At 43.8% G+C, this 144179-nt stretch overlaps 2 protein-coding genes across 3 annotated transcripts; one reads left to right on the forward strand and one right to left on the reverse strand.

The window, feature by feature from the left end:
- Nucleotides 1-19589: 19589 nt before the first annotated feature.
- On the forward strand, nt 19590-52467 carry UBE2D1 (ubiquitin conjugating enzyme E2 D1). Its single transcript, XM_073685485.1, has 7 exons — nt 19590-19805; nt 40639-40702; nt 40806-40837; nt 44094-44171; nt 46215-46320; nt 48091-48184; nt 50055-52467. Exons 1-7 carry the CDS (start codon nt 19782-19784, stop codon nt 50101-50103), a joined length of 447 nt encoding a protein of 148 aa, XP_073541586.1. The 5' UTR covers nt 19590-19781; the 3' UTR covers nt 50104-52467.
- Nucleotides 52468-71338: 18871 nt separating this feature from the next.
- On the reverse strand, nt 71339-79775 carry CISD1 (CDGSH iron sulfur domain 1). Of its 2 annotated transcripts, XM_073681397.1 has the most exons (4): nt 79620-79775; nt 72291-72493; nt 71579-71716; nt 71339-71413 (listed from the first exon to the last, which is right to left on the reverse strand). In XM_073681397.1, exons 1-3 carry the CDS (start codon nt 79642-79644, stop codon nt 71627-71629), a joined length of 318 nt encoding a protein of 105 aa, XP_073537498.1. In that variant the 5' UTR covers nt 79645-79775; the 3' UTR covers nt 71339-71413; nt 71579-71626. The 2 variants fall into 2 exon arrangements, with proteins under 2 accessions (XP_073537498.1, XP_073537497.1); XM_073681396.1 differs by having other exon boundaries at nt 71339-71716.
- Between the last annotated feature and the right edge of the window lie 64404 nt (nt 79776-144179).

Below are 144179 nucleotides of genomic sequence, written 5' to 3' on the forward strand. Positions count from 1 at the left end.
CTGAACCGAGACACTATAAGAAGACCCCCTTTCGCCACCCTTGGGAACAGAATCCCCAATACAGGGGGAAGGGCAAGTCCGGTCGATGGAGCTACCCCAAAGGGGGTAAAGATAGGAATATTTTTTCCCCAAAAGGACAACGACAACAGAAGCGGTGAAGCCAGTGGGGTGGGAGGACGAATCATGAAATACCTTCCCCAATGGCAAAAGATCTGCTCCAATCGGTGGGTCTTAAATGTAATTCAAGAAGGGGTAAAGATCGAATTCTCCTCATATCCTCCCAAAAGAGTAAGGATAACTCATCTAACCTCTCCACGATTAAAAACCGCTCTGATGTCCGGCCTAAAAGACCTACTATCCTTGGGGGCTATTTCACCAGTTCCAAAAACAGAAAGATACACAGGCCACTATTCACGCCTGTTTATGATAAAGAAACCAAACGGCACATACAGAATAATAATAAATCTGAAACCCTTAAACCAGTACATTGTCTACCGAAGATTCAAGATAGAGTCCATCAAATCAGCAGTTCCCTTAATAGGGCAGGGGTATGTGATGGCAACCATAGACTTACAGGACGCATACTATCACGTCCCTATACATCCAACATACCGAAAATTTCTAAGGTTTGCAGTGGTTCAAGAGGATCAGACGTTACACTTCCAATTCAACGTATTGCCGTTCGGGATATCTTCAGCACCAAGAATATTCACCAAAATTATGTCAGAAGTAGTGGCTTCAATCAGGAAAGAGAAAATCTACATCATTCCCTACCTCGACGACTTCTTACTAGTAAGTCCCTCGGTAGAATCACTCCAGGAAGATCTGCAAAGAACAATCCAGATCCTGACCACCCTAGGGTGGTTGATAAATCATCAAAAGTCAGACCTGGTCCCTGCCACAGAAAAAACGTTCCTGGGGGTTCCACTAGATTCCACCAGACAAACCTCCTTCCTACCAAAGGACAAACAGATACTCTTGAGATCCAAGATATCGAATCTAAAGACCCTGAACAGACTGTCCCTAAAGTCTGTCAACCCTCGGCTCCATGACAGCCTGTATTCAATCTGTAGCCTGGGCTCAGGCTCACACCAGAGTTTTGCAGACTCATATTCTTGCACAGTGGGACGGATCCCCAAACTCACTAGACCGGAAGATCATAATCCCTCATTATGTGAAGACATCCCTATCATGGCGGCTCAACCTAAGGAACCTAAAAATAGGGGTTCCATGGTCTCAGTTCCCTCTGGTAACAGTCACGGTAGATGCCAGCAAAACAGGATGGGGAGCCGTTGTTGCTCAAACCCCCTTCCAAGGGATCTGGACAAAAGAAACCAGCAAGAAATCCTCCAACTTCCGCGAATTAAAGGCAGTGGAGGAAGCGCTCAAAATATCGGCTCCAATCATTACAGGCAAACACGTAAAAGTCTACTCAGACAACATGACTACCGTAGCTCATCTATCTCATCAAGGGAGCACAAGGTATGAGAATCCAAAGAGTATCTCGGCAAGAATATTCTTCTGGGCAGAAGGACATCTTCGTTCCTTATCAGGGTTGCACATAAAAGGCTCAGACCACACCCAAGTCGACTTTCTGAGCAGAAGGAATATCCATCCGGGAGAATGGGAGCTGGACTCAGACATTTTCCACATGCTGACCAAACGATGGGGTCGTCTGGAGCTGGACCTCTTTGCAAGACTCCAGAACACCAAGGCAGAAAAATACTTCTCTCTAGATCCAGACGACGCATGCCTGGGGATAGATGCATTCGCTCACCCATGGCGTTTCCATCTGGCTTACGTCTTTCCCCCAATTTCATTGCTACCCAGAACCTTACAGAAAGTAAGGACCGAGGAGGTCAAGATAATCTTGATAGCCCCGCTTTGGCCCAAAAGAAGTTGGCTCTGTGCACTAAACAATTTAAGCATAGAGGGACCCCTCATTCTACCAGCAATCAGAAACCTTCTCCATCAGGGTCCAATACTCCATCCAGATCCAGAGAACCTCCATCTAGCAGCCTGGCTTCTGAATTCACAATCCTGAAGGCTAGAGGGCTCTCAGACAGAGTAATTCATACTCTACAAAAAAGTAGGAAACAAATCACAAACTCCATATACAGCAAGATATGGAAGACCTTCCTAGCATGGTATAAACCAAATATACCAGATCTTCGGCATCCTGACATGACCCAGATCTTGGATTTTCTACAAGAAGAGCTGGAGAAGGGTCTTAGACCCAGCACCCTCAAAGTTCAGATTGCGGCACTGAGTATCTACTTCGACCAGAGCCTTGCCGAACACCGATCGATGGGTAAAAAGGTTCATGACAGCAGCTACTCGTCTGTGTCCCAGAATAATTAACCACGTTCCCTCCTGGGATCTTAATATTGTCCTTAAAGATCTGACACTACCACCATTTGAACCTTTGGCCTCAATAGAGCTGGATAAATTAGCTTGGAAAACAACATTTCTAATAGCAATTACCACTGCTAGAAGAGTAGGAGAAATCCAAGCCTTCTCAGTGAATGACCCTTATCTGAGAATCCTGGATGATAGGATTATTCTACAATTGGACCCATCTTTCTTACCAAAGGTAGTCTCAGACTTTCATAGGTCTCAGGAGATAATTCTGCCTTCCTTCTGTCAAGACCCAAAAAATAAAAGAGAAGAAGAATACCATACTTTAGATGTAAGACAGGTTGTTCTTCACTACCTCCAGAGGACAGAGGCCTGGAGAAAAGATCAGAACCTCTTTATTCAGCCATTTGGTCAGAACAGAGGGAAAAAGGTCTCAAAGGTTACCATCGCTACTTGGATCAAGAAAGCAATTGTGGAATCATATCAGATCCAAAATCTCTCACCACCAGAGAAACTGAAAGCACACTCTACAAGAGCCATGTCCTTCTCCTGGGCAGAAAAGGCTAGTGCTTCCCTCGAGCAGATATGCAGAGCAGCTACATGGTCTTCGGTCCATACCTTCACCAAGCATTACAAACTAAACATAATGTCCCTTAAAGACTTGGCCTTTGGGCGGAAAGTGCTTCAGGCCATTGTCCCGCCCTGAACATGAGTCTTTGGTACTCCTCCTTTTGTGCTGTCGTGGGGTTATTGGAGAAAATAGAATTAGACTTACCGGTAATTCGGTTTCTAATAACCACCACGACAGCACTGGTAATTCCCTCCCAGGCTTGGTTAGCCAATCATTTAATTTGAATAAATATAATTTGAAGCATCCATACTTGTGTGGTCCTTTATAAAAACACTGGAGGGAGGATGAGGGAGGAGCTATTTAACCTCTTTGTGTTTCCTGTCCCTATTAGGGTGGGGTGACATCCTCCTTTGGTGCTGTCGTGGTGGTTATTAGAAACCGAATTACCGGTAAGTCTAATTCTATTTTTAGTTGCATATGTTTTACATCACGATTAATAAAGCTGCATTGAGCAATCGTGCTGATGCTGTAGTGTGGGGGCTGTCACTACACTACAACTTATAACTGCATTGAGACAGAAAAAAACATTGTCAGCTGGACGACCGCTTGGCAGCCATTGTTACTGCTTATTTTAATGCAACTTAAAGAGATCCTGTCACATGATCTATGCTGCCTGAACCACAGGCGGCATCAATCAGAGACTGGCTCCTAGGTTACAAACCTTTGTTGTGATGACTCTGCCTGCCGACCTCGCCCCACCAGCTAGATTTGCAGGTTTATTGGAAGCGATTCAGAGCAAAACAAACATGTTGGTAAAGTAGGAACCAGGCTCTGGTTGATGCTGCCTGTGGTTTCAGCTACAGGAATCTAGTGAGAGGCTCCTTTAAAGGGACTCTGTCAGCACAGAATGACTGTTCAAACCAAGTACAGGTGCTCGGTGCACCATGGTGGGGCCAATCATTTACATACACCTCCCAACCTGCTTGTTTTCCCTCTATCTCCACCCCCTCTCTCCTTTGACAGCTCTGGCTTCATAGGACCAGAGAAGGGAGGAGATAGATGGAAACCAAGCAGGTGGGAAGATGTATGTAAATGATTGGCCCCGCCAGGAAGCACCGAGTGCACTGGGTTTAAACAGTCACCCTGTGCTGACAGTCCCTTTAAATTAAACTGGATGTGTAATGAGTACAAGGGAGATCTAATCAAGACTGGTGTAAAGGAAAAGTGGAGCACTCACCCATTGCATACAATCAAGTTTTTAGAGACAAGGCAGTCTGTCAGGGTACAATAGGGTCCTAAACCAAGTAAATTGGCATGTAAGGTAGCTGGGTCTAATAATAATTCTACTTTATGTTCCCCAAATCTGCTGTGCTTATGTACAGCAAAAGGAATGTGAATTGGTATGTAAACTAGGTGCTAGATGCACTGTCGGTGGGGTTCTGCAGTTCGGACCACCACAGGTTGATCTTCTGCCTCCTTAATTGACAGCTCCCACTGTTTTGCCTGAAATACTGAACATGTGCACATCCCTACACTACAGAAACATGTAGAGAACAGCCTGTCTACAGGTCTTTTTGACATTTGTAGAAGAAAAAAAGTCTCTTGAAATTCTTATTATTTAGGATAATTGTCCTATCTTACTACATAAAGAGCTTAATGTTGAGGTGAGTCCGAGAAAAACATCAGCTGACGTTGTAGCGTATATGCTCGAGTATAAGCTGACTTTTTCAGCACATTTTTTGTGCTGAAAAAGCCACCCTCGGCTTATACTCAAGTATATACATTCCGGTGGGGTGGGGGGCGGAGGAGCGGTGCACAGGCAGTAGCCCTCCGCTGCTGCAGCTACCACGCGTGCCTGCTGCTAAAGGTAAATGAGTATTCCCTCTTCTCCACGCCCATGGGAGTGGAGAAGAGTGAATATGCATTTTCTTTGATAGTGGGCACAGAGGAGCTCTGAGCTGCGGCTGTGATTGACAGTGCCCGCTATTAAAGAAAATACATATTCACTCCTCTCCACGCACATAGTCCCGGCGTGGAGAGGAGTAAATATCCGCGCAGCTCCCCTCGGCGTCTGAGGGCGCATGGCAATGATTTCATGCACTGCTCAGATGCTGACATGAGCTGCTGGCAGACAGGACACAGCGCTGGAGCAGAGGTGAGGAAGGAAGGTGAGTATAAGTGTTTATTTGTTTTTCATGTGTGCAGTGATGGGGGGGGGGCATGCATACAAGAATTGAGGATGAGGGGGCCATTCTTACCAGGATGGGGAGCATGCATACCGGGACTGGGGATGAGGGGGCCATGCATACGTCTACTTCAGTAGGCCGGAGGAGTAGCATACAGAAAGATTTCCACGCGATCTGCCATGGGCAATTCACTTTTTGAATTGGCGAACATCTCTGTAATCTTCTACATTTTATTTTTGTTTTCTGTGATGCTATTTACTAATTTATTAATTATGACAACTATGTTGTTTATCGTGTAAAAAGGCTGCAAGTAAATAGACATGGATAATTTGAGTTTGTTTTTATTATGTAGAGCACACTTTTCTAGCTTCTGAAATGTATTTGTTTCGTTACTCGGGCTGCTAGTATCATATATTCTAGAAGTTAGGGCTACATGACAGCTTTAGTCACATGCCATACAGATATGTACAAAACATACTTGCTACCCTCCCAGAATATCTAGGAAGCTCCAGGAAAATGGGGACCTCCCTAAACTCCCAGCAGAGTTGGCAAATGTCCCAGCTGTTTTTGAACACTGGAAAGTAATGATTCTGCACATGATGCTGACATGCTGTATCAGCCTAAGCAGATTTATCATAGAATGTCAGAGTTGGAAGGGATCTCCAGGGACATCATGTCCAACTCCCTGCTCAATGGTGGCAAGTGGGGGGCTGGCTTGGAAAAATAGTATATTTTTAGTGGCATATTTGTGCCACATTGTCCTCCCGGAAGGGCATCCCTAAAATGTAAGTAAAAAAAAAAAATCTATATAATCTCAGACCAATCCAAAAATGAAAAAAAAAAAATTAATAATTTGAGCTTTGTGACCGCCTCTCAAGTTGTAGCCGTATGGGAAAGATGTTCAGCCTTACCCTATGTATTTATGTTGTGCTGATGCTCTTGTGGGCTGTAATCATATCCCTTGTAAATCTTTATGATAAAATGCTGTTATTTTATATGATGGGGCCAGACCTGCGCCCATTGTATACTGATTAGCAAAGTGAAAAGCGAGCATTCTGATCACTGATAAAATGTGTTTTATGCAAACTACTTGATTTTTCACTGCGAGTGTAGTAACAAGGGGTTAACTGTAGGACAGTCTGACATGGAGTGTGTGACATGCTGGGCAGAGCCGGTGTTCGCACCCGGGCAAGTGCTGGGGCCCTGAGCAGGCGGTGAGCACCCAACGCCTGCCACCCCCCTTGCTCAGAGCCCCGATACAATACTTACCTCTCCCCGTGCCTCCGCAGCAGCTCGGGTCTCTTCCGTGTCCTCTGGCTGTGACATCTCAGGTCAGAGGGTGCAGTGACGTCTTTCCACCGCGCTCTCTCCTGAGCCATCACAGCGCAGAGCGGGAGGACGCCGGCGACGCTGAGGAGTCTGCAGCAGCAGCAGGTGAGGAGAAGTGAGGAGAGTATTTGAATTTTTTTTTTATTTAATGTATGGAGGCATGGGGCATTATATTGGGGGGGGGCAGCCTGCATGGGGCATTATGTGTGTGTGTGTGGGGGGGGTGAACAGCCTGCATGGGGCATTATGTGTGTGTGGGGGGGGGGGGGGCAGCCTGCATGGGGCATTATGTGTGTGTGTATGTGGGGGGAGAGAACAGCCTGCATGGGGCATTATATGTGTGTGTGGGGGGGGTGAACAGCCTGCATGGGGCATTATGTGTGTGTGTGGGGGGGGTGAACAGCCTGCATGGGGCATTATGTGTGTGTGTGTGGGGGGGGGAGAACAGCCTGCATGGGGCATTATGTGTGCGTGTGGGGGGGGGGGGGACAGCCTGCATGGGGCATTATGTGTGTGGGGGGGAGGAGAACAGCCTGCATGGGGCATTATGTGTGGGGGGGAGAAGAGCAGCTTGCATGGGGCATTATGTGTGCGTGTGGGGGGGGGGGGGGACAGCCTGCATTGGGCATTGTGTGTGGGGGGAGGAAACAGCCTGCATGGGGCATTATGTGTGTGGGGGGGAGGAGAACAGCCTGCATGGGGCATTATGTGTGTGTGGGGGGGGGGGGACAGCCTGCATGGGGCATTATGTGTGGGGGGGGAGAAGAACAGCCTGCATGGGGCATTATGTGTGTGGGGGGGAGGAGAGCAGCCTGCATGAGGCATTATGTGTGTGGGGGGGAGGAAAAAAGCCTACATGGGGCATTATGTGTGTGTGGGGGGAGAACAGCCTGCATGGGGCATTATGTGTGGGGGGGGGAGAACAGCCTGCATGGGGCATTATGTGTGTGGGGGGGGAGAACAGCCTGCATGGGGCATTATGTGTGGGGGGGGAGAACAGCCTGCATGGGGCATTATGTGTGTGGGGGGGGGAGAACAGCCTGCATGGGGCATTATGTGTGGGGGGGAGGAGAACAGCCTGCATGGGGCATTATGTGTGGGGGGGGGGAGAACAGCCTGCATGGGGCATTATGTGTGGGGGGGGAGGAGAACAGCCTGCATGGGGCATTATGTGTGGGGGGGAGGAGAACAGCCTGCATGGGGCATTATGTGTGGGGGGGAGGAAAACAGCCTGCATGGGGCATTATGTGTGGGGGGGAGGAAAACAGCCTGCATGGGGCATTATGTGTGGGGGGGGGGGAGAACAGCCTGCATGGGGCATTATGTGTGGGGGGGGGAGAACAGCCTGCATGGGGCATTATGTGTGGGGGGGGGAGAACAGCCTGCATGGGGCATTATGTGTGTGTGGGGGGGGGGCAGCCTGCATGGGGCATTGTGTGTGTGTGTGGGGGGGGAGAACAGCCTGCATTGGGCATTATGTGTGTGGGGGGGGAGAACAGCCTGCATGGGGCATTATGTGTGGGGGGGGAGAACAGCCTGCATGGGGCATTATGTGTGGGGGGGGGAGAACAGCCTGCATGGGGCATTATGTGTGTGTGGGGGGGGAGAACAGCCTGCATGGGGCATTATGTGTGTGTGGGGGGAGAACAGCCTGCATGGGGCATTATGTGTGTGTGGGGGGAGAACAGCCTGCATGGGGCATTATGTGTGTGTGGGGGGAGAACAGCCTGCATGGGGCATTATGTGTGTGTGGGGGGAGAACAGCCTGCATGGGGCATTATGTGTGTGTGGGGGGAGAACAGCCTGCATGGGGCATTATGTGTGTGTGGGGGGAGAACAGCCTGCATGGGGCATTATGTGTGTGTGGGGGGAGAACAGCCTGCATGGGGCATTATGTGTGTGTGGGGGGAGAACAGCCTGCATGGGGCATTATGTGTGGGGGGGAGGAGAACAGCCTGCATGGGGCATTATGTGTGTGTGGGGGGAGAACAGCCTGCATGGGGCATTATGTGTGTGGGGGGGGAGAACAGCCTGCATGGGGCATTATGTGTGGGGGGGGAGAACAGCCTGCATGGGGCATTATGTGTGTGGGGGGGAGAACAGCCTGCATGGGGCATTATGTGTGTGGGGGGGAGAACAGCCTGCATGGGGCATTATGTGTGGGGGGGGAGGAGAACAGCCTGCATGGGGCATTATGTGTGGGGGGGGGGGAGAACAGCCTGCATGGGGCATTATGTGTGGGGGGGAGGAGAACAGCCTGCATGGGGCATTATGTGTGGGGGGGGGGAGAACAGCCTGCATGGGGCATTATGTGTGGGGGGGGGGGAACAGCCTGCATGGGGCATTATGTGTGGGGGGGGGAGAACAGCCTGCATGGGGCATTATGTGTGTGTGTGTGTGGGGGGGGGGGGACAGCCTGCATGGGGCATTATGTGTGTGTGTGTGGGGGGAGAACAGCCTGCATGGGGCATTATGTGTGTGGGGGGGAGAACAGCCTGCATGGGGCATTATGTGTGGGGGGGGGGGAACAGCCTGCATGGGGCATTATGTGTCTGGGGGGGGAGAACAGCCTGCATGGGGCATTATGTGTGGGGGGGGGGGAACAGCCTGCATGGGGCATTATGAGTGTGGGGGGGGGACAGCCTGCATGGGGCATTATGTGTGGGGGGGGGGGAACAGCCTGCATGGGGCATTATGTGTGGGGGGGGGGGAACAGCCTGCATGGGGCATTATGTGTGTGTGGGGGGGGGGGAACAGCCTACATGGGACATTATGTGTGTGGGGGGGAGAACAGCCTGCATGGGGCATTATGAGTGTGGGGGGGGAGAGAACAGCCTGCATGGGGCATTATGTGTGTGTGTGGGGGGGGGGGGCACAGCCTGCATGGGGCATTATGTGTGTGTGTGTGGGGGGGGAGAACAGCCTGCATGGGGCATTATGTGTGCGTGTGGGGGGGGGGGGGGGAGAACAGCCTGCATGGGGCATTATGTGTGTGTGTGTGGGGGGGACGACACAGCCTGCATGGGGCATTATGTGTGTGTGTGGGGGGGGGGGGGGACAGCCTGCATGGGGCATTACATGGGGCATTATGTGGGGGGGGGGACGACAGCCTGCATGGGGCATTATGTGTGTGAGGGGGGATTACAGCCTGAATGGGGCATTATGTGTGGGGGGGAGGAGAACAGCCTGCATGGGGCATTATGTGTGTGTGGGGGGGGAGAACAGCCTGCATGGGGCATTATGTGTGTGTGTGGGGGGGGGGAGAACAGCCTGCATGCGGCATTATGTGTGTGGGGGGGGGGGGAGAACAGCCTGCATGCGGCATTATGTGTGTGTGTGGGGGGGGGAGAACAGCCTGCATGGGGCATTATGTGTGGGGGGAGGAGAACAGCCTGCATGGGGCATTATGTGTGTGGGGGGGGGAGAACAGCCTGCATGGGGCATTATGTGTGTGTGTGTGTGTGGGGGAGAACAGCCTGCATGCGGCATTATGTGTGTGTGTGGGGGGGGGGGGAGAACAGCCTGCATGCGGCATTATGTGTGTGTGGGGGGGAGAACAGCCTGTATGGGGCATTGTGTGTGTGTGTGGGGGGGGGAACAGGCTGCATGGGGCATTATGTGTGTGGTGGGAGGAGGAGAACAGCCTGCATGGGGCATTATGTGTGGGGGGGAGGAGGAGAACAGCCTGCATGGGGCATTATGTGTGTGCGTGTGGGGGGGGGGGGGCAGCCTGCATGGGGCATTATGTGTGTGTGTGGGGGGGGGGGGAACAGCCTGCATGGGGCATTATGTGTGTGTGTGGGGGGGGGGGGCAGCCTGCATGGGGCATTATGTGTGTGGGGGGGAGGAGAACAGCCTGCATGGGGCATTATGTGTGTGGGGGGGGGGAGAACAGCCTGCATTGGGCATTATGTGTGTGGGGGGGAGGAGAACAGCCTGCATGGGGCATTATGTGTGTGTGGGGGGGGGTAGAGCAGCCTGCATGAGGCATTATGTGTGTGGGGGGGAGGAAAACAGCCTGCATGGGGCATTATGTGTGGGGTGGAGGAGAACAGCCTGCATGGGGCATTATGTGTGGGGGGGGGGGAGAACAACCTGCATGGGGCATTATGTGTGTGGGGGGGGAGAACAGCCTGCATGGGGCATTATGTGTGTGTGTGGGGGGGGGGGGACAGCCTGCATGGGGCATTATGTGTGTGTGGGGGGGGGAGAACAGCCTGCATGGGGCATTATGTGTGTTTGTGGGGGGGGGGCAGCCTGCATGGGGCATTATGTGTGTGTGTGTGGGGGGGGAGAACAGCCTGCATGGAGAATTATGTGTGTGTGGGGGGGAGAACAGCCTGCATGGGGCATTATGTGTGTGTGTGTGGGGGGACAGCCTGCATGGGGCATTATGTGTGTGTGTGTGGGGGGGGGGAGAACAGCCTGCATGGGGCATTACGTGTGGGGGGGGGGAGAACAGCCGGCATGGGGCATTATGTGGGGGGGGGGGGCAGCCTGCATGGGGCATTATGTGTGTGGGGGGGAGAACAGCCTGCATGGGGCATTATGTGTGTGGGGGGGAGAACAGCCTGCATGGGGCATTATGTGTGTGTGGGGGGAGGAGGAGAACAGCCTGCATGGGGCATTATGTGTGTGTGGGGGGAGGAGGAGAACAGCCTGCATGGGGCATTATGTGTGTGGGGGGAGAACAGCCTGCATGGGGCATTATGTGTGTGTGGGGGGGGAGAACAGCCTGCATGGGGCATTATGTGTGGGGGGAGGAGAACAGCCTGCATGGGGCATTATGTGTGTGTGTGGGGGGGAGAACAGCCTGCATGCAGCATTATGTGTGTGTGGGGGGGGGGGGGAGAACAGCCTGCATGCGGCATTATGTGTGTGTGGGGGGGAGAACAGCCTGTATGGGGCATTATGTGTGTGTGTGTAGGGGAGAAGGAGAACAGCCTGCATGGGGCATTATGTGTGGGGGGAAGAGGAGAACAGCCTGCATGGGGCATTATGTGTGGGGGGAAGAGGAGAACAGCCTGCATGGGGCATTATGTGTGGGGGGGAGGAGAACAGCCTGCATGGGGCATTATGTGTGTGTGTGTGGGGAGAACAGCCTGCATGGGGCATTATGTGTGGGGGGGAGGAGAACAGCCTGCATGGGGCATTATGTGTGTGTGGGGGGGGGAACAGCCTGCATGGGGCATTATGTGTGTGTGGGGGGGGGGGGAACAGCCTGCATGGGGCATTGTATGTGTGTGTGGGGGGGAGAACAGCCTGCATGGGGCATTATGTGTGTGGGGGGGGGTGGGGAGAACAGCTTGCATGGGGCATTATGTGTGTGGGGGGGAACAGCCTGCATGGGGCATTATGTGTTGGGGGGAGGAGAACAGCCTGCATGGGGCATTATGTGTGGGGGGGGGGGGAGAACAGCCTGCATGGGGCATTATGTGTGTGTGGTGGGAGAACAGCCTGCATGGGGCATTATGTGTGTGGGGGAGGGGGGAGAACAGCCTGCATGGGGCATTGTGTGTGTGGGGGGGAGAACAGCCTGCATGGGGCATTATGTGTGTGTGGGGGGGGAGAACAGCCTGCATGGGGCATTATGTGTGTGTGTGTGTGGGGGGGAGAACAGCCTGCATGGGGCATTATGTGTGGGGGGGGGAGAACAGCCTGCATGGGGCATTATGTGTGTGTGGGGGGGGGGAGAACAGCCTGCATGGGGCATTATGTGTGTGTGGTGGGAGAACAGCCTGCATGGGGCATTATGTGTGTGGGGGAGGGGGGACAACAGCCTGCATGGGGCATTGTGTGTGTGGGGGGGAGAACAGCCTGCATGGGGCATTATGTGTGTGTGTGTGGGGGGGGGGGGGGGAGAACAGCCTGCATGGGGCATTATGTGTGGGGGGGAGGAGAACAGCCTGCATGGGGCATTATGTGTGTGTGTGGGGGGGGGGAACAGCCTGCATGGGGCATTATGTGTGTAGGGGAGGAGAACAGCCTGCATGGGGCATTAGGTGTGGGAGCGAGGAGAACAGCCTGCATGGGGCATTATGTGCGTGGGAGCGAGGAGAACAGCCTGCGTGGGGCATTATGTGTGTGTGTGTGTGGGGGGGGGACAGCCTGCATGGGGCATTATGTGTGTGGGGGGGGGCAGCCTGCATGGGGCATTATGTGTGTGGGGGGGGGGGGACAGCCTGCATGGGGCATTATGTGTGTGGGGGGAGGCAGCCTGCATGGGGCATTATGTGGGGGCCAGTATTCTGTATAGAGGACTATACTGTCCGGTCTGCACTGTGCGCTGCGAGGATTCGCCAGTTTCTGAGCTATTGTAAAATTTACAATAGATATCACTCATTTAATGTAAGAAGTGAAATCTTTGTATTGTACTATATATATATATATATTTCTCTGCGGTATCCGTGCATCATGAATCATGGTATGTGTTAAAGGGGCCCACTAAGACTCTTTCGCCCAGGGCCCACAAAAACCTGGAGCCGGCCCTGATACTGGGGCACAATACCAAGAATGATGGGGACTAATAAAGGGAATTTTCTCACCAACAGTTAAGTAGTACTGGAAATGAGACAGTTCCATGCGGACTTGCGCACGGATAGATGTAGAGCTAAGTCAAGCTGAAGTATGGTTATTGAAGAGATACTGTACTACACTCAAGACTGTAAAGAGGAGCAGAAGTGGTTTAGTTTTAGGCCAGGAAACAAAGTCACCTAATGTGTGGCCCCACCAAGGGTTTTGCCCTGCAAATGATGGCTTATCTGAAACCCTGGGTCGGGCCACACATTAGGTGTCTACCACGAGGTGCATTGCCCCATGCACTTCTTTTTAAGCACTGTTTTAATTACTTTTGTGTGTATAATTAATACTGTCACAAACTAGCACGCGGTTTGCCACCAATCGTCAGGACCATCATGCAACTGACTGACGATGGATGAGGTAACGGCTGCTTCCGCTACCAGACAGGTTATTGGAGCTTTCCAGTGAACGTATAGTATAATACACATCCAATTCCAACGCATGAGTATGCACAGCGGGTGAAATAAGTAGTGAACACGTCACCAATTTTCTAAGTAAATATATTTCTAAAGGTAATATTGACATGAAATTCTCACGAGATGTTAGTAACAACTCATTCAATCCACACAGGCACAGAATTCAAATCATAGATGTCCATAAATTGACATGTAAAATGAGAAATGACACAAGGAAAAAGTATTGAACACAAGAAGTGGCAAAAAGCCATGGAAAGTCATGACACCAGCTGAAGTCTATCATTAGAAAGTAATCCTGACACATAGTGAAAAATATCAGCTGGTTCAACTGATGGCCTATAAAAAGGCCTCATTACCAAGGTGCCACACCAGAAACATCTTATGATGGGTAAAATCAGTGAGCTGTCTCAAGACCGTCACAACCTTACTGCTGCAAAACGTACTGATGGCATGGGTTACAGAAGGATTTCTAAACTACTGATGGGTCCAGTGAGAACTGTTGGGACCATAATCCAAAAGTGGAAAGAACATCATTTTTCACCATAAACTGGTCATGACCAGGTGCTCCCTGCAAGATTTCAGACAGAGGAGTGGAAAGAATTATAAGAATAGTTGTCCAAGAGCTAAGGACCACGTGTGGAGAGCTACAGAAAGACCTGGAATCAGCAGGTACAACTGTTTAATAGAAAACAATAAGTAATGGACTCAACCTCAATGGTCTTTATGCACGCTCACTACACAAGACTCCATTACTGAACAAAAGACACATTCAAGCGCTTTTAAAGCTTACTCAACAACATTTAGACAAGCCTGTGAAATACTGGGAGAATATAGTCCGGTCATATGAGACCAAAATTGAACTCTGGAAAATCAGCAACCAACACCAATATTTTATTACAGGCCGATTGGACACTCGTTACTGAAATAAAAGCTTCCCTACTACTACTGTCCTTCTTCAATTTCCTGCTCGCAGCAGAGGGTCGTTAATTTACAATTTATAATGAAGCCATGCTCCGATGCTCAATATGAGGGTGACAAATATCTTTTCACTGCTTATCCAATCTAGTGGAGTTACACAATATTCAGTTTTATCAGTTTAGACACCTTGTCACCTAGATTTGACCACTTTACTTCATCTGAATCGTGACATTTATAGGCATACTGTCACACATGTGGATCGATGACCCACTGTGCCACGATCAGGGCTTACCCAGAAGGGGTGTGGCTAAGCGGCTACCTGGTGTTTGCTATAGCTCCCGATGGTGAAGTTAGGCTTGCGCTGCAAGTTGCTGCCGGATACCCCTTCTGGGCAGTCCTCGATGCTGCAATAGCTGACTCAAAGGGTCAGGATCGCAGTTACGGGCACAGACTTGGAGTCATAGACAGGACAGGATTTGGATACTGGTTCTGATTCAGACAGTGTGGCTTCAAGCTCACGTAGCACTGGTGCGACTTCACGTTCAGGGACAGCAGGAGCGGTTTCGGGGTCAGGTACCGTCGGTGCAGCTTCAGGTTCAAGTAATGCCGGAGCGGATTCAGGCTCAGGTACCGTCGGTGCGGGTTCAGGTACCACCCGTGTGGCTTCAGGTTCACGTAGCACTGGTGCGACTTCATGTTCAGGGACAGCCGGAGCGGTTTCGGGGTCAGGTACCATCGGTACAGCTACAGGTTCAAGTAATGCCGAAGCGGATTCAGGCTCAGGTACCGTCCGTGTGGCTTTAGGCTCAGGTATCATCGGTGCAGCTTCAGATTCAGGTACCATTGGTACGGCTTCAGGTTCAGGTACCATTGGTACGGCTTCAGGTTCAGGTACCACCTGTGTGGCTTCAGGCTCAGGTAGCGTCGGTGCGACTTCAGGTTCAGGGACAGCCGGAGCGGTTTCGGGGTCAGGTACCGCCAGAGTGGTTTCGGGTTCAGACACACAGGTCTCAGGAACAGGTACTGGTTAGACTACAAGAATTCTGGAACACGTTCAGGTTCAGACTACAAGGGTTTCAAGAACAGCTTCGGGTTCAGACAACATGGGGGACCTGGCAACAGACTACTTGCACAATTCTAAATCAAGGTGGATGCATTGCTCAGGCACCTCTCTACTGAGAAGCGTGCCTTATATACTTGGAGCTTCCCAGCTATTGGCTGGGGGCATTTCCAAAGAATACACGCTGCCTCTTTAAGAATCAGGGAGCGCACACACACTAGGTGCGCTGCCGGGATTCCTGCGTGGCGTGCACAGGCCCAGAGAGCTATAGCAGGGAACTGGGGCACAAAAGCACTGGCGGAGTGGTGAGTATGTCAGCGTCCCTGTCTGGAGGAGGGAGAGGGACTACGCAGGGACGCCGGCATTGGCGTTACAGATACCTACTTTTCTCTACGGATTATCTACTGGACTGATTACTTGGAAATCAAAGACTGTTCACATTATACATTATCTGTCTTAGTGAGCTCTTTCCCATTTCTGCCCAATGTTGTAGCGCAATGTTTTTTTGCAATCTTACTCGTTTAATATTCGGGACTGAATGACTGATCCCTTATACTGCATCAATCAATTGGGATTGATTCAAAAATACAATTTAGTTGCTTATTTTCATGCTAACTAATTATACCTATTTAATAACAAGAGGATACCCCTTTAAAAGCGAGGTTGTGCTAGCAAAGTTGTCTACTAGTCTGAGCCTTAGACCACATCCACATGTTCAGTATTTGGTCAGTATTTTGGTCAGTGCTTCACCAATTTCAAAACAGCAACTTTCACATTTAAATCGGCCCTCATCTCTGCTAAACAGGTCTATTTCACAACCCTTGTATCTTCTTTATCCCACAATCCCAAACAGTTATTCAACACTTTTAGGCTATGTGCCCACGTTGCATTTATGAAGCAGAAAATTTCTGCTGCATAAATGCAAGTCCTCTCCCGGAAAAACGCATGCGGAATTCCGCACGCGTTTATCGCGCTTTTTTCGCGCGTTTATCACGCGTTTTCCACATGCGGAATTGCCTTGCGTTTTTTATGCATTGGACAAAGGCAATTCCGCTTGCGGAAACGCAAAATTAAATGACATGCTGCGGATTTTTGAACGCGGCATAAACGCTGCGGAAAAATCCGCAGCATGTGCATAGAAGTTGCGGAAACCCATTGGGGATCATGGGGTGCGGGTTACCAAGCATTTTACAAGCGTTTCCGCTGCGGAAATTCCGCATCAAAAACGCTTGTAAAACGCTACGTGGGCACACAGCCTTTGGCTATGTGCCCACGTTGCATTTATGAAGCAGAAAATTTCTGCTGCATAAATGCAAGTCCTCTCCCGGAAAAACGCATGCGGAATTCTACACGCGTTTATCGCGCTTTTTTTGCGCGTTTATCACGCGTTTTCCACATGCGGAATTGCCTTGCGTTTTTTATGCATTGGACAAAGGCAATTCTGCTTGCGGAAACGCAAAATTAAATGACATGCTGCGGATTTTTGAACGCGGCATAAACGCTGCGGAAAAATCCGCAGCATGTGCATAGAAGTTGCGGAAACCCATTGGGGATCATGGGGTGCGGGTTACCAAGCATTTTACAAGCGTTTCCGCTGCGGAAATTCCGCATCAAAAACGCTTGTAAAACGCTACGTGGGCATACAGCCTTAACTCCCTCCTCCTCCCTCCACTGCCTCTTCCACCCTCCCTCATCTCTGCAGAAGACTTCGTCGCACATTTCAACATAAGCTTGACCAAACAAGGTATGTCTTTAATACCCATCCATCATAACCATTATGTATAAAAGACCACTGCTCTTCCCCCATAACTTCCTCCCCACCATCACTGAAGGAGAGCTCACTCATCTCCTATCCAAATGGCACGTCACCACTTGTGCACTTGACCCCATCCCACCTTCTGCCCAAACTCACCACCACACTTATCCCACCACTAACCCATCTCTTCAATCTATCGCTAACTTCTGGTACCTTCCCTTCTGCTTTCAAACATGTCACTATAACACCTATCCTAAAGAAGATCTCCCTCGACCTGACCTCTACATCCAGTTATCGACCCATATCGCTGCTCCCGTTCACCTCCAAACTCCTCGCACAGCATGTTCATGCTGAACTTTCCTCCAATCTCTCATCTAACTCATTCTGTGACAACCTACAATACAGCTTCCATCTCCACCGAAACTGCCAATGACTTATTGCCAAAGCTAACAGATAATTTTCTGTACTCCTCCTTCTAGACCTGTCCTCTGCATTCGACAAGGTCGAACACTCCCTCCTACTACAAATCATCTCTCCCCTTGCTGTCAAAGACCTTGCCCTCTCCTGGATCTCTTCAAACCTCTCCAACCACACATTTAGCGTCTCTCACTCCCACACTACCTCCTCCTCCTGCCCTCTCTCTGTTGGTGTCCCTCAAGGCTCTATTCTGGGACCCTTCCTCTTCACAATCTACACCTTTGGCCTGGGACAACTTATAAAGTCCTACTGCTTCCATTACCATCTGTATGCTGATGACACTCAGCTCTACCTCTCTGGCCAAGACGTCACCTCTCTGCTGTCCAAAATCCCTGAGTGCCTATCAGCCATCTCCTCTTTCTTCTCATCACGCTTCCTAAAGCTCAATGTGGACAAAACTGAACTCATCATTTTTCCTCCATCTCACCTAACCCCCCTATCACTCTCTCCCCTGTAACACAAGTCAACTGCCCTGGAGTAACCCTTGACTCTGCCCTGTCCTTTAAACCGCACATCCAAGCTCTTGCCACCTCCTGCCGCCTCCAACTCAAAAATATTTCCAGAATTCATCCTTTCCTCATCCTTCTATCTACTAAAATGTTAGTGCATGACATCATCTCCTGCCTCGGCTACAGCAATATCCTCCTCTGTGGCCTCTCTGCTAACATTCTCGGACCTCTACAGTCCGTCCTTAACTCTGTGCATGACCAATCCATCTCTCGCCTCGCTACTTCTCTGCAAATCCCTTCATTGGCTACCAATCACCAATGTATCCAGCTCCATAATCTGTCCCCTCCATATATCTCCAAACTAATCTCCTGTTACCTTGCAACATGTAATCTCTCAAGACCTTCCTCTCTCCTCCACACTTATATGTTCCTCACCCAATCGCCTCCAAGACTTCTCCCAAGTATACCCCATCCTCTGGGAGAAAGTTTACAGATTGCAATAACCCCCTGCCTCCTGACCACCACCGGAGCTGCTGCAACCCCCCAACCTAATGTCTCCACCCCATTATCCAGTAGACTGTTAGGCTGTGTGCCCATGTAGCATTTTTCAAGCGTATATGCTGCGGAATTTCCGCAGCGTAAACGCTTGAAAAACGCATGTAGATCCGCACCCCATGGTCCCCAATGGGATTCCGCAACTTCTATGCACATGCTGCGGATTTTTCCGCAGCGTTAATGCCGCGTTCAAAAATCCGCAGCATGTCATTTAATTTTGCGTTTCCGCAAGCGGAATTGCCTTTGTCCAATGCATAAAAAACGCAAGGCAATTCTGCATGTGGAAAACACGTGATAAACGCGCGAAAAATGCGCGATAAACGCGTGCGGAATTCCGCATGCGTTTTTCCGGGAGAGGACTTGCATTTATGCAGCAGAAATTTTCTGCTTCATAAATGCAACGTGGGCACATAGCCTTAGTCCACAAGGGCAGGGCCCTCTCCCCCTCTGTGCCTGCCTGTCAAAGTCAGTTTGTTCACTGTAATTTATATTTCTATTTTGGATGTAACCTCTGCTCATGTACAGCACCATGGAATCAATGGTGCTCTAAAAAGAAATAATATTTTACCTCAGTATTTGTAAGCCAAAACCAGGAGTGGGTGATAAATGCAGAAGTGGTGACGTGTTTCTCTTATACTTTTCCTCTGATTGTTCCACTCCTGGTTTTGGCTTACAAATACTGAGGTAAAAAACTGACCAAATACTGAACGTGTGAACATGGCCTAAAGCAAACACAGGCACGTTTCTTTACTCAGAGCCCCATCTTCTATCTAGGTATTTCATGTGCTGACAAAAAAAATCAACTGGGCCTTGTTTCTGTTCTTTGTCGTATTTCAATAAAGTTTAGTGAAAAAAAAACAAAAACCGCCGCAGACTACAATTCCCGACATGCCGCCTCTGACGTCACCTAGTAAAAAGCGGAAAAAGAAAAAAAACACGACGTAAAAAGCCACGCCCTCCAGCGCCAAACTCCGCCCACAGTGAATCAGGATACGCGCCGGCAGTTCTCGTAAGTGAGTCGCTTCCTCCTGATAGAGCAGCGCCTCAGTGACAGGCCCGCCCGTACCGCTCCGCCCGCAGCAGCCCGCCGTCCTGTCTTACCTGCCGCTCTCCAGCTGAACTGCTCCATGGCCCTGAAGAGGATACAGAAAGTAAGTGCGACTGGGGGGGGGGAAACAATGGAGGCCGCCTGTGCTGCTGCTCTGTCATCTCCATCCATCTCCAGGCGTGCACCTCGCTGCTGTAGCGCCCCCTTGTGGTGGAGTATTGGAAATACTACCCTCCATCACGTCATTTGTTTGCAGGCCCCTGTGATGACGTCACTGCTGTGATCCAGCTCCTATATATCTATCTGGGGGGGGAGTACTAATAACTGTGGTAACCATCATTTCTGCTGCGTCTGAACATTGTAAATCTGTCTGCTCCCTCAGGACATTTATTTTGTCCTCGGTCCTCTATTGGACATCCGCTGAGCGGTTCCTACATGACGTGATCCAGGTAACACACTCCAGGTCTGTCCAAATTCTACCCCAGTCATGTATGGTCACTCAACGTGGTTTAGATCGGGAGGACTCGGCAGTGCTGGTGTCATATGATTTGGCATAAAGTTGGGGCTACGTGGCCACTATGTCCACCACAGGCCTGAGATCGCTGTGTGCCACTGCTACAAGGTGCAAAGTCGCACACCAAGTCAGCAGCAGGTGGATTTTTTGTTGCAACACTTTGTGGGTCTCGCATTTGGTGAACTTATAGGTAACGTCCACGTGGGCCGTAAATTGAGTGCAAAACATCCGATATGGCTCTGTGGCAAAATCTGTATGAGTTTCATGCTGATTTGTTATGGCTTTTGCTGCTGATTTCACTCTTTACATTGGAAAATGTAAAAACCAGAGGGAATGGACCTCAGGTCGGTTCCTGCATGGAAGTCGCGCTTTATTTATCTTTTTTTATGCTGCATATAGATTTGTTAAAACATCTTCCACCTCGGTGAAACGTACTTGGTCACTTGTACTGGAGGAGAATATATGGCAAAATCCTCACAAGATCCTGAACAAGGAGGTAGAGATCAGCCAGCTCGTAAAATAGAAGGAATTAAGTAATTTGCCAATTATTTGCTTTATACCACAAATTATAGGTGAAACCTAGTACATTTAAGGGGTATCCCGGCCTATATAAATGATAACCTATTCACTGGAGGGACGCTGATTGTTAGATCCACGTAGGTCCAACCACTGGGACCCACGTCAAGTGACCGGCCTGGAATGATATATTGCTGGTTAAATTAAGACGTATGCACATGTGAGGTTACAGTGAAGAAAAGACACGGTTTAGTTGTAGAAAAGGGTATTGCAAATAATGATGTCACAAAATGGAAATAATAAAGTTATTCCGTATCCCATGGATAAAGAATAACTTTCAAACTTGAGACCACCCCTTTAATAGCTCCAGGGCAGTTTAATACAACAAAAAAGCCTATACTCTCCTTACAGTCCCGAGCCACTGCTCCATGCTGTACTGTACCCCCCGACCTCAGCACCTGGCGGGGGGCGCCACGTGGCCTCTGATGGGCTGTAGCCCTGACATTCCCTCCCAGCCGACGTCCTTCTGTCAGATGAATACGATGGCTGCAGCATTCATGTGACTCCCTCTGCCTAATGGTGATATTGGGGGACAGTGCGGAGGAGCGTCACGCTGTGTCAATTAAAGTTTTAATGGAGAAACCCTTTAATGTGGACTGGCCACCTAATAGTTACACACAGCTATATTACAGCATGTTGCCAAATACAGTAGGCGGCACTCACATTGCTGACACAGACCTATAACGTTGGTACTGCGTCAACGCCAAAGTAATAAAACTATTTTATCGTTGTCATTTTCTATGATGCAATGGAATAAAGTATAGCAGTACACATGGGATGGAAGCAATAGGCCATTAGTCACACGATTCCTACATAAGTATTTCTGGTGCCACAACCAGTAGTGAATACAGTGCAGAAGCCGGTGAGCCAGGCCCTCACTCCTGCTGGTATCTGTTGTGTTATTCTGTAATGTCTTATTGTCTGTACAAGTCCCCTCTGAATTGTAAAGTGCTGCAGAATATGTTGGTGCTATAGAAATAAAAATTATTATAAGTAGTTCATGCCACAAAACTATAGTGTTATACGTGGCTCAGCTGGAACTTATATAGAATTGTGACATTACTGCGATAACATACAACAGTGCAAAACTGGAAAAAAAAAAAACAGAATAACCAACCTATGATGGGAGATCAGTGACTGTCCACCTCAGTGTGCATTTTGGCTGTCAAGCCTTCGTCTTGGGGATGCTACTTGGTTTAAAAAAAAAAAAAAAAAATTAAAATGTCACCTTGCTTAGCTTTGAGATTACCCGATACCCCTGCACTGAGCCCACCAGTGACTTTCTAAAGCTTTACCTCCTGATTATGTGGGTTGATAAAAACAGACATGAGCTTTTTATGGACAGTGTCCATAGTTTGGCTTTTCTTTTGTAATTTGGGGTTTGTTGGATGCCACTGTATACATCACGTGTCCATAAACCCAACTTTAGCCAACAGAGACCTTTTATTTTTTCCAACAAGATTTTAAAAACCCACATAGTGCTCTGCGCAGTATAATGGGCCCCACATGCACAGCTCTGCTATGTCAGTTTACAGTGATATAGCAGAGCTGTCAGTGTGTTCAGTGCACAGCAGTGTGATGATTTCTTTGCTGTGTTCTGAACATTGCGGTGATCTTCAGCCTTGCATTGTACTGTTGATGTCAGAATGCAATCACCACTCCCCGCCGCGATACACACCTCATCCATGACCTCTGCTCACTGCATCTCCTGTCGTCGCTCCCTGCCCGGTAGCTCCTGTTGCCGCTTGGCTCGTGCGGAGTGGTGACACGGGGAAAGTGTAGCCTGGAGCATACACTGCGGGCTTCACAAAAATGGTACTGATCTCATCCCACAACTGTGACCTGGACAGCCCAGGTCACAGCAGAAGGCAGCCACAATACATGAGACGTGGTTACAGTGACCACAGACTTCTATGTACAGGGGCTGCTGTATTTGAGGTGGTTAAGTGTAGTTACGCAAAAGCAAATGCACTGCTCAAAAAAAATAAAGGGAGCACTCAAATAACACATCCTAGATCTGAAAGAATGAAATATTCTCATTGAATACTTTGTTCTGTACAAAGTTGAATGTGCTGACAACAAAATCATCAATGGAAATCAAATTTATTAACCAATGGAGGCCTGGATTTGGAGTCGCCCCCAAAATTAAAGTGGAAAAAAACACGACGGGCTGATCCAACTTTGATGTAATGTCCTTAAAACAAGTCAAAATGAGGCTCAGTATTGTGTGTGTGGCCTCCATGTGCCTGTATGACCTCCCTACAACGCCTGGGCATGCTCCTGATGAGGTTGCGGATGGTCTCTTGTGGGAACTCCTCCCAGACCTGGACTAAAGCATCCACCAACTCCTGGACAGTCTGTGGTGCAACATGACGTTGGTGGATGGAGTGAGACATGATGTCCCAGATGTGCTCAATCTGATTCAGGTCTGGGGAATGGGCGGGCCAGACCATAGCTTCAATGCCTTCATCTTGCAGGAACTGCTGACACACTCCAGCCACATGAGGTCTGGCATTGTCCTGCATTAGGGGGAATCCAGGGCCAACCGCACCAGCATATGATCTCACAAGGGGTCTGAGGATCTCATCTTGGTACTTAATGGCAGTCAGGCTACCTCTGGCGAGCACATGGAGGGCTGTGCGGCCCTACACAGAAATGCCACCCCACACCATTACTGACCCACTGCCAAACCGGTCATGCTGAAGGATGTTGCAGGCAGCAGATAGCTCTCCACAGCGTCTCCAGACTCTGTCACGTCTGTCACATGTGCTCAATGTGAACCTGCTTTTATCTGTGAAGAGCACAGTGCGCCAGTGGTGATTTTGCCAATCCTGGTGTTTTGTGGCAAATGCAAAGCGTCCTGCACTGTGTTGGGCTGTGAGCATCTGTGGACGTTGGGCCCTCATGGAGTCGGTTTTAAACTGTTTGTGCAGACACATGCACATTTGTGGCCTGCTGGAGGTCATTTTGAAGGGCTCTGGCAGTGCTCATCCTGTTCCTCCTTACACAAAGGCGGAGGTAGCGGTTGTTGCCCTCCTACGGCCCCTCCACATCTCCTGGTGTACTGGCCTGTCTCCTGGTAGCACCTCCAGCCTCTGGACACTGTGCTGACAGACTCAGCAAACCTTCTTGCCACAGTTCGCATTGATGTGCCATCCTGGATGAGCTGCACTACTTGAGCAACTTCTGTGGGTTGTAGAGTCCGTCTCATTCTACCACGAGTGTGAAAGCACAACCAACATTCAAAAGTGACCAAAACATCAGCCAGAAAGCATTGGTACTGAGATGTGGTCTGTGGTCCCCACCTGCAGAACCACTCCTTTATTGAGGGTGGATTGATAATTGCCAATAATTTCCATCTATTGTCTATTCCATTTGCACAACAGCATGTGAAATTGATGGTCAATCAGTGTTGCTTCCTAAGTGGACAGTTTGATTTCACAGAAGTCTGATTTACTTAGAGTTATATTCTGTTGTTTAAGTGTTCCCTTTATTTTTTTGAGCAGTGTACAAGTGGCAGCAGCCCCCAGTGGTTAAATATAAAAACAGTGAATTTAATTATGTATTAAAAATAATGGATTATATAATCCAATTATTAAAATAACGGTCACAGCACCTTCCATTTAAGCTAAGTCACATGTCACTACTTTGAGGCTTCGAGGTGAAGTCAAAAGGCTACAAATAAAATGGAGTGGGGGGACAAAGCTTCAGAACTGCAAGATTTGGTGTGACTGTCTCCTTGGACCACATGCAATTTTTCTGCTATAGATCTAACTGCTATTCTGTGATGTTCCCCAATCTAAATCTGCATCAGGTCATGTCATATAAGGGTGTTTACAAGAATCTCATCCAAATGTATTGTACAGTAATAAACTGCAGAATCTGCACCAGAATCTTTTACATCTGAACTTGGCCTAATCACGTCAGCTGTGTAGGGAGTAGTGTCTTCTTTATTACTGACTGCTAGTCTACACAGTATATAGTCTAGTCTATATCTGCCAGAGCTGCTCTGATGACTCCATTCATTGCCTGTGATTCACTGTCATGAGTAACCCCTGACTGGCCAGGAATCTGCCCCGAGTCATCAGTCTGTAGATATGCAGGTTATTATGTTGGATCATCACCACCTTGGAAAGAGAAGGCCGTTCCCTGGTTGAAGGGTTTTCGGAATTTATTGAACAGCTTGTGAGTCAATGAGCCGTGAGGAACGTTCTTGAGCTGGAGGTAGGGATGTGAGGTGAGGAGGACTCTTCAGACTCCTTTGTTTTGAAAGCAGCAGTTTTTGGAAAGGCGCAGCATCTGTGACCTTACCTGGTAACAGGGATCCTTGCTGTACACAACTGTCATAAAGCGCCCACTGACTATTGTGGGGTCATCCTGGACTAGTGAATGGTTCAATTTAAAAGAAACAAAGAAGCCTTGGTTCAGGGTCTCGAGGGATGGCCATACTGCAGCATCCTAAGACCCTAAAGTTGTGTGACTCCACCACAATTTATTAACTGTGCTCTAGTATAGTCTAATTACAAAATAATTAGTACATTAGGGGTGAGCAATTGGACTAATTCAGAAGCCAAATTATCTTTTTTTTGTTTTTGCAGGAACAGCACTTAAAAGGGATTGTCAAAGTTATGGATGTTTTTAAAACCATAGAGGTATAATGATTTTCCAGTACCCCCATGGATTCAAAGCAGGTAGCTCCAAAAGTGATGTATGCTCCATTCAGAAGTCAACAGGGCAGTAAGCCTGTGATTAGCTGCAGTGGTCAGGTGACAAGAAGAGGGCGTCATCAGAGACTCCTCTACTGATACGTTCTTCTAGGTCCCTGACCACTGCAGCAACCTTAGCCGTTCTGTTGCCTCCCTAAATGCTGGAGCGATGTGCGCTGGGCTCACGGGGCATGATGGAGGGTGACTGTCTCCTCTTATTGTTTTACAAAACATTAAAAAAAAAAAAAATTTGAGCACGATTAGATCTTGTTTTTTTTTTCCCTCCAGTCTGGCAGTGTAGGTATTATAAGCTACATGATTATTATTATACAATGCTACTGTAAGCAGGGCTGTGGAGTCGGAGGATTGGCTTACTGACTCCACAGCCCTGACCGTAAAGCCCCCGTCTCACATAGCGATATCGCTAGCGATATCGCTGCTGAGTCACGGTTTTGGTGACTCACCAGCGACCTCACCAGCGATGTCGCTGTGTGTGACACTTTGCAACGATCAGGCCCCTGCTGTGAGGTCGCTGATCGTTGCAAAGTGTCCTGGACCATTTTTTGGTCGTTGGCCTCCCGCTGGCCAGCACACATCGCTGTGTGTGACCAGCGGGACCAACGATCTGGCTGGTAACTATGGTAAACATCGGGTTACTAGGGGCACGCGCGCACTTAGTAACCTGCTGTTTACCATGGATACCACTCTGCTACGGTGCACGGAGGCTCCCGCGCACCGTAGCAGAGTGGTATCCATGGTAAACAGCGGGTTACTAGGGGCACACGCGCACTTAGTAACCCGATGTTTACCATAGTTACCAGCCTGCTCCTGCTTGCAGCAGGCTGGTAACGGGAGCAGGACATCGTGGAACGATTCTTTCCACGATATCGCTGCTCCCCTCATCGCTGGTGAGCCTGCCTGTTTGACAGCTCACCAGCGATGTATTAGCGATGCAGCAACGATCCCTGACAGGTCGTATCGTTGTCGGGATCGCTGCTGCATCGCTTAGTGTGACGGGGCCCGGGGGATAGTCAACTATATGGAAGATAAAATGATCTTTTAAGGCTTATACTATATTTGTGTATTACACTTTCTGCACCTTGTCTGTTTCTCAAACAGCATGAACCACTGATAAATTTGGCGCAATTTAAGACTGTGAAGTCCAAGTTTATACCAGTCGTGGAGTCATAGTCCATTTTGGTGAAGTTGGACTGTGTATAAAATGGAACGACTCCTAAAATATATAATAAATTGGTTTCATTAGTACAATGCAGGATGTGCTGTAAATGTTTTCAGAAGAATTTGGGAAAGTTATGAAATGTCTGTTCTGTTCCTGATTTAAGGATCTCTGCTTTTAGTTGAGATGAATCTGTGCTGCACTTTATGTACACGCTCAGTAGTGAGGCCGTGCTGTGGAGTCTGAGTCGGTTGCTTGGCTTACTGACCCCACAGCCCTGGTTTATACTGTTTAAAAATGAGAAAGTATTGCTAAATATGCCCCATTATATGATTGCGGGCTGTCCATCTAATGTCTGCGGCTGTGACCCAACTCTTCCCAAATGACAAAAAGAAGGGTTGATCTTTCTATATTTCAACATGAAATTCTCCTATTCTCAAAGGAGATGAACCTCCGCGACAGGCATTACTTCCCTCTACCCTTTAAGAACTTGCGCTCACGCTCTGAGCGTGCATAGATATAGGCAAGTTGGGAAGCTTTAGCTGTTGAACACCCTTCGGGCCAGCAGTGTTGTAAAGTATATCCACCTCTTCCCCCTTTTTTAACCTTGAATGATTTTCTAATAGAAACCAGTGGTATCAGTTTCGCGGGAAGGGGTTCCATTGTTAGACCACCACCAGTTACATGTTTAGGCTGTGTTCACACGTTGCGTTTTTGCTGTTTTTTTTTCCACAGACAAAACCTGCTCTCTTGGCAGTAAAGCAATGCTGTTTTTGTCAGGGTACATTCGTCTCTTGCACATGCTGATAGTTTTGTGCATAAAAAATAACCTGAGATTCAACTTCCTCCAGGTTTTGCCATGAAAAACGCAGCAAAACCTGATGTCTGCATTTTTTCTGCTTTTTCACGGCGTCTTTGCACTACACATTGCTTTCTATGGTGAAAAGCGCTGCATTTTGCAGAAACGCAGCTCTTGGACAAAACAGTAAAAAAAAACAAACAAACTAAGGTGTGTGCATGAGGCTTCTGAAATCTCAGACTTGCTGGTACTGTAAAACGCAGCTGAAAATTTGCATAAAAGCTGAAGAAATGCAACGCATGAACATAGCCTTAATATACTTAACGTATTTTTCGGACTAGAAGACGCACTGGACCATAAGACGCACCTGGGTTTTAGAGGAGGAAAATAGGGGAAAAAAATTTAAGCAAAAAATGTGGTCATGATGCCCTATTAAGGGGGAGAGGGTCTGCTGCTGACACTGTTATAGGGGTAATATTCCCTAATTTTGTTCTGGCAGCCCCTCATCCTGGCATGCCTGGCAGCCCCTCATCCTGGCATGCCTGGCAGCCCCTCATCCTGGCATGCCTGGCAGCCCCTCATCCTGGCATGCCTGGCAGCCCCATCTCCATTACACAAAAAAATAAACACTCCTACTCACCTTTCATCTTCTCTCCTCCAGCGCTGTGTCTTCCTCTGCAGCCAGCACAGAACTCCCTGTGTGAGCCGCGCATGACGTAACTGACATGCGCACTCACACAGGGAGATGCTGTGCCGGAAGAGTCACTGCTCCTCACGCCATGACTGTGTGCGTGGGGAGCGGTGTCTGCACGCTCCTTGATAGCGGCTGCACACTGGAGCCGCAGGGTGGCTCCTGCTGCCGGGCAGTTGCGTGTGCCCGCTATTAAAGAGCATGAATATTCACCCCCTCTCCACTCCCATGGGCATGGAGAGGGGGTGAATATTCATGCTCTTTATTAGCGGGCACAAATGACTGCCTAGCGCTGCAGGATCCGCGCTGCAGCTACACTTTACCGTGATTAAGGACAATGAATATTCAGTGCTCCCCACGCCCATAGGCATGGGGAGCAGTGAATATTCATTTTCTTAAGCAGCAGGGACCGTGTAGGCTGCAGTAGCCGCTGCTGCCTCCTGTACCCCGCTCCTCCACTGCCCCCCCACATAACCCCACCACCCACAGCAACAAGACCGTATAGAGTAGAAGGTTCGGACTATAAGACGCACCCCCCACTTTCCTCCAAAATTTTGGAGGAAAAAAGTGCGTGTTATTGTCGGAAAAATACGGTAGGTATTGTTTAAAAAAAAAAAAAAAAAAAAAAAAGTTTGCAGAATTTTCTGCTTGGTGGTTGAACTCGTATAAGTTAACATATTATGCAGTTGCTGTTCCCTAAAATAATATTTTAAAGTCTCTTCTAAGTAGCCACTATCTCCCCTCTCTCCAATTCCCTTCTCTAGTCCTTCCCTCTGAAAAACTTTTATGAAAACAGCTTTTTCTTTTTTTTTCTTCTGCTTTACACTCTCCAGTTACTTCAGGGATAATCATTGACTGTTTCGATGATATTTGCTTCATCTGAAACTGGGTGTAACAAGTACTTAAGTGCCTGGACTCGCGGATTTACGTCTGGGCACTCGGCCCATTTCTCCAGTCCAATTCTATGATGCTTGTTTAGTTAGAACATGCTCTGTTGTAGCCAAAACAATAACTGTTTTCTTCTCTTTATATGTGGTCGGTGGGGTATAGGAAATTTTGGAATTGGGCTCTTACTGTAATTGTGGTCTCTTATTCTGTATCTTGAATGTAACATTTCCATCTTGCTTATTAGTTATTGGGTCGGAGCCACCTCTGCCCGACTGTAAAACACAGCCGCACGATCATTGTTAGTATTGTTCAAAGATCAGGCCAAATTCTGAATGGGTCTCTCACTAGTCCCCTATTTTGTCTGTTTATTCGTGGAAAACATTGGTGCTGATTTCCTAAAACTAATTTGGCGCCAAAAAATTTCAGTGGCTTATGATGTTTTATGAACTTGGTGCATCTTTAGACTGTCTAGAGCAGGGGTCCTCAAACTACAGCCCGCGGGCCACATGCGGCCCGCTCCCCCCCGCTTGCTCAGGGCCCCGACAGCCGGATACTTACCTCTACCTCTCCCCGTGCCTCCGCAGATCCGCTGTCTTCCTGCTGTGCGCTCCCTGTGACGTCCCAGGTCAGAGGGTGCGGTGACGTCTTTTCACCGCGCCCTCCCCTGAGACGTCACAGGCAGCGCAGAGCGGGAAGATGCTGGAGTCCAGACCCGAGCAGCGGCAGCAGGTGAGAAGTAAGGTGAGGTGTGTTTTTTTTTTTTTTTTTTTTTTTTAATTGTATGGAGGCATGGGGCATTATATGGGGGAGTGACATCCTGCATGGGGCATTATAAAAAGAGGGGAGTGATATCCTGCATGGGGCATTATATGGGGGGGGTGACATCCTGCATGGGGCATTATATGGGGGAGTGACATCCTGCATGGGGCATTATAAAAAGAGGGGAGTGATATCCTGCATGGGGCATTATATGGGGGGGGGTGACATCCTGCATGGGGCATTATATGGGGGGGTGACATCCTGCATGGGGCATTATATGGGGGGGGGGTGACATCCTGCATGGGGCATTATAAAAAGAGGGGAGTGATATCCTGCATGGGGCATTATATGGGGGGGTGACATCCTGCATGGGGCATTATATGGAGGGGAGTGATATCCTGCATGGGGCATTATATGGGGGGGGTGACATCCTGCATGGGGCATTATATGGGGGGGGTGACATCCTGCATGGGGCATTATATGGGGGGGGGTGACATCCTGCATGGGGCATTATATGGGGGGGGGTGACATCCTGCATGGGGCATTATATGGGGGGGGGTGACATCCTGCATGGGGCATTATATGGGGGGAGAAAGGGACATCCTGCATGGGGCATTATATGGGGGGAGAAAGGGACATCCTGCATGGGGCATTATATGGGGGGAGAAAGGGACATCCTGCATGGGGCATTATATGGGGGGAGAAAGGGACATCCTGCATGGGGCATTATATGGGGGGAGAAAGGGACATCCTGCATGGGGCATTATATGGGGGGAGAAAGGGACATCCTGCTTATTGGGGTCCTATGCTGCCTATTGAAATACCGGTTGATTTAACTTTACTTGTTCTTCATTTTAAATATTGTATTTGTTCCTGTATTGTTTTTTTACTTCAAAATAAGATATGTGCAGTGTGCATAGGAATTTGTTCATATTTTTTTTTTTTTTTTTTAAATTATATTCCGGCCCTCCAATGGTCTGAGGGACCGTGAACTGGCCCCCTGTTTAAAAAGTTTGAGGACCCCTGGTCTAGAGTAAGATTGCACCACCTATTAGTAGTTATTTGAAAAATAGACAGCAAATTGTTGCACTCTGTGCTATACTTTAGGTCCCTCCCTTTTGTCCAACCACTGTACTCTAAGGCCACGCCCCTTGCCGGGTGAATGGCCACGCCCCCTTGCCATGTGAGTGACACTATTTAAATTTTTAAAAATGTGCTCCAAGGCACAAAGGGCAGATTTTTGGCACAAAATATACCACAAATCTGGTGCATTTAGCTTAGTAATTCAGCCCCACCGATTGTGTGACATGGAGGGATTGCTCTAGTCCTCACACTGGCACTTGTACTAGGTTGGATTATAAATTATTTTTTTTTTATGTTTCCATTCAATGACTGGAAGCAAAGGCCTTGGAGCTAATTTGAAACAGATCATGTATGTGAGTGGTGCCGTATTCACCTAGAAAACTACAATGCCAACATAACTGGGGATGTTTCTATGCTTCAGCTGTAATGCTCACAGCATTTTGCCTGTGGGAGTGGGCAGAGGCAGAATATTCAAGAAGAAAAGAGTGGAATTGTCGGTTATGTACGTTACCCATGACAAAGGGGCCTTCTTATCATGCCACTCAATACCACACGCCGTAGTGCCTAATGGTACCTGAAGTCACTCAAAAAAAAAAATGCATATATATTATACGTATCTTCCTGCTCATTGTAATTGTCACCCATGAAGTTTTAAGTACATAATGTGGAATATCTCCTGAAAAAAATGAATCAAGTGAAAGTTTTTTTTGTATAGAGCACTCATGTTAAATACAAAAGAGCAAATGATAACCAATAATTTAAAACAAAAAAACAATGGGAGGGAAAAATAGAAAAACCTAAAGCTTACTGTGTCACTGGTATTGGCACCCTTTACATTTATTTAGTATGGAAACACATTTTGACTCGCCTGTGATAAATCACAAAAGAGATTCACCTGTGATTGTCGGTGCCCATGTGACATGAATTGGCCAATGAATGATGACTTCAGTGTTTTAAAAAGACACATGATAGGCCTTGTTCCTTTGTCACAATGGTAAAGACAAAGGAGCTGTCTGAGGACATCAAAACTGCTATTATTAGCAAACACAAGATTTCCAAAGGGTATAAGGCCATCTCCAAAGACCTTGGTATCCTAGTTTCAACAGTGCGCAATGTTAAGAAATTTGCCAAGCTTGGAACCGTCATGAACCTCCCTGGACGTGGGGGGGGGGGGGGAAATTGACACGGGATGTCTTCAAAGGTTGGTGCAAATGTTGAGGTGGGGGGGGGGGGGGGGGGGGGAAACACCATGTCAAACATCCAAAGACCTGAAGGCCAACCTGGAATACAGTCTGGGGTCATGGTTTCAACAGGTACCATACGCCGCACACTACACCAAGCAGAGCTTTATGGGCGAAGGCCAAGGAAGAAATCATTGCTGAATAAGGATCGACTGATCTTTGCTAAAGAGTGCTTGACAAACCACAATCCGTCTGGGAAAATGTTATGTGGACAGATAAAACAAAAATAGAGCTTTTTGGCAATAGAAAGCAACAGTTTGTTTTCGAATGAAGCTTATAAGGAAAAGAACACCTTACTAACAATTAAGCATGGTGGAGGATCCATAATCCTGTGGGGTTGCTTTTCTGAGTCGGGTACTGGAAGCCTTGACAGTTTCACAGGAATCACGAAATCAGAGAATTATCAAGAGATTTTAGAGTGGAATCTCCTACTCAGTGTAGGAGAACTTGGTTTGAGTCGAAGATCATGGGTCCTCCAGCAAGACAATGACCCAAAGCACACATCTAAAAGTACACAGGGATGGTTGAAAAAGAAAAAATGGACTTTTTAAATGGCCAACAATGAGTCCTGACCTCAATCCCATTGAAAATCTTGGGGGTGAGCTGAAATCTGCTATTGGGAAAAAGAACCCTGCAAACATTCAAGAGCTTGTACAAACTGCAAAGTAAGAGTGGGAGAAAATTCCAGTTGAGACGTGCAATAAGCTTATAGATGGCTACAAGAAATGTTTGGGGGCTGTCCGCAATGCCAAAGGGTATGCAACAAAGTATTAATTAGGGGGGCTATTGCTGCACATGCATGCTATTCTGTTTCTTCTTTGAAGTTGCAACATGGAAGGAGAAAAACAATGTTTTATTGTTGTGTTACTTTGGACCACCAATTTAAAAATACCTTTGGTACATTTCCACTTATTTCTAAAGATATTTTACAGTCTATGCATCTGTTTTCATGATGCAAGTGATTGTGTATCTGTGCATTAGAAAGAGTGGGGATCAATGCCATGTGTATTATTTTGGAACTCTTTGAAGGGGTCTTTATTAAAAAGACTGTTGGACAACATGTTTTACGCCAGCAATGCAAACCAGATAGTGTAAAGTTTGTTGTGTTCTGCATGGGGAGAGGAGCAGTTGATCTCCCCTGATGCAATAAGAATCTAGTGTTGAGATCCAATTGCCCAAATCTTCATTCCTTCATCAATCGGGAGAGTTGGAGGACTCCATACTCATTACACATTGCCCAATTCTATTGAAATGTTACTGGTTTCTCTAATATGTTACCAGAAAGAGGGGTCACTAAAGGATATTTATACAGCGGTTTGTTAGTTGGTGAGTTAGCAATGATGACAGAAGTCACAAATTCAAGAGGTTTTTTACCACTTTGACATTAGTGATTTATTTTTAGGATAGGTCCTCAGTACTAGATCTCCCCCCACCAACCAGATGCTGGATGTAACAGCTGTATGGGGTGGAACAGCGCAGCTCAATACCCTCTAGTGGCTGCTGCCAGGTATTGCAGATCAGCTCCTATTCTGATGGGACCCAATGTGGCCCTGGTGACTTGTGCTCAGGATAGATCATCAGTATCTAAGTGTTGAAAAGCCCCTTTAATGTCGACTCCTCTTTGCCACTTCTTTGTATTTCTGGCACTGCTGTAAGGTTTGGGCATGTGATGTTTGCACAACATAGTTTATGCACTGAGCTCTTATCTTCCACTTGAATATTTCCCGATACAGCTATGAACATAAACTGGTTCTGTGACATTTTTCTTTTCCCTATGATTTATCTGCACTCTTTTTGCTCTGGCTTATAAAGGAGTAGTCTGTTTAATATAGGGAATTACTATAAATTAATAAACTGCACTAGGCCGTTATTCGGTGCACCTAGAATTTGGCTGTCCATTATTTTATGACTATTGACTTTAATTTACTCCTGTGGGGGGAAAAAAGAAAAAAATCCCATCCGGCTTGCTCTTTGTAGTGGGTGAATGTACAGTAAAAAGAAAATATCTTATCGACCTTCTATACTCACCGCAGATTAGAATGTTGTTGGCTCCGTGGCCGAGAGGAAAAATTGTGTGTAATAGAAAAAAACGGGGTAATGTCAGGAGTTGAGGTTTTCTGAGGGCAGGAGAAGGCTTGTGACGGGATGTAAAGCCAAGCAGTACCTATACATTTTGGAGCCTGCTAAAGCAAGGTTCACACTTGTACATCTGCTGACGTACTGTATGTGTCGGATGTATAGATTAGACATATGCCACACATTTGCTTCCTTGTTAACTAAATCTGTCTGAATTTTGACGTGTGTCCATCTATGTCTATATGCAAATTTATTCATTTTATTGTTCTCAACTGGCTTTTAATGGTATGGACAGAAAAACATGTACGTCTTTAGATACATGGAAACGTACTACTATACGATTCAGTAGGTCTCCCATTGATAATGGAGAAAAAAATCATACGTCTTCCATACATTGTTTTTGTATGACGCCCCAAAAAGTGTAATATGATGTAAATCTTACAATTTATTCAAAAGAGAAAAAAAAATTGTATGTCTTAACGTATATTTTTGCCATACGGCCGAACTTGTCTGCCTTGAAATTGACCTGCTGTGCTGATTTCTAAATCCACAGCATGTCCTCTGTGGAATTAAGTCTGATGGGTAATGTAGTAAATCCTACTGCAAATCCTCTGTCACACTTGAAGATTTTGCTTTAGATTTGTGGTGAAGTTTTCTGCTACATGAGATCCTGGCCTTATAGAAACGAGCCGGTCACGGGGCACCTTGTGCGGACCATCGTGCTCACACTGACATCACTGCGCCTCCATATACCATCACGTAAAGGTTATCCAGACCTTTAAAATTGACGGCCTATCCACAATAAGTCTAATATGTAGTCCTTACTAATACACACCTTTTGTGTAGTTGTGCCATTTTTCTGTCGTTTGCCCTCACTATCTAGAGATAGTGTGACTCCATGCTGGATAGGAGCCTTTTACCTGACTGGCTTCTTTTTTGATTAGCCATCCTGGTTCCACATTGCAAGGACTATGTGCCACATATGTGACGTGCCAGGCCGGCCAATCAATAGAAGAGCAGTGGATGCTGGCAGGAGCAGGCAGTTCTCAAGGCTTTCATCCAGCGGCCAAAGATTCCTGATGTGGCTGCTGGACCGGGTCCTGCAAATTGATTTGCACAGTCTCTACTTGTGTGCCATTGTCATTCACCTTCTCCATTTAATCACGTCACATTCCCACAGCGCTTGCTCAGGCTGTAATGTAGCGCAGCTACAGTGGGAGGGTGCTGCGTGTTTGTCGTGAAGGCCGTTTCATAACTACTCACGTGCCCTCCATCTGCTGTCATCTTATGAACGAGCGGTGCTCTGTGGATGGCACAGAAGGTTTTAACCCCTTCACGACCTTTGATGTATAGGTACGTTGTCATGCTGAAGCATTGCTATGTGTAGCACGGGCGATCAGATGATCGCAGCTTCATGCCTCCTAAGGGAACTATTGAAGCCAGTAAAAAAAAAAAATAAAATAAAAATAAAACAAGTTCAAATCATCCCCCTTTTTGCCCCATTGAAAATATAATCGTAATAAAAAAAAAATTTGCATCACTGCATTCAGAAGTATCTGATTTATCAAAATATAAAGTAAATTAATTAGAAACGAGAAAAATCTAAACTCCAGAACTCTCTTTTTTTTTTTTTTTTTTTTTTTTGCGTGCCGCAACATTGCAATCACAGGGCGATCGAAACATTGTATCTTCCCCAAAATGGTGGTATCAATAACAACATCAGCTTGGGATGTTAAAAATAAGCCGTCTCGAAAAATAAAGACGCTACGGGTCTCACAAAATGGCGACATAAGCAATTTTTTTTTTTTTCAACGCTTAAATAAAAAATGACTTGTACATGTTTGATATCTGCGTACTTGTACTGACCATTTCCGGTGACTGCCTCTTGAAGCTCATCAAGAGAATGGCAAGAGTGTGCAAAGCAGTCATCAAAGCAAAAGGCGGCTACTTTGAAGAACCTAGAATATAAGACATATTTTCAGTTGTTTCACACTTTTTTGTTAAGTATATAATTCCACATGTGTTAATTCATAGTTTGATGCCTTCAGTGTGAATGTACAATTTTCATAGTTATCAAAATACAGAAAATCTTTAAATGAGAAGGTGTGTCCAAACTTTTGGTCTGTACATACATACATACATACATACATACATACATGTCCAAAAGTAGGTTTATCAAACATGATGTAAAGTGAAACTGGCTCAGTTGCCCTTAGAAACCAATCTGATTCCACTTTTCATTCCTCACAAAGTTTATAGTTTAAAACCAAAAAGTGTCAGTGATTTGAAAAATTACATGAGATGCATTTCAAGAAATTAATTCCCAAAGAGACTTGTGCAAAAAAGTTTGTCGAAGCGTAAGAGGCCGACTTCAAAGCTGTGCAAATTATAATGGAAAACAGTTTGAGCACCTGCGTTGATAAAACTTAAGGGCTTTTGTATTATTGTTCAGAATAAAATGTAATTGTCAATGTTATGCTTGTGTTAGTAAATATAATTTTATATATAAATCAAAATAAATCTTATTATTTTCTGTCCACCTACTTTTGGACCACCCTGTATATTAAATTATATTAAAAAGAAAAAAGATCCTGACCAGCACCTCCCATATAGTGTGAACAGGTACACACTTCAGTGACTGCATAACGTGCATAAAGAGAAAACACCTGAAGAACTGAACTGGAATGTGAATTGGTGTGAGAACAAGCTCTTGCATGCTGCATGCACATGTCCATTAAACAGGAAAAAAAAAAACAAAGACAGAAACACAATGCCCAAATACCCTGCAATAAATAAACTGCAATAGTGCATGAAAATAATAAAGGGTACTTGGTTAACATAATTTTGATCAAAATAATGCGAAAGCCACCCCCACCTCGTCACGGCGACCCCCATGGGGACAGTCCTAGTATTTAAAACCTTACTGTTTGTAAGGGCTGAGAGATTGAACCTAAACAGTGGACACAGAGACATAGGGAGCAAGATGAATAAACATTCCAGCTCAAGGAAATAAAGAGAAAACATCAGCACCCCGCTTGGCCAAGATATATGCAAGCACTGGAAACATGGGATCTAAACTACACAGTTGCTAAATAAAATGTACTTACAAAAAATGAAGGTTTTTAACACATAAAATGGCCAATTCATGTATGCACCTGTTCACGCTATTTGGAGGTGCTGGTCAAGTTTTTTGTAGTTTGTCATTGGGGTTGTGACTTCCTCCTTCTCGGACTGTGCACTTCACCCATCAACCCAAGGGTGCTTCTAATTGGTGCTGGTTCCTACCTGCCCATTTAAAATTGTAGGCTTACAGTCTGAGAGATGCATGTCTGCCCATTTTAAATTGTAGGCTTATAGCCCAAGAGTGGTATGATGATGGGGACCCATCAGGTCACCTTGCCGTGGTTGATGGACATACATGAATTGACCAATTTATGCGCTAAGAACCTTTGTTTTTCGTTGTGTGTATGTTTTATACTTTCTTTCATGAAGTTCAGCTTCCTGTTCCCGCTTTCTTATCGACCTAATCTAGATTTCCAGAATTCAACTTTTATTCCACTGTACTTTGAAATAAATCCCATGATGCATCATCACATGGACAGGTAGAGCAAGTGTCACCTCTGCTTGTTGTAACTGTCTCCCCTCTACATTCTATTAAATAAGCTGTTAGGTTATAGGTATACAGTTGGGGAGGCTGTGCTGTGATATTCTCCATTATAACTGTCACAAGATTTGTATAATCATCATCAGTAACTGTGATAGAATTTTCTCTCCTCCTTGTGGAGAAAGTGTGGTCGAGTCCGACCTTCCGCTTTATTTTCTAACTGGGATAAAAGTTCTTTGTTCTGCTGATGAGTGCAGGCTCTGTAGGTCGGACCCCCACCTGATCAGCAAGTTATCCCCTATTGTATTAATAGACTATTACTTTTTTTTCACCAAACAATCCCTTTTCACTTTCTCCCATGATTCACTTCCCAGGGGAAATCAATACTATTTGTGTTTTTGCAAAATGTGTGGACTTCCCCTTATGAATCTCTGAACGGCAGGTTTCCTCTCCTCGCATGATTTCTTTGTGGTCATGAAGGAACGCCGTGCCATGTAGAGCTGTTTTCATAAAGCCTTCCATGAGAAGATTGCCGCTTTTAGTTATCGCTTTCCCTGATGTGAATCTCCACAATCTGGAGGAGTTCTGCGCTGCATATATTTTCGGCTTCATGTGTCGGGGGTAAAGTGTGAGGCTGCTAATAACTTTTCTCCCACCTCGCTGCTTATAGATGTGAAATGTCACGCAGAGTCGTTTGGTTACATTTTTCTTTCTTAGATATATTATCATCAGAGCTGCAAAAGGAAAAACCTGAAGCCTGAGGCTGCTGAGTTTTATCTTGCAGATTTTCCTTTCTGAAAGGAGACTTCACTGTAAATCTACTTGATGTATCTGGAAACCCTCCATTCAATGTGGCGATAGTTCCTAGTAGTTGTATATTCTGATGACTATTGGATACTGGAAGTCCGATTCATCATTTGTAGATTTTTTATTTTTTTTTGTTTGTTTTATTTTGCACCAAATTCTAAGTTGTGCAAGAGGTTCATGCCTTTAACAAGAAATTAAAAATGCTCTTCATTTTTGGCTTTTACTTTTTTTTTTTTTTTTTGTACTTTTTGCTCTCAAAAAAAATAAATAAATCACAAATTACGATAGAATGTGCAGAATTTTAATAAAAATTTCAGGTATACATAAAATCATTTCAGGGAGGTGGAATACATTTTCACAAAAAAAAAATGTGACTTTTTAAAAGTCACCATTGGTGAATGGGCAGAAAACATCTGAAACCCCAGACTCTCTCCACAATGGTAAACATAAAAAAAAGTGCAAATAAACGCCAAAAGCAATATAAGGCTGGGTGCCCACGATGCGTTTTTTAAGCTTTTTTGCAGCAGCAATTCCGCTGCAGAAACTCTTAAACGCATGGTAGGTCTGCCATGTTCCCCGATGATAATCCGCATGTGCTGTGCACATGCCTCGGAAATTTCTGCTGTGGATTATCATTGCGGGAAAAAACGCAGCACTACCAATTATTTTGCTGAAGCGCTGTGTTTTCGCCACCATTGACTTGCATTGGAATGCATGTAATCCGCATCACTGCATATGTAGATGCGCATTCCAAGCGTTTCAATGTGCGGATGGTACCCAGGTGTGGAGGACAGGAGACTCTCCTCCAGACCTGGGTACCATAGAAACTGTGAAAAAAAGAATAAAATAAAAAATAAATATGATACTTACCTTCTGATGGCCCCCGGTGTGCTCGTCTTCGCTTGCCGGCAGATCGCGGTGGACTGAAGGACCTGCGCTGACGTCATTTATTCATGTGACGGCAGGTCCTTCAGTGTACCGCGAGCTGCCGGCAAGCCAGGGCGGAGCGAATCAAGACTCCGGGGGCCATCAGAAGGTAAGTATAGATTTATTTTATTTTTTTACCATTCTTTAAGGTCACACTATATAAATCCTTGCTGGTTGCATGGATTTATATAGTGTGACCAAGTTGTCAAGCACTTTCCAAGTGATGCTAAAGTCGCTTGGAAAGCGCTTGACAACCCGCATGTGGAAATGCATGTGAAGAACGCTTCACATCCGCTTGTCCCTGGCAGGAAAAATGCATGTACAATCAGCATGTACAATCCGCATGCGTTTTTTATGCCAGGGAGATGCTGAAACGCTCAGGAAAAATCCGGAGCATTTCTGCATCGTGGGCACATAGCCTAAAAGAAGGTTCAAACACAACAATGAATCAGCCCACAGTTTGCATGACGTGACCTGTAAAAGCAGTAAGGGTGTGGGTGCTGATTTGGACTAGTACAGTGTCATTTTGACTGTTGATGGGCCGAAGCACACATTTGTAAGTGGGGAAATCTTCCCCTAGATTTTTGGCCTGTTAATTCCTGTAGCTCATATGCTCCTGTAAGATAAACTACTGAAATGATATTGCAAGCCAGCTAAAGAGGACCTCACTTTCAAGAAATTTGTAAAAAAAAAAAAAAAAAATTCTTACTTGGTATAAATAACGCTATTCCCCTTATTCTGTTATTTTGTTCTTGTGGTGTGTTTTTTTTTTTTGTTGTTTTTACGAGATATGGCTCCCTCTTGTATATAAATTGAGTCTTTAGTTAACTGGGTGTGGCCTTCAAGGAAACTCCTGTACAGAAAAGTTGAATCACACCCACTTGGCTAACAGAACTATCAACAGGAAAGAGAGTGCCAGATCCTGGGAACGGAGAGACACAAGTAAAGCAACGCCAGATTCAGGAGAACAGCAGCATTTAGATCTGGTAAAAAAAAAAATTACATATTTATGGCAAGTGAGAGGTTCTCTGTAATATATGGGCCATTTTTTTACCTGTAGTTTTGATTCCTATTTTTTTCTCTCTTAGGAGTTAACCGACTTGCAGCGTGACCCTCCGGCCCAGTGCTCGGCAGGACCAGTCGGAGATGACTGTAAGCTGAATAAAATGTGCAGATTTTTCCTTTATAACTTTATTCTCCATGTAGTGCGGTAATTTTTTCAAACTTTAGGTTTTCTTTTCTTTTTGTTTTGCAGTGTTTCACTGGCAGGCAACAATTATGGGACCTGTAAGTATATTGTTCACCTATTTATCCCCTTTTCTGGCTTTGGGGAATAAGAGCTTATACATAGTGCTAAATAGTGGTGCATGAACCGGATTTGGGGTCTGTAATTCAGTCCATGTGTCATCGTATTTTGGTGCCAGTGTGGGGCTCTATCTGTCCCCCAAAAGCAATATTTATTGGGGGGGTATTTTTTACCTACATGCATTGCATAACATGTCTGATAAGTAGGGGATCTGTACCTGCGCTTATCTGCAGAATGTGCAATCCCTCTCCCGCCTCGCTGCACAGGTGGCATGTGCAGAGCCCCCCTCTAGTCATTTCAGACAGCGATATAAATGGATAATCCACTTGAACTCTTGTCTAATCAATCTCTTCTCTAGCTGTAACCATAGAAATTAATAGGCACACATGGCATCTATCCATTAATTCACCACTACACCCAACAGGATAGCTTAGTGACGCCCCGTCTCTGAGATCCACTCCCTCAGACATTTATGGCATGTTGTGGAGATATGTCACCCCCTGGCGATATCAGCTCTCTACTATGGCCATACAGGGTATAGAAAAGTAAATCTATACATACCTGTATGGCCCATAGCCGAGGTTTGATTGCAGAGAAAAGCGCTTTATTCCTATTTTGTACAGGCTTGACGTCCTTGGGACTCCAAGTAATCCCCGCCTATGTGATTATTAGTCCCCCAAATCTTCGCCTGTATGCTTAATTATCATACCCACCCCTGCACGTCACAGGGCCCTGTGCACTGTGCTCCCTGACTTCCCGGGCATGTGCAAAGCGCCACTCACATAGTGCGCTGACGTCTTTTAGTCATGTGATGGTCACGCGACCGCTGACGTCAGCGGCCGTGTGACCTGTCAGCTGACTAAATGACATCACCGCAGGTCCTTTCAGAACCTCGCGGGATGCCGAGGACAGAGGAGACCGGAGAGTTAAGTACGTATATAAATAGTAAAAGGATTAAATCGAATAATATTGGACCGATAAAAAGTGATGAAGGCAAAATCATAGAGAAAGATGAGGATAAAGCTAATCTATTAAATAAATTTTTTTCGTCAACTTTCACAAAGGAAAAAGAACTAACAGGCGAAATGAGAAGTGACAAGCTTAATCCTCCACTAAGTATGACAAATCTAACCCAAGCTGGGGTACAGAAACGCCTCAGTAACATTAAAATAAACAAATCACCAGGACCTGATGGCATACACCCACGGGTACTAAGGGAACTAAGTAATGTGATAGACAGACCGTTATATCTTATATTTAAGGACTCTGTTGAGACTGGGTCTGTACCACTTGATTGGCGACAGGCGAATGTAGTGCCAATATTCAAAAAGGGAGCGAAAAGTGACGCCGGAAACTATCGGCCGGTGAGTCTGACGTCCGTTGTGGGCAAAATTTTTGAAGGCTTTATTAATGAGGCAATCATGGAGCATCTTGACGCTAATAATCTATTAACCCCGAACCAACATGGATTCATGAGGAATCGCTCCTGCCAAACAAACCTGATTGACTTCTACGAGGAGGTTAGCTCTCGAGTAGATCAGGGGGAACCAGTGGATGTCGTGTATCTCGACTTCTCAAAAGCGTTCGATAGCGTGCCACATAATAGGTTGGTATACAAAATGAGAATGATGGGGCTGGGGGAAAATGTCTGCAAGTGGGTAGCTAACTGGCTAAAGGATAGAAGGCAGAGGGTGGTTATAAATGGAATATACTCAGATTGGGTAAGCGTCACTAGTGGGGTACCACAGGGGTCTGTACTAGGCCCAATGTTATTTAATATCTTTATTAACGACATAGTCAACGGGATAAATAGTAAAATATCAATATTTGCAGATGACACAAAGTTATGTAAAACAATTAATACAAAAGAGGATAGTGAAGACCTTCAGAGGGATTTGGATAAGCTGGGTAGGTGGAGCATTAAATGGCAAATGAGGTTTAACGAGGAGAAATGTAAGGTCATACATATGGGAAGGAAAAATGGAAGTCACCAGTACTCACTGAATGGGAAATCATTGGGGAATTCAGAGATGGAGAAGGACTTGGGCATCTTGATTGATAGCAAACTAAATTCAAGTGCCCAAAGTCAGGCCGCTGCTGTAAGGGCAAACAGGGTAATGGGATGTATCAGAAGAGGTATAGCTGCAAAGGATGAGAACATTGTTCTTCCACTGTACAAAGCACTGGTCAGACCACACTTGGAATACTGTGCTCAGTTATGGGCCCCAATATATAGAAAGGATATAAATGAGCTTGAAAAGGTACAAAGGAGGGCAACAAAATTAATAAAGGGAATGGAGGGACTGCAATACCCAGAGAGGTTGGCAAAACTAGGACTATTCAGCCTGGAAAAGAGAAGGTTGAGGGGGGACATAATAAATGTGTACAAATATGTTAGGGGACAGTATGGAGACCTTGCCCGGGATTTGTTCAAAAGGAGGGATATTACGGTAACAAGAGGGCATTCACTAAGACTGGAAGAGAAAAGGTTTCAGCACCAGCATAGGAAGGGGTTCTTTACGGTAAGAGCAGTGAGAATATGGAATTCACTGAGTGAGGAGACGGTAATGTCGGATTCACTACACCAGTTCAAGCGGGGACTGGATGCTTTTCTAGATACCAGGCAGATTTCTGCATATACTTAAAAATAGAATAAAATAGTAGGTTGATACAGGGATTTATTCTGACTGCTGGTTTCAGAGTTGGGAGGGAATTTTTCCTCAGGTGAAGATTGGCTAAATCATTTGGGGTTTTTGCCCTCCTCTGGATCAACTTTAGCAACTACAGAACTTACAGGTCGAACTTGATGGACGCAAGTCTTTATTCGGCTTTACTAACGATGTATAATTTTTATATATTTTTTTTTTTTTTACTATAGATGCTGCATTTAAAGCAGCATAAGTTAGTCACACAATATAACTCAATGCAAGTTGCATGGATTTATATTGTGTGGCCAACTTGTCAAGCACTTTTCCTAGTGATGCTCAAAATCACTTGGAAAAGCGCTTGAAAAAACGCATGCGGAAATGCATACAAAACGCTTAAACGCTTCTCCCTGGCAGAAAAACGCATGTAAAATCCACATGCGTTTTTTCTGCCAAGGAGATGCAGAAATGCTCAGGAAAATTTCTGCTTCATTTCTACATCATGGGCACGTAGCCTTATAGAATACCGCCTTAACTTGTGTCTATTAGGCTAAATATATGCTGATTCTTGTTTTTTGTTTTTTCCCCACAGTCTGACAGCCCTTATCAGGGTGGTGTCTTCTATCTCACAATCCAGTTTCCTACAGACTATCCGTTCAAGCCACCAAAGGTATGAAAATGTATTCAACACAGCTGTACATTGCGCTATATGGTTGTAGAAACAGAATCTAATCCCCGGGGCTATCAGCAGACTCTTCACACTTTGTTGCCACTAGGGTTGGTGTTAATAGATTCACATGACCCCGTTCATTGGCCACAACTGTAATCTGTCTGCTGAGCGAGCGAGCCATGAGGACCCCCTCTTAGCTGACGGCTTCCACGGCTTTTCTTTTGAATAACTGTCCTGGCGCAGCATCATCAGCTGTAATGATGACGTCACGTCAGCTAATGGAAAGGATAGCCGTGCATGCGGTAGATAAGCCGGGTGATACAGCCTCAGTGCAGAATGCATGCCACCTTCCCGGATATCTCTTTAGAGAGGTGATTTGGCTCTACTCGCCTCTGTATGGGGAGAGGAATGTAGCAGGTGATCTTATATCTAGATACTGTATGTTGGCTCACGTGTGCTGTTGACAGGTATCACACTTATCCCTTGCCTATTCTAATGCTTGATAATGACTCTGGAGCAAGTGAAGCATTGTGGGTATCTGACACATGGGTGAATAGGATTCTAGGTTTTGGTTAATCTCTGGAGTGTTGCTTTCTTTTTCTGTATTGTCGACTGGAATCAGAGGCTTGGAGTTCACCTCGTGAAAGCCCTGCACCCATTAATACAGGATTGAGGATTATTTTTATTGCATTTTTTCCACCCGGTGTGTGTGCTTGATGGAAGTGTAAACCTGTTCCTGACTGTCCATGAGGCAGGATCCCTATAGGATGTTTTCCTTACCTAGCGAGCCAATGTTTTGTCCTAGCCCTCAGGATTAGATGACGACAGAATGTTGGAGACTGATTTCCTTTAAATAATAGATATTTGGTGATAGAATCACCAGGTTTTTGCTATGTAAATTGAGAGCAACATGATGTAGGGGCAGAGACCCTGATTCCCAGCGATGTATCACTTATCATTGCGTGCGGTCATTGATACAATCCAGCTTTCTCTCCTGCAGATCTACCAGTGCTCAGAATATTGACAGAAAGCTATTAATCAGTGGTGGCATCAGGGTTAAGCACAGCAGGAGGACTAGGAGGCACGAGACACCAAGTCCTGTAGTGATGATTTCCTACTGATAAAACACTGATTGCTTTGATTCCAACAATGTATCACTCACTTACTGGGGTGTGTTTTGCGGTTTCTGAGTCTGCCCCTTCATAATGCTGCTCTCAGATTAGATGGCTAAGACCTGCTGACTGATTCCATTCAAAGGCTATGTCCACTTCTGCACATTATTTTATTTTTTTTTTTTATTCATTTGATGACTAAATGCAAAGTTAAGCCACTTTCTAAATGGCTTTCATAAAGAGAAAATACACAATTTTGCACCAGTAGAGTGTTTCTAGTTCTTAATCTAGCTGAATGCTTGGCAAAAAGGTTAAAAATCCACCAGAGCTCCTGCTCAGTTTTGGAGGCTATTTGCTTCCACTCCCTCTTTCAGTGTTAGAGATAACAGCGGGGAGGGGGTGTGAGAAAGCATGCACAGATTCAAGGAGGGCAGAGAATACTGCTATATAAACGGAAAATGGCACATGAAGTAAAAACAAGATCTAGCACTAATGAAGAAAGCCGGACCCTCACATCCAGCCTGTATTACTGGTGGGACATAAAAATCTGACACTTGGATAAGGCTGCAAACTGCATATCAGGAGGTCTGAACATAAACGAAGGAATGAAGATTGCAGACTGAAAGCAATTTTATCAACTATAGATAACCACTAAGATATGCAAAATATTTTTGTCAATGTGGTCTACACATTTAAGCATTAAAGGCTGCCTTTTCCAAATGTCAGTCAAACATGGGTGCATTTTATATATGTTATCAGCTGTTTCCTTCCCCTACGTTCTGTGGAGCCAATTAAAGAGCTATGTTTGCACCCCAGTGCTCATAGTGCAGGTCTGACCTCGTACCTGTGGCTTCAGACGGTGCACACTGAGTAATTTATTTCCTGTTTTGCTCTCCTCATTTTGTTTTTAATTTTTTTTTTTTTTTTTCAGGTGGCATTCACAACAAAAATCTATCATCCAAACATAAACAGCAATGGAAGTATTTGCCTTGATATTTTGAGGTCACAGTGGTCCCCAGCCCTGACTATATCAAAAGGTAAGTGAGACAAAGTGAGATCGTTGGATTCATTCTGTCATCTGTTTTCTCATTAGGAAGAAGCCAAGCACAACTGAGCTCATTAATGTAGTCACAGCTATACATTTAGATAATGTAACACAACATTTACCACTGCCGAGACCATAAAATGGTTGATGGACAGAAGATGTGAAGAGGAAACTCTCGGAAGTTGGTAGCACTTGATCCGGTGGTGCTCATATGCATGGAGAGCACCCTGATGCAGACATTGCTTGTGGCACTAGAGTCCTCTTCCTCTCTGAAGGGACAATTTGCATATTTCCCAGAGGAGCATTGCGGCTTTAAGTCTCCTCACCATGACATGCTTAACATGTTGCTCTCCGCAAGGAGAAATATTACCCCTTAGATACTGGTCTGACACCTCTCACCCAGTCACATCAGAACTCTCACTATGCACTGATGAAGGGCAGTACCCCAAAACAGTGTCTGCAAATTGAGTTTCTGGTTCTGGCTTATATCTTAAGTCATGTGACAAGGCTCGTTAAAGGGTCACTATTGACTTTTAGGATTGCTACTTTCCTGTAGGTGGCACTAGAGTGCTAGTCCTCTTCCTCTCTGAAGAGACAATTTGGGCAAGGACTGTAATGTTTCTCTATTTGTGCTCATTGTAATTTGTATCTGTGGCAGTGGATCTAATCCACTCATCAATGTGATATATTTACCAAAATCTGATTCCCAAGCTATACAGGATGAGTTACATCAGAGATTCTGTATATGCCAGAGGTCCTATTGGGCTTTGAAGTGAAGGCTCTTACCCAGCAGGTGTTTGTTGGACTGAAGTGGATACATTAAAGAAGTTGTCCACTACTACTGATCTGCAGGGGTGCTGGGTGCGGGACCCCGGCCGATCATACATTAATGCCCTATCCTATGGATAGGGCATCAATGTAAAAGTAGTGGACAACCCCTTTAATAAAATATTGCTATATTAAAGGGGTTTCCATCTTTCTTTTTCTTCATGCACCCCCCCACGGATCACCGGCCATGGCGAGCACAATTTCCCTTTTAATCCTACCAGTCCGAATACCATATATTTGATAGTGGGGGTGCCCATTTTTGCAGCTCGTTTCAGTTTAATTGGGCTAACCTACAAAAAAAAAATGCAGTAGCAGGCACAACACAATGTACAGAAGTGAAAGGGATGTGGCACTACCCAGAGGAGTCAGATGATCTGTGCGGGTGCCAAAAGTGAGCCCGAGTGATGACCAAAAGTTTGTTTTTGGATTAATTTTCAATTGTGAAACAGAAATTTAAGGGTGCGACCAAAGCTCTGCTTACCACCACAAAATCGTGTGCGGCAGTTAGCCAAGGTGGTGGGCAGAGTTTATACCACACTGTCTGGTCGTACTGGAAGTAGAATTTATCTTTATTACAATTCCACAAATTACTAACTTTCCCAGTAAGGACTCAGCAGGTGGAGATATAACATGCGTCGCATCCTGCTGAAAAGGACATTTGGTACAGGTACTGACGGAAGTGCTGTAAAGTTTTTCATTTTTTTTTTCTCCTCTTAACTTATCAAACAAATGCTGATGCTGAGAACACTCCTTGTGATTTGGCTGAAAGTAGCTGATAATGCTTTCTGTAGATGTCCATTTCAGCTGAATTGCAGGCACTGTACACAGCATAGGGCACTGTGTAGTGTAGCACATGTTGCCACATTAATTTCAGCGTCCCTTTAAGCCTATCTAACACTTGTACTCCATCTTTTGTGTTTTTTTTATTTTCCAGTTTTGCTGTCTATATGCTCCCTACTTTGTGATCCCAACCCAGATGATCCTTTAGTACCAGACATTGCACAGATCTACAAGACAGACAAGGATAAGTAAGTTTTCATTCTGCTACATTTCGTAACCTATCTCCATCTCAGAAACGTTCCAATTGTGATGAAGCCCAAAGATACGGTTTCTTCAGTTCTTGATCTTGGTTTTTTCCACTAAGGGTGTGTGCACACAGGAAGTCTTTTCAGACGGATTCTGCCTAAAATCTGCCTGAGAAAACGCACAAAATGTTAGAAATATGTGCAGTTTTTTTTTTTTTTTTTTTTAATGTGCAAACAACTTTGCTCAGGCGTTTGAGAGTCTTTTAACCAAATCATGTTTCAAAAGATGCTAAGCGGCTAAAAGTGAGCCAACTATTCCTCAGGTGTTGTCTTCATACTTTACAAGTGTGGGAAGGCTCTCAAGATATCCCCGGCATCTTTTTTTGGGCATTTTCGCTTTAGCAACAGCTAGTAGTTTCTTCATTGTTGAATGGACAATACAAAAAGACTGGAAAATGCCAGTTGTCAAAAACGATGAAGCAAGCTCTCAGGAAACTACCAAAAAGGCCAAAAAAAGACCCTTCAGGACCAAAAATACTGTGTCCTGAAGAGTCTTCCTCTTGGAGAAAACTGTGTTCGGAAATGTGCACATGACAGTTTTTAAACTCGGGCAAGCTCACAAAGTTGTGACTCTTGTTTTTGGTCTGCTGTTTTTTTAGCCTGACGTCCCAAACCCTGACCTAACCATACTTGAAGGGGTTGTCCAGTACTTTTTCTATTGAGTAAAAAAAAAAACAAAAAAAAAAAAAACGCATTACCCAAAAGTAACATAGTAGACTAATCTACGGCTTTCCAGATGGTTCTGTCATACAGCTGCCAGTCCCCAATCGGTCCTTGCTTTCCCTTCTGACAGGTGGCTGTTGTTGCTGCCAGTGATTGGCTGCAGCTGTCTCATGTCTGTTCGACAAGAAAAGAATGTTATTCCCATAAACGGCACTTGTATATATTGTCCATCCTGTGGGCAGGTAATATAATTCCTGAGGTTTTGGCTGTTGAGATCTCTACTGACCTTGAGAATGGAAGACCGTGTCGCCTGGTGAATGGAATAGTAGTGCCCAGATGCCTCTCCTATAGATGGTAAATGGAGCGGTAGATGCACATGCTTACTACCTCTCCTTTCAGGGCCACTCCCTCATGAGGGGTGTAGCTCTTAGCAGGCAAAACCCCAGCAATCATAAATTCATCATCTATCCTGCGGATCGGTAATAAATGTTTTATTAAAAAAAAAAAAAACCCTTTGAAGAGGTATTCCACTAATATATCTCTTTTTAAAGGGCTGTTTTTTAATTTAAATGTGGCATAATCGAGAAACCAACTTCCAGCTGCATGTAAAGTGCTAAAATGTCAAAATATAGTAAATATCCATGTATAATAGACATCCTGTTGCCTAACTATAGTGTTTGTATATCTCCAGACACTACAACTAGTACACACAAAGCCTATTCACAAAAAGGTATAGAGTCATGGGATGAATGAATGTGAACGTCCTATTCTGATATAATTAAAATTTAATAGAACAGGTTAAAAACACTACATAGCGTGTACAGAACAGAGAAATGCAACAAACCATAGCAAGAGGAGATGACAATACAGGTTATATAATGTCCATAGCATATCAACTTATTGCCCAATAGATGTTTGGGTAAAATATATGTGGCTAGCAGAGCAATATAAATTGTCAGGTATAGAAGTATGATCACAAATGGAGTAACATGTTAAAAAAAGGGGTTTAACTTTTGCAGTTACCTGTATCCATCTCCTCCTGCTGGAATGGTACCTTGTCCCAACGTGCGTTTCGGCGCTATCCTTTGTTAGGGTGTGACAGGTTTTTTTTTATTGTTAAAGTTTTGTAAATCTTCTTTTCTCATTACAGATACAACAGAATAGCAAAAGACTGGACTCAGAGATACGCAGGCGTGTGAAGCTGTCATTTCCTATAGTCCAGCGTACTGTACATTCTAGGTTTTTCAAGATTGGGGGCGCAGTTTACTGTTTCAGAGGCCAAAACAAAAAAATTGTTTGTTTGAGTTTTAGACCTATACATACTTCTACAGAAGTTCCAAAACAATGTATAAATATCAATTAAGTGGGAATCTCACTTTTTGCATTAGGGTCCAATAGACTGGCTACACAAAGTGTTAAAAATGTCATATTGAGAGCAGCAGCATAAATGATTTGGAGTATTTTCCTCACTTGTTTTGGGTGTTTTTTTTTAGTGCGGAGTCTTGTCTTTGGTCATTGTTATCACTATTATCTAAGTTCGTCTACGTTGAGATCCTGTTCACCTGAATAACATACCCCGCAAAATAGGAAAGCTGTGCTCTGTAGAAATGGAGCAATGTGACCTTATCACGTGTAGTAGAAAAATGCGATGAGTGATTGATCCGGCTAGCTAAAATCCACTAGTGGAGACCCCTCAAAAATCTGAAGATCTGATGTGTGGGACTGAGGACCATTTGCCGACGTTCCGCTCTATATGCAGCTTGTTTTTGGAGCCATGTGCGTGGATTCTGTAGTATGCATGACCACAGCTGCTGCCTCTTTTGAGATGTTTTGTAGGCCTTATTATTGGAAGTCTTAACACTTCTGGTGCCAATTCTAATGCCCCCTAATTGATAAATGTGAAAATCCTTTTTTAAGTTACTGTTTCAAAGTGCCGATCATTTGTATGTTTATTAGAGAAATGGATGTAGAATGATTCACTTCTTAATGTATTGTCCTAGGTGTGGGTTGTTTTTTTTTGTCTGATTCCATTCCCAAGTAAAGTTTACTTTTGTTACATACTCAATGCCCCTAGGACAATACATGAAAGGGTAAGTACACCATCACAACCAATTTGTTTATTCTATTTTTTTTTTTTTTTTAATACGTTTCCCAATACATCAGATTCTCAGCTTCTATGCAGACCTATGTGCTTTTTTTTGGTTATAAAATACAATGAAACTTTGTGTAGTCTGAGCCTGAAGCCACACTCATTACTTTTTGTTAAGAAATATTTGCTAGGTGAACCAGAAGTAGAGGACCGATGAAAGACTGCAGGATCCGACTACACGGAGTTTGTTTGTTGTCTGTTACCATGGAGTCACTTAGAAGCTATAGACATAAGAGTAGCCAGTTATTTTATTCAAAACTGAAAGTTCATTTTTTTTTTTTTTTATGCATAGTTGGTGCAATAAAGGTGCTAAGGTGGATATAGCTTTTTAAAGATGATCTGGCACCAGGTTTTGCTGCCCCATCTAAAAGTAGTGGCAGCGACACTTATGCTGTGTCATTTAGTCAACTTCTTACTGTAGATTTGATAAAACACTATTTTATTGGCTGCAGCTCTGCTAGTTCTCTCATTGATGTGCTCTTGCTATGCAGTTCTATATATTGATAAGCCCCAGCTATCTTACCACTGATTGGCTTCTTTTTGCCTATACACAGTGTAGGCAGAAAGTTGTCAACTATATGATGTTTGAGTTACGACACAGCTCCTCACTGAGAGGACTAACAGAGCTGCAGCAGATAAAATAGAGAATTTATCAAAACTACAGCAAGACGCCTAGTAATCCCAGTGCTTTAATTGGGATCTCTGCCCATGTTTTATGCCGCACTCTGATTGGGAAGCATAAACCTGTATTTTGAGTCCCTTTAAGAAACATGTGAGTGAGTTGTTCACCTATTTCTGTAGTAAAATATCAAAACTATGGGTACTTTAACTTTTCTGTACTTTGCAAAAGACATTTAATGCTGTTTTTAAGACACCTGTATTTCCGCATCTCCTAATGATACAAGCTTTGTTTGAGGACGTTGTCTGTGTTGAGATTTGGTTCTGTTAGCTCACTATTTCATTTGTTTTTTTACTGTATAGTCTTAATTTAATTTAACTTTAAGTAAACTCATTTAGATTTGTGTTTTTATTTTTAATCACTTCATTGTCAAGGTGAAATTGTGTAAAAAGTTTAGACTCCACGTGAAATGATTACAGATTTCTTAAAAACTTCAAATGATCTTTGCACTTATAATTCCTGATCCCCTAGTTACAGGGGAGAGATTATTCTTTTTCATTGTTTGTTTGTTTTTTTTTTTTGTTTTTTATTCTGTTGCATACTTGACCAGTTTAATGCAATGTGAACACGAGTTGCACTGCTGATAACAAAACATGTATCTTTTTGTTTCTAGCTCTTTTTGCATTTTTATTTTTCTAGTTTGATTTTCATATGGACAGTATAATACAGATCACAAATCTTTTACAAGTCTTGCTGTCGCTTTTTCCATACAAATAAAGTTGCATTTTCTACTAAGTCTAATATGTGTTTTTTTTTTTTTTTTGTGTTTTTTTCTGATTCGGTTAACCTCTTCACCTTCCTGACCAGGCTAAATTTTAGAATTCTGACCAGTGTCACTCTGTAGTAATAGCTCTGGAACACATCGTGTCCCAGTGATTGAGATTGTTTTTTTTTCGCGACACATTGTTCTTTATTTTAATGGTAAATTTAGGCCGTGTTTTTTTTTTTTTTTTTTTTTTTTTTTTTTTAAATAACTGCATTTATATATTTACCTCCCCGCCCCCCTCCCACTCTATAGTTTGGTGCTTACAATAGCACACATTTTACGGTACTAGAAATCGCCAAGCGGGGGCATATCCGGAACCCTCTTTTGTCGAGGATTTGGGTGTTATACCCCAACCCAATTAGTGCTGCTCTTGTTGGCCAAGTGGGAAAGGGGGTCCTCTGGGATTGGAAAAACTGGATTGCTTTGTTTGTCTATTCCACATGGTATTTTCTGATTACAGTGGGGTGGGGATTGGGGGGACATGGGGTCTCCAGCAACCTTGTGCCATGATACCCATTAAAGATTTTCCAGTAGTGCAAAGGAGAATCAAGTTACAAATTTATAAATAAGAGAACAGTGGCTCTGGTAGGAAGGTCTTAGGGGCCTGCGACAAATTGGGTCAATAACCACTGGTTCTCCTAGGGATATCAGAAGAGATGCTGCTACTAAAGTAAGAAATTTGCACTGGGCTGATAGACTCAAGGACTGCAGGTGACTAAAATGGCTAATTATTACCTTTAATTAATATTGGTTAAATGTAAGAGCAATAAATCTAAAATATACTATATAATAAAATCCTGGTTGAGGTAAAAGGTCCTACTGCGAGCTGGATCAGTCTGTGGCAGTATTGGGATGGAGGGATATGATTAAAGGTTCAGATGTCCCCTGGAAGAAAAAGGTGAATAAGTGATTGATTGGTTTTGATGCTCAAGCAAGAATGGGTTTAGAAGAATTGCTAGTACCTGGATGAGACTGATGAGGGGAGTATATCTGGAAGGGTGAACCAGCACATAAGACGTAGCAGATGAAGTGGTAGCTAGAAGTGAATTGAATGGATTGTATTAATTAAACATGTAAATGGTTACTAGCAGTTGTTTGGGGGGGCTATATTTACCTGGATAGATGGGATTTTCAGATAAATTCCTCGGTAGGTGGAATTGGCAGAGAATGAGATTGAGATCTGTATCTTAATGAGACCTGGTAGGACGGAATAATGCGTATGAGTGATAGAAATGAAGCCTTGGAGAGGCGGATAGCATAGAGTGGTACACTGATAAATTACCTGGTATGTATAGGGATAAGATGTAGTTTGAGTGGCAACTTGATTATGGGCAAAGCCCCGTGCTTAGTGGAGGATTTAGTGAAGTGACCATGGTTTTGGTCTGACACACTCCAGAATCTTGATGGATGTACTGAATTCTTGAGGGGAAGAGTAAGAATGAATTGTAGGAGCTTAGGTTAAGTCTGGTATGGAGGCCCCCTCTGGCCATCGTCACTGGCACAATCGTGAATAATTCTGTAACTGTATAGGAAGGTTTTTACCTTTTGCTGAAAAGCTGCTGGTCCTCCTGGTAGTCGGGGCCTTAGCACAGAGGAAGGAGACTCTCTTGTTGGAGCTGAGCAGATGCTGTACTCATCCCGTCTGTGATGCAGTATGCGGTGAATGGTCGGTGTGGGTAATTTATAGCGTTGTGCAGGTAAGGTTCTCACGTAATGAGGGAGAGCCTTAGGTTTAAGCTGATGCCCTCCTCAGCTGGTCGACGGTGAGATGAGCGACAGGTGGCCGCACTGGGTGGATTGCGGCGATTGTGCAGGAAGGTTCTCCCGTGAAGACGTTGCTGTTTGTCGCTGTACCTGTTTTGCCCTGGCTGGGCGAGTGGAGCATGGCAGCGGTAAGATTTCTTACGGCTGTGTGGAGCAGGGTCCCGGCCCGTGACTCGTGTTCCTAAGTGTCTTGACGCGACAGCATTCAAGGACCTGGTGTCATGTGCTTACGTGATCGGCTGTGTACGGAGCAGCGGAGGGACCACAATTCTTGCGCGTTCCGTAGCTGTACGGTCTTCATCAGGCTTCACATGGTATTTTCTGATCAAAGGGGGGCATAGGTATCACGGCACATGGTTGCTGGAGACCCTATTAAGAGATTGTCCAGTAGTGCGAAGGAGAATCAAGTTACACTACTTTGTGTTTTTAGTAATTCCTTTAGTTCTATAAGGGGGGCACTAATGTGGTGGCATCAGAACTCCCTATTATACCAGTATTAGTAGAAAGGATCAGTCAACAGCAGATTAGATGGGCCTCTCACATCTCTACCCCATTATTTCTATTAAGTGTCATTAGTGTTTTCACTTCAATGGAAATAATTTCCCCATTAGAAATCCCTGGGTGATATATTTTACATCTGGAAATCCCTCGCATCTAGAGAAAATGACACTGGGCAGGGGTCTCTCGGGATTTGTACTGAAGGGCTCTACATACAGTAGCTATGTGCAGGATACTTTTATTCTGTCACAAAGTTATAGATTTAATTGTAAAGGTGAAGATTTTCACCCAAAATCCTCAATTATTTTCTGTAAGAAAAGAAGGATTGGGTCATCGTACAAAATTCTCACTATATGATGGAAACCCCTCTCTGCCACGTTAAATGCTTCAGGTCTATATATACTTGACATTTTATATAAAGCTGGAATTTCTGCCATTTTACCATACTGCAGAAAAAAGACCAGAAGTCAGGTTTTTTTTATTTTTTCATAGAAACCTACATAGTACTTAAGTTGTAATATTATTTAGAATCAATGTTTCTTGTAGATCTCCAAAAATATCTTTAGGTTGTGTGCACACATTAAGTATTTGCTGCAGACATTTCTGCGTCAAAAACGTGTATGTTGGCAGGATTATCGCTGCATAAAAAAAATGTGCGTTTTTGTTTGATTCATTACAATGGGTGAAAAACACAAAAGTGACATGCTGCGGCTCTGAAACTGCTTCAAATCTGCAAGGAAAAAAATAAGCTACATGTGAATGACGCTCGATGTTTCTAGGAGTAGGCGATGAAGGATCACAGGCTATAGTAGTGAGCCTGTGCTCGTTATCACCTACTTCTAGAAACATTGAGCCTCCTGATGAACCTTCCAATATGGGGAGACACGTCGAGGCACAAGCAATGAACGATAAGTTATCTCTACACTTATCACTTTTCAGACTGTGGGCTCTTAGTAATCTATCTGGTATGTCCTATACCACTGTTATTATTAACCCTATCTATGAGGGATATTCTGATTACATCACGGTCTGTCAGGGTGGGGCATCTGAGCGGGGACGCCACATCTTCTTTATTATTTTTAAGGTGCCAACTCCGCAGCTAAGCAGTACCAGTTTAGGGATTCACAGGGTCCTTGGTGTTTTGGGTGGATTAACCCCTTTACAACCCAAGGTGGTTTGCACATTAATGACCAGGCCAATTTTTACAATTCTGACCACTGTCACTTTGAGGTGATTACTCTGGAACGCTTCAACGGATCCCCCTGATTCTGAGATTGTTTTTTTTCGTCACATATTGTACTTCACGATTGTGGTAAAATTTCTTCGATATCACATGCGTTTATTTGTGAAAAACAGAAATTTGGTGAAAATTTTGCAATTTTCAAAATTTTGAATTTTTATGCCTTGAAATCAGAGCGATATGTCACACAAAAGAGTTAATAAATAACATTTCCCACATGTCTACTTTACATCAGCACAATTTTGGAACCAAAATTTTTTTTTTTATTGGGGAGCTATAAGGGTGAAAAGTTGACCAGCGATTTCTCATTTTTCCAACAAAATTGACAAAACCATTTTTTAGGGACCACATCATATTTAAAGTCACTTTGAGGGGTCTTTATGACAGAAAATACCCAAAAGTGACACCATTCTAAAAACTGCACCCAAAATTTGTTGTGCAATTTCCCCTGGGCACGCAGATACCCCATATGTGGGGAAAAACCACTGTTGGGGCGCACTGCAGGGTTCGGAAGGGAAGGAGTGCCTTTTGACTTTTTGAATGTAAAATTTGCTTGAATAATTAGCGGATGCCATGTTGCGTTTGGAGAGCCCCTGATGTGCCTAAACAGTGGAAACCCCCCACAAGTGACACCATTTTGGAAACTAGACCCCTCAGGGAACTTATCTAGATGTGTGGTGAGCACCTTGAACCCCCAAGTCCTTTACAGAATATAACATGGAGCCATGAAAATAAAAAAATCTAACTTTTTCCACAAAAATTATGTTTTAGCCCCATTTTTTTTTTTTTTTATTTTCACAAGGGTAAGAGGAGAAAATGGACCCAAAAAACTGTTGTGCAATTTCTCCTGAGTACGCCAATACCCCATATGTGGGGAAAATAGTGTTTGAGTGCACGGCAGAGTTCAGAAGGGAAGGAGCACTGTGTGACTTTTTGAATGCAAAATCGTCTGGAATCGAGAGCGGACGCCATGTCGCGTTTGGAGAGCCCCTGATGTGCCTAAATAATGGAAACCCCTCCCCCCCACAAGTGACCCCCTTTTGGAAACTACACCCCTCAAGGATTTTATCAAGGGGTATAGTGACCATTTTGAACCCAGAGGTACGACACAGAATTTGATGACATTAGGTCATCATATTGAATAAGTTGTCATTAGTCTTGAGCGCAAGTGCTCACTACTTGAGTTTGCATCGGGTACTCGGGTATGCACCATGTTACGGGTGCTCAAGTGACATGCTCGAGTCCCCGCCCGCATGCTTTACGGCTATTAGACACCCCAAAAAAAACAGGCGGGGATTGCTCGTGCATGGCAGGCAATCTCCGCGAGGTTTTTTTTTTTGCCGCGAAGCATATGGGGCTGAGACTCGAGCATGTCACTCGAGCACCCACGATACTCAATGCATACCCGAGCACCTGATGCAAACTCAAGTAGCGAGCACTTGCGTTCAACACTAGTTGCCATATCGTCAGCTATTTTTTTCAAAAGTAAAAAAACAACAAAAAAAAACAACCTCAGCCCTAGCGTTTATTTTTTACGCCGTTCCTAGTGCGGTATAAGTTATTAGACTACCTTATTCTTCGGGTCGGTGCGATTACAGAGATACCAGAATCATATGGGGTTTTTATGACTGACAGCTGTCACACACTAAAAGACACATATTTTGTAAAATCTAGTGTTTGCATCGCCATATTTTGAGGGCTATAATTTTTCCATATTTTGGCCGACAGTCATGTGATGGCTTGTTTTTGCGGGATGAGTTGACTTTTTTATTGGTGCCATTTTCAGGCACGTGACATTTTTTGATCGCTTTCTATTCCAGCTTTTGGGAGGCAGAATAAACAAAAAACAACAATTCAGGAATTGTTTTTTTTTTTATTTTTTTTTATTCTACTCTGCGTGTGGTAAAATTGATAAGGCAGCTTTATTCTTCGGGTCAGTACGTTTACAGCGGTACCACATTTATATCGTTTTTCTATGTTTTGGTGCTTTTACACAATAAAAGCTATTTTATAGAAAAAAAATTTTTTTTGCATCGCTTTATTCTGAGTGCTATAACTTTTTGATTTTTCAGATGATGGAGCTGTATGGCGGCTTGTTTTTTGCGTGACAAGACGTTTTCAGCGGTACCATTTTTAGTTATATTCGTCTTTTTGATCGCGTGTTATTCCATTTTTTGATTGGCGGTATGATAAAGCATTGTTTTTTGCTTCGTTTTTTTTTTGTTTTGTTTTGTTTTTACCGTGTTCACTGAAGGGGTTAACTAGTGGGACAATTTTATAGGTCATGTCGTTCCGGACGCGGCTATACCAAATATGTGTACTTTTATTATTTTGTTTTTTGTTTTTTTTTTCACAATAATATTTATTGATGGGTACATTATATTTTTATTTTTGGTGGATTATTTTTTTTTATATATTTTTACAATTTTTTTTTTTTTTTTTTTTCCCCCACTTTCTTAGTTTTTTTTAACTTTTTTACTTTGTCCCACTATGGGACTTTCACTTTTTTTATTCTGATCGCCTACACAACATAGGGATGGAGCACCATCCTTGTGCCATGCAGGCAGTCAGCGCTGCACAGGGAGAAGATTGTTTGGTCATGCACTGCGCATGACCAAAAAATCTTCCTGCTGTCTGGTGACCCGGATGTTGTCATGACTACATCGGGTCGTCATGGCAACACCCGGGAAGCCGCGGCAGACAGCGCTGGAGGCCGGAAGAGGAGGTGAGTATACCGATCACCTCCCCTTAGCCACCGCAATGCTGCGATCGACTTTGATCGCAGCATTGCGGGGGTTAATGGGCCGGGAGCGGTGCGGGACCGCTCCCTCCACATAGTACCGGGTGTCAGCTGTGACAATCAGCTGACACCCGGCGGCGATCGCGCCCGCACAACATGTGTGCGGGCGCGATTGCCAAGACGTACTAATACGGGTCAGGCTCTTAAGTCCCAGGGCACAGACGCGTATTAGTACGTCATGGGCTTTAAAGGGGTTAATCTATATCCACATTACTGGACCAACGGTATCATAGGTCCAAAGGGACTGCTCTAGAGTATTTTAATATAATTTTTTTTTTTTTTTGCATATGTTTATAATTTGCACGGTCTTTATTTTTGGTGTCTTTTAAACAATAAATATTTCCGTTTTGTCTACGGTCGCCCGATCAGTATTTGATCAGTATTTTCCATCAGTATTTGGAAGCCAAAACCAGGAGTGGGTGATAAATACAGAAGTGGTGACGAGTTTCTATTAGACTTTTCCTCTGCTTGTTCCTCATCTGTTTTTGGCTTACAAATACTGGTGTAAAATACTGACCTAATACTGAATGTGTGACCATGGCCTTAAAGGGGATTGCATGTTTCCCATACTTATTACGCAGTTATGAATGAGCCCATACCCCGCTCGTCCTGTTCATGTTTTTGGCAAGTGCTATACTGGCCTGGCCTGGACTAAGAAGGCAGCTCTGTGAATGGCAGGTAGCCTTAATGTGCCACAAACCATTCCAAATTTTCTCTTTTGCTAAAAGGCGTCTGACGGAACCTTGTCTGTGAGGACCCTCTGCTTCTATTACCGCTCGCTGTAAGCGCAGAGCGACTGCTCCTGAAGTCACTAACCTGCCCCAGGCAGAGGATACAGAGAATCCATTATCGCCTCCTCCCCGGGCGTCTCAGACACTCTGAGCACAGAATTTTAGCACTGACTTCATTACACAGAGCTATGAAGCTGCTCCCTCCGTCCAGACACATTTATTTGTTTAGAACTCGTTGCACAGCTCACCAAAACTGCATCTGTTTTATCACCTAAAACACAAAGATTATTTCTTATGCGCTGCTATGCAATTGCTGATCTGAGATCTTGAGCTGTATGGTGGGGAAATGTTTGTCTTGTAAGAACTTAACAAGAATCTTTTTTTTTTTTTTTTATCAGAGATCACAATAGATGTGTTCTTAAAGGGGTTTTCCCACAAAGTTCATTTTAATCAATAGATTTCGGAATAATAATAACTTCCACAACTGGATGCATTTAAATAAAATGTTCCTGTGCTGAGATAATCTTATAAATGTGCCCCTGCTGTGTACTGTGTAATGGCTGTGTCTGACCGTACAGGAACATGGTCTGATCATACCACAGCTCCTGGGCAGGGGAGGACGCAAAAGAGTATACAGACAGGACAGCAGGGGGTCACAGCTGATTCTTTCTGATGAGGCCATGTTCACACAGTCAGTATTTGTCAAAATAGCCAAATCAGGAGTGAAACAATCCGAGGCAAAGTATAATAGAAACATGTCACCACTTGGGCATTTTGGATTACAAATACTGATGTAAAATACTAAACGTGTGAACATGGCCATAGGAAAAGCTTTTGCCCCCCCCCCCTCCTGCCCAGGAGCTGTGGTATGATCAGACCATGTCCCTGTATGGTCAGACACAACCATTACACAGTACACAGCAGGGGCACATTTATAAGATTATCTCAGCACAGGAACATTTTTTTTTTTTTTACGCATCCGAATGTGGAAGTTATTATTCCAAGATGTATGGATTAAAATATACTTTGTTAATAGGGAAACCCCTTTAAAGCTGACAACCTTATTTAAACTTTCCCATGCACACTTAAAAAAAAATCCCCACTGGAGTGGAGCCACTAATCTAAGTTTCCTGTCCCTACTTACCAGTGTCTGTTATCAGCGCCGCATCGCACTTCTTCTGTGGTTGTGACCTGCCGGATTGCTCCAATGTTTGCTGGGTGATTCGGAAGTTACAGCACGTTGTAAGGGCTTGTGCACATGACTGTATTTTCGGACCAATGTTATACTATGGGGCTGTGCACATGTCAGACTTTTTCCTTGGACCAAGCCGTTCCGAGAAAAAAAAAAAAAATCTCTGCATGCCCAAATTTGATCCTATATTCGCATCATACTCTGCCATGCAACTCACTGAGTCCATAGAAAATATCAGACTGCACTTGGATGACATTTGAGTGTGGTCCGATTTCCATGGACTGATGGAGAGGAGAAAACTGATCAAACTGAGGAGGAGAAAATGGAGAGAAAAAAAAATCTCAGATTGTGATTAGCCTAATTGGCCCGATCGTGGATGAGAGCATATATGCTGGTGTGACCCTGGCTTAAGTCTATCAGAGCCAGAACAAGGCTCTCATAGACTTACATTGAGAGTTTGTGACAATTACCTCTGACTTTCAGTCAGAAGTTGCGATCGCAAGATGACTGCTAGAGTGGTACTGGGAAAAGCTGAAGATGTTTACTGGTGAGTCTAGTATTTGGGTCAGGGAACTTCTATTAGTGGCTCCATTCTAGGGCTGCAATAAAAAAAACCTGCTGGAGTGGTGCTTTAAAGGGGTAACACCATAACAGAAAGTGATAGTATAACACCAGGATATTTCATCCACTTTTAGACTACCTGAACCCCCACTGTTCTTGAGAATTTTTTTGTTTTGTTTTTATGATTAGAAAAACATGTCTGCTTTCTTCCAGTATCCGCACCACAACCATTCCTGACTTCTATCTGTTATTGCAGCTTAGGTCCATTTAACCTAAAGGGGATCTGTGATCAACTAACTCCCCCAACAGACTAGACGATCATGCATGTAGGAATTTAACGTACAAGCTAATGAATATCTGAATGGCCCCAAAGCAGTAGTTTAACGCTGAGAAATCCTATTCTTGCCATATATACTAATGAGGCAGGAAGTGTATTGGGGGCGGACTGGTGCATGGCAAGTGGTCCTGACTCCCTGACTGGTGCCACCCTCCCCATCTTGACCATCATTAGCACTAGTGATGAGAGAGTATGTTCTGTTAACCCTTTCGCTGAGTATGCTCGGGTGAGCTCCGAGTATTTATAGCTGCTCGGTGATATGGTTGAATCGCTCCCATGTGCATGATTTGCAACTGTTTGACAGTTTTATTACATGTGAAGAATGTGTAAGAAATGGACATTCCTCACATGTAATAAAACTGTCAAACAGTTGCAAATCATGCACACGGGAGCGATTCAACCATATCACCGAGCAGCTGTAAATACTCAGCGAAAGGGTTAACAAAACATACTCGCTCATCACTAATTAGCACATATTGTAATGACAGGATTCTTAGTGCAGGAGCAGCGCTGTGGGGCTAAACAGGCATCCATTACTTTGTATTTTAAGGATCTATGCAGTCATGTATTCCAAGTAGGCTTATAGTTCTGGAGGAGTGGACCCATGGGACTTCGGGTTCTGGTACCCGACACAAAATTTACTCCAAAGTTCGGTTTGGGTAATAGAATTGTACCGGAACTTGAATCAGAACCCAACCCCCATTTAAAACATTTGAGGACTCGAACTTCTGATCTGGAAAATACTGTCATTGCATGGGAACGGACCTTCGGGAGAAATCCGTGTTCAGCGTTTAGCCCCGGACACGAACTTTCCGGTACGAACCCCAAACTATTAAGTTCTGGTTCGCTTATCTCTAGTCTGCTATTCACAGTCACTCCAGGATATTTTACAGATGATGGCTACAGCTACCAGACTAAGACAAAGGGCCCATTCACACCACGTGCACAGCAGATTGCAGATAGACCTTAGAATAGTCAATGGCATTATTCACACTGTGTGTTTGTGTGGGAAAACAATCACAGCATATGTCACTAGACTTTGTCCCATCAGGAGTGTAGAAATGAGTCATATGACACCCAAAATATAAGCACATCTTAAAATCAGTAATTTACCATATCATATATTGATAAACAATAAAAAAAAATTATGGGTTGCAATGGGAAAAAAAAAAATCAGATTTTTTTGCTTTTTCTGGGATTTTATGTTGATGGCCTATCCTTAGAATAGGTCATCAATATTTGATCAGAGGAAGTGTGACACCCGGCACCCCCGTCAATCAGCTGTTCCTGATGCCGATAGCAGGCGGATGTGTTCAGTTGTGGAGCCCCGTTAATTGTATACTGGCCACAGTAGGGTACTGCACATGTATCTCATATTAACATCAATATGGGGCAGATGTGCAGTACCCTGCTGTGGCCACTATGCAGTTGTTGGTGCTGTGTAGTTCTTCTCCACAACAGAGCACAGCCGAGAATGGCTGATCCTTTCTTTGAAGTAAATCATTGCTTATATACAGGCAGGGAAATGTTTTATCTCACAAAAACAATCAGCTGTGATCCCGTGCTGTAATGTCTGTATACTCTTTTGCGTCCTCCCCTGCCCAGGAGCTGTGGTATGATCAGACCATGTTCCTGTACGGTCAGACACAGCCATTACACAGTACACAGCAGGGGCACATTTATAAGATTATCTCAGCACAGGAACATTTGTGATTGTGGAAATTATTCCAAGATCTATTAAAATGTACTTTGTTCGTGGGACAACCCCTTTAACTATTTTACCTTGCTGTATAGTCATGGGGCATAACATGGAAGAGGAAGCTTTCCTCACAGATCAGTTCTGAGTTTCCATTGAGAACACACCATTATTACATGTATCTACAGAGGTGGTCTCTACAAGCCCTACCATACAGTAGTGTGAAACCACACATCTGCCTTAGAGGGTCCCTGCACATGTTCTGGCCCTAGGTATGTAAGATACATACAGGAAACAATGTCGAGTTTCATAAGTACAGATACAGGTGCATCTCACAAAATTAGAATATCATCAAAAAGTTAATTTATTTCAGTTCTTCAATACAAAAAGTGAAACTCATTACTGTATATAGAGTCATTACACACAGTGATCTGTTTCAAGTGTTTATTTCTGTTAATGTTGATGATTATGGCTTACAGTCAATGACAACACAAAAGTCATTATCTCTAGTGATGAGCGAGTATGTTTTGTTAACCCTTTCGTCGAGTATGCTCGGGCGAGCACCGAGTATTTATAGCTTGCTTGAGCTTTAAGTTTTTCGTTCCGTGAACATGATTTGCGACTATTTGACAGATTTAATACATATGAGGAATGCCTGTTTTTCCAGCATTCCTCACATGTATTAAATCTGTCAAACAGTCGCAAATCATGTTCACGGAGCGACGAAAACTTAAAGCTCAAGCAAGCTATAAATACTCGGTGCTCGGCCGAGCATACTCGACGAAAGGGTTAACAAAACATACTCACTCATCACTAATTATCTCAGTAAATTACAATAAATAACAAAAAACAACTGCAAAGGCTTCCTAAGCATTTAAAAAGGTCCCTGAGGCTATGTGCCCACGATGCAGAATTGAAGCAGAAAATTTCTGCAGCGTTTCTTCATGTCCTTGGCAGTAAAAACGCTTGCGGATTTTACACGCGTTTTTTTCAGCGTTTTTACATGTGGCCTCAAATCTGCATGCGGAAACGCACAAATAATGGACATGCTGCTGATTTTTCCGCTGCGGAAAATTCTGCAGCATGTGCACAGCACATGAGGATTTTCATTGGGGACCATGGGGCATGTATTACCAAGCGTTTTTAAAGCGTTTCCGCTGCAGAAATTCCGCATCAAAAATGCTTGAAAAAACGCATAGTGGGCACGCAGCCTTAGTCTGTTTCAGTAGGTTCCACAATCATGGGGAAGACTGCTGACTTGACAGATGTCCAGAAGGCAGTCATTAACACACTAAGTAAATGCAAAGTAAAGTTTGCATTTCATTTGGAAATCAAGGTCCCAGAGTCTGGAGGAAGAGTGGAGAGGCCACAATCCAAGCTGCTGGAGGTCTAGTGTGAAGTTTCCACAATTAGGGATGGTTTGGGGAGCCATGTCATCTGCTGGTGTAGGTCCACTGTGTTTTATCAAGACCAAAGTCAGCGCTGCCGTCTACCAGGAAATTTTAGAGCACTTCATGCTTCCCTCTGCCGACAAGCTTTTTGGAGATGGAAATGTCATTCTCCAGCAGGACTTGGCACCTGTCCACACTGGCTAACACAAAAAAAAAAAACCTTTGTCTATTTATCTTAAAAGGTAATCTTTAATAGTCATACTTGACACATATAACATACAACAAGTGCCCATAAAGTGCCCATAAAAAGTGACCTAGTGCAGGTAGAACTGTTCATTTATCATGATTATTTTTATGATTATTTTTTCTTTTTACACACCTTATTGCTGACAGTGATAATCTTCCACTACTGGATATATAATTTATAGGTGTGAACTTGGACAAAAACAGCCTATACACAAGTCACTAAACTTAGGCTGTGTGCCCACGTAGCGTTTTTCAAGCGTTTATGCTGCGGAATTTCCGCAGCGGAAACACTTGTGAAACGCATGTATATCCGCACCCCATGGTCCCCAATGGGATTCCGCATGTTCTATGCACATGCTGCGGATTTTTCCGCAGCGTTTATGCTGCGTACAAAAATCCGCAGCATGTCATTTAATTTTGCGGAAGCGCAGCGGAACTCCCGCCATTGACTTGCATAGAAACCGCGACTGTACATTTGTACAAGCGGCTTCTATGCGTCTCTATGTGCGGATGGTACCCAGTTCCGGAGGACAGGAGACTCTCATCCAGACCTGGGTACCATTGTACCTGTAAAAAAAGAATAAAATAACAAATAAAGTTTATATTCACCTGTCCGGCGGCTTCTCTCTGAATGTCGGCATCGCTTGAGGACCTGTGGTGACGTCACAGTCATGTGACCGCAGGCCCTTCACCGCTCTGTCTTGCGATATGCCGGCAGCCGGGAAACCAGACAGGAACGAGCGCTGCTGCACACACCGGGGCCTCGGGGGTGAGTATAGCTTTGTTTTAATTTTTACGGTCACACTATATAAATCCATGCTGTTTGCTGTTTGCATGGATTTATATAGTGTGACCTAGTTGTCAAGCACTTTCCAAGTGATGCTATCGCCTGGAAAGCGCTTGTCAATCTGCATGCGGAAACGCATATGAATCCGCATGTGGATTCGCAAGTATTCTGCAGGAAAAACGCATGCACAATCTGCATGCGTTTTTGCTGCCAGAGAGATGCAGAAATGCTGCAGAAATTTTCTGCTTCATTTCTGCATCGTGGGCACATAGCCTTAAAAACAGCAGGAGAAGGTTGTTGTATATGGGGCTTATGAATGCATATCTATTATTTCCCAAGCTACATCAATATATCACATATATATATATATATCTCAAGGGTGGAGCCTTATACCAGTAGTCCTTAATCAAATGTATTCACATATTCCAGTATAATATTCCTATAGTTAGCAATGCTAATCCCACTCACAGTTTGCATTTATGTGGTAAACTGATACTCCATTCCAAATACTTTTTCATGATAATGACATGATCAAAAAATAGGACTTATCTTATATAAGTATTCAGGTTGCCCCCATCATTCCTCCAAACTCCTCGACGCGTTTCCCCGTTGTTTGATGGTTCATCAAGAGAAGATCATCCTGCAGAGAGCTACCTGAGAGCTTTGGAGGAATGATGGGGGCAACCTGAATACTTATATAAGATAAGTCCTATTTTTTGATCATGTCATTATCATGAAAAAGTATTTGGAATGGAGTATCAGTTTACCACATAAATGCAAACTGTGAGTGGGATTAGCATTGCTAACTATAGGAATATTATACTGGAATATGTGAATACATTTGATTAAGGACTACTGGTATAAGGCTCCACCCTTGAGATATATATATATATATGTGATATATTGATGTAGCTTGGGAAATAATAGATATGCATTCATAAGCCCCATATACAACAACCTTCTCCTGCTGTTTTTAAGGCTATGTGCCCACGATGCAGAAATGAAGCAGAAAATTTCTGCAGCATTTCTGCATCTCTCTGGCAGCAAAAACGCATGCAGATTGTGCATGCGTTTTTCCTGCAGAATACTTGCGAATCCACATGCGGATTCATATGCGTTTCCGCATGCAGATTGACAAGCGCTTTCCAGGCGATAGCATCACTTGGAAAGTGCTTGACAACTAGGTCACACTGTATAAATCCATGCAAACAGCATGGATTTATACAGTGTGACCGTAAAAATTAAAACAAATAAAGCTATACTCACCCCCGAGGCCCCGGTGTGTGCAGCAGCGCTCGTTCCTGTCTGGTTTCCCGGCTGCCGGCATATCGCAAGACAGAGCGGTGAAGGGCCTGCGGTCACATGACTGTGACGTCACCGCAGGTCCTCAAGCGATGCCGGCATTCAGAGAGAAGCCGCCGGACAGGTAAATATAACTTTGTTATTTTATTCTTTTTTTACAGGTACAATGGTACCCAGGTCTGGATGAGAGTCTCCTGTCCTCCGGAACTGGGTACCATCCGCACATAGAGACGCATAGAAGCCGCTTGTACAAATGTACAGTCGCGGTTTCTATGCGTCTCAATGCAAGTCAATGGCGGGAGTTCCGCTGCGCTTCCGCAAAATTAAATGACATGCTGCGGATTTTTGTACGCAGCATAAATGCTGCGGAAAAATCCGCAGCATGTGCATAGAACATGCGGAATCCCATTGGGGACCATGGGGTGCGGATTACCGTGCGTTTCACAAGTGTTTCCGCTGCGGAAATTCCGCAGCATAAACGCTTGAAAAACGCTACGTGGGCACACAGCCTAAGTTTAGTGACTTGTGTATAGGCTGTTTTTGTCCAAGTTCACACCTATAAATTATATATCCAGTAGTGGAAGATTATCGCTGTCAGCAATAAGGTGTGTAAAAAGAAAAAATAATCATAAAAATAATCATGATAAATGAACAGTTCTACCTGCACTAGGTCACTTTTTATGGGCACTTGTTGTATGTTATATGTGTCAAGTATGACTATTAAAGATTACCTTTTAAGATAAATAGACAAAGGGTTTTTTTTTGTGTTAGCCGGTATAATTATTCCCTTTTTACATGGAATCAAGACTGTGATCTTATTTACCTGTCCACACTGCCAAAAAGTACCAATACCTGGTTTAAAAACAACAGTATCACTGTGCTTGATTGGCCAGCAAACTCGCCTGACCTTAACCCCAAAGAATCTATGGGGTATTGTCAAGAGGAAGATGAGAGACACCAGACCCAACAATGCAGACGAGCTGAAGGCTGCTATCAAAGCCACCTGGGCTTCCATAACACCTCAGCAGTGCCACAGGCTGATCGCCTCCATGTCACGCCGCATTGATGCTGTAATTGATGCAAAAGGAGCCCCGACCAAGTATTGAGTGCATTTACTGAACATACATTTCAGTAGGCCAACATTTCAGATTTTAAAAACATTTTTCAAGCTGTTGTTATAAAGTATTCTAATTTACTGAGATAATGACTTTCATGTTTTCATTGGCTGTAAGCCATAATCATGAACAATAACAGAAATAAACACTTGAAATAGATCACTCTGTTTGTAATGACTCTATATAATATACACTGCTCAAAAAAATAAAGGGAACACTTAAACACCACAATTTAATTCCAAGTCAATAACACTTCTGTGAAATCTACCTGTCCAGTTATGAAGCAACACTGATAGTGAATCAATTTCTCCTGCTGTTGTGCAAATGGAACAGACAACTGGTAGAAATGATAGGCAATTAGCAAGATACCCGCTATAAAGGAGTGGTTCTGCAGGTGGTGACCACAGACCATTTCTTTGTTCTCATCCTTTTTGGCTTCTGTTTTGGTCACTTTTTCATTTTGCCATTGCTCTCACCCCTAGAGGTACAGTAGCATGAGGCGGTGCCTACAGTACAACCCACAGAAGTTACTCAGGTAGTGCAGTTCATCCAGGATGGCACATCGGTGCGAGCTGTGGCAAGAAGGGTAGCTGTGTCTGTCAGCGCAGTGTCCAGAGCATGGAGCAGATACCAGGAGATGTGGAGGGAGCCATAGGAGGGCAACAACCCAGCAGCAGGACCGTTACCTCCCTTGTGCAAGGAGGAACAGGAGGAGCACTGCCAGAGCCCTGCAAAATGACCTCTAGCCGGCCACAAATATATGTGTCTGCACAAACTGTTACAACCCTCATGGAGTCGGTTTCTATGAGGGCCTGACGTCCACAGATCGGGGTTGTGCTCACAGCCCAACATTGTGCAGGACGCTTGGCATTTGCCACAGAACACCAGGATTGGCAAAGTGGCCACAGGCACCCTGTGCGCTTCACAGATGAAAGCAGGTTCACGCTGAGCACATGTGACAGACGTGACAGAGTCTGAAGACGCCATGGAGAGCGATCTGCTGCCTGCAACATCCTTCAGCATGGCCGGCTTGGCAGTGGGTCAGTAATGGTGTGGGGTGGCATTTCTTTGGAGGGCCGCACAGCCCTCCATGTGCTCGCCAGAGGTAGCCTGACTGCCATTAGGTACCGACATGAGATCCTCAGACCCCTTGTGAGACCATATGCTGGTGCGGTTGGTCCTGGGTTCCTCCTAATGCAGGACAATGCCAGACCTCATGTGGCTGCAGTGTGTCAGCAGTTCCTGCAAGATGAAGGCATTGAAGCTATGGACTGGCCCGCCTATTCCCCAGACCTGAATCCGATTGAGCACATCTGGGACATCATGTCTCACTCCATCCACCAACGTCACGTTGCACCACAGACTGTCCAGGAGTTGGCGGATGCTTTAGTCCAGGTCTGGGAGGAGATCCCACAGGAGACCATCCGCAACCTCATCAGGAGGATGCCCAGGCATTGTAGGGAGGTCATACAGGCACGTGGAGGCCACGCACAATACTGAGCCTCATTTTGACTTGTTTTAAGGACATAACATCAAAGTTGGATCAGCCTGTAGTGTGTTTTTCCACTTTAATTTTGGGGTGACTCCAAATCCAGACCCCCATTGGTTAATAAATTTGATTTCCATTGATTTTTGTGTGATTTTGTTGTCAGCACATTCAACTTTGTACAGAACAAAGTATTCAATGAGAATATTTCATTCATTCAGATCTAGGATGTGTTATTTGAGTGTTCCCTTTATTTTTTTCAGCAGTGTATATATTAATTTCATTTTTTGTATTGGAGAACTGAAATAAATTAACTTTTTGATGATATTCTAATTGTGTGAGATGCACCTGTAAGTCATGGGTCACGTAGGGCTTCATTTTGTACAGCAATGAACATATTCTGAATTTACAGACACAACCAATAAACCTAGGATGTATTCAGAAGCCGGATCCTCAGCAGTCTGTTACATTGGCACTGTGCAATGAGCTGTCTATTGTCATATCACACCCACCATGTGTCTCCCTGCAGCCATTTCCCAAGGCAGAACCTTGTGTAACTATTATTACCCTTCTGTATCTGGGATAAAGAAAGCTCTAACTTAATATTAGAAAAATAACTGCAAATTCTTTGAAAATGTATTTGTGTATTTCCTCCAAACAAACAGTAGTGGCAGAGAGTGATTTACCTTCCACACAACCATTTATCATGGCTTAAAAGAGGTGAAGCACCATCTAGGTGCAGTGAAACAGCCGTATAAATTGGACCAAGATCGGAATGCAGTGCATGGACTGGCCGGCGGCTCTCCTGACCATATAGTGATGGGTGCATAGAAATACATGAAGCTGTCACGCTCTGGTCCGGAGAGCCGTCGGCCAGTCCATGCACAGCGTTCCGATCTTGCTCCGATTTATAAGACCGTCTGACTGCGCCCTTACTCATATCCATCACTTGAGGATGTGGTTTCTTTTTGATTTCCCTGTGCATTGTTGGGCTCCTGAATTAGGATTAACTCCATTTTCAAAGGGAAGCCATCATCAGAAAATCACCTATTTAAATCAGGTTTTTGTGTTAAATGTATTTTCAATTTTTGATAATTTTTTTTCATATCACAATCTGTATTAAAATGGATTGAAGATGGCCTTTTTTCTTTTATTTTTTTTTAGACTAACATCTCATTTCAGGAAACAACATATGCACATTGCCATAATGGTCAGAACTCGACCCAATTTGTATTAAAGTGTTTAATGAGCGTGTACAAGGGTCATTGTGATTGGGGAAGGGTAGGGTCAGCTGTGACATCGCCTATTGTCATTGTAATTCTGGCTCTGCTGATAATGAGACTGCTGGAAACACTTCCTGAAAGGACAGGAGGTTCGAGTCTAAAACAAGCCCCAGTGGCCAGTGTGAAAATTGCAAGATTACCAATTTTGTTCTTTAATAATAAAGATCTGAAAACATTTACAAAATTAACTATATATAAATACAAAAATGTTATTTAATAATAGGTAATTTTCTCATGAGGGTCTTAATTTATAATTGTGTAATTGAATATTTTCTAGCTGCACTTTGTGGAATACATCTGCCCCCTAGTGGAGTTGGTGCAGTATTACTTCTGGTGTATTTCAAATAGGCGTTACCTTTACTTTTGCCTTTAGTCGGTTTGTCTGTTGAAACAGTAAATGTTACTCAGATCAGATTTTTGTACATCATTTAATGTCCGTGTGTCAGTTTTACATTCCAATATCAGCAGTTCACAACATAAAAGAAAAGCGGGTGTCCACCTGAGTAATAAACACCGCTTATACAGTGATTTTATACAAGTACAGATCTAATCAAGTATTTCCCCCACCACCGCAGGATATAACATGTAAGGCAGATGACAGGTACGGGCGGGCGGTGGAGTATTCTGGAAGGACAGATTTCTCCGCCATAGAGCAATGATTGATACTGTGGTTTATTATTAATGTCACCCCGTCACTGTTTAGGATTCCTTTTTCTTAATAATTAAAGGTCCAACGTTGTCGCCGGTTTCTTCGTTGTGTTTTGTGTGCGCGCCATCACAAAATGGGAACTGGAAGATAAAAGAAATTAATTAAATTAATGAAAGGAAAAAAAAAAAAATGTTCTCTGCAAAAAGTTACATGTGAGTTTCACTACCAAACTTAAAAGAATCCTCCAAGATCCTATCCCAATATGTAATAATAATTAAATATTAGCAAACACCTCCAATTAGAATTGCAGTATAGTTCTTCTGATTCGCTATGCCGCTTACCCCATAGCTTATTCCAACTTGACAACTCCTTAGGGCTCATTCAGAAGACAGTGATTTTTCACCAGTGTTTGTATGCCAAAACCAGGAGTGGAATATACAAATGTGTTTTGGTATACAAAAACTGATGAAAAAAAACAAAACAAAAAAAATCACTGAAGTCTGAATGAGCCCTTAAAAGTTACACAATTTTCTATGTAAAATACCCTTAAGAAGTTAATCATTAAACGCAGCAGGTTCCTACAGAATCCTTTGCATCGTGAATACATACAACACTGAAGGCATATATATATATATATATATATATATATATATATTTTTTTTTTTTTTTTTGAGAGATGACAGTGGGCAGTTCTTGATTTTTATGGTTCGTTACCTTCTTTGACCTCCAGCAGCGGCAATACACGGCTTTATCTCCCAGATCCTCCATGTCAAAGGCATGTACAACCTTAGGGTTGTCTTTCTGTATGTCCTGGTTCACCATGGATCTGCAGCATTTGTCTTTGCAGGAGAAGGATCTGTAAGCCAGGTACCCTACAGCGGCAGCACCGACAGCCAAAGTGGCAGCACAAGCCCATTCTGCCAACGAGGAAAAAAACAAAAAGGTATAGTCAAATATGTGTGTAACCATAAAAAGAAACACAATACAAGGAGTTCTGCCTGGAGTAAAGTTTGAGAGGCAATAATGCACAAGTCAGATTTACATATGTATTATAACCGGTCATTATTTCAGCTATACTTTAGAGTTGACCATAGGATGGTTTTGCTCCCATTATCTAAACAAACCATAAGATTAACACATTATGTGTACACATGCCCTCTGATTGCTCACCACCCAAAATCCAGAGATCTTCATCACTTGACCAATATGGATAAGGGACCTGGGGCCCTCATGCTCAGGAGTACAGACTAGCATATAAAGCAATCGTGTGTGTACATGAGGAGTAACACTAAATCTGGGCCTTCGTATGACTTGTATCCTACATTTTTCACCAGTTACCCCATCTGCAGGCGGTCTCTCTAATTTCAGTTGTCTGAGCTAGTAGTCTCCCATACACAGATCAGGACAGCACCGGAGACACAGCGACAGCACCGGAGACACAGCGACAGCACCGGAGACACAGCGACAGCACCGATTCCAAGTCTACATGTATCATATCTTTAGAAGCAGCAGCATGAAGGACATTATACAGCAGTACTGAGCTAAGACCATACCAGACAGAAGATGGCTGTATTAAACAGTCAGCATCTGCAGCAATCAGAGCTGGCTCCATCACTACAGTTTACTCATTTAAATGAGACGCATGCTGTTGAGATCGCACCGGCTCCCGTCAGCCTCCCTCATGATGCAACCATAGGGTGCAGATTGCTAAAGGCCCCCATGGCTGCTGTCTTGGTCCTCCTGTGAAGCCCAGCCTGGAGCGGAGCTTTATAGGAGAACATAATTTTGTCTATATCTGGACAGACAGATGTATTGCAGTATATAGGACTAGTGATAAAATAATTGCAGGTTCAAGTAGCCTAAAGGGAACAAAAAAAAATCATTTTTTTCTGCTATTAAGCATAAAGGAATAATAAAAAAAAGAGCAAATTTTGTATTGTGTCCATAAAAGTCCGTTCAATCAAAATAGAAAAGTAATGAACTTGAAAATAAACACAAAAATGCCAGAATTGTGTTTTTTCAGTTGTCAACCCCCCCAAAAATGTAATAAAAAAAACTATCAAAGCATCATGTGGTGAAACTTATTCACTCCATACACAAAATAACACTCATATACAGACGTGGTCAAAATTGTTGGTACCCCTCGTTTAATAAAAGGAAAACCCACAACGGTCACAGAAATAACTTGAATCTGTCAAAAGTAATAATGAATTAAAAATCTATAAAAATGAACAAATGAAAGTCAGACATTGCTTTTCAACCCTGCTTCCACAGAAATTAAAAAAAAATTAACCTCATGAAATAGGCCTGGACAGAAATGATGGTTCTTCTTAACTTAATATTTTGTTGAACAACCTTTTGAGGCAATCACTGCAATCAAACGATTCCTGTAACTGTCAATGAGAGTTCTGCACCTCTTGAGAGGTATTTTGGCCGACTCCTCATGAGCAAACTGCTCCAGTTGTCTCGTGTTTGAAGGTTGCCTTTTCCAGACGGCATGTTTCAGCTCTTTCCAAAGATGCTCAATAGGATTTAGGTCAGGGCTCATAGAAGGCCACTTCAGAATAGTCCAATGGTTTCCCCTTAGCCATTCTTGGGTGTTTTTAGCTGTGTGTTTTGGGTCATTATCCTGTTGCGAGACCCATGACCTGCGACTGAGACCAAGCTTTCTGACACTGGGAAGCACATTTCTCTCTAGAATCCCATGATAATCATGAGATTTCATTGTACCCTGCACAGATTCAAGACACCCTGTGCCAGATACAGCAAAGCAGCCCCAGAACATAACAGAGCCTCCTCCATGTTTCACAGTAGGGAAAGTGTTCTTTTTGTCTCATCTGTCCATAGGATATTCTCCCAGAAGCTTTGTGGCTTGTCAACATGTAGTTTGGCAAATTCCAGTATGGCTCTTTTTTTGTGTTCTCCTAGGTAGTCTCCCATGAAGTCCACTTTGGATCAAACAATGACGGATGGTGCGATCTGACACTGATGTTTCTTGAGCTTGAAGTTCACTTTTAATCTCTTTAGAACTTATCCTGGGCTCTTTAGTTACCATTCGTATTATCTGTCATCAATTTTCCTCCTGCGGCCACGTCCAGGGAGGTTGGCTACAGTCCCATGGATCTTAAATTTCTGAATAATATGTGCAACTGTAGTCACAGGAACATCAAGCTGCTTGGAGATGGTCTTATAACCTTTACCTTTAACATGCATGTCTATAATTTTCATTCTAATCTTCTGAGACAACTCTTTCCTTTGCTTCCGCTGGTCTATGTTGAGTGTGGTACACACCATGTCACCAAACAGCACAGTGAGTATCTGTAGCCCTATATACAGGCCCACTGACTGATTACAAGATTGTAGACAACTGTGATGATAATTAGTGGACACAACATGTCCCTTTTGTCACATTATTTTCAGGGGTACCATCATTTCTATCCAGGCCTATTTCATGAGTTTAATTTTTTTTTAAATTCTGTGGAAGCAGAAAAGCAATGTCTGACTTTCAATTCTTCATTTTCATAGATTTTTAATTTATTATTACTTTTGTCAAATTCAAGTTATTTCTGTGACCATTGTGGGTTTTTCTATCATTAAACGAGGGGTACCAACAATTTTGACCACGTGTGTACCTCCTTCAACGGAAACATAAAAAAGTTATGTCTTTTAAAAATGGCTTATTTTTTTAAACAGATTTTCAAATTTTATTGCACCACCTAAATTAAAAACAAAAACAGTCTATGAGAACAGAAATTGTACTGACCTGAATAATCAAGTTGCCATTTATACTACACATTGAATACAGCTAAAAACCAAACCTAATAAAATCAATGGCTGAATTGCTTCCATCCCGCCCCACCCCCCACTAATATATATATATATATATATTTGTTTTTTACAGTTACCTTAAAATGAATAGTGTCCTTCAAAAATACAATTTGTCATGCAAAAAAAAATAACAAGCCCTCCTATGGCTTTCTCAATGGGAAAATGAAAAAAAGAAGTTGTGGTGTATGGAAGAAGGTGGAGGTAAAAACAGAAAGCACAAGAACATAACTTGGCCTTGGCTGGGAGGGGTTAATCTTCAAATGACTTGTAGGGTCACACACACACAAGACCAATAAAGTCAAGCGTGCTACTAATGCCACCCAACCCAGAAAACAGAGCAGAAGCGCTTAGTAAAGGCGCGGGTGGAAGGAATGTAACGTCACACCCAGTCTTTACAACAATCAGTTTCTGCACATTTGATATCAGATTTAGTGATATTTCATGGGTTTATATTCTAAATAGAACCAAGCTTCCCGCAGAAAATGGGATTAAGCTGACCAGAAGAAAGCAATTACAGCAGATTGATTTAAAACACCTTTCATCCTAAAATAAAACCAGTTACTGGTACTGGATTCTTTAGAAAAGCAGAACGATAACTAATATGGCCAAAACTACAGCAGTGGGGTTCCCATGTGGGTGTGATGTGGATAACTAACTAAACTGGGAGACTAGGGTTGAGCGAGTAGGTTCTGTCCAAGTATGCTCGGGCCGAGCTCCGAGTATTTACAGCTGCTCGGTGATATATTTGAATCGCTCCCGTGTGCATGATTTGCAACTGTTTGACAGCTTTATTACATGTGAGGAATGTGTAAGAAATAGACACATTCCTCACATATAATAAAGTTGTCAAACAGTTGCAAATCATGGCGATTTAACCTCATCACCGAGCGGCTATACATACTCGGAGCTCGGCCCGAGCATACTCGGCGAAAGGGTTAATAGAACATACTCACTCAACACTATGGGAGACTAAATATAATCTGACATCTTGACAGAAGCTGACATGTAAAGGAGTCTACTTCAGAGGGGTCCCATATTTAAAAGGGAACCCATCACCAGGTTTTCCCCATATAAAATACGGCCACCAACATTAAAGAAGTTGTCCACTACTTATACATAGGAGGCGGATGTGCAGTACCCTGCAGCGGCCACTACAAGTAGACGGCCAAGCTCAGCCAGTAAGTACTTCCAGTCGGTGGCTGCAATCACCGATAACAGCTGATCGGCTGGTGTGCCTGACCCTAGCCGATCAGACATCCTACAGATAGGGCATCAATGTAGAAGTAGTGGACAACCTCTTTAAGGCTTCTTTTACAGAATACTGGAATGCTTTGAAAATGTCCCCAATCCCCTCTTCAGATCCCAAAAAAGACCTTGTATTCTACCCACAGACGGCGTGGTCCGATGGACATCTCTGGTCTTGATCCAGCGCCTCCTCTTTTACTGCAATCTCCGTCCTTCCCGGCTTCATGTGGATGATGCATCACCCACACAGTGTCCCCATCACGCTCCTGCACAGGCGCACCTCACTGTCCCGCTGTGGACAGAGCAAAGTACTGTAGTGTGCATGAGCCAGGAAAGGCCGAAGAGCCCCGACGACTCGGGAGAAAAGCTAGCGCATGCGCATTACAGTACTTTGCTCTGCCCTTGGCAGGACAGAGACTGCAACTGCGCAGGAGCTTGATTGAGGAAAAACGTGTGGATGACATAGGAGGTGTCAGCCACACGAAGCAGGGAAGGAGCATAGCAGCGATTGGAAGAATAAAAGGAGGCGCCGGATCAAGACCAAAGACGCCCATCAGACTGGACCGCGCTGTCTGTCAGTATAATAAAAGGACTTATGACTCCCGCAGGGCACGCAGTGTGCACTGTGAGGATTCACCGGTTTCTGGGGCCGGAGGTTATGTAGGAGTTATACATAATCCCAGCTAGAACCCGTCTAGTGGGCGCAGCCTCGCTCCATACACTTGTATAGAGTAAGACCGCGTCCCGTCTAGTGACATGGCCTCACATTCCTCACATGTAGTAAAACTGTCAAACAGTTGCAAATCATGCACACGGGAGCGATTCAACCATATCACCGAGCAGCTGTAAATACTCGGAGCTCGGCCCGAGCATACTCGGCGAAAGGGTTAATGGAACATACTCGCTCAACACTAATAGCTGCTTTTAGAGATAGCATGTTTGTTTGGATCACCCTGACAATTCAGTTTTTTTTTTTTGCACACAAGAAAAAAAAAAAAAAACATTTTTTCATCTATTTTTGATCTGTGGATCTGATTATACCATCAGTGTAGAATACATTTTTCTCATATGTGGAAGAAAAAAAAAAAAAATCTACGCTTCTATGGCCCATTAGGGTATGTTGCCAAGGAGCATTTGCTGCAGACATCCAGCCACAGAGGTCACAGCGATACCCACAAGAGTATATACCGCTGTGGATATTGTTGCATGGACAACCCACGGGTGACACACAGAGGGGTCCGATTAATTTAAATGGGCAAGTTTGACTGATAAAAAAGTGACATTTCTTTGCTTTTTTATTTTTTTTGTTTTGCGGACACAAGGTCTGCAAAAATACATGGACATGTGAAGGGCCATATACTACCCATTTGTATGCGTTTTATAGATCATGTCCTTGAAACAGTTGTCTGAGTGAGGCCTTAGGGTCCGTGCACATGGCAAAACAGTTGACCTGCGCCCTAGGGAGCCTCTCGAAACTGCAATGCAGCTGAACAGGATCTGCTCCGGTAACATAGAGCGGCTGGGTTAGGATCTGGGGACGACAAAGTTATTTTTACAACTATTAGAATCTTGTGCAAAATGATTCTGAGGGTATAGAAAAGCGCTTGATCCCGCACCGGCGATACAGAAAAGCGTGTGATCCCGCACTGGCGATACAGAACAGCGCGTGATCCCGCACCGGCCATACAGAAAAGCGCGTGATCCCGCATCGGCCATACAGAAAAGCGCGTGATCTCGCACCGGCGATACAGAAAAGCGTGTGATCCCGCACTGGCGATACAGAAAAGCGCGTGATCCCCCACCGGCGATACACAGCGACTTGTAAACCGTAATGCAGCTCAGCAGAGAGCAATCTCTAATAAAGTGGACGCATTATTCATCTCAGAGGATCCGACATCCTCTCCAAGGCTTCACATCAGGCCTGGGCCAACACTGGATCAATACATCCGACACAAGAGGATTCTGCTCAAATGCAATCAGATCAGATGAGCGCACAGCGTGGTGTCACGGTGTGAGTACAGAGGGTGACGTACAGACCGGCACGGGCTCCAGAGCCACCTATGAGGCTGCGGAGTCCAGTTGAGTGACCTACGGCCGGTTTTTACAGCAATGCCTGTACTTGCGCTGTGAATTACAGATGTGTGAAACTGAGCTATGACTGGTGACGATGGGACACAATATGGGAAGGGGAATAGACCACCAAGACCAAAACCTTGAGATTATTTATCATGCTGCACCAGGAACAAAGTACAAAACCTGCCGAGTCTATTAGCGGGTCTAGATTTAATAAGGTATAATCCACTTACATGGATTAAAGGGGTAACCACATTAAATTATCAGTTCTTACCAAAGAATAGATAAGAACTTGCAGATTTGTGGGGGTCCGACAGGTGTGACCCCCTATTTTGAGAACGGGGGCTCTGCAATGCTCCATTCATTCTTTATGGGAATAGTGGAGCACTGTGCTCGGTCACATACACAGTCAGTGACTCAGTGGGTCCGCACAGGAGGGGGCTCTCAGAGATCGGGGTCTGACCCGCCAGACTGAAAGAAATCACTGTTAATAACCCTATAAAGGGGTGATGCCATTGTGTAAGATGATGGCATAAAGCTGGGTGACCTCCATTAATCCTGGGACCACAGCCCTGCTCCACTGCACTTGTCAGTAGGATTTGTGGGGTCCCAGATGTCAGACCACCACCTAATATGGCATAGTCTAGGTACATGCTATAACTTTATACTATGGTCTGTTCTAATGCTATATACCCGCACATATGTACATTACATATATATTATGAAAAGCCTCTGCAACTCAGGACTACAAGTATCAGCCAACCCTGACTCGCGCAGTGCATGCCGGGACTCCCTCCAGCAGGGCAGACACCCGGCGTCCGAGCAGTTATATAGTGTCGTACTGTTGGTGCAGAAGTCACACACAGCGGTAATGCAGCGCCGGTACCGGCCTCTCACCTCGCGTCCCGTAGTTCGTGCTCATGGCTCCGGCTGCTCCGCACTGGGGAAGTCTCAAGGACACTCGGCGCTCACTGCTCGTCACCTGCGCTCAGCAATCATCTACCGTGCGGAGATAGGAGAAACACCGACGAGCACAAGAGGAAAGACAGGGCACCAGAACACGTCTGTGTGTCCGCAGTCTGTGCGCTGCTGCCGGCGTCCTCTACCAGGTAATATAGCGCTGCTGGCTACAACAAAATGGCTCCCGGCTCATTGCTTGTTCTCCTGCGCAGCTTGTGAGAGGGAGTGTTGGATACTCGGGGTGAGAAGCTCCTGTGGCCATTTGTAGTTCGGGCAGAACAAAGGCAGAAGCAACGTTTTTTCAAGATTTGTTACATATGAAGTCTGAGAAAATGATCCAGGATGGGATCTCTTCTGCTCTGGAGTCAAGTCTGTCCTGTAAGCACATGTGGCTACTCTCCCAAAACATTCAGGAAAATAGAGGAGACCTTCCAGGAGAGATGACAAAGCAGGGATTTCCACTTTTTTTCAAACTTTAAAAGGAATCTGTCATCAGTTTTTTGGCTTATAAACCCTGCACATCACCTTTAGGATCATAAGAATGGGGTTCCTGCAACCCCTTTATATCCTCACAGTGCCCTATGGAGCAGCCAGTGATGGCACTGTGCAGGCGCGAGACTTCGGGCACTGTGGATGACGGAGAGACATCATCCGCTTACATGTTATAAGAGGTTGCATTTAAAGGGACTGAGGTGGCGCTGATCACAATGATCCACTCCCATTTACCATTAGCTTTCTCCCCTGGCAAGAGGAGTTGTCAGAGGGGCGCTGGCAGTGAGAGAAATTCAACAGAAGCCACAGATAGAGAGGCTGCAGGTCTCCCCTCTCCTCAGGGCCGCAGCTTGTTGTCCCACATAGACTTGGCCCCGTCCCCCTCACCTCCTCATGATGCTGTGCGGTCGCTCTGCACAGTAGAATTCCTCTGCTGTAACTGTCTAACCGAGGAGGAGCAGGGAGCCGGAGGAGGAGGGGTCACAGCAGCACCGCGCAGGCCTGTGTCAGGGAAATCCTGCATGTCTGAAAAAAAAAAAGCCAACTAGAGATTGGGGGCAGTGCACTTATGCCTTATGCTCTTATTCCGCCTACCGTGGAAACCTTCAAAAGGAACCTGAAGACCTACCTCTTCCGAAAAGCCTACAACCTGCAGTAACCATCGCTCCACCATACCGCTGCACGACCAGCTGTACCCTCACCTACTGTATCCTCACTCATCCCATGTAGATTGTGAGCCCTCGCGGGCAGGGTCCTCTCTCCTCCTGTACCAGTCGCTGTCACATTGTGTTCAAGATTATTATTATACCCCTTTTTCACATGTAAAGCGCCATGGAATAAATGGCACTATAATAATAATAATGATTCGGGGCCCAAGTCCCGGCTGTAAGTGCCTAGCGACGCACCTGATGGGAGAACAGCTGAGCCGTGACAGGACGCAGGACTGAGCTCTCAAATCATGACAGTCCCGCTGAATACGGGACGGTTGGGAGCTATGCAATATGCGCAGTACACTCTGAAGATTTCACTATGGAGGATCCCTTCCAAGGACCACGGAAAAGGCTTGCCATGCAAAAAGGGTACATGGTTTTACAAAAACAAATTGACTTGGTGTCAGAATCCGCATAACCAGTTGAAGATGTTCCACCAAGGATAACATCTGAAAGGAGTTTGTATGTTCTCCCCGTGTTGGCGTGGGTTTCCTCTGGGTTCTCCGATTTCATCCCACACTCCAAAGACATACTGATAGGGAATCTACAGTGGGTACGGAAAGTATTCAGACCCTTTTAAATTTTTCACTCTTTGTTTCATTTGGTAAATTCTAAAAAGTTCATTTTTTTTTCTCATTAAAGTACACTCTGCACCCCATCTTGACTTAAAAAAACCCCAAAAATGTAGACATTTTTGCAAATTTATTAAAAAAGAAAAACTGAAATATCACATGGTCATAAGTATTCAGACCCTTTGCTCAGTATTGAGTAGAAGTCCCCTTTTGAGCTCGTACAGCCACGAGTCTTCTTGGGAATGATGCTACAAGTTTTTCACACCTGGATTTGGGGATCCTCTGCCCATTCTTCCTTGCAGATCCTCTCCAGTTCCGTCAGGTTGGATGGTGAACGTTGGTGGACAGCCATTTTCAGGTCTCTCCAGAGATGCTCAATTGGGTTTTGGTCAGGGCTCTGGCTGGGCCAGTGAAGAATGGTCACAGAGTTGTTCTGAAGCCACTCCTTTGTTATTTTAGCTGTGTGCTTAGGGTCATTGTCTTGTTGGAAGGTGAACCTTCGGCCAAGTCTGAGGTCCAGAACACTCTGGAAGAGGTTTTCATCCAGGATATCTCTGTACTTGGCCGCATTCATGTTTCCTTCAATTGCAACCAGTCGTCCTCTCCCTGCAGCTGAAAAACACCCCCATAGCATGATGCTGCCACCACCATGTTTCACTGTTGGGATTGTATTGGGCAGGTGATAAGCAGTGCCTGGTTTTCTCCACACATACCGCTTAGCATTAGCACCAAAAAGTTCTATCTTCGTCTCATCAGACCAGAGAATCTTATTTCTCATAGTCTGGGAGTCCTTCATGTGTTTTTAAGCAAACTCTATGCGAGCTTTCATATGTCTTGCACTGAGGAGAGGCTTCCGTCTGGCCACTCTGTCATAAAGGCCCGAATGGTGGAGGGCTGCAGTGATAGTTGACTTTGTGGAACTTTCTCCCATCTCCATACTGCATCTCTGGAGCTCAGCCACAGTAATCTTGGGGTTCTTCTTTACTTCTCTCACCAAGGCTCTTCTCCCACGATTGCTCAGTTTGGCTGGACGGCCAAGTCTAGGAAGACTTCTGGTGGTCCCAAACTTCTTCCATTTAAGGATTATGGAGGCCACTGTGCTCTTAGGAACCTTGAGTAATGCAGAAATTCTTTTGTGACCTTTGCCAGATCTGTGCCTTGCCACAATTCTGTCTCTGAGCTCCTTGGGCAGTTCCTTTTGAGCTCATGATTCTCATTTGGTCTGACATGCACTGTGAGCTGTGAGGTCTTATATAGACAGGTGTGTGCCTTTCCAAATCAAGTCCTATCACTTTAATTAAACACACCTGGACTCCAATGAAGGAGTAGAACCATCTCAAGGAGGATCACAAGGAAATGGACAGCATGTGACTTAAAGATGAGTGTCTGAGCAAAGGGTCTGAATACTTATGACCATATGATATTTCTGTTTTTCTTTTTTAATAAATTTGCAAACATTTCTACATTTATGTTTTTTTTCAGTCAAGATGGGGTGCAGAGTGTACTTTAATGAGGAAAAAAAATGAACTTTTTAGAATTTACCAAATGGCTGCAATGAAACAAAGAGTGAAAAATTTAAAGGGGTCTGAATACTTTCCGTACCCATTGTAGATTGTGAGCCCCAATTGGGACAGTGATAATAATGTCTGTAATTTGCTGTGGAATATGATAGTACTGTATAAGCAAAACTTAATAAGAATAATAGTTCCCAAGTATGCTTTACAGGTTGTTGCATGTTACTTTTCAATTAAAACAAACTGCTCAGGATTGTCTTAAAATAAGCATATATAGTCACTTACCAATTTCTCGCTGCTCTGGTGCCACTGCTGGGTTTCCTGACAGTCTCCTTGCTTAGACTTTAAGTGGAGACCACATGTGACAGGTCTCTTGCTAAGTACATACATGGAGGAGATGTGTAAAGCACCTGGAGTGGCGCTGGGAAAATATCTTTAAACTATGTACATATGATGCATGCTGCCTAAGGCTTGTTCTTCTTTACTCTGACGATAATTCTTAATGATATTGGCTATATGTTTGTCGTTATTGTCTTGCTGCAGAATAAATTTAGAGCTAATGACGTCTCCCTGATGGAATTGCATAATTGCATAAGTATGAGCCTGTATTTCCCAGTATTAATGACACCAATAATCCTGACCAAATCCCCAACTCCATTTTAAACTTGCAAGGAGCCTCCACCATGCTTCACTGTTCCTGTAGGCACTCATTACCGCACCAGTCTCCAGCCTTTCAGCAAACAAAATGCCTTTTTGTTACAGACAAATATTTAAAAATTGCCTGCTGCCATTTTTCTGCCTGGTAGTTCCTATGTTTTTGTGCATAGCTGAGTTCCTTGGCCTTGCTTCCATGTCGAAAATATGAAGATAGCCGGCTCTGCACTGATGCACTGCAGATCCAGCTGTCAGTCAGTGCAGGGGCGTGCTTGCAGTCGCCACTCTCAGTGCTGTGAGCAGTCCCTGTAATTGCTCTGGGCCAGAGGTGCACAACATTTTTGGTCCAAGGGCCATATTGCCATACTGAACCAATTCCGAGAGCCGTAAAATACATAACTAGAACCACCATCAGTACATTAATACATCACCAAAACCAAGCTTTGAGTATTTGAGAAGGATTTAGAGAGTTTCTGCTTCTCCTAAAAAATCAGTATGAACACAACCTAACTTAAACTGAGTTTTTGGAGTAAAAACTCGCCAAATCCTCATCATAATCTCAAATCTCTAAATTTTGAGGATTTTTAAGTTTTAACATAGCCATGAAGCTCATTATGGATTGCTACATGTGTACAAGATCAGATCCACTGTCAGCACATGTATGTAGCACCAAAACCATCATCATTACATGACTGCAGCATCAGAATCACCACCAGTACATGCATGCAGAGCCAGAAAGACCGTCAGTACATGAATACAGTGCCAGAACCACCGTCAGTACATGAATTCATTGCCAGAACCACCGTCAGTACATGAATGCAGCGCCAGAACCACCGTCAGTATATTTATACAGCACCAAGCTTACTACAGTGATCAATTGTAATGTTTTGTATCCATGTAGTACAGATGCCATGATAATATTCACGCCCAGTGCTCATTTCTGCAAACTTCCCTCTTCTCCGGCCTTCATCAGCACATCCTGACATTGTGCTCTTAAAATAAAAGTATCATTATACTGCCCTATGAATATACATATCTCCCATGCTGCGCCCCTGAATATATTTGCCCTTTACTGTGCTTGCTTCACAAAAATACCCCCAAAATATCCCTCTCCATAATACCGCTCCACACTACCGCTGTCTATAATATCCCCCCACAATGCCACTCTGCATAATATTCCTCTTACACTGCCCCTCTCTATTATATCACCCCACACTGCCTCTCTCCATAATGTCCCCCACACACTGCCCCTCTCTGTAATGTCCCAATGTCCCTTCCACACTGCCCCCGTTCCCCAACAAATTTCCCCTTTTCACAATATCTCCGCCACACTGCCTCTCTGCATAAAGTCCCCTACAACCGCATGCTATACTATGCCCCCTTTCACAATCCCACCAGTTGCCCCATAATGTCCCCCATTTCTCATAATGTCTCCCATCGCTCGATAATGTCCCCTGGAAAGTAACACTAATCCTGAAACACATTTAATCTTCGGCTCCTCCTGGAGCGCTTACCATGACCTTTCCACCTCTACAACCCGGCGCCAGCAGCAGTGTGATGAGCTCAGTAGCGTACTGTTATGCATGTCGGGGCAGAGGCTGACGAGCGCTCCTCTGCTCTCCCCTTGTCCTGACACCACAATGTTCAAATGTATTCTGAAAGATATTTATTAGACATGCGTCTCCTGGGCTATAAGCCTACAAATTTAAAGGGCAGTTATGATCCAGCACTAATTAAAACCCACCTTAGGCTGATGGGAGGAGTGCACAGTCTGAAAAGGAGGCAGTCAACACCTCCAATAGTGAACTACAAAAAACTGACCAACACCTCTGAACATAATAAAGCAATTGTGATCCGGTGCAAGCTGCCATTACTGCATAATACAAAAACAAAAGATTACAGCAGCCTCTGTAAGCGCTAAGATGTATGCAAACATTGACTATATGAAATTTGAACGGCATCTTAGCGCTTACAGAGTGCTGCTGTATTCTTTTGTCTGTACATTATGCAGTCATAACCGATCAATTAAACAATGAAGAAAAGTCTAGCATTTTTTGAAGCAAAAAGTCTTACAAAAACAAAACACTCAAAAAGATGCCCGGGTGTAATGGGGCTCTGTCAGTGGTCACCTTACAGCCCTAAAAATGGCTACCATACACAGGCTTAGCATAAGCCACTCTATATACCAGATGCTAAGGGTAGTCCTGGCATTCACCCTATAACTGGACACCGGGGTCCCTGGGCTTGGGCCACACGGTAGTTTGCTGGCTGGTTATGCAGGATGGCAGGAGGAGTCAAGTTGATGGGTCCAAACAAAGAGGGCAGTTAAAGGTTGAAAATCAGAAGATGCAAGAGTAGTCAGTAAATGTGCTGAGGTCAAAACAGGGAACCAATATAAAGAAATCAGGAGCTGAGCAGCATATAAGTATATCTGGCAGCCTCCAGCAGTAAGCTGGGAGCATTAGTAGGGTATGGTGCTGTACAACTGGCCAAGGCATGGGTCTGATTTCTCCAGCTGGACAGCACACACCCATACTGCCAGACTGGATGGCACTACCAGTTCCAACCACCCTAATCTTAGCGGCTGGGCAGAGCCTGCACCGCCCAGAGCTTCTGTGCCTGACGTCTCCACCATCACAGTGCCGCCCGCAGAATGATCCTGGCAGCACCTAGTGACAAGAAGACGTAAGAGCAGGTCTTGGAAGAGATGTGAAGCCGGGCTTCTTCCGGATGTATTTTTAGCCTTCCCATTGACTTCTAATTGTAAAGCAGAGAGCTTCATCCTAGCGTAAACGTAAGAGGTGCGTACATGTCACTTCTTTTAAACACTCGGCGACATTGAAAGCCTGAAGCGTTTAAAAGACGTTCAAAAGCCTGAACATATGAACAGCGAGTCATTTTCCCATAGAAATTATTGGGACCATTCTTTTGATTGTTTTGTTACAGCTTTTTACAGTTTTTTTTTAACTTCTTCATGACCGGAGCATTTTCCGTTTTTGCATTTTTACGTTTTTTGCTCCCCTTCTTCCCAGAGCCATAACTTTTTTATTTTTTGGACTACATGGCCGTGTGAGGGCTTATTTTTTGCGGGACAACTTGTACTTTTGAACGATATCACTGGTTTTACCTTATCTTGTACTGAAAATGGGAAGAAAATTCCAAGGGCGGTGAAATTGCAAAAAAAGTGCAATACCACAGATGTTTTTTTTTTTTTTTACCACGTTCACTGAATGCTAAAACTGACCTACCATTATTATTCCCCAGGTCATTACGAGTTCATAGACACCAAACATGTATAGGTTCTTTTTTATTTAAGTGGTGAAAGAAAAATCCAAAATTTGCTAAAAAAAAAAAAAAAAATGGTGCCATTTTCTGAAACCCATAGCGCCTCCATTTTTTGGGATCTGGGACCCGGTGATGACTTATTTTTTGTGCGCCGAGATGTTTTTATTGACATGATTTAGTGTAGATCTGATGTTTTGATCGCCCGTTATTGTATTTTATTGCAATGTTGCGGCGACCAAAAAAACCTAATTCTGGCGTTTAGAATTTTTTTCTCCTTACGCCGTTTATCGATCGGATTAATTATTTTTTTATATTGATAGATCGGACGATTCTGAACACGGTGATATCAAATATGTGTATGTGGGTTTATTTTTCATTGTTTTATTTTGTATGCAGCAAAAGGGGGGGGTGATTTAAACTTTTATATTTTTTTATATTTTTCAAAACATTTTTTTTTTACTTTACACATGCTTTAATAGTCTCCATGGGAGACTAGAAGCTGCACTTGCCTGATCGCCTCTTCTACATACAGGCCATGAGCAGATCGCCTGTGTGCAGCAGATTTGCTCACTTGCTATGAACGCCGACCGCTGGGTGGCTCTCATAGCAATCTAGCAGTGACAACAACAGGGGTCTCCTGCAGATCCCGGGTTGTCATGCCAACCCATCGGTGACCCGCGATCATGTGACAGGGTCGCCAATGGGCAGAGCCAATGACGCGCTTCCCGGAAGCGTGAGTTCAATCTCCGCTGTCGGAGATTGACAGTGGCATTTAACTGGTTAACAGCAGCGGGTGGATCGCAATTCCACCCGCGGCTGTTGCGGGCACATGTCAGCTGTATAGATCAGCCGATATGTGCCCGGAAAGGTGCGGGCTCAGCGCCGGAGCCCGCACCAAACAGGGGGATCTGACGTGGGGCGTACTATTACGTTCCACGTCAGAAAAGGGTTAAGTGGCATTTCCGCTCAAAAAACGTTGGATTAAGACACAGTTAAAACTTGCCCTAAAACTTTTGCTTAGCACTATAGAAATCACTATTAGGACTCAATATTTTGCATCTATATTTGAAAGTAGAAATCAGAACCTACAGACAGAAAATTATTGTGTTTTACCAGTCCAACTACACCTTATACCATCATGCTGCAATGCACAAAAGTCTCCATGGGGTGGCAGTGTACAATCATGGTCATGGTTTCATTGACCAATACTAAAGTCTGTTACTATGTTATGTTATTGCCAAATATTCTTGAAAATAAACCAGTCTACTCCCTTTTAAGCCTTATATTAACCCCAGATCCCATGTAATGTGCATGTACTTCAAATCAGAGGTGCGGGTGTATTGTGACGGATGTTAGCAAACTACGATCGATCGCTGTTTTTTAACCACTTAGATGCCACTGTCAATCTCTGATAGCAGCATTTAAGTGGTTCAATCCAGTTAAGAAGGTCATCGCTCCTTCTGCCCCTCAATCCCGGGGGTGCCAGTGGAAGCTACAGACTTATTGAAAGCCCTATCATGTTAGGAACACCTATGAATCACTACCTTAATGGTCACAAGCTCTCAATGTAAGTCTATGAGAGCCTGGCCTCGTTCTGGCTCTGATAGACTTACAATGAGTTATACTTCTGGCTCGCCAAACAAACTCTGGAGGTCACAAACTGACCGGAGTGGCACTGGTAACAGAAGACGATGGCTGGTAAGTATAATACTAGGGGCAGGGAACTTAGATTAGTAAATGCAGTAGAAAAGTCATGGACCGCACATCCAAAAATCACACGTTGATCTAATGCTGATAGCAAAAATTTACAAAACTGAACATGAGGTTCTTAGTTTAACATTCTGATCAGAACTTAGGTTAGCTGCACCACTCCAGAAATGGAAAACAAATGGTGTACTAAATAGTCACTAGTGGAGTGTAGGTTTTTCACGCAAATTAAGCACTTAGTATAATGCTCTGTGTCATACATTACAGTTTTTAATGACCATCCCCTTCATTATTAGAAATAAATTAAGAAGAATAAGCAGCTGGAAGGAAAGCAGCGTCCATGTGAGTAAGCACCAGCAAAAGTACAGTTGAAACCAGAAGTTTACATACACTGTATAAAAAGACACATATTCATGTTTTTCTCAATATCTGACATGAAATCAGAATAAACGTTTCCCATTTTAGATCAATTAGGATTAGCATAATTTGTAATATTTGTCAAATGCCAGAATAATGAGAGAGAGAGAATGTTTTAAGACATTTTTATTACTTACTGCAAAGTCAAAAGTTTACATACATTTCATTAGTATTTGGTACCATTGCCCTTAAACTGAATGACTTGGGTCAAACGTTTGGGACATCCTTCCACATGCTTCTCACAATAATTGGTTGGAATTTGGGCCCATTCCTCCTGACAAAACTGGTGTAACTGATCCAGGTTTGTAGGTCGCCTTGCTCACACCTGTCTTTTCAGCTTTGCACACAAATTTTCAATAGGATTGAGATCAGGGCTTTGTGATGGCCACTCGAAAACATTGACTTTGTTATCCTTAAGCCACTTTGTTACCATTTTGGCAGTATGCTTAGGGTCATTGTCCATTTGGAAGTCCCATTTCCACAGAAGCTTTAACTTCCTGGCTGATGTCTTGGGATGTTGCTTCAGTATTGCCACATAATCTTCTTTTGTCATGATGCCATCTATTTTGTGAAGTGCACCAGTCCCTCCTGCAGCAAAACAACCCCACAACATGATGCTGCCACCCCCGTGTTTCATAGTTGGGATGGTGTTTTTAGGCTTCCAAGCTTCTCCCTTTTTCCTCAAAAACGTAACGATGGTCATTATGCCCAAAAATTTCAATTTTAGTTTCATCAAACCACAGGACATGTCTCTAAAAATTAAGGTCTTTGTTCCTGTGTACATTTCTAACATTAATCTGACTTTTTTATGTTTCTTTTGGAGTAATGGTGTCTTCCTGGCACAGTGACCTCTCAGCCCATGTTGATGCAGTACTCCTTTCACTGTGGATACTGACACAATCTTATCAGCTTCCGCCATCATCTTCACAAGGTCTTTTGCTTTTGTCCTTGGGTTGATATGCACATGTCGGACCAAAGCACATTCATCTCTGGGATACACAACCTGTCTCCTTCCTGAGCGGTATGAAGGCTGGACATTCCCATCTGGTTTGTACGTGCATATAATTGTTTGTACAGATAAACGAGGCACCTTCAGGTATTTTAAAATTGTACCCAAGGATGAGCCAGGCTTGTGCAAGTCCACAATTCTCTTCCTGATATTTTGGCTGATTTCATTAGACTTTCCCATGATGCTACACAAAGAAGCAGTGTGTTTCAGGTGTGCATTAAAATACATCCATAGGTGTGTCTGTAATTATCTCAGATGTTGCCAAAAAAGCTTCAGAAGCTTCTAAACACATGACATCATCATACGGGCAGTCCAGAGTTGTTTTACAAATTACACCAGGTCATCGATTATTTACCAAAAAATAGACTTAAATGCAGAAACATTGTGTGAAAAATTAAAGGGGTTGTCCAATGACAACAAGCTCCAATCTACAGGAACCTTTATCCCCTTTAGAATGGAACGGTGGTTCGCATGCTGAAATGCTGCTCCCATTCATTCCATATGAGGCGGCCATGAAGTGCGCCCGAGTATTTTGGACCGACGAGACAGAGTGGCCTTTCAGAGAAGGGGCCTTGGATTGGACGCTGAGTTACGGACCCCAAAGCTTGTAACACAGAAGGTAACAGACCTAAGCAGGACTGAATATGATGGACTCGTGGGAGTCACGAGTGCAAGGGCTGGAGGCTACAGTAGTGGAAGAAATAGTACTCGAAACCGAAGAGCAAGTAAGCAGACTTGCTGATCAGCACTGCAGAGCTGAGGCTGAGTTGTGGTGAAATAGGGAGAGACAGAGAGACAGTGTGCCTCACTAGCCCTGGAGTATACTACAGAGGAAGGATACTGTATGGAAAATGCTTCATGCTGTAAAGGAAACGTCCATAACACTTTGTAACCGATATCCCACATAAGCCCCAATTGCATGGTTAGTGGAGAAAGATTTCCCATTGAAATGAGAAGTCTCATTTTTACTTTTCATAAGTATTTAAACCGTCCACGTTCAGGGACTTATCATGGAGCTTCAGTCCAGCCATGATCCCACAAATAGAAATAATGGTCCCGATTAGTGATGAGCGAGTATGTTCTGTTAACCCTTTCGGCGAGCATGCTCGAGTGCTCGCCGAGTATCGTCAGCGGTGCTCGGTGTTATGTTTTCGTCACTCAGTGCTCATGATTTGCGGCTGTTTGACAGCTTTAATACATGTGAGGAATGCCTGTTTCTTAGCCATTCCTCACATGTGTTAAAGCTGTCAAACAGTCGCAAATCATTAGTGTCAGGGATCACCACAGCGATGACAGCGGGGAGATCACGCAATATCTCGCCGTTGCTGCCACGCTGTCAGTATTTTGTCCGGAATCGCGAGCACACGATCCAGACTACTCACTCCTTGGGTATCAGCCAGCACACAGAAAGCGTATGGCGTCACACCTCTGAATTCCAGCTCCTGGAATATGTCTGTACGCCCCGTACGATTACTGCCGGCTGCACGATAGCCCGATTATTAATATTATTCTCTGCCATTACCGTCCAGCTTTGAAATATAATGCAGGCCTGGGCAGACGCCTGAGTTTTGGTAGCATATATGGCTTCGGGGAAGGGAACCATTACAGGACAAAAAAAACAGAACTATTAAATTTTAGATTTAATCCAAAAGGGAGGCAGTGTTTAGGAAAAATATATACAAGGATGTTACAAAGGAGACATTAAAATACATAAGCAGTTACATAAAATAAACAGGAGAAAAGAAGACAACTTACTCTATAAAGATCGCTGCGATGATTCAATATAGGTGGAGGGGAGACGCTCTGTTTAAACTGTTATCGAACAGGGTCCTCCGCTATGATAGACATATACTCCTGGGCAAAGAACATGGCTTCAGCCTCAACAAACTATTTTATGCTGAAGGGAGAGACCCCCCCCCTATGTTATGACATCACAGGGACTCGGCTCTACCCTTCAGATCGGTATTAAAAACCTGTTTTTTGGGATAACTTATCGCGCGTTGATCCCAGAAGCCCAAAAGTGGTATCATATTTTCTATTATGATTTTACCTTCATGGAGAGACCACACATCGCATAGTTGCAGTCTGCTATTCTGGTGTGTTTGTGCTACAGCTCCCTGACTGTGTTAATTGGGGCTTTGTGCTGAGATTTTTATGGAGAGAACTTGGTACTGACCAAAAGGGGAAATAATGGAGAAATGGTCAATATCTATGTCAGGGAAATGTGGAAGAACATTTTCAATATTCCTCAATATTTCCCTAACAATGAGAACTGAGTGACGAAAACATAACACCAAGCACCGCTGAAGATACTCGGCGAGCACTCGAGCTTGCTCGCCAAAAGGGGTTAACAGAACATACTCTCTCATCACTAGTCCCGATTCATCATTTGCGTTTTTTAAGTCACTTTCCTTGGAGTGAATTTTCACAAAATTTTGTGACTTTTCAAAAAGTCGCAATTGATGAATCAGGTGAAAACATATGGAACTGCCCACAAAGCTGAAAACAAAAAAATAAGGGAGATCACCTACAAAATAGACTTAAAAAAGCGCAAATAGAATAATAAATTGGATGAAAACAAAGAAAGGAAAAAACTCACAAAACTAAATAAAAACAGGCACAAAGGCAATGATGAATTGGAGCCAATGAATTCACATAAATGTGACTTCTATTTGTGTTAGACCTACTAAATTGTAAGTGATCCCGTGGTAACCTTGAGCCCAGGGAAATTAACTAGTGTATATTTATGTCATATGTTGTATCCCTGACTTTGATACTGAGCCCGCATTTTTCCTCGCATATGACAGCTGATTTTAATCAGCTATCATGTGCCTTTAACAGCCACGCATGGATTGGAGCTCCACCCACAGCTGTTAACCAGTCAAATCTCGCTGTCAATTTCTGACAGCAGGATTTAACACGTGCCAACCGGAAGTGCATCACAAACCCGCCATCGGCACCCTCGCCCCCTCACGTGATCGGGGGTGCCGATGAGTTGTCATGACAGCCGGGGGCCTGCAGAAGACCCTCGTGCCTATCATTATGATACTCCTGTTAATGCCGGCTCGTGACTGGCGTTCATAGGAGATCGTCATTTTTGCTATACGTAGCAGTGCTGAAGCCCTGCTATGTATAGCACAATCGATCGGATGATCGCAGCTTCAAGTCTCCTAGAGGACTATTACATACAGTAAAAAGTGAGAAAAAAAGTTTTTCAAAATATGAAAAAAAATAAAAGAACACAAAAAGTTCAAATGATACCTCTCTTGCCCTATTGAAAATAAAACCATTAAAAAAATACACATTTTTGGTATCTCTGCGTTCAGAAAAGCCCAATCTATCAAAATATAAATTAAATTACATATATATAAGTTAATCAGATCAGTAAACAGGCTAACGAGAAAAAAATCGAAACGCCATCATTTCGTTTTTTTTGGCCGCCGCAACATCGCAATAAAAGCCGATCAAAACATCGTATCTACCCCAAAATGGTATCGATAAAAACGTTATCTCGGCAAGCAAAAAATAACCCTCACTCGGAAAATGGCGACAAATGCAAAAACTTTTTTCATACAAATTTCGGATTTAAATTTAATTAATATAGTTTATTTAAAGTGGTAAAATAAACTATACATGTTTGGTATCTATGTCCTCATACTGACCTGGGGAATCATATTGCCAGGTCAGGTTTACCAAATTAAAAACACAAAAAACAATTGTAGAACAAATCTTTTTTGCAATTTCACCGCACTTGGATTTTTTTCACATTTTCCAGTACACTATATGGTAAAATCAATAGTGCCATTCAAAAATATAACTTGTACCGTAAAAAACAAGCCCTCATGAGGCTATATTATTGGAAAATTAAAAAAGTTATGGCTCTTGGAAGAAGGGGAGGAAAAGACGAAAACGAAAAGGAAAAAACGGAAAATGGCCATGATGTGAAGGGGTTAAGTACTTTCCTGCTATTCTTCATATAGCCTGGACACCTTCTAGCAAGGAGCTGTAAATGCTCATTCACCCAGACATTGAGCTGCTCAAAGAGCAATCCAATATCTTACATGATAGGCTTCACAGATGGAGGGAAAACACCTTTGTAAGTTTCGGGGGAGCCAATGGAAGCTGGGGATAACCAGAAAATTAGGTGACAAATACTGTCCCTAATTCTAGGCTATAGACTGCATTCAAAACACTATCCAAAATCAGCTTCATATCACTGGTAGGATTATTGCCAAGCCTGCAATTTTTTTTTCACTTTCTAAAATGACACGGGCAAATTACATTTATAATTTAACGTCCAACATGACTGCAGCTACACCTTTATAATGGTTGTTGTTTTTTTAACTCATTAATAGTTAGAATTGTTTTGCAGTCAAGTTCATAAATTACAACCTAAACTTTACAAACCAATATCTCCACAACGGAGACGAGAAATGAAAAAATAAAAAAGACATTTTATTTAGCTTGACAGCCGCTATTTACCATGCTCAAACCGGTGAAAGGTTCTCTTTAAATCAAGTAATGTTTCAAACAAAACATAAGTCTCTGTAGGCACAAAACTGAGGCCATTAGCCAGGACCTCTAACTACTCATAAATTAGAATAATTGGACACAGAATTTAAATGTTCCTGAATCCGTATTTCATTTCTCATCTCGACTATCGCCTGCCCGCGCTGTGTGTTCTGCCCTTTCCTAACATGTTTTTTGACACTATGCTTTTTACCGAGTAATTCTCCTAGTTAATGGTGATGTTGTGTCTGTATACAGTTATATGAAAAAGTTTGGGCACCCCTATTAATCTTAAGCTTAATGTTTTATAAAAATTGGTGTTTTTGCAACAGCTATTTCAGTTTGATATATGTATAACTGTTGGACACAGTAATGTTTCTGCCTTGAAATGAGGTTTATTGTACTAACAGAAAATGTGCAATCTGCATTCAAACAAAATTTGACAGGTGCATAAGTATGGGCACCTCACCAGAAAAGTGACATTAATATTTAGTAGATCCTCCTTTTGCAAAAATAACAGCCTCTAGTCGCTTCCTGTAGCTTTTAATGATTTCCTGGATCCTGGATGAAGGTATTTTTGACCATTCCTCTTTACAAAACAATTCTAGTTCAGTTAAGTTTGATGGTCGCCGAGCATGGACAGTCCTCTTCAAATGATCCCACAGATGTTCAATGATATTCAAGTCTGGGGACTGCGATGGCAATTCCAGAACATTGTAATTGTTCCTCTGCATGAATGCCTGAGTAGATTTGTAGCGGTATTTTGGATCATTGTCTTGCTGAAAGATCCATCCCCAGCGTAACTTCAACTTTGTCACTGATTCTTGAACATTATTGTCAAGAATCTGCTGATACTGAGTGGAATCCATGCGTCCCTCAACTTTAACAAGATTCCCGGTGCCAGCATTGGCCACACAGCCCCAAAGCCTGATGGAACCTCCACCAAATTTTACTGTGGGTAGCAAGTGTTTTTCTTGGAATGCTGTGTTTTTTTGCCGCCATGCATAATGCCTTTTTGTATAACCAAACAACTCAATCTTGGTTTCATCAGTCCACAGGACCTTCTTCCAAAAAGAAATTGGCTTCTCCAAATGTGCTTTTGCATACCTCAGCCGACTCTGTTTGTGGCGTGCTTGCAGAAACGGCTTCTTTCGCATCACTCTCCCATACAGCTTCTCCTTGTGCAAAGTGCGTTGTATAGTTGACCGATGCACAGTGACATCATCTGCAGCAAGTTGATGCTGCAGCTCTCTGGAGGTGGTCTGAGGATTGTCCTTGACTGATCTCACCATTCTTCTTCTCTGCCTTTCTGAAGTTTTTCTTGGCCTGCCACTTCTGGCCTTAACAAGAACTGTCCCTGTGTTCTTCCATTTCCTTACTATGTTCCTCACAGAGGAAACTGACAGGTTAAATCTCTGAGACAGCTTTTTGTATCCTTCCCCTGAACAACTATGTTGAATAATCTTTGTTTGCAGATCATTTGACAGTTGTTTTGAGGAGCCCATGATGCCACTCTTCAGAGGAGATTCAAACAGGAGAACAACTTGCAAGTGGCCACTTTAAGTAGCTTTTCTCATGATTGCATATACCTGGCTATGAAGTTCAAAGCTCAATGAGGTTACAAAACCAAAAAAAGTGCTTTAGTAAGTCAGTAAAAAGTAGGTAGGAGTATTTAAAACAAGAAAATGATAAGGGTGTCCATACTTATGCACCTGTCAAATTTTGGTTGAATGCAGTTTGCACATTTTCTGTTAGTACAATAAACTTCATTTCAAGGCAGAAACATTACTGTGTCCAACAGTTATTACATATATCAAACTGAAATAGCTGTTGCAAAAACACCAATTTTTATAAAACATTAAGCTTAAGATTAATAGGGGTGCCCAAACTTTTTCATATAACTGTACGTGAATTCTGAAGTAGAATCCTTAGTTTCAATGTGTGTAGAGGTAAAACTAACATGTAGATCTTTATTACGTGGTTGATCTCTCGATTTCTTCTATCTTCTCTTCAAGATTGCCTTTGAATTTCTATTTTTGAAATTGTAAATGTTGTCCTGAGCATATTCTTGTAAATTTCTTTTGTGTTTTCTTTATTTACTTTGCATAATAATCTTTTCCAAAGACACTACAATGGTTTTCTACTTTTCTTCACATTTGTTGTTCTGCAGCAAAGCATCAAAAGATTTTAATGAGCCTCCCGGGAATTTAATTTCCTCCATTATTTGGCACAATTTTTTCTCCTAATACGTTACAATTAAGTTCATAAGATTCACAGAACAATCTGAGACGATCCCATTCTATTCATTTATGAATTAACTGTCATATACAGCAGCCGGAATAACCTAACATTCCAAATACAACTTCCATAGGTCACGATTCCGCTGTATTTTCTGTTCACTTAGAAGTGCTTACTTCAGCTTAAAAAATTCTTAAAAAGTCCTCACACCCTGAAGGGGTGAAGCGATATTTGGCCGAATAATTGTGCAAGCTTGTTGAACCGTTCCTTATCCTATATTGATTCTGACTCAGCCACATTGCCTTGTACCTCTGTCATGAATAACATAAAAGGCTGTATATGGACTGAAAGGGTTGGTCCAATAACTAATATGTCCTTTATAAATATCTATTTTTACACCTTAACCACTATTGTAATTATTTTTATTATACATTTCCCTACACTTCTCCCTAACTTGCTAATTCCTAAATGTTTTGTCTGTGAAATGGCCACAGTGTGAACATACTCTTGCACTTTGCATGGATACCAGTTTATAGTCCAGATCATTTCATTGGTTTTTCTGTAATCCCTAAATGTGTTTTTTTTACTTCACTTCCTGTGACATTTCGTTTGAGAGAAGTCTCAAACAAGGAGTCATCAAGAGGTTGGGGCTACACTCACTACTCAGCAGCTTTTATCACCCTTCCTGGAACAAGACATCATCAGGGGGTGGCGCCACAGTTTCTTCATTGCCACCCTCTGAAGATGTGTATCAATAACGCTGATTGAGGCTGTGGGAGAGGTGAGCATAGCGCCGGCACTGTGCTTCTGTCAGCACCATCTGCGGTGTCTTACTGTGAAACAAGACGTAATCTGGGGACGGTGATAGAAGTAGTGTGAGTGACAGCATCGCTCTCCACGGCTTCCATCGCTTAAACGAATTGTCATCAAGCGGCGGCACTTGTGTCACTCACCCTGCTTCTATCACTAACGTCTGATAATGATTCATATAATGTAAAAATTACAAAAGTGCTAAGTTTGTAAAATACCCTTTAAGCAAGGCAGTTCTGAATGAGTAAATTCTGTTTTATGCTAAAAATATTTTGCTATCTCTTAGTAGCCTTGGCAAAGAGCCTTTGATTAAACCCTTGCCGTTGAAGAGTAAAGAAAGGGTCAATTTACACATAAAATGCTGAAAATATAAAATCTGTCCAGGTCGCATCAGTGGCTTTAGTGTTTACACTCTTTAATGAAGAGTTTTGGCACAAGACATGCAACTTGTCAGATGATGAATGCTAGTAAATTAATCTAGTAACTTCTGGCTGCATTGAAAACCTTAAAAGGCTAAAAAAGATAAAAGCTCAAAAACAATCACCAGCTTCACTTGTGATGAGGCTACAATAGCAGAACACTGTTAATATGTCATTTTTATCCCAGTGCATTACTAGAGATGTGCTTAGGTTAGGACATATTTGTGGGCAATAGGGCAAAGTAATTAACACATATCTCCCCAAAGTTGCTGCAAACTCTTTTAGATGCATCCATAGATTTTTACGGATCATAAAGTTAGCCATCCCAAACAGTGAAATTCATTATTTAATTTCTATGAATTAAAGGGAACATGGTAATTTATTTGAATGTAAGCTGACCCCTCAAAATTATTTTCCCCTTCAAATCGCCAACAATAAGTATTAAATTGGCTCCTGTGGTTTCCAAAGCAGATTTCATTTGCAGAAGTAGAAGCTGGATTTGCTGAATAAAAGAATTTTCCAGGCTAAGTTGGCACACTGAACTTGTGCTGAAACTAAGGAACTAAGGACTGTGTATTAGGATTCCAGCTTTCTGGCAGCAAAGTGGAAAAGTGCACCCTGATCCTCTGTTCATGAGCCAGAACAAGAAAACAAAGGAACATATCTTGGATTTCAGACTGAATTGAGATAAAATTCCCAGTCCTTGAAAACATAAATGAAAACAGTTTTTCCTAGTAGAAGTAGAGGTTGGTTTTGGTTAAAAAAAGGAAAACTTTAATCACCGATGCCATATCACAGCCATTTTTTTGCAATTTAGAAGAACCAGTTGGAAAAATAAATCAAGCTAGCCATGCCTTAATCCCACTTTATCTGGCTTGATTGATGCCCAGAGGACAAACTATGTCATCCCAAGTCTGTCTGAAATGCCACACACTGTCATTTCGGTGCATACATAGTGAAGCATGGGTGTGTTAAAAATCCTAAGGTTCTAGCACATGCTTGATAAATCATTGATGCCAGAGTTGTTTTGAGCAAGTTTAGCTTCTACATCTATCAATTAAAATGTAAGGAGGTGGACATGTTGCCCACGTCCCCCCTTGAAGAAACAAGTTTATTGTTGTAATATGTTATGTGATGCAATGTGAATTGTGATGTGTGTTAAATATGTTAGTAATATTGGTAAAGAGCGTATGTTAGGAACTGACCTGGGTTGGAGTAGTGGAATTGCAACCACTAGGGGCAGCATCAGCAGGTAGCATAGTCAGGGAAAGCCAAGAGTCGGTACACAGGAAAAGCAGTATAGTCTTGAAGGATTTAGCAGGTTGTGTAGTTAGGAAAAACCAGGAGTCGGTACACAGGAAAAGCAGTATAATCTTGTATAAGGCAACAGATGAAGGGAGAGCTTAACTAAAGGCTGGGAGCTCAATATTCAAGGAAGGAGGTGCCAGGTTTAAATAGGGTGTTCAATCAGGAACTCACAGGATTAAGCTAACCAGGAACAACACAGGGTGGAGCAGCTCAGGAACAACACAGGTACTAGAATCTAGTTAAGCCAGGAATGATCCACTGAGCAGAATAGCTCAAAGGAAAGAGCTTCCGCCTGGTGCACAAGAGCTGCTGAGCTCGAGTCATGACAGTAGTCCCCTCCTTCCAAGATGGCCTCTGGACATCTCAGGCACTGGCTTCTCTGGATGTCTCTGATGAAAGTCTCTTGTAAGCTTGGGTGCATGGACATTGCACTCTGGCTCCCATGAATTATCTTCTGGTCGATAACCCTTCCATTGCACTAGATACTGTAATCTTCCTCTAAATCTTCTAGAATCCAGAATGTTATCCATGTTGTACTCTTCTTCACCATGGACTATTTCTGGTGGAGGAGGTGGCTGAGTTCTTACTGCAAACAGGTTCACACTGAAAGGTTTGAGCAAGGATACATGGAACACAGGGTGAATTTTCATGGTGTTAGGAAGTTTTAAACAGAAAGCAACTTGGTTAATTTGTGCATAAATTTGAAAAGGTCCTATGAATTTTTGACCCAATTTCGTCAACGGCACGTTTATTTTCAGCTTTTGTGTGGATAGCCAAACCTTGTCACCAACCTGAAGGGAAGGAGAGGCTTTGCAATGTTTATCTGCTGTTTTTTTATTAATCTTCTTGGGCCTTCCGTAACCGCTCAATTTGTTCTTTCTGAGATTCCTGCAACTTTGTCAGTCTGTCAGACACAGCAGGAACCAAAGTATTAAATGGAAGATTAGGAATAAATACTGGATGCAAGCTGTGATCCTGCATGTAAGAAATAAAACAGCGCAGATATTGTTCGAGAGTTTGGTTAGTTCTTTCAGTCTGGCCATTGGATTGTGGATGAAAGGCAGTAGACAAATTGATAGTAACTCCTAAAGTTGTACAGAAGCTTTTCCAAAATTTTGATGTAAACTGAACACCTCTATCAGAAATTATATTGTCAGGAATTCCATGCAGCTTGAATATCTCTCTGACCATTAATTATGCGGTTTGTTCAGCGGTAGGAATCCCTTTAGTTGGAATAAAATGGGCCTTCTTTGTGAGCCTATCCACCACAAAAAGGATAACAGTCATTTCTTTAGATGGAGGTAGGTCCAAGATAAAATCCATTGAAATTGATCCCCAAGGCCTGGATGGAACTGGAAGATGTTGAAGGAGTCCTAAAAGGAGAAGATTTTGGCATCTTGTTCCATGCACATGTTAAACAGGAGGAAACATATTTTCTCCTGTTCACATCCCTTCTACAATTAGGTCACCAAAAAGAATGGATTAATAGTTCTTGAGTTTTCATGACTCCATGGTGTCCTACAAGTTTTGAGGACTTCAAGTAGAGCAGATTCGGGGACATATATTTGATGCTTCTGCATCCACATCCCCTCCTTAAAAGAAAGATCAACATCTTTAAAAGGATGGTTAAGAAAAAAGGGAGTTTGGTATCCATTTTTAATTTTTGTAATAAAAGTCTTTACTGTCCAGTATTTCCAAGATTTTTTTGGATGAAGAATGGTATAGTTAGTGTTAGACCTCTCCTGACATTCAATAGATATCCTGGACAGAGAGTCAGCCTTGCCATTTCTTGAACCAGGCTGATAAGAAATTACAAAATTAAACATGGAGAAAAATAAGGCCCAACATGCTTGTCTTGCAGACAACCTCTTAGCTGTACGTATGAATTCTAAATTTTTGTGGTCAGAAAGGACAGTCACCAGATGATTGGCCCTTTCCAAAAGATGTCTCCATTCGGAGAAGGCGACTTTAATAGCTAACAGTTCTTTATATCCAAAGTCATAGTTCTTTTCTGCAGATGACTTGGTATGAGCAAGGAATGCACATGGATGAAGCTGCATCTTGTCTCCAACACACTGTGACAAAATGGCTCCCACCGCAGCATCTGAGGCATCTACTTCTACAACCAACGGCAGTTCGGGATTTGGATGGACTAATAATGGTGGAGAAGTGAAAAGAGTCTTTAATTTGTTATACACCCCTTGTGCCTTTGAAGACCAGAAAAACAGTTTGGTTTTCTTTGTGAGTGAAGTAATTTGCAAAATGATCTTTGAAAAATTTTCAAATTTTTCGAGTTTGACATACACTCCCTGACAGAATTTATGTCGCTTATCCATGTTCTGGAAATAAAAGCTTATAACCTGACGTTAAATTCATCCATTGGTTTTATAAATTACTCTTTTGAAAGCTGAAACCCTCCCAAATTTGGTTTAGGTTAAGAAAATAAATTGGCATCAATGCTGAAATATTGATCATTTAATGAACACAGAATGGTCAGATTTTGGCAAGACAAAAGTTTTGTTGCCTGGTCATATAATGCACCCAATCCTAGTTTACATCCTCGCCAGTGCTCAGTAAATGATCGGTTAATTAGTGGGTGTGTATAAAATGAAGCCCAGCACCCCAGACCTTCACTTGAGCTCTGACAACATGCCAAAAATCCACCCTGCGACCAAAGCCTTAATTATCAAGAGACTGAAGACCAGATCCACTGCAGAGGTGGCTGGCACCTTTAATGTGTCTCAGCGTCAAGTACAAAGAATTAAAAATCCAAAGCAAGCCCCTCTTCCACTGCAGCCGAGCTTCAACAGGCCTGGTCACCTCAAGTCCCTGTGTCAACTAGAACAGTTTGTAGGATTCTGTCTCGAAATGGCCTCTATGGTCGAATCAGTGCCCAGAAGCCAGCACTAAACATTCAGTATGGGGGTGTGCAAAACATTTGCAAGGTGGAAGGCAATATCAATAACCTAAAATATCAAGAACTATTAGCTACCTCTTACATTCCAAATCATAAAAGGGGTCAAATTCTGCAGCAGGATTTTGCACCATTTCATAAATCCATCACTACAACAAAGTTCCTCCAGGCGAAAAAGATCAAGATGCTCAAGGACTGGCCAGCCCAGTCACCAGACATGAACATCATTGAGCATGTTTGGGGTAGGATGAAAGAGGAAGCTTGGAAGACAAAACCAAAGAATCTAGATGAACTCTGGGAGGCATGTAAGACTGCATTCTTTGCTATTCCTGATGACTTCATTAATAAATTGTATGAATCATTGTTGAACCGCATGGATGCAGTCCTTCAAGCTCATGGAAGTCACACAAAATATTAAATATGACTCTAATAGCACCACAACTTCATTCACCAATGTTATGCAACATATATTTGTATTTTAAGATAATTATTTGTTTGAATATCACATTACTTTCTGTGGGCGACAAAACTTTTGTCTTGCCAAAATCTGACCATTCTGTGTTCATTAAATGATCAGCATTGATGCCAATTTATTTTCTTAACCTAAACCAAATTTGGGAGGATTTCAGCTTTCAAAAGAGTAATTTATAAAACCAATGGATGAATTTAACGTCAGGTTATAAGCTTTTATTTACATAACATGGATAAGCGACATAACTTCTGTCAGGGAGTGTAGAGATGATTCTCCTGTAGACGGTCCAGGAGTAGCTGGACATGCCTGCGATTCTCCTCCAAGGTATCTGAAAATATCAAAATGTCATCGAGATAAACAAACAACAAATCGATCCAAAAAATCTTGAAAAACATAATTAATGAAGTGCTGAAAGGTGGCAGGGGCGTTGCTAAGGTCGAAAAGCACAACCAGGTATTCGAAATGTCCATATCTAGTTCGAAAGGCGGTTTTCCAATCGTCTACCTGGCAGATTCGTATGAGATTATAAGCGCCTCTTATGTCGAGTTTGGTGAAAATCTTGGCAGAACGTAAGTGATTTTTAATTGTAATCTTATTTATTTCTCTGTAATCAATACATGGCCGCAGGGTTGACTCCTTTTTTTCTACAAAAAACAAGGGTGCTCCAGCTGGCAAAGAAGAAGATTGAATGAAGCCTTTCTCTAAGTTTTAATCTGTGTACTCTTTTAGTACCTTCAATTTTGCTTCAGAAAGATTGTAAAATCGCCCAAATGGAATGGATGCTCCAGGAAGCAATTCAATGGGACAGTCATAAGAATGATGAGAAGACAGTTGATCGGCTTCCTTCTTACTGCAGACCTTACTGTCCTGCTGGTACTGAGGTGGTAGTTTATCCTAATTCTGATGAGAAATCTCACATACTTGAATTGGTTTGAGAACAGGTAAATTAGCATGGCAATTGTTCTTACAGTACTCAGAGGGAAAGATAATGGTCCTCGATGCCCAGTTGATAGAGGGGTTATGGGTTGAGAACCAGGGAATTCCTAGAAAAACTGGAAATTTTGAAGAGGAAATAAGATGAAAATTAACAGCTTCATGATGATTTGGTTCAATACAGATTTCAAGTTCAATCGTCTTGTGAGTAACAGGTCCAGAAGATAAAGGTGATCCATCCACAGTTTCCATATTGATTGGCATGGATTTAGTGCTAGTTGCAATGTTATTATCAAATGTGAATTGTAAGTCCATGAAATTCCCTCCTGCTCCAGAATCTAACGTGGCAGAACTTTGTATTTTATGCTCCCTATTATGACCTGTATGGAAATGACAAAATGAGACAATGGTGATAGCTCTTTGCCTTTATCCTGCATTACAGATGAGATGGTCTGCATAACCGAATCTAACTGTTCAGAAAGGTCTAAATTGCTTGCAGTTTTGGCATTGGAGAAGGCTATAGTCCTTTTATTAGGACAGTTAAAGGGGTTGTCCACTACTTTGACATTGATGCCCTATCCTTAGGATAGGACATCAATGTATGATCGGCCTGGGTCCCATGCGCGGCACCCCCACCGAGCATTTATCGGTGTCCAATTTATAGGAGATGGATGTGCAGTTACAAGCGGTGGCCATTACAACTTGACGGTCAAGCACCGCAGGTAAGGACTTCTGGCCGGCGGTCACTGCTGTCGACACCGATAACAGCTGATCGGCGGAGGTGCCGCGTGAGGTACTGAGGCCGATCATACAGAGCATCAATGTCAAATTAGTAGACAACTTCTTTAATGGCAAAATGTCCAGAGCCCCCACAATAGAGGCATACATTTTCTGTACGTCGCCTTTCCTTCTATACTGCAGAGAGAGAGGTATTCAGATTACATCAATTTGCATAGGTTCAGACACACTTTCCATTTGTTGTTGGTTTTTTAATTCTGATTGAGTAAAGGAGTAATTAGGGTTGTTTCCAAATACTCGCAGTCTTTCCTTTTTTCGTTCAGTGAGTCTGTGATCAATTCAGATGCACAACTGAATAAAGTCCTCTTAATTATCAGGGGTCTCGACCCTTGCAAGTTCATCCTTTATTAGCTCTGATAATCCTCGTCAAAATTGACTCTTATGGGCAGCTAAATTCCATGTGGTGTCCGCCACCCAGGGGTGGAATTCTGAGGTATATTCAGCTACAGAGTGCCACCCTTGACGTAAATTATGCAACTTGGTTTCAGCTGTAGCACAACGATTCGGGTCATCAAACACTTGAGCCATAGCTGTGATGAAGGAAACTAAGTCATTCAGGAGGTCACAATTCTTTTCCACATAAGGTGAGGCTCATGCAAGAGCCTCATCAGTCAAGAGATTATTGATGAAAAGAACCTTTTTCTGTCACTGGTAAATGGAAGTTGAATTTGGAAATAGATGTGACATTGATTAAGGAATCCACGGTAGCGATGACGATCCCTACTGAACTTTGTGGGCAGTGGCATGTGTGCGTTTGATTCCGGGCCTGGGTTGTGCAAGTCCAGAAGTTGCCTCTGCAACTTAATAATTTCTTTTTGCTGACTCAACACCTGTATTTGTAACTTAGAAAATTTTTATTGCTATGTGGCACCAAAATTCTAAAGTTCAGCAACTTGTTGTCTCAGGGTGGCTGCAACAGACTCCATATTGTGCGCAAAATTATTCTGCTAGGAACTGATCTGGGTTGGAGTAGTGGTATTGCAACCACTAGGGGCAGCACCGGCAGGTTGCGTAGTCAGGGAAAGCCAGGAATCGGCACAGAGGAAAAGCAGTATAATCTTGTATGAGGCAACAGGTGAAGGGAGAGCTTTATGAATTCCTTGGATATCATTTGCATCCCTTTCCTGTGTTATATAGTTCAACTACCTTTTCCCATAGATCCGTTGACAATTCTTTTGCTTTCCCCATGACTCACAATCCAGAAACATCAGTGGCTGGATAAAAGATGCAAGAGTCTGTCTGGATCCCAGAAACTCACTCAGTTTTTATGCACACACACTGATTACAAGCAAACAAGTCACAGGTGAGGATGTTACCTTTAGAAGCCATTCAAACCCATTTATGTCAAATTCTGAGCATGTTATCAGGCCAAAATCACCTGGGTATGTGAACTTTTGATCAGGGTCATTTGGATGTTTTTGGTTGTCATTAAGATTTAAAAAGAGAAAACACAGTAGTTTGACAATAAATGGCTTCACCCAACCAATAACCATGAGTGGAGAAAAAGTTTTTTGTTATCATTCATATTCTATGAAACAAGGCCAAGAGAGCAAAAATTCTGCCGGGGTATGTAAACTTTTGAGCACAACTGTATATATATATACATTGTAGGGGTTTGGTACTCACTCAGCTGCTTTTGAGGTAGGCACAGGAGTCGGTTTTTTAAAATGTCCAAGGCAGGTTTATTCAGGCTTCATAAACCGCACTTTCAAAGTAAACCAAAATAGCCTTATCCGGCACAAAGTAACAAAACAGAAAAAATAAACAGTCCATACAGTGCTGCGGGTTCGCCTGCTCACCGTCAGTGTCCTTTAGCACAGACACGCTGGAGGTCTCCACACCTCCAGCCACAGACACTGAATTAGACACTCGGTCTCCATTTTATGTACAAGCCCTGGGGTGGGGATATGTGTGCAGCCAATCTCTCCCAACTCTTATGACTGCTCATAAAAACCGGTCCTGATACTCCCTATTAACCCTCTCAGCACTATATGTGCTGGAGCTTACTTCCCGGGTTTACATCACCGAAGCTACCAACCTCGGTGACACATATCACCCCTTAAGGACCTCTCCGGCGGCCATCTTACAATATGTATATATTATATATATATATATATATATATATATATATATACAGTACAGACCAAAAGTTTGGACACACCTTCTGATTTAAAGATTTTTCTGTATTTTCATGACTATGAAAATTGTACATTCATACTGAAGATATCAAAACTATGAATTAACACATGTGGAATTATATACTTAACAAAAAAGTGTGAAACAACTGAAAATATGTCTTAGATTCTAGGTTCTTCAAAGTAGCCACCTTTTGCTTTGATGACTGCTTTGCACACTCTTACATAGTAACATAGTAACATAGTTTTTAAGGTTGAAGGAAGACTAAGTCCATCTAGTTCAACCCATAGCCTAACATGTTGATCCAGAGGAAGGCAAAAAAAAACCATGTGGCAAACACTAAGCTCCACATTGGGGAAAAAATTCCTTCCCGACTCCATACGACAATCAGACTAGTTCCCTGGATCAACGCCCTATCAAGGAATCTAGTATTTATAACCTGAAATATTATACTTTTCAAGAAAGGCATCCATGCCCTTCTTAAATTTTAATAGTGAATCACTCATTACAACATCATGCGGCAGAGAGTTCCATAGTCTCACTGCTCTTACAGTAAGGAATCCGCATCTGTGATTATGATTAAACCTTCTTTCCTCCAGACGTAGAAGATGCCCCCTTGTCCCCGTCTCAGGCCTCAGAGTAAAAAGATCAGTAGAAAGGTCTCTGTACTGTCCCCTCATATACTTGTACATAGTAATAAGATCACCCCTAAGCCTTCTTTTTATCCACAGTAAATAACCCCAAGTGTAATAACCTGTCTTGGTATTGCAGACCCCCCAGTCCTCTAATAACCTTGGTCGCTCTTCTCTGCACCCTCTCTAGTTCAGCTATGTCTTTCTTATACACCGGAGACCAGAACTGTACACAGTATTCTAAGTGTGGTCGCACTAGTGACTTGTATAGAGGTAAAATTATGTTCTCCTCATGAGCATCTATGCCTCTTTTAATGCATCCCAATATTTTATTTGCCTTTGCAGCAGCTGCCTGACACTGGCCACTAAACGTGAGCTTGTCGTCCACCAATACACCCAGGTCTTTTTCAGTTACAGTTTTGCCCAGTGTTTTACAATTAAGCATATAATTATGCATTTTATTTCCTCTGCCTAAGTGCATTACATTACATTTATCTCCATTAAAGCTCATTTGCCATTTATCAGCCCAAGCTTCTAGTTTACATAGATCCTCCTGTAATATAAAATTGTCCTCCTCTGTATTGATTACCCTGCAGAGTTTAGTGTCATCTGCAAATATTGAAATATTACTTTGTATGCCCCCTACAAGGTCATTAATAAATATGTTAAAAAGAAGGGGGCCCAATACTGACCCCTGTGGTACCCCACTGTTAACTGAGACCCAGTCTGAGTGTTTTCCATTAATAACCACCCTTTGTTTCCTATCACTGAGCCAATTATTAACCCACATACATATATTTTCCCCTATCCCCATTGTTCTCATTTTATGTATCAACCTTTTGTGTGCAACCGTATCAAAAGCTTTTGAAAAGTCCATATACACAACATCCACTGCATTTCCTTGGTCCAGTCCCGAGCTTGCCTCCTCATAAAAACTGATCAGATTAGTTTGACAGAAACGGTCTCTCGTAAACCCATGTTGATATTGGGTCATGAGGTTATTCTTCTTCAGATACTCTAGTATAGCATCTCTTAGGAAACCCTCCAGGATTTTACCCACAGTAGAGGTTAAGCTTACCGGCCTATAATTTCCAAGTTCGGTTTTTGTCCCCTTTTTGAATATTGGCACCACATTTGCTATACGCCAGTCCTGTGGTACAGACCCTGTTATTATGGAATCTTTAAAGATTAAAAATAATGGTCTATCTATGACGTTACTTAATTCCTGTAGTACTCGCGGGTGTATCCTTGGTATTCTCTTGATGAGCTTCAAGAGGCTACTTTGAAGAACCTAGAATATAAGACATATTTTCAGTTGTTTCACACTTTTTTTGTTAAGTATATAATTCCACATGTGTTAATTTATAGTTTTGATGCCTTCAGTGTGAATGTACAATTTTCATAGTCATGAAAATACAGAAAAATCTTTAAATGAGAAGGTGTGTCCAAACTTTTGGTCTGTACTAATGTACAATTTTCATAGTCATGAAAATACAGAAAAATCTTTAAATGAGAAGGTGTGTCCAAACTTTTGATCTGTACTGTATATACAGTACAGACCAAAAGTTTGGACACACCTTCTCATTTAAAGATTTTTCTGTATTTTTATGACTATGAAAATTGTACATTCACACTGAAGGCATCAGAACTATGAATTAACACATGTGGAATTATATACTTAACAAAAAAGTGTGAAACAAATGAAAATATGTCTTATATTCTAGGTTCTTCAAAGTAGCCACCTTTTGCTTTAATGACTGCTTTGCACACTCTTGGCATTCTCTTGATGAGCTTCAAGAGGTAGTCACCGGAAATGGTTTTCACTTCACAGGTGTGCCCTGTCAGGTTTAATAAGTGGGATTTCTTGGCTTACAAATGGGGTTGGGACCATCAGTTGTGTTGTGCAGAAGTCTGGTGGATACACAGCTGATAGTCCTACTGAATAGACTGTTAGCTGCTTTTTTCTTGCCATAATACAAATTCTAAGTAAAGAAAAATGAGTGACCATCATTACTTTAAGAAATGAAGGTCTGTCAGTGCGAAAAATTGGGCAAACTTTGAATGTGTCCCCAAGTGCAGTTGCAAAAAACATCAAGCGCTACAAAGAAACTGGCTCACATGAGGACCGCCCCAGGAAAGGAAGACCAAGAGTCACCTCTGCTTCTGAGGATAAGTTTATCTGAGTCATCAGCCTCAGAAATTGCAGGTTAACAGCTGCTCAGATTAGAGAACATGTCAATGCCACACAGAGTTCTAGCAGCAGACACATCTCTACAACAACTGTTAAGAGGAGACTTTGTGCAGCTGGCCTTCATGGTAAAATAGCTGCTAGGAAACCACTGCTAAGGACAGGCAACAAGCAGAAGAGACTTGTTTGGGCTAAAGAACACAAGGAATGGACATTAGACCAGTGGAAATTGTAACATACCTGGCGGCGTCCTTGCATGGTGGTCCATCTCCCACTGTGCAAGAGGGCGCACTTGATCTCCTGTCCAGAATGTCTCTCTGGCTTCCCTCCATGCTGTCTGTTTGTGTCTTTCTGCTGCTTAAGGGCGGCGCCCGATCACTTCCTGCCTTTTGTACCTGCTGTGGGTCACACCCCTTGTGCGTCCTCAGCCTATTGCTGTCTGTCACCTGGTATATAGCTCAGCAGCTCCCTTCTATCCCTGCCTGAGCATAGTGTTTCCTTCAGTGTGTGCTTGCACTCTGAAGGTGCCAGGTTCCGTCTCTTGTCTCCTGCTTTTTGTATCAGTTCCCGTGTCTGAACTGAGTCCTGTATGTCTCCTGCTTTGCGGTATCAGCTCCCGTGTCTGAACTGTGTCCTGTATGTCTCCTGCTTTGCGGTATCAGCTCCCGTGTCTGAACTGAGTCCTGTATGTCTCCTGCTTTGCGGTTTCAGCTCCCGTGTCTGAACTGAGTCCTGTATGTCTCCTGCTTTGCGGTATCAGCTCCCGTGTCTGAACTGTGTCCTTTTTGTGTTCTCTGGTCTGTCCTGTCTGAACACGCTCCTTGCCTGTTCGTTCCGCCTTCTAGTGGCCGATTTCCTAGACCCGCTCCTGCGTCTGGTCTGTCCTGTCTGAACACGCTCCTTGCCTGTTCGTTTCGCCTCTCTGGGGGCCGTATTCCCAGACCCGCTCCTGTATCCCTCTGCAGTGTCGGTCTCCTCCGTACACTCAGTTCCAGTCTGAACTCTCTCCTGTCCTTTACCTGTTTTGCCTCTATGTCCGTTCCCTTCCTTTTTCTGCAGAGTCTGAACTCGTACCTAACTCCTGCTTGTTGTCTCTGCAAGTACTGTGTGAGTATCTGGCTCTGTCTTTCCCTTCCTGTCTGTTCCGTGTGAACAGAGCCCTGTCCTCCCTGCTCAGCCTTGTCTGCACTCTAGCTGTGCTTGCCTGTAACCCTCTGCCTGTATTGTTCCTGAGTCCCGGTGTGTACTGGGTCCTATCCCGCCTGTGTTCCTACCTGCTAGTGCCTCCCTGTCTGCACTCTAGCTGTGCTTGCCTTTACCCCCCTGCCTGCATACCCGCCTGCCTGCATACCAGTCGTGCCTGCCTATACCCACCAGTCTGTGTGCCAGCCTACCAGCCTGTTCCTGTATTCCCCTGTGTGGGTCAACAGCCGTGTCCGGGGTCTGTCCTGGAGTAGCACCTGGTCCCTCTGCTCGGTTCCTCCTTGGTGCACTGGCGTCGTATGCCGTCGTGCGACCCTGGTCGGATCGGGTGAATACTTAGTCACGCCCCTCCAGGCATTCACTCTCCGGCACGGTCCAGTGGAATCACTACCAATCACACGCACACGCCGCTTAGCCCGGGCGTGTGCATAACAGAAATCTGTGCTTTGGTCTGATGAGTCCAAATTTGAGATCTTTGATTCCAACCACCGTGTCTTTTTGCGATGCAGAAAAGGTGAACGGATGGACTCTACATGCCTGGTTCCCACCGTGAAGCATGGAGGAGGAGGTGTGATGGTGTGGGGGTGCTTTTCTGGTGACACTGTTGGGGATCTATTCAAAATTGAAGGCATACTGAACCAGCATGGCTACCACAGCATCTTGCAGCGGCATGCTATTCCATCCGGTTTGGGTTTATTTGGACCATCATTTATTTTTCAACAGGACAATGACCCCAAACACACCTCCAGGCATTGTAAGGGCTATTTGACCAAGCGGGAGAGTGATGGGATGCTACGCCAGATGACCTGGCCTCCACAGTCACCAGACCTGAACCCAATCAAGATGGTTTGGGGTGAGCTGGACCGCAGAGTGATGGCAAAAGGGCCAACAAGTGCTAAACATCTCTGGGAACTCCTTCAAGATTGTTGGAAGACCATTTCCGGTGACTACCTCTTGAAGCTCATCAAGAGAATGCCAAGAGTGTGCAAAGCAGTCATCAAAGCAAAAGGTGGCTACTTTGAAGAACCTAGAATATAAGACATATTTTCAGTTGTTTCACACTTTTTTGTTAAGTATATAATTCCACATGTGTTAATTCATAGTTTTGATGCCTTCAGTGTGAATGTACAATTTTCATAGTCATGAAAATACAGGAAAATCTTTAAATGAGAAGGTGTGTCCAAACTTTTGGTCTGTACTATATATATATATATATATATATATATATATATTCTGCCCAGTACCACTCCTCCTGTCCTGTATATAAATATATACTGCCCAGCACCACTTCTCCCGTCCTGTATACTGGGTGTAATTATATCGGGTATTAGGGTAGGGTCACACTACAGTAAAACAATCACTTGTCACCCGTGTGCAGTCAGTTTTTTTTTTTCAGCACCTATTAATCATTTACCGTTTCTGATGCTACAGAATTGTAATGTATCCATTAATATTGGGTGTGTACTGTGGCTCCATACTGTGGCATCCTATTTTTTTCCCGCGCCCAGAGTCAGATCGCAGCATGCTACTATTTTTTTCTCACACCCAATCAGTATGAGAAAAAAATGTTTCTCTGCACGGCCTCATTGCATAACATCGGTCAGTGTGCGATCTGATGAAACATCGGATAGCACACGTCTGATTTATACGTTTATTTTCACGAGCCCTTGGCAACATTGGACTTCTGGATTGTCATTATTGTTTTATTTTCTACATTCCTATGGGCAAATAAAAATAAATTGTGAAAAGCCTGTTTAAATGCGTTATCCCAAATTTCTTCTGAATAGGGGATGACTTTCCGCCTGCTGTGAATCTGAATGCTGGGACCCTCACAATCCTGATAAACAGCTTTGAAGAGCACTATGTAAATACAGCTGTAGTTGATCATACGCACCACGGCACCATTCACATGTGGCTCATCAGATAACTCCTTTAAAGCGAACCTGTCAGCAGGATTTAGCCCTATAAACTAAAGGCTTGGCTATAATGGCGCTGTGATGCTGATTAATCTGATACCTGATGTGAAGGGATCCGCTCAGTGGTTGTTTAATACTCTCCTTATGAAGTTTTCAGAAAATGATGTCTTGTGAGCTCCAGTATGCCTTGGGGCGGGATGTGGGGGCAGGGTCCTCTTCTCGTTCTCCGTCCCCCCACCAGCCTACTCTGTTTCTTTTGCAGGTCGTTGATTATTCAGTGACCTGCCTCTTTTTTAAAATTCAGCTCAGGACTTCAATAAAATGGCGTCAGGGGCAGAGCCGAGATCTCGATCTGCTCACCCGCCTCCGACACCATTTAGACCCTGCCCCCATGTCCCGCCCCGAAGCACACAAGACGTCATTTTCTGAAAACTTCATAAGGTGAGTATTAAACAACCACTGATCAGATCCCTTCACATCAGGTATCAGATTAATCAGCATCTCAGCGCCATTATAGCCATGCCTTTCATTTATAGGGCTAAATCATGCTGACAAGTTCGCTTTAAGAGAGTGGTGAGGGGCATGACAATGTAAACGCAAAATTCACTTATCGGGGCTGATGGGTGTTATGGTATGTAGGCTGGTGGGGTTTGTGTGGCAGGGCTGCTTTTTTATCCCAGTCTGGCCCTGTTGGGCAAGTGTATACAGTATATACAGGACAGAAATGGTACTGGGCAGTGTATATATACAGGACAGGAGAAGTGGTACTGGGCAGTGTATATATTGTAAGATGGTCGACGGACAATTCCTTGAGGGGAGATATGTATCACCGAGGTTGGTAGCTTCGGTGATGTAAAGCCGGGAAAGCATGTTCCAGCACATATAGTGCTGAGAGAGTTACTAGGGCGTATTAGGGCCGGTTTTTACGAGCAGTCATAAGAGATGGGTGTGAATGGCTACTCACATATCCCCACTCTGGGGCGTGTTTTTTTGGAAATATAATGGAGACCAAGTGTCTCATTCAGGATCTGTGGCTGGAGGTGTAGAGACCTCCAGTGTCTCTGTGCTAAAGGACACTGACTGTGAGCGGGCGGACCCGCAGTACTGCATGGACTGTTTAGTTGTTGTTTTTGTTACTCTGTGCCGGACAAGGTTGTGTTTTGTTTACTTTGAAAGTGTGATTTATGAAGATACAATAAACCTGCCTTGGACATTTTTAAAGAGACTGTTTCCTGTGCCTACCTCAAAAGCAGCTGAGTGAGTACCAAACCCTACAATATATATATATACACTGTGTGCAGAATTATTAGGCAAGTTGTATTTTAGAGGATTATTTTTATTATTGATGAACAACTATGTTCTCAATCAACCCAAAAGACTCATAACTATCCAAGCTTAATATTTTTGGAAGTTGGAGTGGTTTTTTTTTTAGATTTGGCTATCTTAGGAGGATATCTGTTTGTGCAGGTAACTATTACTGTGCCGAATTATTAGGCAACTTAATAAAAAACAAATATAATCCCATCTCACTTGTTTATTTTCACCAGGTAAACCAATATCAGTGCACAAAATTTAGAAATAAACATTTCTGACATGCAAAAACCAAAACCAAAAAAATTACTGATCAATATAGCCACCTTTATTTATGATGACACTCAACAGCCTTGCATCCATAGATTCTGTCAGTTGCTTGATCTGTTTTCGATCAACATTGCGTGCAGCAGCCACCACAGCCTCCCAGACACTGTTCCGAGAGGTGTACTGTTTTCCCTCCCTGTAGGTCTCACATTTTATGATGGACCACAGGTTCTCTATGGGGTTCAGATCAGATGAACAAGGGGGCCATGTCATTATTTTTTCTTCTTTTAGACCTTTACTGACCAGCCACGCTGTGGAGTAGTTGGATGCATGTGGTGGAGCATTGTCCTGCATGAAAATCATGTTTTTCTTGAACGATACCGACTTTTTCCTGTACCACTGCTTGAAGAAGTTGTCTTCTAGAAACTGGCAGTAGGTCTGGGAAGTTGAGCTTCACTCCATCCTCAACCCGAAAAGGTCCCACATGTTCATCTTTGATGATACCAGCCCATACCAGTACCCCACCTCCACCTTGCTGGCGTCTGAGTCGGAGTGGAGCTCTCTGCCTTTTACTGATCCAGCCTCTGGCCCATCCATCTGGCCCATCAAGAGTCACGCTCATTTCATCAGTCCATAAAACCTTTGAAAAATCAGTCTTAAGATATTTCTTGTCCCATTCTTGACGTTTTATCTTATGCTTCTTGTTCAAAGGTGGTCGTTTTTCAGCCTTCCTTACCTTGGCCATGTCTCTGAGTATCGCACACCTTGTGCTTTTTGGTACTCCAGTTACGTTGCAGCTCTGAAATATGGCGAAACTGGTGGCGAATGGCATCTTGGCAGCTTCACGCTTGATTTTCCTCAATTCATGGGCAGTTATTTTGCGTCTTTTTTGGCCAACACGCTTCTTGCGACCCTATTGGCTATTTGCCATGAAACGCTTGATTGTTCGGTGATCACGCTTCAAAAGTTTGGAAATTTCAAGACTGCTGCATCCCTCTGCAAGACATCTCGCAATTTTGGTCTTTTCAGAGCCCGTCAAATCTCTCTTCTGACACATTTTGCCAAAGGAAAGGAAGTTGCCTAATAATTAAGCACACCTTATATAGGGTGTTAATGTCATTAGACAACACCCCTCCTCATTACAGAGATGCACATCACCAGATTTACTTAATTGGTAGTTGGCTCTCAAGCCTATGCAGCTTGGAGTAGGACAACATGTATAAAAAGTATCATGTGATCAAAATACTCATTTGCCTAATAATTCGGCACACAGTGTATATACAGTGGAGGAAATAAGTATATGATCCCTTGCTGTTTTTGTAAGTTTGCCTGCTGACAAAGACATGAACAGTCTATAATTTTAAGGGTAGGTTAATTTTAACATTGAGAGATAGAATATCCCCCCAAAAAATCAAGAAAAATCACATTGTATAAATTAGATAAATTTCTTTGCATTTTGCAGTGAGAAATAAGTATTTGATTCCTCTGACAAACAACACTTAACACAAAAGTATAATGTTTCCCCCAATAACTCACAGAATCATCCAGGTGTTCATTGGCAAACTTCAGGCGGGCGTGCACATGTGCTTTCTTGAGCAGGGGGACCTTGAGGGTACTGCACGATTTTAAACCTTTAAGGCGTAATGTGTTACCAATGGTTTTCTTGGTGACTGTGGTCCCAGCTGCCTTGAGATCATTAACAAGTTCCCCCTGTGTAGTTTTAGGCTTTGTGCCCACGATGCAGAAATGCTCAGGATTTTTTCCTGAGCGTTTCTGCATCTCCCTGGCAGAAAAAAACGCATGCGGATTGTACATGCGTTTTCCTGCCAGGGACATGCAGATGTGAAGCGTTCTTCACATGCATTTCCGCATGCGGGTTGACAAGCGCTTTCCAAGCGATTTTAGCAACAACTAGGTCACACTATATAAATCCATGCAAACGGCAGCGGTACACTGAAGGACCTGCCGACGTCAGCGTCGCGTGACCCGTCACATGACTCTGACGTCAGCGCAGGTCCTTCAATCCACCGCGAAGTGCCGGGAAGCAAGGAGGAGCGCTGCGCGGGCCGCCAGAAGGTAAGTATACATTTATTTTTTATTTTATTATTTTTTTACAGATTTTTTAATGGTACCTGGGTGTGGATGAGATTCTCCTCTCCTCCACACCCGGGTACCATCTGCACATTAGAACGCGCCAATTACGCAAGTACAGATGCAGTCTTGCGGAATTGGCGCATTCTAATGCAAGTCAATGGCGGCGAAAACGCAGCACTTCCGCAAAATAATTGGTAGTGCTGCGTTTTTTTCCGCAATGATAATCCACAGCGGAAATTTCCGCAGCATGTGCACAGCACATGCGGATCATCATTGGGGAACATTGCTGCCCTTCAACCATGCGTTTTTAATGCGTTTCCGCAGCTGCAAAAACACTGCAGAAACGCATTAAAAACGCATCGTGGGCACACAGCCTTAGGCTGATCTCTCACCTTCCTCATGATCAAGGATACCCCACGAGGTGAGATTTTGCATGGTGCCCCAGATCGATGTCGATTGACCGTCATTATGTATTTCTTCCATTTTCTTACTATTGCACCAACTGTTTATTCCTTCTCACCCAGCATCTTACTTATGGTTTTGTAGCCCATTCCAGCTTTGTGCAGGTCTATGATCTTGTCCCTGACATCCTTAGAAAGCTCTTTGGTCTTACCCATGTTGTAGAGGTTAGAGTCTGACTGATTAATTGAGTCTGTGGACAGGAGTCTTTTATACAGGTGACTATGTAAGACGGCTGTCTTTAATGCAGGTAATGAGTTGATTAGGAGAGTCTAACTGGTCTCTAGGAGCCAGAACTCAAAATAGTTTGTAGGGGATGAAATACTTATTTCTCACTGCAAAATGCAAATAAATGTATCTAATTTATACAATGTGATTTTCTTGAATATTTTTTTGGATATTCTATGTCTCAATGTTAAAATTAACCTACCCTTAAAATGATAGACTGTTCATGTCTTTGTCAGTGTGCTCACTGCAAAATGCAAATAAATGTATCTAATTTATACAATGTGATTTTCTTGATTTTTTTGGGGGGGATATTCTATCTCTCAATGTTAAAATTAACCTACCCTGCTAGACTGTTCATGTCTTTGTCAGTGGGCAAACTTACAAAAACAGCATCCCACATGCCATACATATATCATAACTGAGCAGGACCAAATATTAAGCAGTGGGTGAAAAGCTTTTAGGACACATACCCTTAAATCAAAGGGATTATAAAAAAAAGTAAGCAACACTCTGATTAATTGTGGAAAAGTGGAGGACTCCTTATTAGCCCATGTGGCAACATTTCAACTCCATTATAGCAGAGAAATGTTCTGTTATGGATCTGAAACATGGCCACATGGGCTAATAGGAGTCCTCCACTTTTTCACAATTAATTGAGGTGATGCTTATTTTTATAAATATATATATATACACACACACACATACATAATTAGAGCAGATACTGAGATTTACACCATGTATACAGGACAAGAGAAGTATACACGACGTACACAGCTCCATAATAACTACTGTGTTCAGGAATATAGAGTGGAGCTGTGTATATAGTATATACTGTAGAGATGTGCCAGTGTATAAAGTGTAGATTCCACAATATATACACAGCACCATACTATATAAATATCTGTACACTATATACTATATACACACAACTACATATATATACTATGTATATACTATATACACACATACTATATAAACATCTGTACACTATATACTATATACACACAACTCTACATTATACACTATATTAAGACAGCAGTACACTATATACTAGATTACAATATATCTACCAATAACAATAATTACAATATATCTACAATTTCCCTCAGGATCAATAAAATGTATTGTCTCATATAGTATAATGCATACATCACATAGGAGACACACATAGAGTATATATCATATAGGAGACACCGCGACTGCTGTATATATATCACATTGAGACTGCTGTATATACATTATATAGGTGATACTGTGACTGCTGTACTGTATATATGTTATGTAGCTGATACGCAACTATAAAACAGCAGTTGCAGAATCCCCTATATAAAGTATATAAACTGCTGTATATACATTATATAGGTGATACTCCGATTATGCACAGCATTCTATATACATTATATAGTCGATATTGCGACTGCTGTATATTCATTATATAGGTGATATTGCGATTATGCACAGCATTCTATATACATTATATAGTCGATATTGCGACTGCTGTATATACATTATATAGGTGATACTGCAATTGCTGTGTAAAATTGCAGTATCACCTATATAATGTATATATAGCAATATCACCTATATAATGGCTGCTGTATATACAATATATAGGTGATACTGCAACTGCTGTGTATAATTGCAGTATCACCTATAAAATGTATATATAGCAGTAGCAGTATCACCTGTATATACAATATATAGGTGATACTGCTACTGCTGTGTATAATTGCAGTATCACCTATATAATGTATATACAGCAGTCGCAGTATCACAAACAGTATATATTGTATATACAGCAGTCCATATCATTATACAGGTGATACTGCAACTGTTGTATATACATTATATAGGTGATGCATATACAGCAGTAGCACCTTATAATGTATATACAGCAGTAGCACCTGTATAATGTATATGGACTGCTGTATATACATTATATAGGTGCTATTGATGTGTATAATTGCAGTATCACCTACATAACATATATACAGCAGTCTTTATACACTGCTCAAAAAAATAAAGGGAACACTTAAACAACAGAATATAACTCCAAGTAAATCAAACTTCTGTGAAATCAAACTGTCCACTTAGGAAGCAGCACTGATTGGCAATCAATTTCACATGGTGTTGTGCAAATGGAATAGACAATAGATGGAAATTATTGGCAATTATCAAAACACACTCAATAAAGGAGTGGTTCTGCAGGTGGGGACCACAGACCACATCTCAGTACTAATGCTTTCTGGCTGATGTTTTGGTCACTTTTGAATGCTGGTTGTGCTTTCACACTCGTGGTAGCATGAGACGGACTCTACAACCCACAGAAGTTGCTCAGGTAGTGAAGCTCATCCAGGATGCACATCAATGCGAGCTGTGGCAAGAAGGTTTGCTGTGTCTGTCAGCGTAGTGTCCAGAGGCTGGAGGCGCTACCGAGAGATAGGCCAGAACATTAGGAGACGTGGAGGGGGCCGTAGGAGGGCAACAACCCAGCAGCAGGACCGCTACTTCCGCCTTTGTGCAAGGAGGAACAGGAGGAGCACTGCCAGAGCCCTGCAAAATGACTTCCAGCAGGCCACAAATGCGCATGTGTCTGCACAAACAGTTAGAAACCGACTCCTTGAGGGTGGTATGAGGGCCCGACATTCACAGATGTGGGTTATGCTCACAGCCCAGCACCGTGCAGGACACTTGGCATTTGCCACAGAACACCAGGATTGGCAAAGTCGCCACTGGCGCCCTGTACTCTTCACAGATGAAAGCAGGTTGTAACATACCTGGTGGCGGGCTTGCATGGTGCACCATCTCTCATTATGCAAGATCGCAAACTTGATCTTCAGTCCAGTCTGCTAGCCTGGCTTCTATTCATGCTGTCTGTTTGTCTCTGTTCTGACTGCTTAGGGCGGCGGCCCGGTTACTTCCTGTTCTTTGTAGCTGCTGTGGGCACACCCCTAATGCGTCCTCAGCCTATTGCTGTCTGTCACTGGATATTTAAACCAGCTCCACCTTGAATCTGGTGCCTGAGCAACTCTTATCCTCAGAGGGCTTCTTGCCTCTGATGTGCCAGGTCCTGTTCTGTTTTTCCTCCCTGTCCGCCTTCCTGGAGGCTGTATTCCCAGGCCTGTCTGAACACGCTCCTAGCCTGTTCGTCCCGCCTTCTGGGGGCCGCATACCCAGACCTGCTATCTGTGTCTTCTAGCCTGTTTGTCCGCCATTCTGGGGCCGCATACCCAGACTCGCTCCTGTATCTCGCTGCAGTGTCAGTTCCTGTCTGAACACTCAGTTCCTGTCTTAACACTCTCCTAGCCTGTTACCTGTTTTTCTCTATGTCCGTACCTTCCCTTTTTCTGCAGAGTCTGAACCTGCTCTTAACTCCTTCTCGTCGCTGTACTTCCATTTGTGAGTTTAGAGTCCACTCGCTACTTCATTGCAAGTATCTTGTGTGTATCTGGTTCTGCCTTTCCCTTCCAGTCTGTTCCGTGTGAACAGAGCCCTGTCCCCTCTGCTCTGCCTTTGCTCACCGCTCCGGCGGTTTATCGCTGCTCTGCCTTGCTCACCGCTCCGGTCGTTCCTGCCTGCTCTGCCTTGCTTACCGCTCCGGCGGTTCCTGCCTGCTCTGCCTTGCTCACCGCTCCGGCGGTTCCTGCCTCCTCTGCCTTGCTCACCGCTCCGGCGGTTCCTGCCTGCTCTGCCTTGCTTACCGCTCCGGCGGTTCCTGCCTGCTCTGCTTTGCTCACCGCTCCGGCGGTTCCTGCCTCCTCTGCCTTGCTCACCGCTCCGGCTGTTCCTGCCTGCTCTGCCTTGCTCACCGCTCCGGCGGTTCCTGCCTGCTCTGCCTTGCTCACCGCTCAGGCGGTTCCTGCCTGCTCTGCCTTGCTCACCGCTCCGGCGGTTCCTGCCTGCTCTGCCTTGCTCACCGCTCCGGCGGTTCCTGCCTGCTCTGCCTTGCTCACCGCTCTGGCGGTTCCTGCCTGCTCTGCCTTGCTCACCGCTCCGGCGGTTCCTGCCTTCTCTGCCTTGCTCACCGCTCCGGTGGTTCCTGCCTGCTCTGCCTTGCTCACCGCTCTGGCGGTTCCTGCCTGCTCTGCTTGTCTACCGCATCTGCGGTTCTGTTCCTGAATCCCAGTCTGTACTGGACCCTATCCAGCCTGTGCTCCAACCTGCTAGTACCTCCCCGTCTGCACGCCAGCCGTACTTGTCAGTACCCTCCTGTCTGCATACCAGCCGTGCCTGCCAGTATCCTCCTGTCTGCACTCCAGCCGTGCCTGCCAATACCCACCTGTCTGTGTGCCAGCCTAACCTGCCTGTTCCTGTATTCCCCAGTGTGGGTCAACAGCCGTGTCCGGGGTCTGGCCTGGAGTAGCACCTGGTCCCTCTGCTCGGTTCCTCCCTGGTGCACGGCGTCATTAGCCGTCGTGCGACCTTGGTCGGATCGGGTTGATACTTAGTTACGCCCCTCCAGGCACTCTCCGGTTCATGGCACAGTGGAATCACTAAATCACGCACACGCCAGTCAGCCCGGGCGTGTGCATAACACAGGTTCACACTGAGCACATGTTACAGAGTCTGGAGACGCTGTGGAGAGCGATCTGCTGCCTGCAACATCCTTCAGCATGACCAGTATGACAGTGGGTCAGTAATGGTGTGGGGTGGCATTTCTTTGGAGGGCCGCACAGCCCTCCATGTGCTCGCCAGAGGTAGCCTGACTGCCACTAGGTACCGAGATGAGATCCTCAGACCCTTTGTGAGACCATATGCTGGTGCGGTTGGCACTGGGTTCCTCCTAATGAAGGATAATGCCAGACCTCATGTGGCTGGAGTGTGTCAGCAGTTCCTGCAAGATGAAGGCATTGAAGCTATGCACTGGCTCGCCCGTTCCTCAGACCTGAATCTGATTGAGCACATCTGTGACATCATGTCTCGCTCCATCCACCAACGTCACGGTGCACCATAGACTGTCCAGGAGTTGGCGGATGCTTTAGTCCAGGTCTGGGAGGAGATTCTACAGGAGACCATTCTCAACCTCATCAGGAGCATGCCCAGGCGTTGTAGGGAGGTCATACAGGCACGTGGAGGCCACACACAATACGGAGCCTCATTTTGACTTGTTTTAAGGACATTACATCAAAGTTGGATCAGTCTGTAGTGTGTTTTTCCACTTTAATTTTGGGGGTGACTCCAAGTCCAGGCCTCCATTGGTTAATAAATTTGATTTACATTGATGATTTTTGTGTGATTTTGTTGTCAGCACATTCAACTTTGTACGGAACAAAGTATTCAATGAGAATATTTCATTCATTCAGATCTAGGATGTGTTATTCGAGTGTTCCCTCTATTTTTTTTTTTTTTTGAGCAGTGTACATTATATAGGTGATACTGCAATTATGCACAGCAGTATCACCTATATATTGTAGATACGGCAGTCAGTATACATTATAGAGGTAAAACTGATTGCTGTATATACATAAATGTTGTATATTGGGACTCACCCAGATCCCTACGATGTGCGGGGGGGATGAAGAGCTGCAGCATGTCCAGCATCAGCAACAGACCTGCAGATGAGCGGATCCCTGGGGCCGATGAGCAGAGTGCGAACTCCGCCCCCAGAAAAACGTTCTGATGCTGGTACAGGCCAGCGTCAGACAGAGAGCCCTGCACGCCGCAGCGGCCCTTTAAAACTTTTGAATAAAGCCCGTGTGTGCACGCGCTCACTCCCCTGCACACGCTGAGAAGGGTCGCTGCAGCTCACACTAGTGCTGACAATGGCTGCTGCCGCGGCCTTGTCAGCACATGTTAAGGGGAGAGCTCTCGCACACAGGGGCTTATTCAAAAGTTTTAAAGGGCCGGCGGCCCATGTTACAGCTTAGAGCCGCCGGCATTGGATAAATGAAGAACCGCCGACGATACAAGAATTTTTTAGACAAGCAGACTTTATTGTAAATATGTAAAAAGGTATTTATGCCAAAAGAAAAAAGGAAAAACGTTCAATGCGTTGTGGACACCGTGGGTGGAGAGACGATGATCCCGAAAGGAGGATGTATTTTTGAGTATTTGTTGTTGAAGTTTTTATAAGGGAGGGAGTGGGGGGAGGGGATGCATTGTAATTGAAAATATATGACCTTATTGGACATTGTAATGTCTGGACTCTGTTTCTCTGTTTGAATTTCGTTCATAAAATTTATCTGATTAAAAAAAAAAGAAGGGGGAAATGTAAGGAGATGGACATATTGCCTAAATTCCCCCATGAAGAAACTAATTTATTGTTGTAATATGTTATGTGATGCAATGTGAATTATGATGTGCATTAAATATGTCAGTAGTATTGGTAAAGTGTGCCTGCTGCTGTCTTAAATTAGTTGATTTATTGTTAATGCACCACTCCGTTTCCAGCCGCTACACAGATGCCTCCATCCTTTGTCAGTCATTGCACTGGTTGCTCATCCACTATAGAATTCATATAAACGTATCACTCTCACCCACAAAGCTCTCCAAGGTTCAGCACCTCCCTACATCTCCTCGCTTGTCTCAGTCTACCACGTCCATGCCCTCCATTCTGCTAATGACCTAAGATTAACATCCTCAATAATCAGAACATTTGGGATTAAACAGCATCATGAAAACCAAGGAAAACACCAAGACAGGTCATGGATAAAGTTGTGGAGAAGAGTAAAGCAAGGTTAGGTTCTAAAAATAAGAGCCCAAAATCTGAATATATCACGGAGCGCTGTTCAATCTATGGCACAACTGCTAACCTACCAAGATATGGCCATTCAATTATATTGACATCCCAAGCAAGGAGAGCACTAATTAGAAAAGCAGTCAAAGAGGCCCATGGTCACTCTGGAGAAGCGGCAGAAATCCACAACTGGTGGGAGAATCTGTCCACAGGACAACTATTAGTCATATATGCTACAAATCTGGCCTTTATGGAAGAGTGACAATAAGAAAGCCATTTTTGAAAGCAAGCCATAAGAAGTCCTTTTTCCAGTTTGCAAAGAAGAATGGGTAAAAATTTCAGCCTCTAGATGTACAAAGCTGGTAGAGACAGACCCTAAAAGACTTGCTGCAGTAATTGCAGTATTGACTCAGGGAGGCTGAATACAAATGTACATCACATTTTTGTAGATTTATATTTTTAAAATATTTAGAAAACCATGTATCGTTTCCTTTATATTTCACAAATACATGCTACTTTGTTTTGGTATATCACATGAAATCCCAATGAAGTACATTTAAGCTTGTGTGTGTAACGTGACAAAATGTGGAAAAGTTCACAGGGTATGTATACTTTTTCAAGGCCCTGTATTATACATTGTGGTAAAGCGACTTGCTCGACTCTTACAGAGGCAGACACAAGAAACACTTCTTGGGTTAACTTCCTGCTTGTTTATTAATACATGGCATAAACCACAGCAGGGTACCACAAAATAAACACGGCCTCTCCGAGATAACGGGAAAACAAGAAGATAACATACAGTATAGTTTATAGGTGAGCGGTGTTTCACCCAAATGGATGATTAACCTCTTCAGCACCAAACATGCTGGAGACAACTTCTAGGTTTCAGTTCACTGAGGCTAGTAGCCGCAGTGAAACATATCTCTCCTCACATACATCACCAGTGACTCTGTCACAACATATACACCGAATATGATAACTAATATGATTACACCTAAGCTGGTGGTGAATTGTTCCTTGAACTTAACTCCCTGTGAGTGTTTTTTGAGGGAAACAGCACTTTAAGGGCTCTTTCCCATGTCCGTGATAATTGGTCCGATGTCGGATTGCAATGCATGGACTGATCGCACATCTTCTGACCCGAGCATGACAGCTTCATATAGTTCTATGTCAGGAGATGTGTGACCTTACGTGCATTGCGATCCAACATCGGACTGATTATCACAGACATCTGAAAGAGCCCTTAAAAGTTCCTGTGATTATTTTCTAAATTTTAGTAGAAAATTTAAAATGTAATCGGTCTTTAAATGCAGAGATGCAAAATACAAGTTTTTTTTTGTTTTAAACAATAATTTTATTTTGCAAAATAAATAAAAAAACCTATGTAAATTTGGTATCTTCTAAATTGTAATGACCCAGAGTATAAAATGATCAAGTCATTTATACAGCACAGTAAAACAAAACTGAAGAAAGAATGGTGGAATTACTACGTTTTTGTTTGTCACTGCATCCCCCCCCTCAAAAAAAACAAACAAAATAAAAGTAATACAATAGATTAAATGTAGACTCAACTGGTGAAATGTTGTCAATGCAACTTATCTTGCAAAAAAAAAGCTCTTAGGCTATGTTCACACATTGCATTTTTTCAGTGATTTTTTTCTGCAGCAAAATCTGATCTCTTGCCAGGAAGTTTGATCAGGATTTTTCTTGCTTTTTTGCTTGTTTTTTGGTGCGTTTTTTCCACTGTCTTTTTGCCTCTTTATGCATGTACATAAAGTTCAGTGAAAAAAAATGTCATTCTAGCTTTGGCACAAAAAATGCTGAAAAAATGCTGAAAAACCTGACACTTGCATTTTTGGTGCATTTTTTTCACCACCCATTACTTCCAATGGGTGAAAAACGCTTAAAAAAACGCTGAAAGAAGTGACATGCAAAGCACAAAATACTGATCAAATAAAAACCAAGCTGTGTGCATAAGATTTCTGGAATCTCATAGACTTTGCTGGTACTGTAAAAAGCAGCTGAAAATTTGACTAAAAAAAGCATAAAAAAAGCTAAAAAAAAATGCAATGTGTCAATATAGCCTAAATTGGCTATATCGATGGAAAATAAAAAAAAAGAGTTTGTGGATTTTGATATAGAAGATAAGATAACAGGAGCAAATAGATCCCACAATTTGTTGTGCCATTTGTCTTGAATGCAGTAATACCCAGTATGTGATTGGAATCTACTGAGGGGCTCGGAAGGGAAGAAATGCCATTTGGCTTTTAACAAGAAAATATTGTGGGCGCCACTTGTACACCGCTCCGAGGTGCCAGAACAGCAGAAAAAAAGTGACGTCATTTTAGAAGGGGTGTAATGAGCATTTTTATCTCATAGATTGATCACTAATTTCTTTATCATTAGGCTGTGTGAAAATGAAAAATTACATTTGCTACAAATATAAGAAGATTTAGCTCAAATTGTTTTATTTTACCATAACTAGATAGAGCAATAATACCCTGTAATTTATTGCGCTATTTATCCCAAGTACAGTACAGACCAAAAGTTTGGACACACCTTCTCATTTAAAGATTTTTCTGTATTTTCATGACTATGAAAATTGTACATTCACACTGAAGGCATCAAAAGTATGAATTAACACATGTGGAATTATATACTTAACAAAAAAAAGGGTGAAACAACTGAAAATATGTCTTATATTCTAGGTTCTTCAAAGTAGCCACCTTTTTCTTTGATGACTGCTTTGCACACTCTTGGCATTCTCTTGATGAGCTTCAAGAGGTAGTCACCGGAAATGGTTTTCACTTCACATGTGTGCCCTGTCAGGTTTAATAAGTGGGATTTCTTGCCTTATAAATGGGGTTGGGACCATCAGTTGTGTTGTGCAGAAGTCTACTGAATAGACTGTTAGAATTTGTATTATGGCAAGAAAAAAGCAGCTAAGTAAAGAAAAACGAGTGGCCATCATTACTTTAAGAAATGAAGGTCAGTCAGTCTGAAAAATTGGGAAAAATTTGAAAGTGTCCCCAAGTTTAGTTGCAAAAACCATCAAGTGCTACAAAGAAACTGGCTCACATGAGGACCGCCCCAGGAAAGGAAGACCAAGACTCACCTCTGCTTCTGAGGATAAGTTTATCCGAGTCACCAGCCTCAGAAATCGCAGGTTAACAGCAGCTCAGATTAGAGACCAGGTCAATGCCACACAGAGTTCTAGCAGCAGACATCTCTTCAACAACTGTTAAGAGGAGACTTTGTGCAGCAGGCCTTCATGGTAAAATAGCTGCTAGGAAACCACTGCTAAGGACAGGCAACAAGCAGGAGAGACTTGTTTGAGCTAAAGAACACAAGGAATGGACATTAGACCAGTGGAAATCTGTGCTTTGGTCTGATGAGTCCAAATTTGAGATCTTTGGTTCCAACCCCCGTGTCTTTGTGCGACGCAGAAAAGGTGGACTCTACATGCCTGGTTCCCACCGTGAAGCATGGAGGAGAAGGTGTGATGGTGTGGGGGTGCTTTGCTGGTGACACTGTTGGGGATTTATTCAAAATTGAAGGCATACTGAACCAGCATGGCTACCACAGCATCTTGCAGCGGCATGCTATTCCATCCGGTTTGCGTTTAGTTGGACCATCATTTATTTTTCAACATGAAAATGACCCCAAACACACTTCCAGCCTGTGTAAGGGCTATTTGACCAAGAAGGAGAGTGATGGGGTGCTACGCCAGATGACCTGGCCTCCACAATCACCAGACCTGAACCCAATCGAGATGGTTTGGGGTGAGCTGGACCGCAGAGTGAAGGCAAAAGGGCTAACAAGTGCTAAGCATCTCTGGGAACTCCTTCAAGATTGTTGGAAGACCATTTCCGGTGACTACCTCTTGAAGCTCATCAAGAGAATGCCAAGAGTGTGCAAAGCAGTCATCAAAGCAAAAGGTGGCTACTTTGTAGAACCTAGAATATAAGACATATTTTCAGTTGTGTCACACGTTTTTGTTAAGTATATAATTCCACATGTGATAATTCATAGTTTTGATGCCTTCAGTGAGAATGAACAATTTTCATAGTCATGAAAATACAGAAAAATCTTTAAATGAGAAGGTGTGTCCAAACTTTTGGTCTGTACTGTATGGCAATACCCTGTATATACTGTTTGGGGATATGACATGAAGAGAAGGAGCACCAATTGGCTTTTGGGATGCAGATTTTCCTGGAGCTGCTAAAACAGCAGGATTCCCAGAAAAATGACCCTGTTTTGTAAATTACACTCAAAGAATTCATCCACAGGTTTAGGGCTCTTTCACAGGTCAGTATCTCCGGTACGAGTGGTGACAGTTTCCACACGTACCGGAGACACTGACTGATACACGCAGACCCATTCAAATGAATGGGTCTGTGCACATCTCAGTGTGTATTCACGGACCGTGTGTCCGTGTGCTCCACATGGAGACAAGTCCGTTTTTTTGCGGATACACTGTCCGCAAAAGTGCCTCACGCTGAACACACACGGATGACATCCGGGTGTCATCAGTGTGACACAAACTGGCGCCTGGGAATCAGCGCTACAGGTAGTGCTGTTCCCAAGCGCCAGGTGCTGAACACTGCCCTCATCATGGTTCCCTGCCGGGGCTGCGATCAGTACTCAGCTGCACCCAGAAACATTGTACAGGGCTGCTGTCTCCCCGTATATTGCTTAATTCCACCGATCTCACCCTTTAAGTGGGTTCTCCTTTCTGCAGCAATGCTGTACATGTAGTTTGGGCAAACTGCGCACCTCAGAAGGGGCAACATTTGGCTTTGGTAGTGTGTATTTTACTGGAATGGTCATCTTTGAGCTACTGTAGATATTTCAGATACAAAGACAAAATGTAACTTTTATACACTGCTCAAAAAAATAAAGGGAACACTTAAACAACAGAATATAACTCTAAATCAAACTGTCCTCTTAGGAAGCAACACTGATTGACAATCAATTTCACATGCTGTTGTGCAAATGGAAAAGACAATAGATGGAAATTATTGGCAATTATCAAGAATAAAGGAGTGGTTCTGCAGGTGGGGACCACAGACCACATCTCAGTACCAATGCTTTCTGGCTGATTTTTTGGTCACTTTTGAATGCTGGTTGTGCTTTCACACTCGTAGTAGCATGAGACGGACTCTACAACCCACAGAAGTTGCTCAGGTAGTGTAGCTCATCCAGGGTGGCACATCAATGTGAGCTGTGGCAAGAAGGTTTGCTGTGTCTGTCAGCGTAGTGTCCAGAGACTGGAGGCGCTACCAGGAGACAGGCCAGTACACCAGGAGACGTGGATGGGGCCGTAGGAGGGCAACAACCCAGCAGCAGGACCGCTACCTCCGCCTTTGTGCAAGGAGGAACAGGTGGAGCACTGTCTGTCTGCGCAAACGGTTAGAAATCGACTCCATGAGGGTGGTATGAGGGCCCAACGTCCACAAATGGGGGTTGTGCTCACAGCCCAACACCGTGCAGGACGCTTGGCATTTGCCACAGAACACCAGGATTGGCAAAGTCGCCACTGGCGCCCTGTGCTCTTCACAGATGAAAGCAGGTTCACACTGAGCACATGTGACAGACGTGACAGAGTCTGGAGACGCCGTGGAGAGCGATCTGCTGCCTGCAACATCCTTCAGCATGACCGGTTTGGCAGAGGGTCAGTAATGGTGTGGGGTGGCATTTCTTTGGAGAGCCGCACAGCCCTCCATGTGCTCGCCAGAGGTAACCTGACTGCCATTAGGTACCGAGATGAGATCCTCAGACCCCTTGTGAGACCATAGGCAGGTGGGGTTAGCTCTGGGCTCCTCCGAATGCAGGACAATGCCAGACCTCATGCGGCTGGAGTGTGTCAGCAGTTCTTGCAAGATGAAGGCATTGAAGCTATGGACTGGCCTGCCCGTTCTCCAGACCTGAATCCGATTGAGCACATCTGGGACATCATGTCTCGCTCCATCCACCAATGTCACGTTGCACCACAGACTGTCCAGGAGTTGGCGGATGCTTTAGTCCAGGTTTGGGAGGAGATCCCACAGGAGACCATCCGCAACCTCATCAGGAGCATGCCCAGGCGTTGTAAGGGAGGTCATACAAGCACGTGGAGGCCACACACAATACTGAGCCTCATTTTGACTTGTTTTAAGGACATTACATCAAAGTTGGATCAGCCTGTAGTGTGTTTTTCCACTTTAATTTTGGGGGTGACTCCAAATCCAGGCCTCCATTGGTTAATAAATTTGATTTCCATTGATGATTTTTGTGTGATTTTGTTGTCAGCACATTCAATTTTGTACAGAACAAAGTATTCAATGAGAATATTTCATTCATTCAGATCTAGGATGTGTTATTTGAGTGTTCCCTTTATTTTTTTTGAGCAGTGTATATGGTCATCAACACAATGTTTATAATGGCTCATATTAGCTTACTTTATGCACTCCAGATTCAGAAAGTTTTACCAGATTCAGTAGTTTTCATTCAAATTATGGGATCTTAATCACACAAAGTAGATAATATAAGATGTACATTGAAATATATATGATATTTTCTTCTTTGTTTAAACAAGATGTATCGGAAATAGTGTTGAGGGAGTATGTTTTATTAACCCTTTCGCCGAGTATGCTCGGGCCGTGCTCTGAGTATTTACAGCTGCTCGGTGATATGTTTGAATCGCTCCCCTGTGCATGATTTGCGACTGTTTGACAGTTTTAATACATGTGAGGAATGTCTATTTCTTACACATTCCTCACATGTAATAAAGCTGTGAAACAGTTGCAAATCATGCACACGGGAGCGATTCAACCTTATCACCGAGCAGCTATAAATACTCGGAGCTCGGCCCGAGCATACTCGGAACAGAACATACTCGCTCAACACTAATCGGAAAGAAATGCAGCCTTCTCCAGATATGTATGTGAAATCTAAACATTATTCCAGTTGTATATTAATGTGTTACATTGTACTCATCAAGAATATCAACAATTTGTTCTAACGTGATAATAAATGTTTGTGATTCTGAATTGCCTCCCTATTCAGTATTCAATGTCCATTAAAAAGCGCACTTTACTGACGTTAGAGATAGAGATAAGGCAGTATTAGGATTGTTACCAGTGGGAAACAATCTAATGTAACTGTAATAGGAATTCTGAAAGTACTGTAGTATTACAAATTAGTGTAAAGCAGTCCATACAAATAAAATTAATAAGATATAATTAAATATTAATTGTACTAGTACTATTGTCCACTGTTATGTATCAACTCTTAATAGACTTGGTGCAAGCCGCTCTATTTAGCAAGACTCTGGTTTTCATCCTTTCACAGCTACATAAGGTTCTGGTCTTGCTGCAGAGAACCCTAGGTTGTGCCCATGGAGTAGCTGCTGGCCAGTTAAGAAAAATGACATTGAAATGGTTAGCAAGACAGGTCAACTCAATACCAGAGAGATGGGGATGATGACAGAATGAATAAGCAGGTAGAGTTCAGGAGGATAGCTGCAGTCAAGTCCAAGAGATCAGTCAGAGACATATGGCTAAGGGGTATCAAACAGTCCAGGGTCATATTCAGTAAGGCTCCTGAGCTTTGGGTAGACCCTGCCATTACGTAGGATAAATTACAATATCAGATTAGTGGGGATCCAGCACGTGGCACCCCACCGATCCACTGTTTTCAACTCCTGAGGTGGACGGATTTACGCAGTGTACAGAGCAGTTTACAGAGCCAGAACAGACATTCTCAGGTACTGCAGATCAGATCCCATTCACTTCAATGGCATGAGGTGGACATAGCTTAAATTATGCTGTGCTCCAAAACTGCAATCCAACCACAGGTGGTGTAAAGTTACAAAAAAGTGTCCAATGTGTCTCGCAACTTGCACCGTAACAATCATATAACATTAGCCACTGTCATAAGTTTATTGTAAATTATCTTCTGACCCATCTAGGTTCACATTGTCTAGATTTTAGACAGAAATAGTTAATCTGCCCCACTGTGTTGCGTGTGCACCTCATTTACAATTATTATTTTCCGTCTCTTGCTCCTATCATCCTTTCTACTCCTACCTCTATATCAGGTGTCACAAACTGGGCTGTCTATATGGGCTGCACATAGAAAAAAAAATTAATTTAAAAGGCCACATTCTTTGCAGGACGAGATGTCATTTTTAGTGATACCATTTTTTTTCCTGTACACCTTTTGATCATTATTTTATCTTTTTTGGCATTTTTTTTTTTTATTCTTTCAAATGGCATTCATCGTATGGGTCATAGTATAGTTTTATAGCTTGGCTCATTACGGTAATTATTGGTAATTCTGACCAACATCTTGTAGTAATGTCCCACATCCTGGTCCCTATCTTGTAGTAATGCCCCATCCTGGTCCCTATCTTGTAATAATGTGCCCATCTTGGCCCCCATCCTGTAGTAATGTACCCAATCCTGGTCTTATCTTGTAGAAATGTCCCCCATTCTGGTCACCAGAGGGGAGTATAGGTATTTCTATTTTAACTAGGTTAAACATGAGGAATGATAAGGGGTTGTGCAAGTAGTGGACAACCCTTTTAAGCTTAAAGGGTTAAGTGTCCTTACCATCAAAGTCAGGCTTGTCACTTTGTGTAAAACATTTATGTAGGTGTCACGGCACAGTAGCAAGATATCCCGGGGCTAGGGGCTCCTACCCTATCCCTAAAGCTAGTGGGTGCCCTAGCTATCCCTGCTCCTCAGATTACTACTGATGGTGAAGACGCCAGGGCCACATGCCTTAATGAGCTCTTAAATCAGCCCTTATCTGTTCCCTCCCCTACCCAGGGAAGTGGGGAGTTGTTGGGTATATGAATACACAGAGCAGACTAACAAAGTGTAACATCCCTGGGGGCATGCTGGCATGGCTTACCATCTCCCACCATGCAAGACCGCCAACTTACCTATCAGTCCTGGCTGCACACTTTTCTCCATTACTTGCTGTGTGCATGTCTCTTGTCTGATTGCTTAGGGCGGCGACGCTGTTACTTCCTGATTCTTAAGTTACAGTGTGCGCAGTCCTAATGCGTCCCCAGCCTATTGCTGTGAGTCACTGGATACTTAAACCCCCTCCACCCAGTAGGAGGTGCCTGAGCAACACTTTCTTTCAGTGTGTTCTGTGCAACTGAGTTGCCAGGTCCTGTCCTGTATCTAGTCTGTTTCTGCCACCCTGGGGGCTGAGTACCCACGCCCGTTACCTGTATCTGTGACTTCTAGTCTTTCCACCACCCTGGGGGCTGAGTACCCAGGCCTGTTACCTGTATCTGTGACTTCTAGTTTGTTTTCGCCACCCTGGGGGCTGAGTACCCAGGCTCGTTCCTGTATCTCGTTCCAGGTTCAGTTCCTGTCTGAACTGTGTCCTAGCCCGTTATCTGTTTGTTTCTATGTCCAATCCTTCCCTTTTCCTGCAGTGTCTGAACCAGTACCTAACTCCAACTCGTTGTCTCTGTACTTCTGTTTGTGAGTATCTGGTTCTGCTTGTCCCATTTCCCTGCCTCCGTTTATACCTCCTGTGTTCTAGCTATCTTCCTGTGTTTCCCAGTCTGTTCCATGTGAACAGAGCCCTGTCCTGTCTGCCTGCACCTGTGGCTCTGCTCCGCTTGTCCTCCGCACCTGCGGTTCTGCTCTGCTCTGCTCCGCTTGCCCTCTGCGCCTGCGGTTCCGCTCTGCTCTGCTCCACTTGTCCACCGTACCTGCGGTTCCGCTCTGCTTGTCCTCCGCGCCTGCGGTTCCGCTCTGCTCTGCTCCGCTTGTCCTCTGCGCCTGCGGTTCCACTTTGCTCTGCTTGTCCTCTGTGCCTGCGGTTCCGCTCTGCTCTGCTCCGCATGTCCTCTGCACCTGCGGTTCCGCTCTTCTTGTCCTCTTCGCCTGCGGCTCTGCTCTGCTTGTCCAACCCACCTGCGGCTCTGTTCCTGCATCCATGTACTGGTCCCTATCCAGTCTGTTTTCCTACCTGCCAGTATCAACCTGTCAGTATACCAGTCGTGCCTGCTAGTACTCGCCTGTCTGCATACCAGACGTGCCTGCCAGTACCCACCTGTCTGCATACCAGCCTAACCTGCCCGTTCCTGCATTCCCTGGTGTGGGTCAACAGCTGTGACCGGGGTCTGACCTGGGCCACCTCCCACGTCCCTCCTCGGACCACGGAGTCGATTAAGCCGCCGTGTGTTCGTGGTCGGATCTGGCGAGGCCCCTAGTCACGCCCCTCCAGACTCTCCTCGGTTCGTGGCCCAGTGGGACCACTAACCACGTTCACGCCAGTCAGTCCGGGCGTGAGCGTAACACAAGGGATGACGTACAGCAATAAATGAAAATACCAATCATACAAATATGCACTCACAAACAACAAAGTGGAACACTGGGAAGTAAAGGAAGGAAAAACAAAATAGGAGCGGATGCGGATATACACAGACAAATCACAACGCAGCAGTCTCCTGAACAACACTCCAAAACGCCTCCTCAAACAACCAACACCTCCAGCTCCTGAGCCAGGCAGTATAAAACTAACTCTGGCTATGCCTGCTTGCCAAAGGCGAGTATATAAAGCAGAGGGGAGTGGCCAACACTTAACAGCTGAGAGCATTGAAGCAGGAAAGCTCTAGCAGGTCTCAACTGAACTGATTGAACCCCTGCTCTGCTAGCAGAAACCTGCACTGTTTTATATGAAGGTGAAGTGATTCTAATCAGTGCAGGAGTACGAGAAATCAGACAGCGCAATCTTCTGGACCTCTATGTCACGGTAAACCCATGACAGTAGGTTTCAATTGATACTTTGCACATGTCATTAAACGCAATTCCTCGTGGATTTATTTTCGTTCTACACCTATGAGATTATGTATTGTTTTCATTGTGTTTCAAATGTTTATTCAATACCTGGTTCTTAAAGGGAATGTGTTGGCAGAAAATGACCTATTGCGTAAATCAGGTTTTCACGTTAACTGTATTTTTTGACTGCAGAAAAAGTATAAGTCTAGTATTAGTCTTTGGGGCAATGTGAAAATTTTAAGATTTCAGATTTTTCCATAAAGTAGATAGATATGTAGAACATTTAAAAAAAAAATTAAACATAAGACATTTAAAGGGTACTGTTAGTTATTTTTTTTATGAAGTATCTAGTACTTTCCTAATGTGCAGCAGATCAGTGTGGGTCTAGGTCCTGAGATTGAACGTATTGGTCAAAGAAACTCTTTGCAGTAGGTAAGTGTTTGTACTACATAAGCACACTCAGAGAAAGTCTATGGCCCTGATTCATCAAGACCGGCATTGTTTATGCTGATCTTGATGAGGGGGTGTATTGGAGTCAAAAACGCATGATTCATTAAGAGGCGCATGTCTCCTAATTAATCATGGGTGTTTGACGATTGGTGTGCGCCTCTCCACAAATCACTCTTCATTCGGGGACTGGAGTAAATTTGTGGTGTAAGGAATGCCACTGCTCGCTATGAATTTGAAGAGCGGGGGATGCCATGCCCCCATCCCGCCATAAGTTTAAAAATGTTAGCCCAGCCTAACATTGCGGCGAAATTTTGCAACTTCTCAAACCTTTTTACGCCAGAATTCTGGAGTAAAAGCTTTGATGAATGGGACTCAATGAGTCTGTACACCGAGTGGTGGACATACTCATATACCATATTTTTCGGACTATAAGACGCACTTTTTCCTCCAAAATTTTGGAGGAAAGTGGGGAGTGCGTCTTATAGTCTGAATACTATATTATTGTATGTCCGCATGGTTGTCGGTGTGGGGGAGCGGCAGCGGGGGATCAGCAGGGCACAGGAGGCAGCAGCCGCCTGCTACAGCCTAGCTGTGCCCGCTACTAAAGAAAATGAATATTCCCTGCTCCCCACTCCCATGGGTTGTAGTGAATATCCATGGTCTTTAATAGCAGGCACACTGACCACAGAGCGGCAGCAGGAGCCGCACTGCGGTGCAGTGTGCCGACTATTGAACAGACTGAATGGTCACTGCTCCCCACGCACAGAGTCCCGGCGTGGGAAGCAGTGACTATTCCAGCACAGCGTCTCACACTGTGTGAGGGCGCATGGCAGGGACGCCATGCGCGCCCTGCCATGCACCGCTCACACAGTGAGAGTGTCGGCAGCAGAGCTGGACAGCGCTGGAGGAGAGAGGAGGTGAGTATGATTGTTCTTTTTTTTTTTTTTTGTTGCCAGCGTGATGCGGGCTCAGAGGGTGCAATACATACCAGGATGGGGGCTCAGAGGGTGCCATGCATACCAGGATGGGGGCTCAGAGGGTGCCATGCATACCATGATGGGGGCTCAGAAGGTGCCATACATACCAGGATGGGGGCTCAGAGGGTGCCATGCATACCTGGATGGGGGCTCAGAGGGTGCCATGCATACCAGGATGGGGGCTCAGAAGGTGCCATACATACCAGGATGGGGGCTCAGAGGGTGCCATGCATACCAGGATGGGGCTCAAGGGGTGCCATGCATACCAGGATGGGGGCTCAAGGGGTGCCATACATACCAGGATGGGGTATCAAGGGGTGCCATGCATACCAGATTGGGTGATCAAGGGGTTCCATGCATACCAGGATGGGGGCTCAGAGGGTGCCATGCATACCAGGATGGGGGCTCAAGGGATGCCATGCATACCAGGATGGGGGCTCAAGGGGTGCCATGCATACCAGGATGGGGTATCAAGGGGTGCCATGCATACCCTGATGGGGGCTCAAGGGGTGCTATGCATACCAGGATGGGGGCTCAAGGGGTGCCATGCATACCAGGATGGGGGCTCAGAGGGTGCCATGCATACCAGGATGGGGGCTCAAGGGGTGCCATGCATACGAGGATGGGGGCTCAAGGGGTGCCATGCATACCAGGATAGGGGATAAAGGGTGCCATGCATACCAAGATGGAGTATAAAGAGGTGCCATGCATACCAGGATGGGGGATAAAGGGGTGCAATGCATACCAGGATGGGGGATAAAGGGGTGCCATGCATACCTGGATGGGGATAACGGGGTGCCATGCATACCAGGATGGGATGGGGGCCACTTATACCAGGAGGGAGGGGCCATACATACCAGGATGGAGGATATTAACAGAATTGGGGGACATTACCCCAATATCAGTGTCAGCAGCAGACCCCCTCCCCCATAACAGGGCATCATGACCACATTTTTTGCTTACATTTTTTTCCTATTTTCCTCCTTTAAAACCTAGGTGCGTCTTATGGTACGGTGCGTCATATAGTCCGAAAAATACGGTACTTTTTTTTAGCACGTACATCACTCTGTACAGCGCTCATGCAAGAGCTTAGTGTTTTTACCTGCTGTGCAGTGCACTGCAGAGAGGTTATTGAGTAATTGGCAGGGGTCTCCACAAATATTGGGGAAATTTGTAGTAATATGGTCCTTTCAGATATATGACTGAGATCTGTTCCATGCATCATGGTCTGAACAAGGACTTAGAATATCTTTAGCTTTTTCAATTGCTAGAATAAGGCTATGATACCACAATGAGTATTTGGTGAGTTTTTGATGTTGCACATTTTCTGCATTATATCTGCACCTATTAGGTAAATTTGGTTCCTTGCGTTTTTTTCATTGTGTTTTTAATGCGTTTTTTACATGCGTTTTATTGCATTTTTTACGCTGCGGTTTTTGTCTCTTTTTAGTATGTCAGGTTTTAAATGAAGCTGCTTTGTTTTTGATGCTTCCTGGTATTTGACTTTGACAAAACATTATTGATGCAGTCTTGTGCAGTACATGATTGTACAATATAGTATAGTGTGTTTACACAGCAGAAACACACTAAAAATGTAAATGTGTTTTTTACCTGCAGATTTTCTGCATCTAATGCAATTCTATGGGGAATTGAGATGCCTCTGGTCAGTTTACTCTGAGTAAAAAAAAAGCACAATGGGCATGAGATTTCTTTAAATCCCATTCACTTTGCTGTGACTGCAAGATGTATTTTTTGAGTACTGAAAATATGCAGCACCAAAAACTCATGGTGAGCACATAGCTTTAGGGCTCTTTCACATGTCAGTGTTTCGAGTTCATGTGGTGACCATTTTCACACGTACTGGAGGCACTTACACACGTAGACCCATTCAAATGAATGGGTCTGCGCACATGTCAATGCGTTTCCACAGACCATGTGGGCAAAATGCGCTGACATGTCCGTTTTTTACCAGCAGCACGGGCCACAAAATGTCCCACACATGTGCACACTGATGACACACGGATGAAAGCTGTGTGTCATCAGTGTGACAAGTACCGGCACCTGGAAATCAGTGGTACAGTTAGCGCTGTTCCCAAGCCCCGCTGGGAGCTCTAGGCATCCATCATTATTGTCTCTTGCTTGCGCTGGGATCAGCACCAGCAGGGAACAATGCTGACAGTTGTATTGTGCCCACGCTGGGTCCAGAAAGTGTAAAAATAAGAATAAAATAAAAAATCATTATACTCACCTGGATTGCTCTGAGCTCAGTGAGCAGTTTGCTGTCTCTCAGTGAGCTCAGCGCAGTTCAGGGGTCCACTCACAGCAGCGAGTCATTCTGCTCTGCTCCTAAGCGTGTTGTGGTCGCCTATTGGTCAGATGGATTACAACGTGGGACACTGGATTTTTCAACTTTGGACAGGTGAGTATAATGATTTTTTATTTTATTCTTATTTTTACAGTTTCTGGACACAGTGGGGGCACAATACAACTGTCAGCATTGTCCCCTGCTGGGTCTGATCTGATTCCTACAGCACCCGGCGCCTGAGAACAGCGCTAAGTGTACCACTGATTCCCATTCGCTGGTACGTGTGATCTTGATGCGGCACATGGTTGCCACACATATGTCACACAGGTAGACACTGACACACGGACACGGATATCTCTGGTACTGTTTTTTCCAGTACCGGAAATATCAGGACGTGTGAAAGAGGTCTTAGACAGTCAATCTTGTATGTATGGAATGACAAAGAGAGGAATAGGTATAAAGGAAATAATCTTTCATGGTTCACCACTCAAAGGATAAAGTCTGAATTATTTCAAGAAGTTGTGGCTACTTTGCCCTAGTGAACACATGTCCACGGATTATGTCTGGTGTTGCATCTTAGGACCATTGAAGTGATTTTGGCTGACCTGCAATATCACATACATCCTGTAGTTAGGTGTGGTGCTCAGAGGAAACCATAGTTTTCAATTCATGTACAAACCCTTTAACATAATCAGGATTTTAGTTGTGGCAAAATAAGATCTGGAAAATGTGCCTGCCTTTTGTTAGATCCATATTATGAGACCTAGTGGCAGGATATCATTCACTAAAATACAGATTAGTCATTTTTATAGTGAAGTAAATGGGATTGAGTTTTCCTGTGAGTCAGAAACAAAAAATGTGACCTTCATAAGTCTAAATTTGTGTGTTTCCTCCTATAAATGGTCTCTGGTTTGGCTGATATGAGCTACTGTTTTTTCCCATTGAGTGTTTCTTTGAAAATAAGTCTCCATACATAGTTGGGTCTGTTCAATGAGAGACGGTGCCCGACCAAGGTCCTCTTAGACTTTAGTAATATCAGTAACTCAGGGGCGGACCCAGACTGCAGAGGGCCCCTGTGCAAGAAATGTCCATCCCCCCCAATACCGCAGCAATGTTATATAAACATATAGATTGTAATATTTATTACCAGGTTAGAACACAACTATCAAATCTAAACAATAAATGTAAGTTCCACATTTAAGAACTGAATATAACACAAAGCAGTCATGCAACTGATAAGTCATATTTGGATGTGCTTATCGTGGCTTATGACTTATCATGCAGTACAGACTGTCATTACTTTATATATAGGAGGAAATAATACTGTAGTGAAGAGAATTGTTTTTTTTTTTTCAAAACTCCGATCGCTTGTGCTAGTATATACAGCGATGCCACAGCATGGAGGACTATGTGGGACCCACTATTCTGTATGGAGGACTATGTGGGACCCACTATTCTGTATGGAGGACTATGTGGGGCCATTATTCTGTATGGAGGACTATGTGGGGCCCATTATTCTGTATGGAGGACTATGTGGGGCCATTATTCTGTATGGAGGACTATGTGGGGCCCATTATTCTGTATGGAGGACTATGTGGGGCCTATTATTCTGTATGGAGGACTATGTGGGGCCATTATTCTGTATGGAGGACTATGGGGGCCCATTATTCTGTATCGAGGACTATGTGGGGCCATTATTCTATATGGAGGACTACGTGGGGCCCATTATTCTGTTCTGTATGGAGGACTACGTGGGGTCATTATACTGTATACTGATTGACGGCTGGGCCTGTGAATTTGTCCAAGTTGTTAATTTTGTCCCTCATTGTGTTTGAGTTTGACATCCCTGTCCTGCTCTATGGGAAAGAGATTGCAGCCTGATACGGACCAGGCTAGTGCATGTCACTAGCAGCCACTGTGCACAGAATAAGGGGCTATCTCACTGTCCTTAAGTGCTCACCTACACGGCCAACATGATTTATAAATAATTATTTTTTTATTTTTCTAAACAATGTTCTTACACTGTTGAATTATTCAAATCCTGGTGCTGGGGATAGTCCGTTCACTGTTCCTCTGCAGCAGCTTCCTCAGCCTTCCTGCTGCTCCAATCTGTGACTCCAGACAAGGGCACCACACAGCTGACTTGCAAGTCATCTCCTGTCAGCCAATCACAGACGTGCTTGTAAGGCAAAGTCTGTGATTGGCTGAGAGGCAATTCTCATTGTGCAGTTGCAGGTGCGTATAACTTGATTTTTTTGAGGCTGTACAAGGGGCGCTCTGGTCCAACCCTCAGTGTACTGCACTGTCTGCTGCATAATCATTTCATTAATTTAATTTCTTTCCCTCACTTACCTAGCCTGCCTGGCTGTGCCATTGCAAACCCTCCTCTCCTCGAGTTCCCCCCCTCATTTTATAGTCTGTCCCAGTCCCGCGGATCAAGGAGAGAGGAGTGCGCACACGCACAGCAGCGGCGGGGAATCCTGAGCCGCAGCGTCAGTGACAGAGTCTCTGTCAGGCTGTGTGCCCACTATGCGTTTTTCAAGCGTTTTTGCCGCAGAATTTCCGCAGCGAAAACACTTAAAAAACGCTTGGTAATGCATGCCCCATGGTCCTCAATGATAATGTGCTGTGCACATGCTGCAGAAATTTCCGCTGCGGATTATCATTGCAGAAAAATACGCAGCATGCCCATTAATTTTGCGAACACGCAGCGTAATCGCTGCCATTGACTTGCATTGGACCGCGTGACATCCGCATCACTGCATCTGCACAAGCGGATATCACACGGTTCAATGTGCGGATGGTACCCAGGTCTGGAGGAGAGGAGACTCTCATCCAGACCTGGGTAGCATAGAAACTGTAAAAAAAAGAATTTAAAATAAATAAAAAAGATTATACTCACCTTCCGATGTCCTCCCGGTGTTTTCTCCCCTCCGTCTGGTCTGCTGTATGGGTCGCGGTGTTGTGAAGGACCTGCCATGATGTCATTGAGTCATGTGAACTGTCACATGACTCAATGACGTCACCGCAGGTCCTTCACACCACCGCGAGCCGCCCAAGACACCGGACGCAGCAGAGAAAACACCGGGAGGACATCGGAAGGTGAGTATAATCTTTTTTATTTATTTTTTTATTTTTTTCCATTCTTATTCTTTTTTTTAAACTATTACTTGGTCACACTATATAAATCCATGCTGGTTGCATGGATTTATATAGTGTGAACAAGTTGTCAAGCACTTTTCCAAGTGATGCTAAAATCGCTTGGAAAAGCGCTTGATAACCCGCATGCGGAAATGCATGCAAAAACGCTTGACAAACGCTTCTACCTGGCGGGAAAAATGCATGTAAAATCCGCATGCGTTTTTCCTGCCAGGGAGAAGCAAAAAAAATATGCAGCATTTCTGCATCGTGGGCACATAGCCTCACTCACAGAGTCCCTCCCACTCAGTGACGTGTCTCCCTCCGGCCTCCGCTGTCTCCATAGAGACCAAACACTGTCGCACAGCACCAGAAGAAGCTGCAGTGCAGCGGCAGCCAGCGCAGCATCATGTAAGTGACAGTGCACAGTAGGAGGGCCCATCTCAGAGCGAGAGTATATGCGCGCTGCAGTGTGCAGAGAGCCGAGCGGGCCCCCCTGTGCGTCTCCTGCTTGCCTTGATGCTGGCGCCGGCTGTCATTGACCACACGTCGCTGATTTCCCCCAGGCTTTTAGGGCCCCCCTGCTGCTCGGGCACCGGTGCAGCTGCACCGGCTGCATCGGTGGTATGTCCCCCCCTGCAGTAACTAATTAAAGGTCCATTTACACTAGTCAACATGTTTTCTTATCAGCAGTTGTTTATATTCTGTTTACACTGGCAGTCCCTGCTTCAGATGTGCACTGAACAATCTGCAATAAATCATTTAGTGCACATAGGTTGCCATTGTTCTCGACAGCACAAATCTTGTTTACTCAGGACAATGTGCTACAGAGAAAGATGATCTTTTGTGCAAACAAAAAGAGTTTCTCCTCTGACAAACAAGTGTTTCGCTCATTTGTCAGGTGATCAGCAGCCTGTTTAGACTGCAAGGATATTGTGAAACAAGTGTTCATAGGAAAGCTCTTTCATGATAATCGTGCAGTTTAAATGCAGCTTAAAGGGTAAAATCAACCCTCCTAAGTCGTCTATATTGGCAAGCAGGTCATATGAAGCTGAATGAAATGATTCCTTGGTATCTGTTATTCAATGTCTTATTCCAGGGAAATCTACGTTTTTCTTATATGTAAATGAGCTGTTAAGATCTATGGACCGGACTCAGATCTCCCTGAGAATCTGCCTCCAGAGCTCATTTTAAATAAAAGGCGTTGTTACCAGTGTGATGTGTAATGGCTGCACTCTTCTCTTCCAATCTCACTGCAGAGCTGTGTGTGATTATACCTGACACACGTGCAGGTTTCTTTCAATGCTTCAGCTTCAGCTTCCATCTCACAGGCAGATAGGGTTACAATACAGCAGAGCTGTGAGAGCTGCCGCAAATGTGTTTGTAAGGAGGCAAAATTCCGTTCTACTGTACTGTGTCTTACACTGGTAACACCCAACCCAGAGTCCTGAACAGCTCAATTACATATAAGAAAAACATGGATTTTTCTGAAATAAGACATCAGATTGCAAATATCAAGGTGTCATGCCTCAATTTCGGGACTCAATAGGCTGACCTCTTGCTGCGTGGTCGGTTTCCCTTTCTGCTGAGCCACAGCCAGTTTGGCCTTTGTCCAGCTGCTAATGGTTCTTTTGTCCTTTCTTTCCTTTCTTTGGTTTGCTTCTATTCAGGTGTCTCTCACTTCCCAATTTGGTTTTGTCCTATCACTTCTTGGGAGGGGTTATTTATTCTCACCTTGCACCTGCTGTCTTTGCTGGCTATATTTCAAGACAGATGGTGTTTGGAGATCCAGCTTCTCATCGAGAGGTTATTTTACCTGGTTAATCTCTGTTGCTTTTCCTACAGTTTGTTTGTGTTTCTTCCTCTTCAGTACCCTTTCCTTTCTTTTATGTTTGGGGTCTGGGAGGTTTACCTTGTATTCTGTTTGTTGTGTGGTTCTTTTATTTTGTTCTGTCTTTCCTGTGTGTCTGTGTGAAAGCATTCTTAGGCCTGTGACTCAGATTTTTGTGTATTTCACTTTATAGTTATAATTGTTTTAGTGTTGCATATTGTTTATAGAGAGGGTGCCGTCAAGGACATTCAGGGTAAGCTGACGTTGAGTGGGGGCGCCATTGTGTATACTTAATGTGCCAACCTCCGCGGTCAGGCAGGGACAAATCAGAGTATGATTAGGGACTTTCCTAGTCTGAATAGGGAACTGTTAGGTTCAGGTGTTTGTCTCTCCTGGTTTGTAAGTAACCCATGTGAGTGTGCTTATACAGTCATAACACAAGGTATCACTTTATTCAGCTTCCTATGACCCACATGCCCATATAGATGGCTTAGGAGGGTTAATCCTACTGAAAGATTTCCTTTTAGTTCACTTTTGATAACTGCTTTAAAAAAGTCGATTAAAGGTAATCTGGTGACAGATTTCCTTTAAATTGGACATAACACTTTTGACTAGATAAGCACAAATCTGTGAAACTAATGTAAATTAGAAGTTTGGCCGTAGTTGGCGAAAAAAAAGGATTGGGCGTGTTGTATTTCAGGATCCTGGACCCTGATCCTTTGCTTTCAAGGGAGATGAGCCATCTCCAGAAGTGTGCAGGAGTGGCTTATTCTCCTCTTTCCACGGAGAACACATGCATGCTGTGCCCAAACCAAAGTTTGCATCTGGATGTGGAGGTTGGTAGACATAGTTTTTGGCCAATTGATCATTCAACAAACAGCTATTGAAGGTGGATGGCCATCTTTACTTGCTGTGAACAGTGTGACAACTTCCCAAAAAAATCTAATTGAACAAGAGCCTCACCAATTAATCTTAAATGATAGGCTTTGGAATATAGAAATATTATATGAAATGATGAATGAAGATTGCAGTTAAAGGGATTGTCTCACCACAGACCACTCCTTTCAGACTGGAAATAAGTAACTAACGTTTGGATTAAAATCCACATCTATATTACAGCATTTTTGTTTTGAAT

The sequence above is a fragment of the Phyllobates terribilis genome, unplaced genomic scaffold (genome assembly GCF_046119375.1).
Source record: "Phyllobates terribilis strain yellow unplaced genomic scaffold, ASM4611937v1 Scaffold_5__5_contigs__length_657084704, whole genome shotgun sequence".
Classification (NCBI taxonomy): domain Eukaryota; kingdom Metazoa; phylum Chordata; class Amphibia; order Anura; family Dendrobatidae; genus Phyllobates; species Phyllobates terribilis.

Excerpts from the sequence above, each read along its gene's own strand:
- UBE2D1 (XM_073685485.1), top strand. The coding sequence starts at position 19,782 with ATGGCCCTGAAGAGGATACAGAAA. Across the intron at positions 44,172-46,214 it reads ATCCGTTCAAGCCACCAAAG|GTGGCATTCACAACAAAAAT; the intron begins GTATGAAAATGT and ends TTTTTTTTTCAG. Across the intron at positions 48,185-50,054 it reads TACAAGACAGACAAGGATAA|ATACAACAGAATAGCAAAAG; the intron begins GTAAGTTTTCAT and ends TTCTCATTACAG.
- CISD1 (XM_073681397.1), bottom strand. The coding sequence starts at position 79,644 with ATGAGCACGAACTACGGGACGCGAG. Across the intron at positions 72,494-79,619 it reads CACGAACTACGGGACGCGAG|AATGGGCTTGTGCTGCCACT; the intron begins GTGAGAGGCCGG and ends CCTCGTTGGCAG. Across the intron at positions 71,717-72,290 it reads GCTGCTGGAGGTCAAAGAAG|TTCCCATTTTGTGATGGCGC; the intron begins GTAACGAACCAT and ends TTTATCTTCCAG.